Genomic DNA, 144,179 nt, shown 5'->3' with positions numbered 1-144,179 from the left:
ACGATGACGTTCACAGGAAGCTCCAGCTTCCCGTGACTCGTCAGGTTGAGGTCACTGGGTCAGGGCGGTCCTTCCTGTCCTGATGTGTCGCACACAAACATACAATAAATGGTGAATACAAATGGTATAGTATACAATACGATTGACATACAGGTACCCTCGCAGGACATGTCGGTTTTACACGTACACATATACATATTTCCATATGAAATATATAATGGAAATATATCTATCCACATGCCTAAATATGGCCTGAGAGGTCGGGGGTATCTACCCTGCACTTAATGCTCGTGCGTCTTCGAAACCGTAGTTTCGTGCAACTTTGGCCACCAAGGGCATAAGGGCAACTTTGGCCCACGCCTGGAAAAAGACTTTGTTTTGCTGTAGCTTTTAACTCTTACCCAGTACAAAAATGCTGTTGTTGTCGTTTGGTACGACTGTTCATCGGTTACCTTTGGGAGCAGCCCTGAATTGTTCCTAAGACCAAGTTGAAGGGCTATGGGGGTTTAAAACAGCCCATGAGAAATTAAGGGAAAATCAGGGTTGGCTAGGATCCAGTGAGGACGGTAAACGGATGCGCCAGTAGTGAACTTGTGATTTCCAACTTGTAGTGGTTAAGGTTAGCTCGGGCTACACAAAAATTCAGAATGGTAGCTCTTTTCTTTAAAATGAAAATATAGGTGGGCAATGTTGTCACACACTTTTAGATCAAAATCGGGCAACTTTGGCCCAGTTTGAAATCTGCCGCCCTCCCCCTAGGATTTTTGTTCACGATAGCTCTAAGCACGCCAGCGATATGGAGCTGAAGCTCGGCATAGCTGACCTTTGATCCAAGCCGTATATTGTGACACCAAACGCATTTTCAGGTCCGGTCAGGTCACTGACCTATGAGATAGATAGATAAACCTCTGCACGGTCCTCAGGTGTCACAACTTTGCAAGGCCCTCAGTGCCAGGTGAACTTTCACAGGGAGATGAAACTTACAGGATGTAGTATCCTCCTGAGGTCTCACAACTTGTATATCTCAGATTTTCCTTACAATTAACATTGTTCATAAACAGATAGCTGAATTATTGAGGCTTAACCAAATAAGTGGGCCAAAGTTGCACGAAACTACGGAATTGTTTACAACAATTAACATTGTTCATAAACAGATAGCTGAATTATTGAGGCTTAACCAAATAAGTGGGCCAAAGTTGCACGAAACTACCGGAACCGAAAGTGACGGTTCTGAGTGATCGTTTCGACTCCCACACCCCGGCGTAAAGCGACGGTAGCCGTTTTCACGACGGGCTATCCGGCGACTGCGCCTAATTTGACTAAATCAGCACCTAATCTCTTTTACAGCAAATATCTTCATTTTTTGAATGTATTTCAGTGTTTTAATCAATGATGCTCTCTGATAATATGACAAAGCAGGCATATAAGCAATTAGTGCAACCCTAGCTGATAGCTAATAAGAGAAACACTCACGGGTGTAGGAGCGCCAAAAATATTGGTGAAGGATGCCACCTGAACCTTATGAAAAGGGACAGGACCGTGCCAACCAACACGCACAGTGCAAGCGGGGGGGGGGGGGCGAATTTCGCCAACCCCTTGTTTTTCGTAGATATCTTACGCCCTTATCATCCCATTAACGTCAAATTTTCAATGCCTGCCTAAAATTGAATTGTGCATCTTGCCATGACGGCAAGATGTAAATCAGGGCCTCGGCTAAGGAATTTTGACTACTGGGGCAAATGGTCAAAGTGTGTTAACCCGCGCCCTGCTGGGAGGGGGGGGGGAGGTTTTTGAACACCCCCCCCCCCACCCCCCCATGCGTTTTTTCGCGGATATCTGAAAAAACGGCGGCACCTTATCATCTATCAATTTTATACATTTTGTGAAAATTTCAGACCAGGGTCCTTCAAGCCCAAGGTCAGGTCACCAGGTCGCTACAAGTGACCTCACCTCATAAACACATCATAAAATGTTTCAATGTATGCCATAGCTACACCAAGTGACGGATCGCTTTGAAGCTTTCAGCAATTGATAAGTGCAACAGTATGTACAAAATTCGGAATTTTCATATCGGTGACCTAAGGTCGGGTCAATTTTGCGACCTCTCTAGGTATTATAAGTCGATGGGAGAAAATTCAAAACCGTCTTTTTCGGACGAAAGTCATTCTAAACACTCTCAAACACTAAATTACAAGTAACTTTGACACACTGGACATGAAAACGGCACGTGACCCCTGTTTATGCCCCTAAGGTCATCTCAGGTCACGAATGGTATCTAACAGTTTTTTGCGACTAACTTTTGAAAGAGGCATGCTAGAGCGATGAAAACGCCTTATATATGTTCAGCTCGACGATACAGGGGCCGTATTCACGTCGACTTCGTAAGTCGATTTTCTTTCGTAAGTATAATTTGGTATTCACGTCGAGACTTCTTAAGTTTTTATCGACGGAGTTCACGTGAATAAAAAAAAAATACTTAAGAAGTAGGTCAAACGTAAGATAATTCTTACAAAAATGATCGACGTGAATACGGCCCCAGATCCACTAATATGCAACATGACAATGTCCGGTCAAATCATGACCTTGACCAGAGGTCAAATTTTTAAGTTGAACTTTCAATGTCAAATTATAGTTCATTCGATGCGTCTTGACAAGAGGAACACGATGTCGGTAAAAGAAAGCTCGTGCAAGGCTTGAGTCAAAAGTTATTGCGGAAAAACTGTTCCCGAAAAATCGTCTATTTTCGCAGTTTTTGCCCCCTGCAGGTTAGGTCAAATCTGAGAGAATTACTCAGAAAGGGCGTCAATAGGGCTATCGAATGCGCTTTTCCGTGGCGCTGTAGCTCTATTGGTTCCCGAGCTATGCGTTGGCTTCTTGGAAATTGTCGACATTCGACCTGGAATCGGCGAAATTTTGCCTTCAATGACCTCTGGTGACCTGACCTTTGACCTGACCAAAAAAGTGACCGAGGTGATTTCGTCATTATTTTTGGCGCTCTTTCGAACGCCGCCTTCCGCGTATCGCTACGTGGCCCAGGAGCCGAGTTAGAAGGGGGGAGTGTTCAAACACCCCTCCCCCAGCAGGGCGTGGAAATCCAGGACCCCCAGCCGGGCGCGGGTTAAAAAACAGACATTTGATCAACCGTCGAATCCAGTAGTTCTAAGCATAGGTAGGTGAAGACCCTCCCTTGCATTGCCCAAGATTGGTGAAGGATCCTTCACCAATCTGAAACTTTGGTGAAAGGTATCCTTCACTAAAGAGATACGTTGCTACACCTATTCAAACACTGAACCTAACTTGACCAAATCTGCACCTAATCTGCACCGGATGTGCACCAAATGTGTACCAGATGGCCGTCGTGAAAACGGCTAGTGTCTTGTGACTCGTGACTCGTGAGTAGTACGACGACTGACGCGGCCAAATGTATCGCAGCATTTTTGCAAATAATGGAGAATGGAAGTTATAGAATTCGGAACGATTTTTGTGTCGTTAGGCTTTGTGAGTTTTCATCGCACAAATAGATACCATGATTGCACAGTCGGTCGTCGGATCAAGGAAGGGGAGGGGCATTTGGGCAAATAGACGATTATTTAGGTTTTCTTTAGATAAAAAAAGAAAGCTAAGCAACTTTTGTAAGAACAAATTTGTTCTAAACTGCACAGCAGTGCGTAAGGAATCGGAATCGGAGAAGTTTTTTCTTTTATTTGGAGAAACCGTATTTTAGCTGACTGCTGAGCTTCTCTGCAGGCGCAGGACCGCATTCAATGTGCCTTTTTACATGTGCCTTTAGAAAAATATACCATCCTCATCCCTTATCAGATCAAAGTAAGCCTAGGGAGAATCGAGCCCCCGCAGCCCTCTCCAGTCTTCTCCGCTTCCCGCCTGCTGCGTCGTTCACCTGTCTTTCCGCACCCTCGTCATCTCGGACCGCCATGTTGTTTTTTCACCCGGGAGACGTGCCGCACTCTCTCCCCGGTGATTGGACCGCATATTTACCCATGGGAATCAATATTACCAGGAAGTGAGCACGCGCGCCTGGCGAGCGCCGTCCTCGCCTGTGATTGGCCGGTGGGCGGGGCCTAGCGCGCGTCGGGCGGCTGCGCGCGCGTTGACCGCGCAGCTGGCGCCCCCGGCCGGCGGGGCGCCGATGCGTCAGACGGGTGGACGCGCTAGCGACGGGGCGCGCCAGTGAGCGGTCAGCTGCCGTGGGTCCGGGCGGGTCTGCGACATCACGCACCGGCAGAGGTGAGTTCCGGGCCGCGGGCAGACGCGCCGCCGCCATATGGGTCTTCTGGTCTCCCCGAGCTGTGGTGACCGCCTTTTACGGTCATGGGCCGGCTGCCGGTCAAGTGGGGTGGCGCGGCGTCCAAGGAATGCAGACTAGTGGTGTCAATCGGAACTTGAATCTACGGAATTCCGATTTTGTCCAATGTCCAATTCGGAATTCGATTGGACAATGGCAGCAGGCTTTGGACAACTTTGGACAATCGCTTGCTACAACTCAACATTTTTAAAAAGTAATCGTGTTTAACCCTCGCCGGCACAGGGGGGGGGGGTTGATGCAACCCCCCCCTAAGGTTTTTCGCAAATAACTCGCGTAAAAAGCGGCCGATCGCGACGAAACTTTCAGTACCCTCGCATTGATCAATTTTACACCTACCCTGAAAATTTCATGACCCTGACCCCAATGACCTTTGACCTGTGACCTCTTTTCTGTGACCATGTTTGGCCGAAATCGCGGTTAGGCGCATGTCGGCTCGCATTAGCCGCGCGTTTGCAAGCTTTTCGTGGTTTCAAACGTTCAAACATGTGATTTGATGTTGCTCCCATGCATTAGGGTGGGTGTCAAGGTCACCTGAAGGTCAGGTCAGGTCATTGACCTTTGGTGACCTCGGGTGACCTCGGTTCACTTTTTCGAGTTTTACATGTTTCTAGGCTAGGTTTTGGAGCTGAATTCGAATTTAGCAACCATTTGAACATTTACGAAGTAGTTTTGGTGCCTTCGTAACATGTTACGAAGCTGTCCGAGGCGGTGGATACGTATTACGAATACCCGTCACAACCCCTACCGGTTGACCTGACCTGACCTGACCCGACCTGGTCTAAATGCTTAAAGACATCATCTCTGATCAAAACTAACACGATATTCGTGATCAGCACCCCAGAAAACTACATAGCAGCCACAATTTACGACTTTCTAACAAGTCCCGATTTTCCCGGTTTTCGGGTCATTGACCTGACCTGGAAGGTCACCCGATGACCTAGGACCTTAAAATTGGATATCATCGGCTTCCTCTCGTGACGGGCAACACGCTCGTTTTTTCCGCGAAGCTCTAGCTCGATCAGGGGCCAAACGCGAGGGGGGGGGGGTCGTACCAACCCCCCCCCCCCTTATGCCGTCGAAGGACTCAAAATGGCCTGTGCCGGCGAGGGTTAACATTTATTGGCTATTAGAAAGCTCTGCTTTCAATATGATTAACACTTTTGAGCTGGTAACGGTACATGAAAAGCAAATTAAATAACAGTGTTGAGCGTAAACTATTGCGTATGTGTCGGACATCTTTGGACAAATGGCTGGCTTGGACATTTTTGGACGGACAGTCGACGTAAGCTTTGGACATTGGACGGACTTTGGACATACGTTTTCTGAAATTGACACCACTAATGCAGACGGCACTGGCGGAGGGCTGGAGGGGGGGGGGGGGGAGGGAGGGGTCGCGTGCCACCCGGCCGCTGCGAGACGGCCATGGCGCACCGTCGGAGGAGCACCTACTGTGAATAATGAATTGAATGTGAACTGTGGAGCGGCCGTTTTGAGGCACCTGCAGCATATGAGTCATTACCTAATAATAGTATTTTTCATTAAATGAAATAAACTGGTTGCTGCATTCATTCATTAGGCCAGCTGACCAACGTCAGTGCACTAAAGGCACTGTCCGTTTTAGGTACCTATGTGTCTTGCATCTTTTTTATATACCTACCTATTGGTTTGATGCTTGTCAATTCACAATATTGCTAAGGGATTTTAATGTGGATAGAAATTGGTTTTATCTATAAATCAAATAGGGGAGAGTGGGGTGGGTTGTATCAGTTTTTACTCCGAGACCCATAACCTCGTAACTATCCGTGATAAACTCATTATTTCCATACTATCTCCTTCCTTGATTCTTCTGCTTTTTTGTGCAAGGTAACTTTTCCGTTACCTCTACTAGTTTTTCTTCTACGGTCTGCCGAAGAGAGCAATGTTTTTGATACAACTTGCCCCATGGCTTGGGTGAGTTGTATCACATGGTGGGGTAATTTGTATCACTATTTCACGTTTCAGGGAGTGTGTTTGCTACTGGTTTTGAACATAACAACAACATTAAATGGGGTTAATACAATGTATTTGCTCAAAGGCTTCACTTTTATTAGACCAAACTTGGTCAATCCGAACGAAACATCGAAACGAACGAAACATCAACAGACTAGACGCAAAAGTGACCCGTTAAGAGCAAAGCAGCCAACACATTGTGCCGAAAAGGAACGAGTATTGACTAGCTACCTACAAACGCGAGCCAGGGCTTAGCTTTCGCGATCAAAAGCAACATACCCATACATACATACATACATACATGTTACAACATACCCCACCCGGCTCTGATACAACATGTACCTCGCCGCCATCTTGGAAAAAACATCTTCGTGCTCAAAAACAGCGGACAGCTGGAGAAATCCATTTTCACTCACGCAGCCTTAGAACCTACCCTCACCACCGCTACGGAGATCTTTGAAATTCGTGCACATCTAAATGCCCAAAACACACATTTTCCTGCTACCTATTTTTTTTGAATGCCATTAAAAAAACATAAAATCGGCTCTCACCTCGAGACGCGTCCACCCAGCCACACGACAGAACAGGGAAAGATGGCACCCGGAAAACCTCGTCGACTGGTCGTGTCACGAGCGCTATCTATTGGATAAGTTTGGCACAATTCGCCCTGATACAACTTGGACATGATACAACTCACCCCGCTCTCCCCTAGGTATTTTGCAGCCTCGAACCCTTTGGTTCGGCTCGAACTATTCCTTCTGCTTCGAAGTGGGCATAAAATAAGGGGTGTAGGTGGATCCTAAATCTATTTTTACTCTATTAGCCATGAAATTTAAAATAGGTAGTCTTAAAGGCACTAACCCGATAAAAAGTATCCGAGTTTGTCCTCTTAAAATAAACGCTAACGGACGCTGGCGGACGCGTATGGATCAAAGTTATTTTTATCGTTTATCAATAATTGTTTGTTGGATAGAATCAACACATATGCACAATTGTACATACCTGTCGTCGTTTAAGAATTCATTATATTGAAGCACTGACGGGAACCTCAGCATTTGGCGATCGATTGCATGGCTGAAAGACAGCGCATGCTCTTTACCTTCAGCTCATGGTATAGGCACTTCATGGAAGCGATATTGCATCCTCACTTTATAATTGTGTCGTTTATGAAAAACCCGTGACCCCAAACGTGACGGCAATTACAAATTAGATCGCCAATGAAAATTATTTCAATTACACAGCCTTGACCCACTTGTCCATGAATAGCGGATTGATGTATCGATCGTTAAAGGGTTTATTCAGTTTATGTCGCGATGGTGAGCTCTCGCCTTGAGTTGAGGATCGTACAGCGATCCGGCCGCCGAACTTCACTCGGCCGTGTCTTAGCCGCCGGTAACTGCCAGGTGCATGCATGGTGCAGTCGATATTTGCCGAATAGAACTTGGTAAAATGGCGGCCGATTCGAACCAAACGGACCTAAACATGGTCCAGAAGGGCTACTTGGCCCAGCGGACCTAAACATGGTCCAAGAGACCAGAAAGGCTGCTTGGCTCAACTGACCTAAACACGATTCAGGGGTCTGCCGGCCCAACTGACCTAAACATTGTCCAGAAGGGCTGCTTGACTCAACTGTCCTAAAAATGGTCCAGTGGGCCGCCGGGCTCAACTGACGTTTAGCTGCCCATTGCCCGTCTGATTGAGCGTCACGTTGAGTTGCCCAGGCTCTCCAGCCGCCTATCTGCCCTAGCTGGCGTCGAAACATCGGACGACGGATATACTAATCCGCGCACCACACTCGCCTGTTTGAAATATTCCCGTCGATGCTGGAAGAAACGGGTCGACTAAAAACACGTTTGGCGCCAGGAGACGTTTGGTGTTTGTTTGGTCGGTGACAGACTAGCCACTCGACCAGCAATGTCCGACGCCTTTTGCTGTCGTCTGATGCAACATGCCACCAACGGTATGTTGCATCACAGTGCACACTGCACATACACAGTTTGATTTTGAGCAGCAGGACATACCGCACACTTATGGAAGAAATTTCTTTTATTTTACTTTACATCGCATCGTGCTTTTAGCAGCTTTATGGTTCCTTAGTTATTTCATATCAATATTGGTCACTGAAATCATTTTGAAAATGCCAAGAATGTTTGGCCAATTTATCAGGGTTCCAACCTGGCGGCTCGCTATGACTATTGGGCTATTAGCTCTATCATTCAGCCGGAGTTGCATGGGCCCCGCTGCAGGGGGCAGTGGCGCCCAGCTGCGGCCCTCAGTCACTGCTCGCCCGGTGGTGCGCTGCCCCCCCCCCCCGATGGCAGGCCCGCCGGAGGGGGGGGGGGGGGTGAGCGCCCGGTCAGCTGACCCCTTCCATCAGCTGCGCGCCGCTCCGACGCCCATCAGCTGACTCTGCCACTCGGCACCGACCGCGGCCCGGGCCTTGAGCCCCGCTAAATTCGCCGCCCGCACCGTCGAGTCGGCGCCCTCGCTGGAAATGAGCCACTAAAACAACACGTCCGGCTTAGGGCCGGTCGGCCGACCGCCGCTGTCACAGCCGCGGTCCGACTGCGGCCGCTGCAGTACCGCTGTACTGCACTGCTGCAGTGCTGCCGACCAGGCTCCGCGGCCACTGCTGCGCGCCCGGGCCGCCGCTGTCACCGTCCGGGGCCGCTGTCACCGGCGCGGCCGCGTGCCGGCGCCGCCGACCTTTTTAGGTGAGGCGGCGTGGCCGACCGGTCGGCGCCGACCGGTTGTGGCCGCTGAGCCGACCGCCGCGCCGCTCCGGTCGTGCCGCGCAGCTCGGGCCGGATCACCACATTCGGCCGCGGCCGTGGGCGGAAAGCACGGCGATGACGTCACGGAGGCGTGGCTGGTGCGCGGTGGGTGCCGCAGCGTCACCAACAGTGGCGGGGCGGGGACGTGCGTGGCCCGCACAGGATGTGGGCAAAGGCTGTCGGGTGTGATACTGTGATAGCCGGCGGTGTTTCGTCAGCAGCTGGCCAAATCACCAGGATAGTCGGGACGTCGGCGGCTGACTCATCGTCTGCGTCATGACGTGTCTCCAGACACTGTGTTGCAAATGGGACGCGCTCTATACGGCTGGCTTGCGTGCTCCTCCGAGGCGAGGCAGCCGGTACGTTGACTGGGTGGGAGGTGTGTGCACTGTGCATTGTGCAGTGTGCACAGGACGAACACACCATACGCTGAACTGAATGTGTGTGACCTTGCATTCACTGAGGAAGTACAGTCAGATACTTGGCTGGTTCGATTTAGTTCAGACGGGCCCAATATCCACTCTCTGGTCTGACGAGCCCGGTATCTAAGTCTGACGGGCCCAATATCTGCTCTCTGAGTTTAACGGGCCAGTGTTCGTTCCCTACCGTCCACTGAACATGCAGGTGCTTGTCGTCGTCGTGAGACAAGCTCAGACAGCCTGCCGTACCCCGGATCGTCCCGAGGCCAGCCTGCACCGGCAGTCGGCACACCGCCACCGCCTCATGTAAACTCGTCTGGCCGGCCGAGCGCCGGACGGCCGACACAGGCGCGCACAGGCCGGCCTCACTGACGGCTCCGAGCGCCGTCGCCCGTCTCACGCAGAGGCGCACCCAGGCAGTGACACAGCCGTCAGTAACTCACCGGCGCTCACACGAGAGCTCTCACTGAGAGATGGCTTGATGTTAGGGGCGCGTGTTTGAGACAGTCAGTAGCAGTGGCGTGTCCAGAGATGGCTCTGGGAGGGCGCAGGACGATTTCGGGCCTCGGCAGACCGTCATGGCACCACTGCGTCGACTGTCGCCAGGTGCTCTGATGAGATGATGCACAGACTTCTGATGCAATACGGTCAGAGACAGCCGACCGGTCGGCGTGAATCGCTGAGATTGACACTTCACGCTGGCAGCGCAGCGCGGGTGATGTGGAAAAGTCGAGCAGCGGCTGACGCCACACGCTGGACGGACGTCAGTTGTGACACACGGTGGAAACAGTTGATTGGCTGTGGACTAGCGGTGGAGTGTGGACCAGCAGCGGTGGAATAGTGGCGGAATAGTGGACCAACTGGTGACGGGGACGGTTCCATATCGAGCAATGGTAAACTTCCCTCATGGTAAGTACCGACTGCCGCACCGGCAATGGAAATCGGAGGGGCCGCGTTATGAAACTCTTGACGGAGCGTCATACGAACTTGCACTAGCCGTCGTAGGTAAAAGCTAATTTGCGAACAATAAGCACGGACCGACGTCTGACGTCCGAGGACGTCAATCAAAGGACGTCAAAGTCAGCGCGATCCACGTACCGGCGAGACGTTTTTCCCAAAAAGTTATCAATCGGTTCACTTTGAGCTCATGAGGCGAGCCGAATAACAAGACCATTGTTATGTTCTGACATCAACAACATTCAGAAAATGAGGCGTCGCCTTTTCGTTTATTGACTTCAGAATTGACATGCGCTACCAAAATGTGTTTCAACGTTTGGCTCTCTAAACTGACCCGTTGTCTGTTTGTCAAGCCCCATTCCAATATGCCGATTTTATCATAAGGAATGTGTCCGATAGTCTCGCCATTAAACTCTGACCAAGCTTTGTCACCTCTTGAAGGGGGCCGTGTGCCTCTGGGTTCGGTGGTGCTTCAATATCGCACCCATGCAGTGCTGCCGATGAAAGCGATCGATTATAATCGTTCTTTCTGTGCCTGTCCCGACTGATGTGATACTCGGAGCCCGCGGCAATGTTTGCTCAGATAAGGCTGGGTACTCATGACAAATGGTATGCAGCGACAGCCCTCCACGCCTATCAAAATATGATTAGGTAAGCTCCCGTGATCCGTATGAAGAACCTGACCGATATGACATAGTTTCTTTTACACACCCAACCTACCCACCAACATTACCTTTTACATGTCCTCGCCCCCTTCAACGTTTCCTTTGCTCCTCCCTCCCGTCACCGTTTCCCATCCGTGTCCCGTGCCCGGCGCGTCACGCCCTCCGTGCGCCGTCACGGCCGCGGTGGCGTCGCGTCACGTCAGCGCGTCACGAGCGGCGGCCGTCTGGTCTGGGGTGGAAGTTTCCGATCGGTTCGTGCCCGTGCCCCCGAACGGCCGCGGCCAGCGGCAGCGAACCTGAGCCGTTGGATCCGGTCGGAGCGATATCGGCGGACCCGGGAGCCAGGATCGGGGCACTCCGGTCCGGGAGAGAGGGTGCCGATCAGAGGCCGCGGTGGGACACCGGCGATTAGCTACACTGCCAATTAACCGCCCGCCTCATTGAATGCACATAAATAACTTAAAGGGACAGTATCATCGAAAAAAAATCAATGTATGGAGCTGATTTTTTTTTTTACTAGCATTTCTTATTTTTCTGAATCAGAAAAACATAGTTTGAGGACCGAACTCGGTGAAAAATATTGCAACCACATTTCATTTTCATGATTCTTTTTCATGAGCGAACCACCACTATACAAGCATGGCCGCCAGTTTGGAAGCATGCCAAATTACTACAGAACTGGCGCAGATAATACATTATTGACGCCACGCTTACGCGGTCGTTCTTCTGATTGAGTTGTCCTTAGGGAGAGGTAGCCTTAGGTATTGCCTATAAAAATATCACGTGACAATTGGAGGGAGTGACAATTGGACGTGACAATTGACAATGGGAGAAAATATCACGTGACAATCACGTGATAAACGTCATACATTGGAGGGAGATTGTGATTCAAGCTGGAGGAATTCCTTTGTTGAGCCGCTAGAATCCGAAGGAAACAGCGGAAATTGCCTACGACTATTTAATGAATTTAACTGTGATGAATAAGTGCGAAAAACGTTTTGGCTTTATAAAATTTGATGAAATGACCAGGGTAAAAGTTTTATTACTGGCGATCAATTCAAAACGGCGCAAACATTTGAACAGTGAAGATAGTGAAGCACGATTCAAAGTGTAGTACACCTTTCGTACTTTGAGCGGCGATAGCGGGATAACGGTGTGGAGCTTCGAGGATCGGTCTTCAGTTCCCGGACCAGAAAGGTGGGGCCTATGCAATGTCAAATTTCATCAAAATGGTGATACTGTCCCTTTAATTGATTAGTGCTGTTACTGTTTGTTAGATTGGAGTGAAACATTTATTATTTTAATGCTGCAATTAAATATTGTCACGAACCCTTTATTGTTCTTATCACGTTGATAATTAGCAGAAACGCGCCAAATTGGCCCCGTTGTTCCTTCCGACAAACATCCAATCCAATACACACATTACGTGGCCATTGCCGCTGAGGCGGACCTGCAGTCCATATGCCTTTGGTTCCGCCGGAGCTGCAGCCACGTGGCCACGCCTGGTTAACCCGGGACCGGGAACCCACGTGGCCACGGCCGGGTGACCCGACACATCTGGCTCCCTGGCCTCCCGTGTCCCCGTCTGTGCGCTCACCTGAGCCGGCCGCTGCTCCATTCGGCTCACGTGTGTCGGCCGTTTTTACCTGGCGACCTGGCCGCCGACGGCCACGACGCCGTGCATGTCTGACGGGCCGAGCCAGCCGACAAAAACCCGTCCGTCGAGCGGGCCCGCCACCGGCCGTCGGCAGGTCCAGCTCGCCGCGACGCCGGGTAGGAGGGAACGCTGGATGGACTGCTGGATGGGAGAGTGGTGAATGGGACGGACTACTGGATGGGAGACTTCTGAATGGGGCGAACGTCAGGGCGCCCAGAAGTTCGCTCTGAGTAGGACGGACTGCTGGGCAGGAAGGGATAAGAACTGCTGAGGGAAAAGAAGTAGGACTGCTCAGCTGGACGGGTTGTTGGACGGGAGGGACAGCCGGGGCAGATTTGTCAGCTGCTATCCCCACTCCTCGCTCCGTCCTTCTAATGTCAATGTCGCGACCTTTTACCGACCGACCTTTGACACTCGGCTGCGACCTGTGACAGGCCTCAGATGACCGTCAGACGCCAGGGTCGCTGCACTGTCACTGCTAGTGTTACAACTCGGTACTCACTGGTCAATGTCACCACCAGTCGCCAATGTGACTGTCCAGCACTGATCGCTAGCAGGTAGTCACTGGCGTCCATAGGCGTCCCTGCTGTCTGTTATGGTCCGAATCGCTGCCGGTCACCAGCGTCGCTGCCAGGGACGTCGCCCGGCCGACGGTGGTGGTCACTGAGGTCGGAGTCAAACCCACCATGACCAAGGGGACACAGCCCTTGACGTGAAATATGGGGGCCCTCCTCAGTGACACGCCTTCTTTCCACGTCACTCTCCAGCCGTTTGGACGATAAATGCGCATTGCTCACGCAGCGGTGAGCGGTGATTGGAAATATGCACACTTCTCAATGCCACTTCATCATGTATCCTTCAGCAATAAATGAGCGCCAGTCGTAATCGACCAGAGTTGTCGCTGTCTTCGACTGTTCAGTTAGCAGTTAGCCTGTTGCTCAGAACAGGCGTCACCGATTAACGCATCAACGCGCCGGAGTTGTCGACGATTAATTTGTCTCAGCCAGCTGCTAGCTCCAGATCCACGCGTGCAAACAGCCGGGTGGGACAGGGGTGAGCCGAAGGATGAGCGCTGCTGCGGGGTCGATGAATGGCAGTACACTGCTGGTGGGCTGATGAAGAAGTCAGGTATCGAGGACGGTATAGTGGCGGGGGAACACCTTCGCTTTAGGGGGGGGGGGGGCACTGCCGACTTTTGGTCCCATTCTTTCCATGCGACGCCCACAAGGGCTAATGTTAAAATGCCAAAATAAAAGGGGGCACGGTGCCCCGATGCCCCCCGTTCTGCCGCCTATTATGAAGGACGGAGTTGGTGGTGACGGAATTATTCCTTTTTAACCGTGACCATGTCGGTCTGTCCCGTTTATGAAATAGGACAGTTCAATCGTAAAATATTCATAATCGATACTTACACGGTGCCGGTACTTAATTCGAGACGGTCAATAAACAAAAGTTTTTTTTTCAAGCTGGGAGTTACATAAAATCAGTCGCACCAAACAACAGAAGGAGACTAGTGACTCGTCGCTCTCCGACGTGACTTTTGGCCCGGCCTGGGATCGCTTTTCGACAAAGAAAAACATTTGACCTGAAACAGCAGATCTTGAATCTGGGTGTGCCTTACACATGCCCTTATGTTCTCAAACTCTAGCCAAGCAACAAATGCCCTTTGCTGTCAGCCCATGACTTGTGGGGTTGTGTATATGTGCAATCACACTGGCCAAAGTTCAGGTATAATCGTTGGAGCACAAACGTCTGGTTGGTGAACCAGTTCTGTGAAGACGGTGGAGGTAGTTCAGCCAGGGGCGTCTGTCTGCTTGCGTCGGAACGTATGGTGTGTCATTCGCTGTGTCTGTATGTGTGTCTGCGTGCGTCAGTAGCTGCCTCTGTACCTAAATGTGTGTCAAGTGTCTGATAGGACGAGCTGTTCGAACTCGGGGACAGTCCCGTGCAGTCCCGTGGACGACCAATGACTCACCGGTCCCGGGCCTGATTCGGTGAGTAGTTCACCCACGCGGTGGCGGACGGGAAGTGACCGTGATCACCCCCCCCCCCCACCCCCTATACCCCTGCCCGGACCGGAATGGACCCGGTCAGTCTCCGGTTCACAGCCGCCCGGCTGAGTGGAGCTATAACCGTCCGCTCGGCACGGGCCATATACCACCAGTAGCAGCCCGGGTCCAGTAGCGGCCGGCCGGTGACTGGCCGTTTTACTGTGGCGCCGCTAATGAAGTCATTACATTGCTCTCGTCCAGTCGTGTGGCACACGTGCGATGGCCTCTTAGGCGGTGAGTGATAGCTCTAGTCACGCCATGCAGACAGCGTGTACTGCAAATAATGGACAGCTAACCGCCCGGTTAGTAGTTTGCTCTGAGTGGGAGATCAGTAACGCCTCGGCGCCAATGATCCATTTATCACCAGCCGAGTAACGAGTACTACTAATGTTTTTAGTCTCATAGCGGGGTGCGGGTTTAGTTGACAGTATTCTGTTGAGTCTATGTTTCTGGCGTTTGTCTCCGCTCTGGTCCGTCCCTTTTTTGTCTCTGTTCTTTCTCTATTCCCGTCTTTGTCTCTACTCTCGGCTCCCCTATTTCTTCTTAAACTCTCCGTCTTTTACGTCTCGGCTAGTCGCCGTCGGTCTTCATTCCCGTCCCCGATCCCGTCCCCGTCCCCGTCCTGCCACGGTCAGCATTTCCGCCCGGCCCGGTCCGACCAGACGACCCACTGGCCACTCCTGATCCTGACGCAATCCGTTCCCCGGAGTCGGTCCGCATGTCGTGTCCGTGTGGCCCGCGCCGTGACAGCGTGTCACTGACACGGCGAGACGGGCTAAAAATAACTCTGGCGTCAGCATGGCCGAATCGGGCCACTCCCACACAAAGCAGTGCCTTATGTGTATCACTGGACTGGTTAGTATCCCTTTTTACCCCTCGAAAGCGCAAACGGTACGATGTTTTGTGGTGGGTTACGCTTATGTGAACACTGAACATTAAACTTTAAACTAAGATGGACGTATATGAACGTGGCTAGCGATTCAGTTATATTTTTGAACCATTAGTGACGCTTAATTATTCTGTCGGGGCGGTTGAATGGCCAATGGCTGACTTTTGTTCTGGACGCCTGCCAAGAGGAGGCTGTTAATGTTGCACCAGCCTCACTGCAGCCGACTATTGGCCCACACATGGAAAGATCTTGGATCCGAAGCTCAGAGCGTTGCACTATTTTAATAGCGTTACGATCCATTTGGGTTTGACACGTTCTCATCCTTACCAGATGGCTTGCTATAAATTAGGATAACTTGTAACCTGTATGACATCCCGCTCTTGATAATTGATCTCCCTTCCCCCGACTCGTCAATCTGCAGGTCATTTCCTTCGTATGGCCCCATGGAGAACCAGATCTTCCTGAATTGCGCCCATCCGTCATACGTGAGGTCAATGACCGTCTCAGGAAAGGATTATGTAAACGTTTTTTAAGGAAAATGTGACAATGCTGGCCAACATATCAATTAATGCTAACGCCGACTCATTTTCCCGGTACTTTGGGACGGTGCGGTGCACTGCTGTTCCCCGTGCGCAGTACGCAGCAGGTGGCGGGCGGTCGGCTCTGGCAAACGTCTGGCCACTGCCGACGCGGCCCGTCGGCCGACGTTTCGTGAATACCTCGCTGGCTGACCAGTGGTCGCTGCCAGCTCCCCAGCCCCGTCCCCCCCCCCTCCCCGACACTGCCCTGGCGCCGCCGTGGGACGAGGCTGACGTCTGCTCTGGCCTTTTTCAGGAGTGTCAGCTCCGGCCACCGGCGCCGGGGCATCGGCACCGCCGCAGAGTCGCTCGCTGTTCGACACATCCATGCACGCTGAGGAGGTAAGCAGGCCCGCCGAACCCCGCCGCACTGAGACCGAACCAAAAACGCCTCTAAACGCCGTCTGCCAATGCAAATACGGCGGCTGGCGCCGGCGTCGGCCGCCGTTCGGCCACCGCCGGGCAGCGGCCGCGTAAACAGCACATTCCGAGCATAGTCCGATGTAGGCCCAGTTGAGCAGACATTGATTTGAGCCGTCGCGCAGTTTACCGTTCAGAGCGATGGGCTATGTCAAGCCGAGTAATGTTTGTTTTCGATTGCCGACATACCTCCTCGAGAGACTTTTATGCAAACCTCCGTGGAGCCATGTCGAACACCCATTTGAAATATGCTGTTTGAACGTGGACGATAGCAGACTCGTGCAGGTCTGTAGAGCTGCTTTCAACTTTGTGTACCGATTGCAGGTTTTTTAGCGTGAGTTGCCTATCAGCCACACAACTCAAGGAGCATTCCTACACCGTACCATTACAAAGGGTAGCGTATACTGGTTAAAATACTGGAAAATGGGACCGCACCAGCATACCGTGGCCCATTGTTCGCGATTGATCCCTGTTGCCTACTTGTGACATAAGCGATTGTCTTATACCAAGACAGTTCTGCTGATGGGCCTCTCTCACGCTATAGTGGCGTGTGACTGACACGAACTTTTCGTGTCAATCCTCCAATACTTGGCGACGCTTAAGGCCCGTTCACGCTGCTCTGTTACCTGTTGATGTTTCGCTGAGCTATGGCGGACAAGAGTAGTTCGCCGACCGGTAGAGCTGCTGTCAGCTGACAATCTGGAGTAGGCGCGAGGATGGTAAAGTTGGACCCACAGTCTCAGGTCGTTAAAAAAATGGACTAAACGTTATTCACTGCAACGCGCAAACATGACTTGATGCAGATACATTGCTCAGAGAAACACACAATGCCCGGCCGTCTGTCTGTGCCTGATCCTATGATCTAACCGCCTCTACCTGACCGCCTGTGACGTGTATAATGTGTATGTCTGACCGCTTGTGTGTCTTACCAGTGATCACCTGTGTGTCTGGTCGCCCGTGTGTCTGACCGTCTCCGCAGCTGGCCGTCTGTGAGTCTAACCGTCTCTGCCTGACCTTATGAGTACCTGACCGCCCCTGCCCGGCCGTCTGTGAGTCCCACCGCCTGTGTGTTTGACCGTCTGCGCGGCCGGGTGCGTCGCTGCCGGCCGACGGCGGGGCCGTTCGTCGCATTGTCTCAGCGCCGGCCATCCGTCAGCGGCCGAGATGATTGGTGATAAGCCGGCCGGCCGGCCGCTCCGGCGGACCGGTCGCGCCGCGCGTCGTCGAACCGGTCGCGCTCGCGGCGGCGGCGGCGGCGGCGCGGTGGTGGCGTGAGCGCCCCAGTCGCTGCCCGCTGCCGCTCGACGCTCGGTGCCCGCCGGCCGGCGCTCCTCTAGTCGTCACGGAATGTCGGTGAACGCGTGGTGTGTGACGCGGGACGGACGGAGTGGACGAGCCACGCGCGCCGCGCTGGACACTGCAACACTGCGCCACTGACCTGGAGCCGGAGAGCCGCAGAGGTAAGGAGGGAGCAACTGCACACTGCAGCGTGCGCAGTACACACTACACATTGCACATTGCACAGGGAGCAGCCCGCGGCCCGAACGTAGATGTCGGTAGGGGATAGCATGATTTGGAAGTGATTTTCTATTTTCGACCTTTATGGCCTATGACCTTAACCTTTATGACTGTGTGTTTTTCTAAGTGAACACACTTACGTCTTTTCTTCAGTACGATAGGGATCCCTTCTACGTGATAAACCCGTGCGGGGGGGGGGACTGGATTTTGAGCGGCTGAACGGCCTAACCTAGCGGGATGCCGTAGCTGCGGCGGCGCACCATGGTCGGAGTATCGCAAAAAGATTTTTCATATCCTCCCATTCCACGGCCTCGAGATGGTCGCGTGAAGAAACGAGCGCGTCAATAACCCATAAGTCCGAATTGTGGCCTAAATCAACAAATTAGCGCCATAGCAGGCGCATTGGCCAGGCCAGGGTAAGTTGTCGACGAGTGACGACTGTAGAAGGCAGACCCTGTAGGAAGTGGAACATTTGTCCACGCCATTCTGAAGCCCGGAATGGGTTTCTGTCCATCGCCCGTCACATAAGCTGCTGCCGACGGCGTCAGTGGCAGTGTGTGGGCGTTGACATAGCTATCTATGCATGATGAGTTGTCAAGTGGGTGCTTTACCTATGGCCTCACAACACTATCGAGCAAGTGCCATGGCGGTGAGGTCATGCTTTGCACACTGATACAGCTATCGAAAATTGACCTTTCATTGTTGGCTAATTTCGGGAGTGTCACCTCGAGTGTCTTATAAATCCTCGACCGCTCACAGTCGATCGCTCTTAGTCATCCTTGAGGCTCGTGACCGACAATAGGCCCCTGTCTGACCGACAACTTCCCACTGTGGGTCTGCTCAGTGCACCCTTTGGCCGGCTCAAAGTGCTGTACATAATATCAGATAATCGCTGCGCTTAGATCTTGTGGACCATCTTGTGAACCAAAGGTAGTTTCTCTGTTCAAACGCCGGAGACGGCCACTGTACCTACTTACATAGGAGTGACGTGCGACACATCCGTGACCCTTGACGGTTGAAGATTGTAGTGTCACGGCTCCGGGCCGGGGTGGTCGCTGTCTCCTGCCCACGGGTAGCGACTGTCATGATGGCTGGCTCACCTGCATTGGGTACACTCTAGAGATAGATATCATTCCTTCTCACGCGGCTATACTCGTATTATGAGCATTGGCCTACTCTGGCTCTTGTCTGTTTCCGCGATGGTTGGCGCAGAGGTCAGCAGTAGTCCCCTGCCGCCGTGCCTGTCCCCTCCCCATGCCGCCTGCGGCACCTCGAGTCAGAGGCTGCCTCCTTCCTCGTCCAGACGCTGCTCCCATGACCGTTCCCAGGCCTGGGCCGTCTCGCGCCTACCTACACTGTACACACTACTTCCTTGAATGTCTCCAGATCGGGGCTGGTGCCCATCCACACTATGCTCCCGTGACCGTTCGTAGGCCGATGAGGCCTGCGCCGGGGAGGCCGCGGCTTATGGAGATGGCTCTCGCGCGGCGTCGGCCATCGGGCCGCTCCGGGCAGCTATCGGAGCCACATCGCGCGTCCTCCGAGCGGCCGCTCTGCCGACGACAGGGACGCGCCGCTCAATATGCACCGAGCGGTGCGCCGATGAGGCTGAGGGGACGGCCAGCCGCCGTCCGAAGAGGCTGCAGGTCGTGTTCCACATGTGCATCATCGCTGCTTTGGGTGCTGGGCCCGCGGCCGGGCGCGTGCTCTCCAAGCCTACAGCCACAAATGGTAGCACCACAGCACACGGACGCCTGATCCGAGCAGTGGACGGGGCTCGGGGAGGGGTCAATATCAATGTAAGTCGCGTGAGAGATTGTTGACAGGTCGTTGGGGCCCCGCTGGGCAAGATGGCACAACGGTTTGTCAGCTTGACTGCTTACAGTGGCGTAGAGAATGTCAGATTTGGGGAATGTCAGTTTTGGCGCAGATTTCGGGAAACACAAGCCGCGCCGGTCCGGTCCACGAGCTCGAGTACACCATCATTTGCGTATCACGCTCACCTTTGGTGTTGCTCGTGTTTTGCCTGTCAGCTGCTGGCGGTGTTGCAGACGGCCATGTCTGCTGGACGGGCCGGACGGTGCCAAGGAGAGGTATTTTGGCGGCAGCCCAGAGCGGCGGTGGCGTGCGGTCGGAGGCGGATTCGGAGCAGCACGCCCTCAGTTCGGCGCTCTCTGAGCTCCATCGCGTGTCCTGTTCAAAGGAACAAACAACTGATGGGCGAGCCATCCCGCTAATTCCTCAGATATTGCATCACGATTGTGAGCGGGAGCGCTGGGTCTGTGGTTTATAACTCAGTCCATTGGACGTAGACCGAATGTATCACATGCGCTGGCCATTGCTCCTAATGCTGTGAGAGGTCCAGACGATTGACGGTCGGCTCCATGAAATCGCCAGTGAGAAATCGTCAGAGATTCAGTAGAGTTCCATTACTCTGGAATCGATGATCTATCTCACCGCCTTACATTCACACCTCTAACCAGTAGTGCATGCACTGTGCAGTGTGCATCCTGTGAATCGTTTTGTTTTATCCGTCCGTGACCCCGCCTCCCTCGCGACCGTCGCGTCGCCACCTGACACACACGTGTCGAATAAGACCCCTGCTTCACTGGGATGGGGAGGGAGGAGGGGTGACGTTCGCCCAGTCAGCCCTGTCAGGTCAGCTGTCACCTGTCACTAAGGGCCGCCCGTGGGGGAGAGGGGTAGAAGGGATGAGGTAGAGAACTGAGGCTGAGGGAGAGAGCGATGGAGGAAGGACAGAGAGCCGAGAGCACGGCGGCAGGAATGATACTGAGTAGGGGGAGATTAGAAAGGTAACGAAACTCTGATTCGCTCTCCTGGAAACAGAGCTCCTTTGTGATTGGTATCTCAAGCTAATTGGCCTACCTGGCCTGGAGCAATATAGCCGCGAGAGAACAACCGCTTCTGAATTAAGGACGCTTTGCTGATGAATCGATTCATCGGCTGATCAGACACCCGAGCCCTGCTCTTATGCTTACAGAGTTTCGACCAGGAGAAGGAAAACAATAAAGGAGAGGGCCGAGACTGAGTTTTGAACCGTGAACGTTTTGAACAGGTCGAACGTGACAAGTGACCGACCACCCTACTCGCTGCTGATGGAAGGCTGGGTGGCTGGATGGCCACGGGTTCGGCACATTTGGGCCGTCAGCTGCGCAGAGCTGATGATACTGAGTGGAGGAGTCAGATTCGTCTGCACGTCAGAAAGACGACAATGTACGATGGGAACTCGCCGGGTACCATACAACAAGGCGAGATACCTACAATTCAGCGGTGCTTATGTCTAATAAGATTCCTATTGATTCCTTAGGATTGGTGGATGGATGGATGCTCCCTTTGTGACTGCTATGACTTCCAGACAAATTTACTGTCTGCCGTGACAGTCTGCCGCAGCGGCATTCATTTGCCTTGTCGATTTATGTCACTCACCGTGGTCTCTTCACCATCCATTGTGACCCCCTGTTCTTCCCCCGGCTGCTACATATACACATCCGTCCGTTATAACATTGTCTACCAGGACCGTATGCGCCGTCCGCCATCGTCGTGGCGACGGGTCGCCTGTCACGACATCGCTACCTCATAAGTATTCGATGCCGCTGACAGGGCTGGTGACCCACCGAGACATGCTTGGCAACACCGTCGCCTAGCAACCTTGTTTGACAATGGCGAGGACGGTGCAAGTGCTTGTCTGAGGCCTGGGTCAACCAGCCTGCAAGCCAGCGACCAGCAAGCAGCAGTGGTCGTCTTTCGAAACACGCGTATCAACTCTCAATATTTCTGGCGTATTTCATACGATTCACTTTAAATGTACAGTCACTCTTGAAAGCACCGCGAATCGGTGCGGTGGATCCATCAGGCCCGACTGAGAAAGGGTTGCTAAATTTGAAAGACACCGAACCGATTGATATCCTCACCCATCCCCTAGGTCAATTGGCTCAGTGTATCTCAAATTTAGCAGCCATTCCTCGGTCGGGCTTGATGGATCCACCGCACCGATGCGCAGTACTTTTTTTCAAGCGAGACTGTACCAATCTGATCTTTCCGTGCACGATTGAACCTCGCTTCGCCAATGACGTTTTATCATTTATTTCATTAGAATGTCCTGTCTAATGTCTATGTCTGTGTCTTCACCACCCACTTTGGTGGCGTAACGTTCAGTCGCACCACGGAGGACGTACTCATACTATGACGTCATCGGCGCTTTGTTTCGGTCGATTGCCCAGTAACACGGACAGGCCGTTGCAATATTTAGCGCGCCGTCGAATGCCGCACGCGTTACGTGGCAGGTCAGTGCCAATGACCGACAGGGGTATGGGCTCAGTTCTTAGACAGTCTCCTGACGTGATCCTGAGGTAATGCGACAAGGAATGGGTAGGTAACTAACGTATGAATAAAATTAAAACACTTTCACTTATAGTTTTATTTTCTTATACAACGCTTACATGCATAATGAAAAACGGTTGCTTCTGCAGTCTAAATTATGCAGGTCATATCGGTGATTCTCTTTGGTGGCATTTGTATGCGACAGAAGAGGACGAAATTTACCCAAAACATTGGTGTATATGCAGGGCACGTCTCCCCTGCAAGGTCCTGGCATGACGGCTTCCCTGTCGCCGTCGATCCGCGTACAGAGCTAGCAAACCCTCGATCAACACTCGACCCGCTTATAACTAATGCTTCAGTGTTATAAGTTGGGCCTCTGACAGCAGCCCATTTATTTTCACTGCATTGTTCCGATTACTCCATCATTCCACGAGCCGTCGTGGCTGCTCTTCTTGATCAAACCAAAAGGAGTGAAACGCGAGTGCATGAACACTGAAGAAGTAGATCGCAATTTCCGATAAAACTATGAATATTTACCGGTCCGGCCGTCTTTGTGTCGTTTATGGTAAAAATGACCGTGAACTGAGCTGTTATGGTAATATGGTATTGCTGTGCTATTCAAGCGTCTTTTGGTATTGGGGCTAAATCACCCTTGTGTCATTCGGTACTATCCCTATTTTGACTCAGTTGACTTTTGTTAGAATGTCTTTGTTATAAACAAGTGTTGTCTAATGGCTTGGGATATCTAGACCTCCAGTATGTCTGTGAAAAAAAATCTCACAATCTCAAGGCAAACATTCTCAACTCTTGTGGTATAGAACTGCAGGAGCGGAGCTGCAGTGTTGAGTTCCGTCAGGGTTTCGCGATATCTGTGCTGTGCACACATGAAGCCGCTATCGGTGGAGTGTCTCGGCCTTGTTCTGCGTCGACCTCTGCTGGGATCAGCGGTGCCGTGATCACCGACCGGCCGTCTGACTTTCAAGGGCCTGCCCGTGTGACTGTCTGACAACATTGGATGACCAATGGCTGAACTGTTGAGGGGACAACCCACCGACCTCCCAGCTGTGAATGGGTAGGCGACCGACCACCGAATATCAGTCGCAAAGATATCAGACAATTTTTTTTTTTTCAACAGGGATCAGAAGATTACGTAGCCAAATCAGAGTATGCAAGGTGGTTTATGCTTTTATGGAGGACTCACTTTAAGCACACGGTTTTTCGGCAATACAGCGTCGGTTTTTGGTCAGCTCTTCAACTGGATGGCGGCAACTATTTACGTCTGCGGCGGCGTGGCGCCTGGCCGAGCGGTCCGGTCGTGCTCTGTATATGTCCGATCGGAGCAAAAACCGAGTCCGGCGCCAGTCGCCGACCTGTCAGCGTTTATCCGGCTATGGTGACGGGCTGGCCGAGAGATCGGCGCCGCTTCGCTCCCCGCACGTGACCGGTCCAGCCCCTACCGACCGCCGAACCCGCTCGTTAATCAGCGCAGGCCGCTCACATCCAGTGGCGGAGCGAAGATCCAGGGCGGGGTGTCGCTAAATAACACAAATAAACACGGCTCTATGGCTCGCGAGTGAGATTGTGATGTCTGAGGCACGCGCCCCGTCGGCCGGCGGGCTGGGGTCCTGAGAAGCGGGCGACCACCGGCGCCGGTGGTTATTGCATCGGTTTGGAATTTTCGCGCTAATCATCCGCCAATCTACAACTTTGCTACGTCTTTTCGTTGTGATTGTGTTTAATGGCTTCGTTGGTAAGGGCAAGGATGATAGCTATTGATTAGGTATGGTTGATTGCAACGAGCAGTGACATTTTTCAGTATAAAGGTAAAATAAGACCGTTGTCATTACGCCTTATCCGCGAATCTGCGAATAATACGCATGCAATGATCTTTCAGTGGACGTGCAGAGTGCGGACACAGTTGCCATGCCTTTCAAATGCATATTTGCTTCGATAACCATGCCGACCAGCATGTGTAAAAGAAACCAGTGTAAAAGGCTTTGACCTTACGCGACAAAGTAACGCGCGTTATGCCGCAGCTGGAGAAACCGATTGGTGTTCGGGCCAGCGGACACCCAAACAAAATGTTTTCCTTGATTCAGTCTGGCAAAAAGCGACGCTTCATAGATGTAGGCACGCGTCAGATGCTTCTTGGGTAGAAGAGCCAGTGTGCCAGCTCCAGGGATGACATGTTTCCACAGATATAACGATTCATACTTATTACCAGAATGATTTATTGGAGGGAACAACAAATACCGCCGATTGAGACTGCCAGTTCGTTTTGACTCGCAAGGCCATAATTCGCAAGCATGTGATTAGCTAAAAAAATGAAATAACAAAATAACGTCTTAAAACGGACGTAATTAATTGCCCCTCCGTCGGCGCTCCTGGTTTATAGATCTGCCCCATGTGTCCATGTCATTTCCATAGAATAGGTAGGTACCTCAGTGATCATGCTGATGTCGATAAGTCACAGATTGACATTAGCCGTTTTCACGACGGGCTATCTGGCGAATGCACGGGCATCTAATTTGACCAAATCTGCACTAAATCTCTTTAACAGTGAATGTCTTCATAATTCATATCATGAATTTATTTCATGTTTTTGATTGAAGATAACGTCAGATGTTTTGAAAAATGAGGTAGATAGGCACCTGTGCAGCCAAAACTGATAGCTTTTAAGGAACACACTGAACTTAATTTGACCAAACCTGCACCAAATATGCACCTAATCTGCACCAAATGTGTACCGGATGGTCGTCGTAAAAGGGCCTTGTTTTACCATTGCCACTGCCATTGCAATTATTTTGGATTTTGATATTAGGCACCTAATATTGGTGGATAAATATTGGAAGCGTTTTAAATGGCTTTACCTACCTTTTTTGTAACATTGGTCATGAACGTTATTTTTAGTGAAGGATGGCAATCAACGCTCCAGAAGGGTGTATCATCACGTACGGGACAGCAGCCATCTGCGATGCTCCACCGATAGAACACATCCACAGCAAGGGGTGCCGTGACCATCTCAAAATCTTGCTGAACTGTCATCGGGTTTTTGCAAGTGTCATTCGACATAAAACGCTGACCTATACTGGCCTCGGCACCAGTGGGAGCCTAGCAGTCGACTAGGGTGGAGTGGGGTGTTCGGTGCCTCCTGGATGGCGAGCGACGTGCTACCGTCACCGTCACTAACTAGCATTGGCATCGGCACCGTCATCGGCACCGTCATCGATACCGTCATCGTCGCCGTCATCCGTCTCTACGCTGCCGTCATCATCGTCACAGTCAACGTGTGACTCACCGAAAGGTATGTGCCGTAAAACTTCCCAGGGACGTCTCTCCGACATCACATTGCACCGCCATCCTCGTCCACCCAACATACAGCGAGGCCCGTCGGAGAGGAGGCGCTCTCCGCCGCGGGCCGCCTCTGTCGGAGCTACTGCCACCTAGTGGCGCTCGCTGGAACCTCCGGACCAGGTCGCCTGTCATCTTACCGGGCAGCATTAGAGTTTACTGTCGTCTAATACTGTCAGGTAACGATGTCAGGTTGACCCTCCGTCATCGCAGCCGTCAGCGCCAGACACCCAGGATGGACGACCGCCAGACATCGGGGGGGGGGGGGGGAGCACGTGCCAGTCCGCTAGCGCAAGGAATCGAGCCGCTTCGTCAGAATGCGTCCGATTTGCTGCTATTTGTATATTGAGATGTTATGTTATAAGTGGGCAGCTACAAGTGCTGTATTTTCCTAATGCGGTTCTTCAAGCTAGAGACACGCGGTTGCAGCGGTCTGATAAAAAAAGAAATCGGCACGGAGCTAGCAACGGTCTGCTTTATCAAAGTCGTGATATTTTCGAATAGCGGTGGGAACACATGAGAATCGGTTATCGGGCTCCTTTGTAAATACGATTTATTGAAAGTCCCGAGCTTCCAAGTGCCTCATATTCATGTCTTACGTCTAAACAAATGCCGCTTTTCGTCGATAAACCCATTTCAGATTTACTGATTTTGATAATGTCATGGGCAATGTTGGGCTCAGTGCACGATGAATATAAACGACTCCGGCTATATAATTTAACAAGCTAATGGAAATTGCGCATTTTGTCAATCGCCATGTGTGATACCAATGCAAGTAATTTATTCAAACTGAATATGCGTGGTATGCACGGTACCTACTTCTTTTGTGCGGTCTGAATGATCGGCCGTCTAATGCACATCAAGCAGGCTTTTATTTGACATGCCTAAAACTGCCAATTTATGATAAATTGTGGGTTTGTAAGCACTGCAGATTGTACCACTAAGAGTTCGGGAATGCATTATTTCAAGTTATTTGAGCGAGTTAACTATATGAAGACCAAAACAGTTCGGGAGTGCAAAGGCTTTTCTGAGATCTTGAATTGCTATCAGCTACATCCCAAATCCTGCTACTGCGAAATACAATCAAATAGGAAAAAGTCGCAGCTGCACGGGTTGAATGGGAACCTTACGGTACTCGAAACCACATTTTCTCTTCCCACGCGGCCAGATCACTTCCTGGTTCTCTATTTCCAGCATGGAATGACCTCATAGGCATTCATTAAAAATCCCGTTATGACCGTATTAAGAGGTCAGGAGCGGTTCAGGCTGCAGTCGAGTCAGACGGAGCTGGTTAGACCGGGGAACATTGACCAGCAGTTCTGTTTACATACGCATCCTTCTATGATAAGTGCAATATGTGCACTTATCGGTGCAACAAGAAGATATGATAACGATTGAGCATACTGTTGGGCACATGACTAACCAGACTCTGCAATCTGCATCCCTTACACACGGAATTAACGGAGTCAAATGCCAGTAAATGACGAGTAATGTATCCGTCTTCCGCTTCTCCAGTTCCTATTATGATCGGACAGGTGTCAAAAGCCATTCAAAATTATTCGATGTAACGCATATCCATTTCTCGAGAACCATTTTCTGGCACCTGGGTAAATTTCTGCAAGGAGTATGAATTGTGCCGCACCTATGTGTATTGTGACTATCATTGATTTATACCTGCCATTCTGAGCTGTGAAACGGAGCATGCTAACATTCAATCCCATGGGTGGAGAACCTGCCCCGGCCACCCCGGCCGTGGCCGGGGTAACTTTCAGCCTACCCCGGCGCGGCCGGGGTAACTTTTCTACTCTTGTAAATCCTAAAAGCTGTCTCCATACGAGAAAAGAAAACTCACGCTCTTCGAATGTTGACTTCCATGGGCGTAATATTGCAAATCAGGTAGGTATTTACCATTTACTTAACTTGCCATAATCTCCAACCCTAAGACCCGCGTGTGGTCGCCAATGCCAAGATTGCTCTCAAATCCTGTTCAGTTTCGAAATTTTGGCGCGCCTTCGGCGCACTTTTTCAAAACTACTGCTTGACCTCATTGCCTTCAACTGACCTGCCACCAACCGCAACCACACCCGTTTATGAGCGTACCCGTCAGGGTGCTCATAAACACCGAGCGGCCATCATGCTTCGAACTCGGACTGTTGTAACCGGGCCGCGTGCTCTCGCCACGCGGAATCCAACGCTCTAGCAACTGAGCTACGAGACCGGGACCGGTCGATATTCCTGGATCGACTCCCTGTTTGTATTATAAGAGCCGCCCAACATTGAAAAAGGCTACGCCCGTGGATGTCAGTGACCTATTTTAGTGCTTTGCTTGGTTCGATCTGTCAATTTCTCTGTAAAGCTTCTACTATGGTGAGTTGTCTTTTTGTAGCTATTTTGAGACACAATAAACAGCTGAAAACGCAACATTTAGGTACTCAAAATGGCATATGGTTTGGTTTGGGTTCGTTGTGAAATTGCAAGTTTAAGTAAAAAGAAATAATAATTTAAAAGGAAATTGCCTTCTCGATCATTCCAAAAATGTTATGAATAATACGGTGTCGGATACAACGCTCATCCTTGAGCAAACACAGCATCCTATTCCATGCGTCAGAATAGGGGTTTGATGATGACCGTTGAGAACAACGTGAGTATACTCGTATCGTCTTCCCGCGACTATCGGTCGCCGGCCGGGGTAACTTTTTCAAACATTCTCCACCCATGTCCCATTTTAAAAGGACCCTCCCACCTTCAGAAAAGTTAATGAATTGGCATAAAAGTGGCAAAGGGCGAAAACGAGTATCTACTAAATCTCACCGAAAAATATTCACCGGTTTTCAAGATATTACACTTTAAGTTTTGTTTTATTTTTGGGACCTCCGCTGGTTTCTGTGACGTCATTTGGAAGCAATAATTTGGCATCCTTTAAGTGCGGCAGATGTTTTGCGCAAAGCAGCATATTCCATCACGTTTTACCAAAGAGTTTAGTATACGATTTAAAAATCGTTAGATTTGCGCTGACGTCACAAATTTTAAGGGGGCATTAAAATGCATTGGCCCCTTAGAATCCGAAAACTGCAGACTTTAAAATTTAGTATCTGGGTATTCAAGCATTTCTCGATGTTTTGAGTGCCCAAACCGGTAATTGCAAGCCAGGGACCCCAATTGGCTATCTCAGCTAAAAACTAATGGTAGGTAAGTTGGGATGGTCACTTTAATGACTCTGGAGTACCGTATGAAGCAGTTTACGCTAGCCAATCACACGTTTTGTGCTACGTTTCATAAAATGACACGTCGATGAAATACTTCTACAGAGTTCTTTTGGGAGAAGCATTTTAAAACGGTTGGTAATATTCAGCGACTTTTCCTTTACAATTGGTGTCATTAGTTTACAGAAGTAGGGATAAATACTATGTCTGCTTGGTCAATTTTCTAACAGCTTATAGCAATATCACATGTGAAATTGACGTAAATATTGAGGCAATCACTGGCGGATCCAGGGGGAGGGGCATTTGGGGCAAATGCCCTTCCCTGCAGCGCCCGAAATCGACGAAAATGTGCGGTTTTTCGAAAATGAAATAAAACAAAAACTACGGAGTTTCTGTAAAAAGTTTAATTTAAATGCACAGCAGTGCGTAAGGAATCAAAATCTGACGAGTTTTAGGGATTCGGAGAAGCTTTTTTGGGAGTATGCCCTTTTCCTGCATCGTCCGAGACTGCCTTTCTGGTAGAGCACTTCATGGGCCGGATAAATCCGTTATCCACGGATAAATCCGCGGACCGGATAGGATTGGATTCTAAATTTGTTAAAAAAGAACGGATATGGGCGGGCCGGATTTGGGAATTGAAGGTTGAACCCGGATCAAAACGGATCAAAATTTTAACATTCAACATTGAAGTTAAAAATTAACCTAATGTGTTAAGCGGCAGCAGAGGTTTGATTAAAGTAATAGGCATCATTTTATGACACTCACTTGTCACAAGACTTGTCTTCAAGTATTACTATTGAAGGATGATGCCTAGTTTACCAATGTGGTGATTTTCATGTGGTTTTAGGTTTATAGGCATGGTTTTTGGAACCATGATGGTCTGTGAGATGTATGGCTGTCTGGTCCCTTAGATTGAATTTGTTAGTCCAGTTTTGGGTGAAACCAGTTATTGGTGAAACGGATTATTACGGATATTTTTTGGAAGTTTGGCTGCAATACGGGCCATGGGTAGGCCGGATTCTGATATTCAAAGAAAGGCGGATAATGGGCGGATCTGGATATGACTTGCCGGATATGGGCCGGGCCGGATCCTAAAAAGCCTATCCGTGAAGTGCTCTACTTTCTGGATCCTGCAGTGGACGTCATAGATTTTTTTTTTGCTTCTTGGTACCTCTTTGAAATCATTAGTTCATAGACGTTTTGGTATAAATGGGAAAAGCAATAGGAACGTGTTGTTCTTATATTAAAGTTGGTTACACGTGTGTTTCAGGAATTACCCTTGATCACACCATATAAAATAGCTATATCCAAATACAATCGAGGTCGAATACAATCGAGGACGAACGAGGTTCACTCGACCCCGTTCGACCTCAATTGTGTTTGGATCTAGCCATCTTTATATGGTGTGATCAAGGAACCATTCCCGGAGCACATGTGTAACCAATTCTAATATAAAAACAACACGTTCCTATTGCCTTTCCCATTTATACTTCTTTGATAATGAAGGAAAATATAAATACATCTGTGCTGGCTCATGGGAAGAGGTTTTCTAGGGAAGTTCGTGGGGCGAAAAATCGTCAAACCTACTATGGCCGATTGTTAAATTAAAAAAGATGCTACACTGAATCACTTATTTTCTTTACAGATATAATATTTTGCATTACCTACACAGACATTTCAAACCTGCCCATTGCGAAAAGATTTATTCCCAGAGCAACGAAGTCCTACAAATAAGCTAAAGTTGGGAGTGGGGGGGGGGGGGGGACAAAATGCCTATTAGTTGAACAAAATGGCAAGTTGGTGGGGCAGCTGCCCCACCAACTGTGTAGGAAACTCCGCCGCTGAGCTGACTTCAACCTGAACGCCATTTTTGTCCATCGGTGATCAGCATTTCATAGGCCCGGGCAGCGCTTGTCGAACAGCACTGCGGATCCGAAGGTTGGGACTTTAATTGTGAAAAACCGCCCGCCCGCCCGCCACCAAACGCAAACACCGCAAAACGCGCAAAACGCACGCCTAAAACGCCAACGCAAACTTCGCAAACAAACAATCGCCCGCCCGCCGAAAACCGCAGAAAAAAACGCACAAAATGCCGCAAAAAACGCGCGTCCGCCGCAAAACACAAACACCGCAAAAAAACGCAAACACCGCCGCCGCAAAAAAACGCCCGCATCGCCCGCCGCCAACCGCGAAACGCCGCAAAAAAAAACGGCCGCACGCCGCGAACCGCAAAACGCCGCAAAAACGGCCGCCCGCCGCAAACCGCTAAACGCCGCAAAAAAACGACCGCCCGCCGCTAACCGCAAATAACGGCCGGCCGCCGGCAACCGCAAAACGCCGTAAAAAACGGCCGCCCGCCGCAAACCACAAAACGCCGCAAAAAACGGTCGCCCGCCGCAAACCGGAAAACGCCGCAAAAAACGGCCGCCCGCCGCAAACCGCCGCTAAAACGGCCGCCCGCCGCCAAACGCAAACAGCAAAAACACCCGCATCGCCCGCCCGCCCGCCGCCAAACACAAAAACCGCACAAAACGCAAACACCGCCGCAAAAAAAAAACGCCCGCAACGCACGCACGCCCGCCGCCAACCGCAAAACGCCGCAAAAAAACAGCCGCCCGCCGCCAAACGCAAACACCGCCAAAAACGCAAAAACGGCCGCCCGCCGTCAAACGCAAACCCCGAAAAAAACGCAAACACCGCCGCAAAAAACGCCCGCCGTAAGAAAAACGCTAACACTGACGCATTAAGACAAATATGGCGCCCTGCGGCAAATGTGGTGCAATCATATCTGCCGTTTAAGCAGCCATCCCTTAATTACAGCGCATCCTAATCGTCCAATGCTCGACAAAGTTACGCACATTCTGAGCTTTGCGGCAAAAATGGCGCTTTGAGACAAACGTGGCGCACTGCAACAAACATGGCGCATTCGTTCATGTCGCTTAACAATTCATCCACCCACCAAATTTGAACCAAATCGGACCATATTTGAGAAAGTTATGGACGTTTGAATATTTCACGATAAAATATCTCCGCAAAGGAGGAGCCCAGCTGAACACGTGTGCCACGTGACCACTGGTGATGAAAGCAGGACCTGTCCCCTCACCGACTGACCCAATTTAGTGTTCTTGGCTGGTTCTGTTTCCACGCTATACGGCCACCAGTTGGACAAAACACCATTATGTTGGAGGTACTCGGCTCAAACACGTGGCCACGTGGCACGTGCCAGACCTTTGACAGCTTAACGGCTCACGCCACGTCATGACCAATATAAGTGGCCATCGGCATGTAAAAGATGACCCCGGCCGGTGTCACCGTCTCTGAACAGTGGACGGCTAAACTTGAAAAATGGGAAAATTTAGGGAAATTTTACCTTTCGAATATAAAATTTCCCCAGAATTTTTAATTTTTCATTTTGCAAAAAATCCGAGATAGCAGTTTTTTAGGCCTTTTCATTTTGTGTCTATACCCGTTTTCAGATCGACCCTATGATAAAAACTGACGGCCTGACGGCCATTTCCCCCATTCCTTGCATTTAACAACGTTGGTGTATTTAAGCACAAAAATTGACCTCGTGCCACGGCACGTGCAATAGCACGTGCGCCACGTGACCACTAGTGGGACAAGCTGGACTCATCTGCTCACCGGCTGCACTTATTTGGTGTCGCTAGGTGGAGTGGTTTCCACGCCATAGGACTCCCAGTTGGCCAATGTCGGATTTTCCCGGAGGTTACCCCATCAAACACGTTTGCACGTGGCACGTGCTTTTCAATCGCCCCATATCTGACCCATACCATGTGGTAGCCGACACCCGGGGGCACAACATATTGGGATATTTTCAAAATCTAACGTGGAAATTTTTTGCAAAATCGATTTGAAAATAATTTTTCGAATTCGCCATAGGCTCAACATGGGGTAACTGTCTGTGCCAATTACCCGAAAGTTCTCTAATTATATTTTAAGCGGTTACCACCGACGGGTGGGGTGCCAGCCCGAGAGCCGACCCTAAAAATGCGGACAAATATTACTGAACAGATTTTCCGTAAATCGCATTTTTAATTTTTCCCCATGTTAACCCTATGGGAAAATGCACGTGCCGCTTACCCCAAAACGTGTCAATTATATTTTTTGTAACTTTGCCAGCCGGTAGCTCCCCCACACGGGACCAAACGGTGAAAATGGCAAGAAAATCTAACTATCCGTTTTCGCGGGGATCAAAATGACCAAAATCGCGGCCGAAACGCTAAACACCCCCCTAGAGAGGTAGCTCAGGTTGGGATTTTCAATAGAAAATCACAATTCTAAAGAATAGTGATTGTTCTTAATTGAAAAGTCCCAACCTTCGGATACCCATTCCTTGCATTTAACAACGTTGGTGTATTTAAGCACAAAAATTGACCCCGTGCCACGGCACGTGCAATAGCACGTGCGTATCAAGATGACCAAAATCGCGGCAGAAACGCTAAACACCCCCCTAGAGAGGTAGCTCAGGTTGGGATTTTCAATAGAAAATCACAATTCTAAAGAATAGTGATTGTCTTAATTGAAAAGTCCCAACCTTCGGATAGGCCCGGGCAGCGCTTGTCGAACAGCACTGCGGATCCGAAGGTTGGGACTTTAATTGTGAAAAACCGCCCGCCCGCCGCAAAACGCGCAAAACCGCAAAACGCGCAAAACGGACGCCAAAACGCCAACGCAAATGCCGCAAAAAAAATCGCCCGCGAAAACCGCAAAAAACTCAAAAAAACGCAGCAAAAAATCAAAACCGCCCGCATCGCACGCACGCCAAACGCCAAAAAAACGCCCGTCCGCCGCAAAACGCGATCACCGCAAAAAACGCAAACCCCGCCGCCGCAAAAAAAAGCCCGCATCGCCCGCCGCCAACCGCGAAACGCCGCAAAAAACGACCGCCCGCCGCAAACCGCAACACCGCAAATAACGGCCGGCCGCCGGCGACCGCAAAACGCCGCAAAAAGCCGCCCGCCGCAAACCGCAAAAGGCCGCAAAAGAAACGGCCGCCCGCCACACACCGCCCCAAAAACGGCCGCCCGCCGCCAAACGCAAACACCGCAAAAACACCCGCATCGCCCGCCCGCCCGCCGCCAAACCCAAAAACCGCAAAAAACGCAAACACCGCCGCAAAAAACGCCCGCAACGCCCGCCCGCCCGTCGCCAACCGCAAAACGCCGCAAAAAAAACGGCCGCCCGCCGCCAAACACAAACACCGCAAAAAAAACGCAAAAACGGCCGCCCGCCGCCTAACGCAAACACCGGAAAAAACGCAAACACCGCCGCAAAAAACGCCCGCCGTCCGTTAAACGCAAACACTGACGCATTAAGACAAATATGGCGCTCTGCGGCAAATGTGGTGCATTCATATCTGCCGTTTAAGCAGCCATCCCTTAATTACAGCGCATCCTTATCGTCCAATGTTCGACAAAGATACGCACATTCTGCGATTTGCGGCAAAAATGGCGCTTTGAGACAAACGTGGCGCATTGAGTCAAACGTGGCGCATTTGTTTCTGTTGCTTAACAATTCATCCACCCACCAAATTCTAGCCGAATCGGACTTAAACTGACAATGTTATGCACATTTGAATATTTTACTATAAGATATCTCCGCAAAGGAGGTGCCCAAATTTGCACGTGTGCCACGTGACCGCCGGTGGTGTAAGCAGGACTTGTCTCCTCACTGATTGCACCATTTCAGTGTTCCTGGCTTGTGCTGTTTTCGTGCTATAAGGCCACAAATCGGCAAACACACGATAATCTGGGAGGTACGCGACTCAAACACGTGGCCACGTGGCACGTGCCGGACCTCTGATAGCTTCACCGCTCACGCCACGTGATGACCCATCGACGTGGCCATCAGCATGTAAAAGATGACCCCGGCCGGTGTCACCGTCTCTGAACAGTGGACGGCTAAACTCGAAAAACGGGAAAATTTAGGGAAATTTCACCTTTCGAATATATAATTTCCCCAGAATTTTAAATTTTTCATTTTACAAAAAATCCGAGATAACAGTTTTTTAGCCCCCTTCAATCTGTGCCTAAACCCGTTTTCAGATCGACCCTATCATAAAAACTGACGGCCTGACGGCTATTTCCCCCATTCCTTGCATTTCACAATGCTAGTATATTTAAGCACCAAAATTGACCCCGTGCCACGGCACATGCAATAGCACGTGCGACACGTGACCACTAGTGCGACAAGCTGGACTCATCTGCTCACCGGCTGCGTTGATTTGGTGTCGCTAGGTGGAGTGGTTTCCACGCCATAGGACCCCCAGTTGGCCAATGTCGGATTTTCCCGGAGGTTACCCCATCAAACACGTTTGCACGTGGCACGTGCTTTTCAATCGCCCCATATCTGACCCATACCACGTGGTAGCCGACACCCCGGTGCACAACATATTGGAACTTTTTCAAAATCTAACGTGGAAATTTTTGGCAAAATTGATTTGAAAATAATTTTTCGAAATCGCCATAGGCTCAGCATGGGGTAACTGTCCGTCAAGAATACCCGAAATTGTATCCTATGATTTTTAAATAATTAACACCAAAAGTTGAGGTGCCAGCCCTAGATCCGATCCTAAAAATATCAGCAAATATAATTGACGAAATTTTTCGCAAATCGAATTTTAAATTTTACCCCATGTTAACCCTATGGGAAAATGCACGTGCCGATTACCCCAAAACGTGTCAATTATATTTTTTGTAACTTTGCCACAAGGTAGCTCCCCCACACGGGACCAAACGCTGAAAATGGCAAGAAAATCTAACTAGCCGTTTTTGCCCCAATCAAAATGTCCAAAATCGCGGCAGAAACGCTAAACACCCCCCTAGAGAGGTAGCTCAGGTTGGGATTTTCAATAGAAAATCACAATTCTAAAGAATAGTGATTGTTCTTAATTGAAAAGTCCCAACCTTCGGATAGGCCCGGGCAGCGCTTGTCGAACAGCACTGCGGATCCGAAGGTTGGGACTTTAATTGTGAAAAACCGCCCGCCCGCCGCCAAACGTAAACACCGCAAAACGCGCAAAACGCACGCCTAAAACGCCAACGCAAACTTGGCAAAAAAAAAACAATCGCCCGCCCGCCGAAAACCGCAGAAAAAAAACGCACAAAATGCCGCAAAAAACGCGCGTCCGCAAAACGCAAACACCGCAAAAAACGCAAACACCGCTGCCGCAAAAAAACGCCCGCATCGCCCGCTGCCAACCGCGAAACGCCGCAAAAAACGGCCGCACGCTGCGAACCGCAAAACGCCGCAAAAACGGCCGCCCGCCGCAAACCGCTAAACGCCGCAAAAAGCGACCGCCCGCCGCCCGCCGCTAACCGCAAATAACGGCCGGCCGCCGGCAACCGCAAAACGCCGTAAAAAACGGCCGCCCGCCGCAAACCACAAAACGCGGCAAAAAACGGCCGCCCGCCGCAAACCGCAAAACGCCGCAAAAAACGGCCGCCCGCCGCAAACCGCCGCTAAAACGGCCGCCCGCCGCCAAACGCAAACAGCAAAAACACCCGCATCGCCCGCCCGCCCGCCGCCAAGCACAAAAAACGCAAAAACGCAAACATCGCCGCAAAAAAAACGCCCGCAACGCACGCACGCCCGCCGCCAACCGCAAAACGCCGCAAAAAACGGCCGCCCGCCGCCAAACGCAAACACCGCCAAAAACGCAAAAACGGCCCACGCCGTCAAACGCAAACACCGAAAAAAACGCAAACACCGCCGCAAAAAACGCCCGCCGTAGGCAAAACGCAAACGCTGACGCATTAAGACAAATATGGCGCCCTGCGGCAAATGTGTTGCATTCATATCTGCCGTTTAAGCAGCCATCCCTTAATTACAGCGCATCCTAATCGTCCAATGTTCGACAAAGTTACGCACATTCTGCGCTTTGCGGCAAAAATGGCGCTTTGAGACAAACGTGGCGCACTGCAACAAACATGGCGCATTCGTTCATGTCGCTTAACAATTCATCCACCCACCAAATTCTAGCCCAATCGGACTTAAACTGAAAAAGCTATGTACATTTGGATATTTCACTATAAAATATCTCCGCAACGGAGGTGCCCAAGTTTGTACGTGTGCCACGTGACCACCGGTGGTGCAAGCAGGACTTGTCCCCTCACTCATTGCACCATTTCAGTGTTCCTGGCTTGTGCTGTTTTCGTGCTATAAGGCCACAAATCGGCAAACACACGATAATCTGGGAGGTACGCGACTCAAACACGTGGCCACGTGGCACGTGCCGGACCTTTGATAGCTTCACCGTTCACGCCACGTGATGACCCATCGACGTGGCCATCAGCATGTAAAAGAGGACCCCGGCCGGTGTCACCGTCTCTGAACAGTGGACGGCTAAACTCGAAAAACGGGAAAATTTAGGGAAATTTCACCTTTCGAATATATAATTTCCCCAGAATTTTGAATTTTTTATTTTACAAAAAATCTGAGATAGCAGTTTTTTAGCCCCCTTCATTCTGTGCCTATACCCGTTTTCAGATCGACCCTATCATAAAAACTGACGGCCTGACGGCTATTTCCCCCATTCCTTGCATTTCACAATGCTAGTATATTTAAGCACCAAAATTGACCCCATGCCACGGCACGTGCAATAGCACGTGCGCCACGTGACCACTAGTGCGACAAGCTGGACTCATCTGCTCACCGGCTGCGTTGATTTGGTGTCGCTAGGTGGAGTGGTTTCCACGCCATAGGAACCCCAGTTGGCCAATGTCGGATTTTCCCGGAGGTTACCCCATCAAACACGTTTGCACGTGGCACGTGCTTTTCAATCGCCCCATATCTGACCCATACCATGTGGTAGCCGACACCCCGGGGCACATTATATTGGAACATTTTCAAAATCTAACGTGGAAATTTTTTGCAAAATCGATTTGAAAATAATTTTTCGAAATCGCCATAGGCTCAGCATGGGGTAACTGTCCGTCACGATTACCCGAAACTGTACCCTATGATTTTTAAATAATTACCCCCAGAAGGTGAGGTGCCAGCTGAAGAACTGACCCTAAAAAAGTGGGCAAATATTACTGAACAGATTTTGCGCAAATCGCATTTTTAATTTTTCCCCATGTTAACCCTATGGGAAAATGCACGTGCCGATTACCCCAAAACGTGTCAATTATATTTTTTGTAACTTTGCCAGCAGGTAGCTCCCCCACACGGGACCAAACGGTGAAAATGGCAAGAAAATCTAACTATCCGTTTTTGCGGGAGTCAAAATGACCCAAATCGCGGCCGAAACGCTAAACACCCCCCTAGAGAGGTAGCTCAGGTTGGGATTTTCAATAGAAAATCACAATTCTAAAGAATAGTGATTGTCTAATTGAAAAGTCCCAACCTTCGGATACCCGCCCGCCGAAAACCGCAAAAAAAACGCACAAAATGCCGCAAAAACCGCGCGTCCGCCGCAAAACACAAACACCGCAAAAAACGCAAACACCGCCGCCGCAAAAAAACGCCCGCATCGCCCGCCGCCAACCGCGAAACGCCGTAAAAAACGGCCGCACGCCGCGGACCGCAAAACGCCGCAAAAACGGCCGCCCGCCGCAAACCGCTAAACGCCGCAAAAAACGACCGCCCGCCGCTAACCGCAAATAACGGCCGGCCGCCGGCAACCGCAAAACGCCGTAAAAAACGGCCGCCCACCGCAAACCACAAAACGCCGCAAAAAAACGGCCTCCCGCCGTAAACCGCAAAACGCCGCAAAAAAAAACGGCCGCCCGCCGCAAACCGCCGCTAAAACGGCCACCCGCCGCCAAACGCAAACAGCAAAAATAACCGCATCGCCCGCCCGCCCGCCGCCAAACACAAAAACCGCAAAAAACGCAAACACCGCCGCAAAAACAACGCCCGCAACGCCCGCCGCCAACCGCAAAACGCCGCAAAAAAACAGCTGCCCGCCGCCAAACGCAAACACCGCCAAAAACGCAAAAACGGCCGCCCGCCGTCAAACGCAAACCCCGAAAAAAACGCAAACACTGCCGCAAAAAACGCCCGCCGTAAGTAAAACGCTAACACTGACGCATTAAGACAAATATGGCGCCCTGCGGCAAATGTGGTGCAATCATATCTGCCGTTTAAGCAGCCATCCCTTAATTACAGCGCATCCTAATCGTCCAATGTTCGACAAAGTTACGCACATTCTGCGCTTTGCGGCAAAAATGGCGCTTTGAGACAAACGTGGCGCACTGCAAAAAACATAGCGCATTCGTTCATGTCGCTTAACAATTCATCCACCCACCAAATTTGAACCCAATCGGACCATATTTGAGAAAGTTATGGACATTTGAATATTTCACGATAAAATATCTCCGCAAAGGAGGAGCCCAGCTGAACACGTGTGCCACGTGACCACCGGTGATGAAAGCAGGACCTGTCCCCTCACCGACTGACCCAATTTAGTGTTCTTGGCTGGTTCTGTTTCCACGCTATACGTCCACCAGTTGGCCAAAACACCATTATGTGGGAGGTACTCGGCTCAAACACGTGGCCACGTGGCACGTGCCGGACCTATGACAGCTTCACCGTTCACGCCACGTGATGACCCATCGACGTGGCCATCAGCATGTAAAAGATGACCCCGGCCGGGGTCACCGTCACTGAACAGTGGACGGCTAAACTCGAAAAACGGGAAAATTTAGGGAAATTTCACCTTCCGAATATATCATTTCCCCAGAATTTTAAATTTTTCATTTTACAAAAAATCCGAGATAGCAGTTTTTTAGCCCCCTTCATTCTGTGCCTATACCCGTTTTCAGATCGACTCTATCATAAAAACTGAAGGCCTGACGGCTATTTCCCCTATTCCTTGCATTTCACAATGCTAGTATATTTAAGCACCAAAATTGACCCCGTGCCACGGCACGTGCAATAGCACGTGCGCCATGTGACCACTAGTGCGACAAGCTGGACTCATCTGCTCACCGGCTGCACTGATTTGGTGTCGCTAGTTGAAGTCGTTTCCACGCAATAGGACCCCCAGTTGGCCAATGTCGGATTTTCCCGGAGGTTACCCCATCAAACACGTTTGCACGTGGCACGTGCTTTTCAATCGCCCCATATCTGACCCATACCACGTGGTAGCCGACACCCCGGGGCACAACATATTGGAACTTTTTCAAAATCTAACGTGGAAATTTTTTGCAAAATCGATTTGAAAATAATTTTTCGAAATTGCCATAGGCTTAACATGGGGTAACTGTCGGCGTCGATTACCCGAAATTTTGTCATTTATATTTTAAATAATTACCCCCAGAAGGTGAGGTGCCAGCCCAAGAACTGACCCTAAAAATGTGGACAAATATTACTGAACAGATTTTGCGCAAATCGCATTTTCAATTTTTCTCCATGTTAACCCTATGGGAAAATGCACGTGCCGATTACCCCAAAACGGGTTAATTATATTTCAAGCGACCGATGCCAGCCGGTAGCTCCCCGATACGGGACCAAACGCTGAAAATGGCAAGAAAATCTAACGAGCCGTTTTCGAGGGTATCAAGATGTCCTAAATCGCGGCAGAAACGCTAAACACCCCCCTAGAGAGGTAGCTCAGGTTGGGATTTTCAATAGAAAATCACAATTCTAAAGAATAGTGATTGTTCTTAATTGAAAAGTCCCAACCTTCGGATAGGCCCGGGCAGCGCTTGTCGAACAGCACTGCGGATCCGAAGGTTGGGACTTTAATTGTGAAAAACCGCCCGCCCGCCGCAAAACGCAAAACCGCAAAACGCGCAAAACGGACGCCAAAACGCCAACGCAAATGGCGCAAAAAAATCGCCCGCCCGCCGAAAACCGCAAAAAAACGCAGCAAAAAAATCAAAACCGCCCGCATCGCACGCACACCAAACGCCAAAAAAACGCCCGTTCGCCGCAAAACGCGAACACCGCAAAAGAACGCAAACCCCGCCGCCGCAAAAAAGCCCGCATCACCCGCCGCCAACCGCGAAAGGCCGCAAAAACGGCCGCCCGCCGCAAACCGCAAAACGCCGCAAAAAACGTCCGCCCGCCGCAAACCGCAAAACGCCGCAAAAAAGGCCGCCCGCCGCAAACCGCCGCTAAAACGGCCGCCCGCCGCCAAACGCAAACACTGCAAAACACCCGCATCGCCCGCCCGCCCGCCGCCAAGCACAAAAAAAACGCAAAAAACGCAAACACCGCCGCAAAAAAAACGCACGCAACGCACGCCCGCCCGCCGCCAACCGTAAAACGCCGCAAAAAACGGCCGCCCGCCGCCAAACGAAAACACCGCAAAAAACGCAAAAACGGCCGCCCGCCGCCAAACGCAAACAACGCCGCAAAAACGCCCGCCGTAGGCAAAACGCAAACACTGACGCATTAAGACAAATATGGCGACCTGCGGCAAATGTGGTGCATTCATATCTGCCGTTTAAGCAGCCATCCCTTAATTACAGCGCATCCTAATCGTCCAATGTTCGACAAAGTTACGCACATTCTGCACTTTGTGGCAAAAATGGCGCTTTGAGACAAACGTGGCGCACTGCAACAAATATGGCGCATTCGTTCATGTCGCTTAAGAATTCATCCACCCACCAAATTCTAGCCCAATCGGACTTAAACTTACAAAGTTATGTACATTTGAATATTTCACTATAAAATATCCTCGCAACGGAGGTGCCCAGATTTGCACGTGTGCCACGTGACCACCGGTGGTGCAAGCAGGACTTGTCCCCTCACTGATTGCACCATTTCAGTGTTCCTGGCTTGTGCTGTTTTGGTGCTATAAAGCCACAAATCGGCAAACACACGATAATCTGGGAGGTACGCGACTCAAACACGTGGCCACGTGACACGTGCCGGACCTTTGATAGCTTCACTATTCACGCCACGTGATGACCCATGGACGTGGCCATCAGCATATAAAAGATGACCCCGGCCGGTGTCACCGTCCCTGAACAGTGGACGGCTAAACTCGAAAAACGGGAAATTTAGGGAAATTTCACTTTTCGAATATATAATTTCCCCAGAATTTTGAATTTTTCATTTTACAAAAAATCCGAGATAGCAGTTTTTTAGCCCCCTTCATTCTGTGCCTACACCCGTTTTCAGATCGACCCTATCATAAAATCTGACGGCCTGACGGCTATTTCCCCCATTCCTTGCATTTCACAATGCTAGTATATTTAAGCACCAAAATTGACCCCGTGCCACGGCACGTGCAATAGCACGTGCGCCACGTGACCACTAGTGCGACAAGCTGGACTCATCTGCTCACCGGCTGCGTTGATTTGGTGTCGCTAGGTGGAGTGGTTTCCACGCCATAGGACCCCCAGTTGGCCAATGTCGGATTTTCCCGGAGGTTACCCCATCAAACACGTTTGCACGTGGCACGTGCTTTTCAATCGCCCCATATCTGACCCATACCACGTGGTAGCCGACACCCCGGTGCACAACATATTGGAACTTTTTCAAAATCTAACGTGGAAATTTTTGGCAAAATCGATTTGAAAATAATTTTTCGAAATCGCCATAGGCTCAACATGGGGTAACTGTCGGCGTCGATTACCCGAAATTTTGTCATTTATATTTTAAATAATTACCCCCAGAAGGTGAGGTGCCAGCCAAAGAACTGACCCTAAAAATGTGGACAAATATTACTGAACAGATTTTGCGCAAATCGCATTTTCAATTTTTCCCCATGTTAACCCTATGGGAAAATGCACGTGCCGATTACCCCAAAACGGGTTAATTATATTTCAAGCAACCGGTACCAGCCGGTAGCTCCCCCATAGGGGACCAAACGCTGAAAATGGCAAGAAAATCTAACGAGCCGTTTTCGAGGGTATCAAGATGTCCTAAATCGCGGCAGAAACGCTAAACACCCCCCTAGAGAGGTAGCTCAGGTTGGGATTTTCAATAGAAAATCACAATTCTAAAGAATAGTGATTGTCTAATTGAAAAGTCCCAACCTTCGGATAGGCCCGGGCAGCGCTTGTCGAACAGCACTGCGGATCCGAAGGTTGGGACTTTAATTGTGAAAAACCGCCCGCCCGCCCGCCGCCAAATGCAAACACCGTAAAACGCGCAAAACGCACGCCGAAAACGCCAACGCAAACTTCGCAAAAAAACAATCGCCCGCCCGCCGAAAACCGCAGAAAAAACGCACAAAATGCCGCAAAAAAAACGCGCGTCCGCCGCAAAACAAAAAAACATCGCAAAAAACGCAAACACCGCCACCGCAAAAAAACGCCCGCATCGCCCGCCGTCCCGCGAAACGCCGCAAAAAACGGCCGCCCGCCGCGAACCGCAAATCGCCGCAACAACGGCCGCCCGTCGCAAACCGCTAAACGCCGCAAAAAACGACCGCCCGCCGCCCGCCGCTAACCGCAAATAACGGCCGGCCGCCGGCAACCGCTAAACGCCGTAAAAACGGCCGCCCGCCGCAAACCACAAAACGCCGCAAAAAACGGCCGCCCGCCGCAAACCGCAAAACGCCGCAAAAAACGGCCGCCCGCCACAAACTGCCGCTAAAACGGCCGCCCGCCGCCAAACGCAAAGAGCAAAAACACCCGCATCGCCCGCCCGCCCGCCGCCAAACACATAAACCGCAAAAAACGCAAACACCGCCGCAAAAAAAAAACGCCCGCAACGCACGCACGCCCGCCGCCAACCGCAAAACGCCGCAAAAAAACGTCCGCCCGCCGCCAAACGCAAACACCACCAAAAACGCAAAAACGGCCGCAAAAAAACGCCCGTCGTAGGCAAAACGCTAACACTGACGCATTAAGACAAATATGGCGCCCTGCGGCATATGTGGTGCATTCATATCTGCCGTGTAAGCAGCCATCCCTTAATTACAGCGCATCCTAACCGTCCAATGTTCGACAAAGTTGCGCACATTTTGCGCTTTGCGGCAAAAATGGCGCTTTGAGACAAACGTGGCGCACTGCAACAAACGTGGCGCATTCGTTCATGTCGCTTAACAATTCATCCACCCACCAAATTCTAGTCCAATCGGACATAAACTGACAAAGTTATGTTCATTTGAATATTTCACTATAAAATATCTCCGCAACGGAGGTGCCCGGATTTGCACTGTGCCACGTGACCACCGGTGGTGTAAGCAGGACTTGTCCCCTCACTGATTGCACCATTTCAGGCTTCTTGACTGGTGCACTTTACGTGCTATAAGGCCACAAATCGGCAAACACACGATAATCTGGGAGGTACGCGACTCAAACACGTGGCCACGTGGCACGTGCCGGACCTCTGATAGCTTCACCGTTCACGCCACGTGATGACCCATCGACGTGGCCATTAGCATGTAAAAGATGACCCCGGCCGGTGTCACCGTCACTGAACAGTGGACGGCTTAACTTGAAAAACGGGAAAATTTAGGGAAATTTCACCTTTCGAATATATAATGTCCCCAGAATTTGAAAATTTTTCATTTTACCAAAAATCCGAGATAGCAGTTTTTTAGACCCCTTCATTCTGTGCCTATACCCGTTTTCAGATCGACCCTATCATAAAAACTGACGGCCTCACGGGTATTTCCCCCATTCCTTGCATTTCACAATGTTGGTGTATTTAAGAACAAAAATTGACCCCGTGCCACGGCACGTGCAATAGCACGTGCGCCACGTGACCGCTGGTGCGACAAGCTGGACTCATCTGCTCACCGGCTGCGTTGATTTGGTGTCGCTAGGTGGAGTGGTTTCCAAGCCATAGGACCCCCAGTTGGCCAATGTCGGATTTTCCCGGAGGTTACCCCATCAAACACGTTTGCACGTGGCACGTGCTTTTCAATCGCCCCATATCTGACCCATACCATGTGGTAGCCGACACCCCGGGGCACAACATATTGGAACATTTTCAAAATCTAACGTGGAAATTTTTGGCAAAATCGATTTGAAAATAATTTTTCGAAATTGCCATAGGCTCAACATGGGGTAACTGTCCGTCACGATTACCCGAAATTGTACCCTATGATTTTTAAATAATTACCCCCAGAAGGTGAGGTGTCAGCCCGAGAGCCGACCCTAAAAATGTGGGCAAATATTACTGAACAGATTTTCCGTAAATCGCATTTTTAATTTTTCCCCATGTCAACCCTATGGGAAAATGCACGTGCCGATTACCCCAAAACGTGTCAATTATATTTCTTGTAACTTGCCCAGCAGGTAGCTCCCCCACACGGGACCAAACGGTGAAAATGGCAAGAAAATCTAACGAGCCGTTTCGGCGGCGATCAAAATGACCAAAATCGCGGCCGAAACGCTAAACACCCCCCTAGAGAGGTAGCTCAGGTTGGGATTTTCAATAGAAAATCACAATTCTAAAGAATAGTGATTGTCTAATTGAAAAGTCCCAACCTTCGGATACTAATGTTCTAATAGAGCTCTATAACATATATTCCGCTTTTTTGGAAATTCTCAAAATTTTTGATTTCATTAGCTGTTTTCCAAAAAATAAAGTTTTTGGAATATTTAGGGGTGAAAAACGCATGTCATGGAAAATCCGAGATACCTATTTTAAAACTCGTTGAGCTGCGTCTATTCATGTCCCTAATTTACAATTTGATTAAAACCTTGATTTTTGGCTATTTTTAAACATTTACCACCTTTTGAGTGGAAACGCCATGTAGTTACATCCAAGGCCATCTATAGAGTTACATCGCTAAATTCGATATATCTAAAAAAGTTGTAGAAAAAAAATCTTAAAAATTACACAAGAGACGTCAAATTGATGGAGGAGAAGGTATGCCAAGTTTCAGGTTGATAGTGTAAGCGGTTCATGAGTTATTCAAGAAAAACGGAGGGGGGGGGGGGAGTTGAATCCGACCCCCCCCCCCCAGGCGGTCGCGGGTTAATAAGCGTGAATGCAAGGGACCCTCGGAAATCAGCCCGGGCATCGCCTGACTGCCGGCCGGCCGACCGATCCCGGCTGCTAGAAGCGGAGGCTAGTCACGGGTTTGCCCGGATGTGTATGAGCGGGGCAGCGCCCCATTTTCATGCCAATTCGCGTATTTATTTAGGCACATCGACATGAAAAGTCATTACAATGATACGTGGCGAGATCACAGACCAGAGACTGAAAGTTTTTTCTTCTCACTTGTATTCCACAAACTACAAAGACACAATTTTCAGGCGGCATGCTCACTTTCCTAGTAACAGTCGTAACAGATATTCAGGAAGACCGTACCAGGGCATACGGCGGCCCCGATCACCAACCTTTCGCTGTCCCGTCCCTGTCCCGCCGCTGTCACGGCGGCGAGCGAGGGACCCACGGCGACTGCGCACCTTACCGACAAAGCAGCACTGTCACAACGAAGAAGCCCTCAAAGGGCCCTAAGATCTGAGGGCCCTTTGAGGCCTTCTGAGAGCCATTTAATGCCAGGCGAGAGCCCTTTGAGGTCCTCTGAGGGCCATTTGACGTCAGCTGAGGGTGCTTTGGCCCTAGCTGATGGCCCTTTAAGCCTTCTGACCGCCATTTGACGCCAGCTGAGGGCCATTTGATGTCCGCTGAGGGTCCTCTGACACCTGCTGGGGGCCCTCTGACACCAACTAAGAGTCCTTTGAGGCCTTCGTAGGGCCGTTTGACGTCAGCTGAGGGTGCTTTGGCCCTAGCTGATGGCCCTTTAAAGGTAGTGTGCCAGCTTTCTTGGACCGTATGGAGTTAATGGCCCAGATAAGGAGAACCGGATTTTTAGAACTTATCCATACCTTCAAAACTCATGGAAACGTCTTAAATTCTTCAAATTTTGAGTACCCCAGTGCGAAATTCGCCCCGACGGGTTGTCGGTCGTACCCCAACCACATTTCACACCACTATGAACAATAAATGCACACACTGAAATCGCTATTACCGATATGCTCATCCAATCAAGTTTCGATAAACCCGTTCATCATCATCTCCTGCGGTTTCGAACAAGCCTGTTAGGTGGCTTCTGATGCTCGTCGAGGTCGGAATTTCCAAATACGCGTGGTGCGTCGGGCCGCGCGCTCTGACTTCGGCCAAGAAAAATGCGTCAGCTGATCATTGTCATTTCTGCCACTTGCGTGTGGTGAAATGGGGTCATAACTTATAAGACGGCTTTTTCATATCAATTATTTTACATAAAATCATATTTCAAACCATAAATAATGTTCGACAGCCAAATAAAAGAAACAATACCAATACGGGCTTACAGTTTAAGGCTCGACATTGTGTTGTCTACGATTAGACAGCTGATAACTCATTCCCGTACGTCGTATGGTCGTAACACTATAATGACCTTTGCTTATTGTCACAAGTGCGCCGCATTCGCGATTGTTGCCCGACGCCTGTTTGCAGGTGAGCCCACTACAGTTGTTATACATATCTAAAAACCGAAAAACTTTTAGGCGAAAAAGGCACTATTCCAGGCCCATTTTTGATTTTTTTACGATATTAGGTAAAAACAGAAGCTTCTTATCCTAGGAAAAATAAAATGGGAAATCTTTCAAAGGTGGCACACTACCTTTAAGGCCTTCTGACCGCCATTTGACGCCAGCTGAGGGCCATTTGATGTCAGCTGAGGGTCCTCTGACACCTGCTGGGGGCCCTCTGACACCAACTAAGAGTCCTTTGAGGCCTTCGTAGGGCCGTTTGACGTCAGTTGAGAGCCCTTTGCGGCCTGCTGAGGGCTCTTTGATACGACAATCACGCAGCATCACGCAGCATCATGCAAGCATCGATCGGCCCAGTAGTTCCTGAGTTATAGAATGGCTGCCATAGGCGACAACGGTCATGTGACCTCCCAAGGTCACCGAGGTCACCTGAGAGGCTGAGATCACCATTTTCGAAACGGCTGATGAAATCGCATACGCTGAGTCGACTGGTGGCGTTTTCGTCTCGATCGGCCCAGTAGTTCCTGAGTTATAGAATGGCTGCAATAGGCGCGTCAATAGCCGTTTTCACGACGGCCATCTGATACACATTTGGTGCAGATTAGGTGCAGATTTGGTCAAATTAGGTTCAGTGTATCTCTTAGTAGCTATCAGCTAGGGTTGCAATAATTACTTATACCTAGGCCTGCTTTGTCATATCAGAGAGTATCATCGATTAAAATTATAAATTCATAAAATGAAGATATTTGCTGCACCAGAGATTACGTGCAGATTTGGTCAAATAAGGTGCACTCGCCGGATAGCCCGTCGTGAAAACGGCTAATGCCAAGTTGACCTTTTGAGGTTACCCAGGTGCAGGTCACTTGAGGTCATCATCATCGAAACGGCTGACAAAATCGTATCCCCTAATTCGAATGGTGTTTCGTTCATCCCGATCGGTCCAGTGGTTCCTGAGTTATAGAATGCTGCAAGGGTGGCGGTCGAATAGTGTTGCCCCTATTTGGCAAAGTTGTGGACTGGTGCGTTTTGCGGCATAAATGGCGCACTGTTACAATTGTGGCGCATTGCGGCAAGGGCAGTCCTTTGTATGTGTTGTGCATCCGTCCCCAAAATTGAATCCAAATCGGATCATGTTTGACAAAGTTACAAACATTTTGCGATTTCGGGCGATTATGGCGCATAATGACAAATGTGGCGCGGTGCATCAAACGCGGCTCAGTTGTCATTGACGCTTAACAATGCAGCCACCCACCAAATTTGAACCCAATCGGACCATATTTGAGAAAGTTATGGACATTTGAATATTTCACGATAAAATATCTCCGCAAAGGAGGAGCCCAGCTGAACACGTGTGCCACGTGACCACCGGTGGTACAAGCAGGACTTGTCCCCTCACCGATTGTGCCCTTTCAGGCTTCCTGACTGGTGCTGTTTTCGTGCTATAAGGCCACAAGTCGGCAAACACACGATAATCTGGGAGGTACGTGACTCAAACACGTGGCCACGTGGCACGTGCCGGACCTCTGACAGCTTCACCGTTCACGCCACGTGATGACCCATCGACGTGGCCATTAGCATGTAAAAGATGACCCCGGCCGGTGTCATCGTCACTGAACAGTGGACGGCTAAACTTGAAAAACGGGAAAATTTAGGGAAATTTCACCTTTCTAATATATAATTTCCCTAGAATTTTAAATTTTTCGTTTTACAAAAAATCCGAGATAGCAGTTTTTTAGCGCCGTTCATTCTGTGTCTACACCCGTTTTCAGATCGACTCTATCATAAAAACTGACGGCCTGACGGCTATTTCCCCCATTCCTTGCATTTCACAATGTTGGTGTATTTAAGAACAAAAATTGACACCGTGCCACGGCACGTGCAATAGCACGTGCGCCACGTGACCACTGGTGCGACAAGCTGGACTCATCTGCTCACCGGCTGCATTGATTTGGTGTCGCTAGATGAAGTCGTTTCCGCGCCATAGGACCCCCAGTTGGACAATGTCGGATTTTCCCGGAGGTTACCCCATCAAACACGTTTGCACGTGGCACGTGCTTTTCAATCGCCCCATATCTGACCCATACCATGTGGTAGCCGACACCCCGGGGCACAACATATTGGAACTTTTTCAAAATCTAACGTGGAAATTTTTGGCAAAATCGATTTGAAAATAATTTTTCGAAATCGCCATAGGCTCAACATGGGGTAACTGTCCGTCACGATTACCCGAAACTGTACCCTATGATTTTTAAATAATTACCCCCAGAAGGTGAGGTGCCAGCCCAAGAACTGACCCTAAAAAAGTGGACAAATATTACTGAACAGATTTTGCGCAAATCGCATTTTTAATTTTTCCCCATGTTAACCCTATGGGAAAATGCACGTGCCGATTACCCCAAAACGGGTTAATTATATTTCAAGCGACCGGTACCAGCCGGTAGCTCCCCCACACGGGACCAAACGCTGAAAATGGCAAGAAAATCTACCGAGCCGTTTCGGCGGCGATCAAAATGACCCAAATCGCGGCAGAAACGCTAAACACCCCCCTAGAGAGGTAGCTCAGGTTGGGATTTTCAATAGAAAATCACAATTCTAAAGAATAGTGATTGTTCTTAATTGAAAAGTCCCAACCTTCGGATACCTTTGGACATTTCGCTGCCAGCAATAGGAATGCGAGAACGGCAGCCATTTTGCCATACACATTTGAAAAGATATTGTTTTCTTTCTGCATCTGAGTGGTGCCGCGATACCTTCACAGCCGACCAGTGGCGCTCGGCTGTGCCCGGCGGCAGTCAGCGCCTGGCGATCGTAGCCCCGGGCGTCGTGACCTCACAGGCGTGACCTGTCGGCAGGGGGGCGGGGCACAGTACGGGCCGGGCCGCGCGGTGGTAGAGCAGGGGCTCGGTCAAATGACAGGACCGAACGAGACACAGTCGCTTTTTCAGCTTTTTTCGTCACTAAGCGAAGTCAGTGCGGACTTCTTAGTTATCAGTCACATCCTGATAAAACGAAGAAACTGAGCTAGTAGATAAAACATCAAGACGGACACGGAAGACAGCTGGAATCTTGCATGGTACGTAGGTTATAATCGCCGTTCTACAGCCAGACGTTTCTGAGTTTCACTGAGAAATGGCAGAAATGGGAAGGGGAATATTTCCGATGAAACGGTGATACTACTTAGGTACCATATTAATTATCAGTGTTTTTTTTTTAGTTCTATTGAGCTTATCATAGTTACGATTTTTAACACTTAGCTAAGTTTTTGTTACCTTAGTTATACGTAGGTTTCATTCTATGTCGGAAGTTTTTCCCTTCTTATCCATTGCACCAACAACATTTGATCACACAAGACATCTCTCTGCAGGATGACCGCGACAACGCTAGTCTACCTGCATAGCGCAGCTTGCATAACGAGTATGAAATGTGACGAGCTTTATCATTATAATGAACTGCAGAGTACAGATTATGCTTGCTTTTGTGACTAAGCTTCGCATCAGGTTTTGTGCCGGCGCTAACCAGCCTGCGGCTTAGAAAGCAGAGCCGGCTGCAAAGAGTGTGTGTGATGTTGGCTTATACAAGCCATGTTCGCTTTTAGATAAGTAATACGACAGTGCGCGTCTCTACCGATAATTAACGTTTCGACTGATTGATAGTCACACAAAATCGAGAGGTTATGACACAGGAGGAGCAACGCGTATCGCGACCGTCTATAATTTTGACCAATGAAATTGGGCACTGCTTCTCCGGCCGTTTGCATTGTTTTCCGGCATGTTGACACTTTGACAACTTACGACTTTTCGACTTTTATTTACGGAGACACGATAGGGAAATTTTCCAGAAGCATAGTGATTCGTGTTTTAATCCTTTTTTTGTCTAGTTTTTACCGTTTTTACCATAGGCGCGGGAGCCGGGGGGGGGGGGGGCAGTGGGGGCAGCTTACCCCCCCCCAACTCTGGGGCCGTGGGGGCGGTGCCCCCACAGCTTTGAGACGGAATACCACACTTTTTTTTGCAAATGTTTTCTTTTTTTGTTGAAAAAGCCGAGGGGTGAAAAACAAGTGGCCTAAAACCGGTGAGAAAATAGAGGTGGCAAAATGTGGACCCGAGGACCCGGTCCAAAGAACCAGTCTGGACCCATATGGGTCCAGACCGGTTCCTGGAAATTTTCTGACGGGTCCAACCGGGTCCTACCATAAGCTATACATTTTGCACACTACACATTATTGCAAAATTTGAAGTGAATGAAGTGAATGTTTCTCTGCAAACAGTAGCTCATGAGTATTCCTAGTGGGAAATAAGCTGTTTTACATGATGCAACTAATGATACCTACAAGTAGTTTGTATTAATTGACTTTTGGGGAACGGGTCCAACTGGTTCCGATTCTTACTAAGACCGGGTCCGACTGGTTCCATAAATGTACAGCCGGGTCTGGTTCGAGTCTGGCTCCCCAAATTTTCATCTTTTGCCACCTCTATGAGAAAACTAGATTTGGGGGTACCCTAGGTTGATCTCTATTATGGTGTGCCCCCCCAGTCGGAAAGTAGTTCCCGCGCCCCTGGTTTTTACTGCTTTGGTATAAATAAGGGAGGCTGGTAGGGCATGTTCTCGTGCATCTCTCGACTATCTCGCAGTCGTGGCTGTCGTGCGGGTATGTGTTTATTTAGTGCTGGCATTCGTGCAACAGTTTCCTATAATATCCGTCACATGTGGTGGCGATCGGGCGTCATTTCCCGGCGCGTGGCACCTCGCCGGGGGCCAATTACGGCCCGTAATGAGGCAGAGTAATGAGGCGACGGGGCGGCGCCGTGACGGGCGCCGGCCCTCTCCCACCGGCGCCGGACCCCGTCGGCAGCTGTGTGTCGCGTGCCGAACCGTGCGCGGAGGAGTCGGAGAGAAGTATACCGACTAAATGAGTCGTCGTGACGGCTCGGTCTCATCAGGAGGGCCTCACGATAGGGAGGGATGGACACTGGACAGGCTACGGGAGATGCATGATGGATAAATGAGATCACGAGGCGAATGTCATCTGGATAACCGTTCGGCCTGCACGATAGATAGGTAATACTTTTACGGAATGTAACGGTTTTCGTCAGTAACGATCAAAACAGAAACGAGCCTGAAAAGAATACGTCATACTCACTAACGGAATTAATTCGTTTGAAGTTTCAAACCCATGTTTATTGGCAAATACAACAGGGCATATTTTAAGGCACTTACTGCGTTCCATTCTGGGACGCAGCCCCCTCGCCTTGGGACATAGCCCCTGCTGATTTGACCCACTGCGTCCCTGCCCTGTGCCCTGTCCGGTTCCCTGACCTGTGCCCTGCTGTGTGCCCTGACCTGTACCCTTCCCTCTAAAATGTCCTGTGCCATGCCCTGTAACCTGCCGTGCCCTACTTTCTGCCCTCCTCAGTGCCCTACTCTGTTCCTTGCCCTGTGCCCTTAGTGGTAGCACGTGCCCTCTGCTCAACTTTGGGACGCAGTAAAAATTTGTTAAAATATGCCCTGGTGTCTAACGCCTCAAAGATTGTTACTTTTCATTGTTGCTTTTCATTATCCTTCGTAAAAGCGGCGTGTTGCGTGAGAGGCTTCATCGGATCATCACTCATCAATGCACATCGCACAGCATTGCTCAACCCATGCTGCACTCTCAGTCTGGAGTCTGAACTCTGAGCCGGCCGGACGCACGGGCTGCAGCGCGAGCAGCGCCTCTTGACGCCCGGCCGCCGCCGCCGCACGAGAACGCCGAGACAGAAAAATGCCAAAACCGGTAAAACGGGTCGGTAAGCGGCTTATGAAGCCGGCCGTACACGAACAGGCCTCGCGAATCATCCGCACGCCAATCTGCCGACTGCAGTGGACTGCAGTCAGACTCTGCCGGCCGCTGTCCGAAATAACACTGCAGAAACATGCTCGGCAAAATAAACGTGCTGCAAAACAAGTGAGCCCTTTCCACTGTTGTAGCTAAGAAAAGGAAACGGAGATAATTATAACCAGTATAACGCCTTTTGGGGCGATTAACGGAGCGAGCGAGAGGGTGGGCCTTGCACGTGCGAAATTGCGAGGGGGTACCTTCAACTGACTTGTGCACGGCACCCTACTAACCGGTCTCTAGCGATGTGCCAAATTTGGGCACAATCGGCCCAGCCGTTCTCGAGATCTGGAAGCGGCACCCTGCACGTGCGCACGTGCAAAATGGGTCCCAACTGACTTGTGCACGGCAACCTACTAACTGGTCCCTAACTGTGTACCAAATTTGAGCGCAATCGGTCGAGCCATTCTCGAGATCTGGAAACGACCCCTGCACGTGCGCACGTGCAGCAGCACCCCAACTGTGGCACATGGATATGCAGTGCCTAGTGGGTGCCTACCTATGTACATGCCAACTTTCAGCGCAATCGGCGAAGTAGTTACCGAGATATTGCAACAATTACAAAACGGACACCTCTTCGTTTTGCACGTGGCACGTGCATAAGGGGTTACCCACATGCATCAGGAATAGTCCAATACTTGGTAGAAGGAATGAAGCTACCCTACAAAAATTACCGCATGTAAATCGGTCAAGTGGTTGCTGAGATATAAGCCTCGCAAAAGCGTGACCACGGCCGGCCGCTCATACTCAGAAATTTCCGTTAATCTAAGGAAAGACTACGCTCGCTTCGCTCGCTCCGTAATAACGCTTATTTCTCAGGTGTTCCGTGTTCGGCTCACAACATATTCGTTAGAAAACATGAAGAAAATGATAAAGTTTCTTTTCAAATGTGTGACGTGGCAATCGACGGTCCGTAAAAACGAGATGACTTGAGCGGGCAGGCGGAATACCTACCTATGGATGCTGACAATTGGCGCAGATCTCGATGAAAGGTAGACTTTCTCTCGCCGTGCTTGGACAAGGCTGAAGTCTACATAAATTCGCACTAGGTATGTTTATCACATGATATGCATAGTTATCATTTATTATGTTTGCGATTCATGCCTATAACATATTTTAGAGCATATTTATATTATTTCTGATAAAACGTGATAAAGTTACAACTTACAAGTGCTACATGTCATTGTTCTCCATCGTAACGTAACCCTTTCACATTTCAATGAGTATATCGCACTTCATAGCACGGCACATGGCTGGCTGAAGCTGGGTAAATCAAAGCGCGATTTTTATAAGTCAGTTTTCCTGCGAAAGATCAGGGGAACAGCTACACAGATATTGAATGGGTACCTACTCTATACCGTCACGTATGCCACAATTTCACTTGCCTTTGCCCGTTATAATGTGTTGTTTCTTTTCATTCCACAAGCTGTGGTAATCAGCTAACTACGTGCTTTTTCAAAGCATTGACAATTATCTGATTCCCACTAAACAGTGCTGTTACGGTCACGAGTAGCACGTTTACTGTCATAAAACCATCCTCATCAATGAGGAAAACACGGCAACTTCACCGGCATTATGGTATGTGACGGCTGCTGGCTGCTGCACCGTGACCGAACAGACTGCAACAACCAGGTCTCCTGCATCGGCCTGACGTTGAGACAGACGACCGGCGTCATCTCCACGATTTTAACTCGGCCTGGACTTTGATCATAGTGTCTCATACCTATGAAACTTGACGCACATGACCAACGTCTTCCGTATTAGTGAAATGCCGACTGCGTCAAGCGTTTTTCCCAAATTGACGTAACGATGTTCTAGCGTCTTTTGATGCAAAGACATGTGTACCGTCCGACCTCACCATTTGATAGCCTCATTCCTGGTCACTGCAGCATCGTCAGGGGAAACCTGAACCGCAACATTGTGCCATCGCAACCGGTAATGCTATTTTTCGCCTGTCTTCGCGTGGAGCTGTGCTGGAAGTGCCGGGGGAGCAGCATCGGCCAAAGACCCCTCAAGGACAGCGAGTCTGGCGGCGCCGCTGGTCCATCCTCGCGGCGCGGACTTCTTCAAAGCTGGAACACACGCGGGCTTATCGCATTCTGCGGCGGCTGAGGAGCGTGCAGCGCACCGCGAGTGGCGGACCTGCAGGTCGCTGAGTGCGCCGCGCAGCTAAGACTTCTGCACGGCGGACACGGAGAGCTGCCACTCATCGGCCATCGCGGCCAAACGCAGTCACGGACTCACGGTTTCGTGAAATTTTGAGTGCTTTAATATGTTCGCGTCCAGGTTTCGAAAAGTAACTACATTCTGTTCGGAGTCGGCAAAGTTCAACAAAGGTTAGATACTGCCGTTACTGAGTTTTTGCAGAAAGAGCTAATGGGTTGGAGGTACTGTCATGAAAATGCTGAGCATAGATACCTAACATGAATTCATGATTCATGTTTTCTATGCGCTGAGATAAAATTTATTGTGTAGGCTGTCATTCTTCTGGTTGAAGCCGGGCTGAGCCACCTGACACCTAGCAGGCTAACAAATTTGCGTAAGGCCCCTCATGCGACGTTCCCGTCTACTTCCCATAGAAATGAGAATGCACGCTTTCTTATCTAAAAAATGTGCGCTATTTTGAGCGAGTTTTGTCCGTTTCATCTCTCCCCATCCATATACGCAGCGCTCGGCCGGCGTGGGCGCCATCTGTGAGAGGCCGGAGCGGCCACCGCAGGTGGGCCGGCCCGTCGGTCGGCGAGGCCGGCGCGGACAGCCGGTTCCTGACGCCGTGCAACCGGTCGTCGGAGGGCGGGCGCTTTTTGTCTGCGGCGTGTATGAAAGATGGCGGCGATTGGCCGGCCGAGCGGCGGCCTTATCGGCGTGGCCAGCCTTGGTCCGCGGAGGGCCGGCGGCTTTTTGCTGTGGGCCGCCGCACAGCGTTACCTCCGCACCGTCACCTGTCAGCCGGGGATGCAGCCGAACCGAGAGAACGCCTCCGCCGGAAAACAGGAAACGAAGTCTGCGAACCACCAGCCAACGACCGGGGTTGTTGGGAATAGGTAGGTATGGTAAGATATATGGCATATATGTATATGGCAAGACGCACCTTCGACGCTGATGTTGTTGACGGATCGTTCCATTGCACTGTTTAGCGTCCCGAGCTGGAACTTTGGAATTGTAAGATCAGTAGGTAAGTAGGGGAAGGTGGGGTAAGACGGCCCAGCGGGGCAAGACGGACCACCAGCCCTCCCGGCTGAACCGCTGCTGGTATCTACTGCTTTATGCACTCACTTTGTTTGTTTTCCTTCGTAACAATGGCCACCTTGAGCTCATGCTGCTAGGATGCATAGCTTTTGAGTTATTGAGAAAAATATTGTTTTTCGTCAAACCGATCTAATATAAGAGGTCTACGGGTGATTCATTTACGGCACCTTTCTTGCATAATTAGTTTCTATTTTGCACTTAACTGTGAAGAACAAAGTTATAAACTTAGTTTTAGTCACACTTTAGGAAAGGCAAGGTTTTGCAATGTTGGCCTATTTGACATATACGTCATGATAATGACAGAATTTAGATTTGGGGCAAGACGGACCACTGTGGTCCATCTTACCCTGTGGTGGTCCATTGTACCCTGCATATGGAAAGTTCTTTTCCAAAACATTGACACAAGTTTAAGCAAGCTAATTTTTCAGGAAGGAGTCTTTGTTGCATGTGAGCCATGCATGCAAGTGCTCAGTTAGCATGCATTCATGCCAAACGACAATCAACACACATGTTCCCAGCTTTTAGCTGCACTTCCATCACACATGAGTAAAGAATAAAGGCTCATTTTGTTATTTTACCATTCTGGTTACTTTTTTTACAAGAGTACAGAGCAGAAGTGTAACGCACATGAACGGATAGCAGGCACTGCTGGGTGGTCCGTCTTACCCCACGTTTTTTCTTGTCTGAGTTTTTGACATGTCCCTCTTTAAGAGCAGCCACCACTGACCTAGATGTCTTTAATTTGAAATTTAGTCTTTACACATATCAACAGAGGAAGGATTGAGCATTCCGAAGACTATAAATAATATGAATTACGAGAGCAGTGTAGCAAGATATGCGGCCTCAAACCTTAGCTGGTCCGTCTTACCCCACCTTCCCCTACCTACCTACTTGGCGCCAGGAAACATTGTCATTTGGATCGGCTGGACGAAGATATTTGAGCAGATATCGGAAAAGGGAATCACGGTATACATATAGTGCGTTAGTATCGGCTGCAACTGTGAAATTAACCCTCGCCGGACCTATTGGTTTTCTACATACGCGCCGGCCGAGGGGGGGGGGCGGGTACGACCCCCCCCCCCCTCGCCGTTTCGCCCCTGGTGGAGCTAGCGCGTCGCGGAAAAAACGAGCGTGTGCGCCGTTACGAGACGCAGAGATTGGTACCCGATTTTAAGGTCCTAGTTCAACCGGTGACCTCTGAGGTCAGGTCAAGTGCCCCAAGGTACGGTTCAGTTTTTGGTGAATAACTTCGCAAAAAACGGCCGCAGAGCGCCGATTTTGGCAGCATCGTGTTCGTCTCGCTCAGGCGCGTCGAATGATATACTTTTTGTCCGGGTCAGGTCAACTTGGGGTGTTGACCTCAGGTCAAGGTCAGGTCAGCACCCCCAGGTCACGAAGTTGGTCGAAAGAGGTCATGTCGCATATCATTCGATTCGGCAGGTCTTCCTGAGTCCATTGGTGGCTTTCCCGACTCGCTAGCTCAATTTGATCAAGAGTTATTGACGAAAAACTAATATGACCTTGATGACGTCATAAATGACGTCACGCAAGGTCAACATTGCAAAAGTGACGCATCTAACCTTGCAAGGAGTGCATAAAATCACGATTCTGTGTGCTTGAGATAGTTGGAGATCGTTCCCGGCGCCAGAATAGCAGTTTGAATTTTTCCCCATTGACTTATAATGGTGAGGTCACGAAAATGACCTGACCTCATATGACCTTTAGGAAAAATCCGAGATATACAAGTTGTGGGACTCATAATGGATACTAGATCCTGCAAGTTTCATTTCCCTGTGACATCTCCTCTGGCAGTGAGGGCGTTGCGAAGTTGCGACATCTGAAGACCGTGCAGAGGTTCACTTATGACGTCATAGGTCAGTGACCTGACCTGACCCAAAATTGCGGTTGGTGTCAAAAGATGCGGCTTGGATCAAAGGTCAGGTATGCCAAGTTTCAGCTCTCTATCGCCAGCGTGTTCGGAGCTATCGCGAAAAAACCCTATGGGGGGGGGGGGGGCGGCACCCGCCCCCCCCCCTCGGCCGGCGAGGGTTAATCAACAAAAAACGCTTGATTCACCAATCGTCTTTCTAAACCCTCGCCGGACCTATTGGTTTTCTACATAGCTACCCGCCGGCCGGGGGGGGACGGGTACGACCCCCCTCGCCATTTCACCCTGGTGGAGCTAGCGCGTCGCGGAAAAACGAGCGTATGCGCCGTTACGAGACGCAGAGATCGATACCCGATTTGAAGGTCCTAGGTCACCGGTAGCCTCTGAGGTCAAGGTCGCCAAGGTCCCAAGGTATGGTTCCGTTTTTGGCGAATAACTTCGCAAAATACCGCTGCAGAGCCGCGATGTTGGCAGCATCGTGTTTGCCTCGCTCAGGCGTGTCGAATGATATACTTTTTGTTTGGGTGAGGTCAATTTAGGGTGTTGTTGACCTCAGGTCACGGTCGGGTCAGCGCTCCCAGGTCACGGAATATGTCGAAGGAGGTAAGGTCGTATAACATTCGATACGGCAAGTCTTCCTGAGTCCGTTGGTGGCCTTCCCGACTCGCTAGCTCAATTTGATCGGGAGTTATTAACGAAAAACCAATATGACCCTAATGACGTCATATATGACGTCACGCAAGGTCAACATTGCAAAAGTGACGCATCGAACCTTGGGGAGTGCATGAAATCACGATTCTGTGTGCTTGAGATAGTTGGAGATTGTTGCCGGCGCCAAAATAGCAGTTTTCATTTTTTCCCATCCGACGTTGGCATGTTTACTGGGTTAGCAGGCTTCTAACTGCCATATTTATTGTTGGATTTACTAGAAAATTCATCATACATTCTCACAAATGTATGTTCTTTCGTATAGTGAAAAAAGAAAGAAAATCGGCCGGTAACTTTTTGAGTTATCGGCGTGTAAACGCAAAAAAGTCGCTCATATTTGACCACATTTGACCTCATTTTGCCTTGAAGATATTGACCTAGGGTCATGAAATTCGCATACAACAGAGTTCCCTAGGGCCCCCACCTACCATCCAAATTTCGTCTTTCTAGCTCCAGTGGGAGCTGAGATCTTAGGGGGCGACTCCCCGCCCCCCCCCCTCCACTGGGCGTAGGTAGTGCTTGCAACCCAGTTCCACTGCGCGTGTTAACCCGCGCTGGGCCGGGGGGGGGGGGGGTGTTTGAACACCTCTCTGCGGTTTTCCGCAGATATCTCAAAAGGTCATGACCTGAGGTCAACTCTGAGGACAGGGACGTCGACACCGGTCCGACTTTTCCGACTAGTCGGACCACTTTTTCGACTAGGCGGTGCCCTGCTGTGGCTCGCGGGGGCCCTGCTGTGGCCGCGGGGGCCCCTGTTGGGGCTCTCGGGGGCCCAGCTGCGGCCACGGGGGCCCCTGCCTAACCTAACCTAACCTAACACCTGGGGGCCCCCACCGGTGGGGGCCCCCCGAGAAAAAGTCGGACCAGTTTTCCTTACGCGTCGACGCCCCTGTCTGAGGATATGTTGGCGAAAGAGCGTTTAAAGAGCTATATCCAATGCGCTTTTTCGCGGCGCTGTAGCTCTATCGGTTCCCGCTCCGAGTTAGACGTTGGCAGTTTCCAAAATGTTGAAATAAGCAACATTTTTCTTTTGGTGACCTCTGGTGACCTGACCTTTGACCTGACCAAAAAAAAAATGAAAAGGTCCTTGAGTTGTGAAGGTGCGCACTGCGCATGTTTCGGACTTGGTACCTCACCTCGGGACTTGACCTTTTGGGCTAGGGGGTCAAAAGTCGCACACAAGACGTGCTATTTAATTGTGCGCATGCATGCCAGGTTCGCCATGGGATGCATGCCGCCGTTTTCAAGATATTCGCGGAAGTCAAGTAGGTGGGGAGGCAGATTCCGCCGCCCCTCCGGTGTTGCTCCGGTGCGCCTTATCACCATTGTAACCGTCATGCTGAAAAAAACGAGCCTGATGTCATATGAGAAAAGCATGATTTCGTTTAAGAAAAGTGTTAAATGTACCATGAACACGATATTTTCCGCTTAAATCGCATTTAGAAAAGTGCCACCCAGCATCGCCGACTGTGGCGGTCGGGAACTTCTGACCACTTCCAGGTGGCGCTAGTGAGCCTCCATGCGGGAACGACTCGGCGCTGGTGGCGCCGCGCGAGTGGGCCGTCTAGGTACTAATAGAGGTCAATGGCAGCAATATTTTGACAAATCTAGCGCAACAGTTATGTTCATTTTATGCTGTTGGCTGCTTATGTATGGTTTCATTAAAATTTTTGCGAAATTTCATTCATGAAATAGAGCGAACGATTTTACTGACGTGAGTCTCTGAACATTATATTTTTCTTGGGAATCCATTCTGCTGAATGCCGCGTCGCCCGCAGCACATGGCCACGTTATATAGAGAACTAGGTAAAACCGGTTCGAAATTACAACACTAAGGTATTTTGACCACTATTTTCAGCTGACCCCTTAAGTCTAAAAAAGAGAACTAAGCAACAAATTCCAATGAGTTTTATTATTTGTATATATATTTTTGATTTATGATCAGAGAGCACGCCATGTATGAATCTGCGAAGCATTAACGAAAATAAATTGTTGGCTATCTCCGCCATTTCAAAAATTATATATCTAAAGTTGCAAGGATTGTTCATAGACAAAATTGATTTTTCACAATCAAAATTTAAAATTAAAGGACAAAAAATAATATCAAAGGCCAACTAACTTTTGTTGAATTTCGAAATTACCATGGTTCTGAGCTGTTCAGCCTACCCGACCTGCCAATGCTCTACCATGAATTGTCGAGTAATTTCAGTGAGTTGGGGCTTAAAGGGACCCTCCCACCTTCAAAAAAGTTAATGAATTGGCATAAAAGTGATGTAGCGTGAATCACAAAGAGCGGAAATGAACATCTACCAAATTTTACCGGAAAATATTCACCCGTTTTCGAGATATAAGACTTTTATTTTTGTTTACTTTTTGGGAACTCCGCTGCTTCTATGACGTCACATAAAGGTTTTCTTTACGTCGGCATTTGGAAGCAATAGTTTGGTATCAAAGTGCGACAAATATTGCGCGAATGATACGTTTATCTTATCAAGGTCAATATATGATAGCCAATAAAGAATTCCAGGATAATTCTTCTTATGGCATTTCTGCATATTTACGTCTGGACAACGAGTTGCGTTGGAGAGGCCGGAAATAGTGGCGATTTCTGGACCGCAAGAATGGACCGTCATTGGAATGATTCTTTTTCAAACCGTGCACTGTTTTTAGCCGGAATTTAATAGTTACTACAAAATATTTTTGTCATTACATTTGGCTAAGAATGAATGCCATCAGGGAAGGTTTTACTGCCGCTGCATTTTGTCCAGAAACATATAGTGCTGTTATATTGCAGTTTTTGCGCTTTTGTTACAAAATATGAAGCGAACATGCATCAGGCTCTCGTCCATCCACTAAGAAGTTATTAAATATTTTGTTTTGTGTATTCCAAGAGGAGAGGAAACTATTTTATTTGTGCCTTCATTGAGAATTGAAGATCGATCATTAAATTTTCAAGGCAGTTAATCAATCAAACCAAGCATTTAGTCATTCTCGTATAGCAGTGGCTATAAGAAGAAAAGGTTGATAAATACTGAAGTTCAGTCATCTTACTTCAACTTGGCAGCAAGATCCCAGAGGATAAAGGATATAAAAAGTATACCTATCCTGTAAATCAAAGCATTTTGGTGCCTGCAAAGGCTTGCGTTATTTGTGGTGTGCTCGCGGAGTGAGGCTTTGGGCGTTTTTGTTGTGTTTATGTGGAGATTGAATATAACTGTGACCCTGTGTTTGTTTGTGTATTTACTACAGTCAAACATCACATTCACATAAAATACTCACCTAGCTCATAGGTGTACCCTGCAGAATTTGTACTTGTTGATGTCTGGAGCATGAACAAAGCACTAAAGTATCTCAATTATCATTTCCCACATTTTCTGAGCATCTAACATGGCAATACAGCAGTGCAGAGCAGCTTCAGAGAAGAAACACTTTCAATGCACAGACTGACACCAGCCACCCAATGAGCCAGTTCCTCATTTGGCTGTTTCCATGGATGCGGCTTGGCAAAGGTGAGCTAACTTGGCAACGGCTTGACGCGAGCTGTTTTTAAGTTGTTAGCAGGTAAGATTGAGTCATGGTGAGTATCTATCATATAACTGGGTGCTTCTGCTATGAGTAGATTGCAAATATGTGTGATGATTGAGGTTAGGTTAGGTTAGTCAGGGCCCTGTTTCACCAGTGATAGCAGCACGCTGCTTATACACGTGTCAAATTGGGTTTCCATGGAAACATCAACAGGCCCATTGCTCCAACACTACCACAAGTGTGACGTCAGTTCGTGCAATTGGATAGCAGCGTGGTAGCAGCATCCCGTGAAACACCGCCCTGGTCACATTTTTTATGGACACCTGGCAAATTAACTAAAAACTAGCATAACCTAATCTAACCTGACCAAACTAAACCTACACAACTACTAACTATAGGCACTAAGCACCTAAGTTCTTGTGCCTACATCTCATACCAACTCAAAATAAAGTTCCTTGCTGGAAGATAACCCTCCAGTACATTTTATAACATCCCTGTGAAGAAGACTAATACTTCTAAATCCTGAGTCACACTTCTGGCCATCCACAGAAAGAAGCGCTGAGAGCTTTGCTATTGTATATTGGACCAAAGATCATTGTCACGAATGACTATTAACACGTATTATATGATCATATCGTTGCATGGCTTGTCACATTCACAATTTTACTGAAATCCTTTTTCAAGAAATGCAAAGTTTCATTTGCCAGACACTTGAGTAATGCACATTACCATCTGCATAGCAAAGTAAAGCTGCCTGAGTTCGCTCATTCTAGATTTTTTCACTTCATAGTCAGCGCTTCATAGTTATAATCTTGCTGTTATAAGTTATAATTAATTATTCATCCCAATACATCAATAGACAATATGCAATCATCATCAGCAAACATTTTCTGGCTTGATACTGCTCGGCGTACTCTTCAGTATTGATCTCCTGCAATAATATGGCTTGTTTTTAGCCAATAAGCTCTTTTAATTTTACTTTTATTGCTGATAAGTGAGCCAGATCAACCTGCGTTTATCAACCAACATTTCATAACTTCAACTTGATCTTGCTCAGGACGATCAGGACCTCTCTTAGCCTCCTCCTGGATACTTGGGATTGTTTTCAGTCAACATGCTTCTTTAATATGCTATAAGTCAATCACAAGAGATTTAAGACATCCAACAAAACGTACACGAGTACACGAGTACGAAAACCTCCAGATGAACTCGAAAAAGGCCTTGGAACAGAGCCAAGTGGAGAGCCCAAGTGGTGCTCCGTTTGTTTGTTTACAATAATAGTAGTACTGATGTATTGTTTTAGGACTCTAACGTTCGGCTTATAAAAATTGAAACATTTTTACAAAATCTGTAAGGCAAGTAATATTTCTCTGAAAGAACTAAAATATTCAAAAGCCAAACACTATGAAATACAGGAATCGGAGCGAAAAAGTAACCCAAAAAACCAGCCTAATCACCGACTCCTAAAACTGCGACAAAATCAGCACTTTTCCCCGCAACTCGTTGTCCAGACGTAAATATGCGGCATTTCTTCGTATCGCAATTCTTCGTCTGCAAATCTTCGTCAGGGCATTTATTCGTATCGCATTACTCTGTCTCGCATCAGGGTATATGAAAATCGGCTCGCATTTCTTCTTCAACGCAAATATATGCAAGAGTAAGAGGGACAAATAAATGCACCGACGAAGATTTGTAGACGAAGAAATGCGGACGAAAAATTGTGCTACGAAGAAATGTCATGCGAGGATTCGTTCGGGTACCATGACATTTATGTGATTTCAAAGTCAATGTTCACAGCTGATCTGCTAAATCAAGCCAAGAATCCAAACTATCAAAAAACTATAAATATTTGTTATTCACAGAGGTCTCAAGCAATATAAGGTTGACATTGTTGAATCAAAGATCTGCTGCCACAACTCACATCTCCTGCCTTAGTTTATCATTGTTGTTTTAACTTGCTTTCAAGAGAAACAGAAGCCAGTATCTGATATCACTTCAGATGATTGTTTCAAGATCTGAGTTCAAATGGAAATAAAAGCAAGATCAAGATGAAACAAGGATTATTGCTGTTAAAGTAGTTTGGCCATGATACAACAAGCACGTAAATCATTAGCCAAATCAAATACTGGTTGGTTTGTCAAGATGTTTGTTGTCTGTCGTCTGTCGAGCTGCTATGAACACTGAACGCTCTCACTCTTACTTTAAAGAGAGTAGTTTAAGTTGAATGGTAGTGAGCTGTAATTAGACGAAGCAGCTATTCAGTGCTCACATCAAGCCAGGCTAGGAAATGGCATCAACTGTGGTGGGAGGAAGCAGGTTCGGCAGCCCTATGTTGTAAACTTCTGTTGTGTCTTGTGTTGGATCAACTGATGTTTTCTGCTCTGTTTTGTGCAGTGATAGTAGCAGGTAACTGCATGTCACTTGTCAAATTATGTGAATAAACGAATTCATAGCATTGCATTTTTCTCTCCATGCAAGGAACAAGTAAGATGTTGTAGAAAATGTAATAGAGGGCTGCATTGCTGATTTTGCACTTTATCAGAGCTTTATTTAGAATTGCTTTCCTGAAAGCTACACACAGGCCACAACACTGAAATTCACAATGTCATAGCTTTTGGCAGAAAAAAAGAAAAGACTTACCTAGGTAAAATTGGCTGAAAGTATGACAGAGCAGGTCTTGATGCGTATGCCCATCCGTGTGCTTGCTGAAGCCGAACTGACTCTGCAACACATTAACTCTGACCCACCATGGTGGCTGGCATATCCTGAACTTTCACCACTCTAAACAAGACAACTTTCAGCCCTCAGCATTGTATTAAAACACTGTACATGACACTCAAAATTTGTTTCAGTGCCATCCACAGACAACATCAGTCGCCATTCACCAGGCCAGTAAAAACAGAATAGGTAATAGCTTCAAACCCATGTAGTCAGAGTTACTAGGTCTGCACCTCAAAACAAAATCCAGGTGACATTCACCACGCCAGTAAAAAACAGGTACTTAGGTAACTAACGGCTTCAAATCTGGTAACATGTTGGTCGGACTTTACACTACCATATTTACATGGAATAATATGATACCAAACAATAGTGCAACCATTCTGGACAACAAAAGCGTATGATAAAATTAATTTAGAATACTTTGGCAGCATGATTTACGAGCACGGGCAGGTGTTACCTACCAGCCTTCTCAATGCTCATAAAACCAACATTGTAGTTTTGATTTTACCTTACATGATAACACACTTGGCTGCAATGGCACATTTAATTTAATACTGTGAAAAGACCAGTTATAACCACTTCACAAGCACAATTGCACCTCATGCCGACATTCTTTTCCAAAGAGTCAGACAGCAGCGTCTTTCGTCAAAACCAGAAGATCAATCCCCTTTCAACTGTTAACATCAAAAATATTTCTTCATGGTGTGATCTCCATATGGAAACCTTGCAGGAAAAGAATTAATGTCAATTGTCAGCTCTTCAAATTTCTTTGGACTTTAACTTGCACTACCATATCCAGTTTGCTTTGATATTTTGTTTTTTATTCCATGTTGAAGTTGAACACCAAGCTCCAGATATAGCAGGCAGCTTGATCATCTTCGGCCTTGGTATAATATCAGTCCAAGTTCCAGTGGTGGGTATCTTCTAATATTCAAATTAAAATGAAAATCAATAGGCTTTCTCAGCGCCGACGACGGACACGTTGATAAAAAAGGGAGCTCAAGGTCAGTAAAATTCGGGTTCAAGGAATGGCGGGCGTTGAAATGACTGCTGACGTCATCAAAGAAACCGCTAATGGTTAAGAGATAGGGACTAAGCTGGTCCCACCCTGCAAGTAAAGGGAAGAAATTTCTTGAACACCATAAAGCTGCGGGGGTTGCGACCAGGATAAATGGTGATTTCTGAGCCTGGCCGCAAACTTGGCTATCTCAACTCAAAACTAATGTTAAGGTGGGATGGTCCCTTTAAATTATGGTCAATAAATATCAAAATTAAATTATCTTTCAGATTTTGGGTGTCTCGTTGCCTTTTTAATGTTGCAAACTGCATTTAGTTGACGTTGATTACATAGCCACCATTGTTGTCCATGGTCACAATGCTCCACTAAATATAATATTTCTAAAAAACGAAGTCGAGTTGGGGTCTAAAAAAATCACCAACATATACAAAATTTCATACACTATAACATATCAAAATACTGAAACGAAACAAACGTTGGAACTTTAACCAATCTGCTTCCGAATCTAAAGCTTAGAATTTATGGTACTGAACAGTTCTGAACAAAAACATTGATATTTGGTAAATATGTCAAGAGTGGGCTTGCAAAATGACTTCAACAAAATGAAAATTTCGTTTTCTTTCCTAATATGCATGTTTTATTGCAGTTGTGGTGTTTTATTGTATATTTTTTTTGTCTAGAATGTACTAGGTTTCTTGCTGCTAAAGGTCACACTGTGACACTTAATGGCAAAATACTCAGAAACGAGACTGAGTTGGGGTCTATTTTGAATAGTATACTAAATGAGATTAAATTTTCTATCTATTGGTATCAGTTGTGAAACAAAATAAACGTTGCAACTTTACGAAATTTGGTATTGAAAACTGCCGATCATGATTACACACCCGCAGTTGCGCGCAGTAAATGCTGCTAACGAGATATTTGTCGCTAGCAGACGCAAGCGTTGGCAATGGATTGGTCGAACGGCGTTTTATTTGCTAACAGAGAACACTGCATACACGGCAAATAATGCCGTGTATGCTGTTGTGTATTTTGCACGTATGGTCAAGATTTTTTTATTTTAGATTTCATTTTGACAAAAATGCTGTAGATCAGGGCTGTCTCATCCCTATCTCCGTAACGTGTCGTGTGCGACCAATGACGTCACGGCATTGCGGCGTTCTGATTGGGCGGCAGCTCTGAATCGCCCGACTGGTGGTCCCCGCTCGACAAGCGCACGTGCGCCGACTAGACATTTGTAGTGGCATTGACGGCAGAAAAAGTGAGGTAATGCAGAACTCTGAATATACTTGAATAGAGTCTAAGCCGTTAGTAAAACGTAAAAACGTCAGATAGGTTTCTTGTTCGTCTTGATTTGAGCTTTTATGTGATATAACTTTTACCTTAGTGTCGAGGTTGGCAGCTATGTGGGAGAGCCCTAAAGTTGGGTCATTTTCCATAGGATTGCATTACAGCCGTCCGACCCTTCGTACCAGTGACGTCACGGAAATCGCTGCTTCGGCCTAATGAGCATACCTTCTATATAGGGCCTTGGCTGTAGATAGGTTGACGGGACTGATAATGGAAGGTAGGTAGTAGCAGGGGGGGTCCGTCCCTTTACCGTGCCATAGGAGGAAAATTGCTACCAAATGCTGCCAATGTGACGTCACTGGGATGGTCGAAAGCTGATTGGTCGCTGAGATTCAGGCGATGCTGTCAATTCTGGCGCACCGGCGCAGTGTTTTCCAGCCGTTGCGTGTATTGTTACACGGAGTTTGAATATTGTTTATTTGATAATAATATCACTTTTTATGTGTTTGAAGATCGGAAAAGCATATACATAAGTGGCATTCACACACTTGTCGTCTCAGAGATCATGAAGAATGACCAGCTTCAGCAGTTTAGCTCAGGTATTCAATTAATTCAACTGTATAAGCATGAGTATCATAGGCAGATCAGCCACGTTTCAGTTCAACCCGGTTTAACCTTTTTTTTGTCATTTTTGGCTTTCAAAGGGAGCATGATAATCTCATATTAAGTTGTAAAATACCTTAGCATTGTTTAAAACATAATGAGAAGGAGATTGGAGATGGAATAGTTGTAAATTGTTTCGGATCGGAAGTGGTTAGCTTCTATAAATCTTAATGCTTTGTGAAAATAACAACTTATTTGTCAAATTAAATAGTATCAAATAACAAATCAATCTATGCTTACCTCCCAGACTGGAAAAAAAATTCACTCACTGTCAGATGCGTCAGGGCCCAGGGGCTTTCGGGTCTCAAAATTCAGCGCAAGTCAGTAGGCGGAACTATGGTCAAGCGTACCCATTTTCGGGAACGCATTTTCGTTCCCATGTTTGGGAACGATAAACCCAAATATGGGAACGCCATGTAGGAATTATTTAAAACAAGAAAAAGAACCGTTAAATGACGTCCAAAAAATATAAAACGATCGTGAACCGCCTGATATTTGTCTCAATATTGTTGGGAAAGAGTTTGATATTGTAAGGCCCATCGTAGTTTCAAATCGTTCCCCTATTTCTAAAGCAGTCCATCATCCGGGCCGCGAACCCAAATTTGGGAACGCTCTCGTACACTGGCGCTGCAAGCGTTCCTTATTATGGGAACGGCGTACCCAAAATTGGGAACGATTTCACCGACGCCTTTCAGGGGCTCTTTTCATTAACAAGCATCATGTCCAACGCCGCAAATTATTGTTAAGCAACAATCATCAGATGACGTTTCCGGCAAGACCGTCGCATGTTTCGCCCGGTCTTCTGCGCTTTTATTCCCGTCGATCTCGCAGCGGGCACGCCCCCCTCTGCAGGATTACGTAATTCACAACGCTCAGCGATGTTCAACAAGGTCTTCCATACCTATATCCACCGTCCGCGCCGAGGGTGGAGACATGTCAAGCACCTGTCTGTTTATCACCGATAGTTGACGAGCACAAGGAAGTATCCAAAAATGGGAACGCTGAATATGTTACACCCTCAAAACACCTAGTCCCATGGAAAATCTAGTTTTTTCCTTTCTTAATGAGTGTAATTGGCAAAAGGCCTGGTAGGATGGGCACGAGGAATGATCGAAATCAGCATAAAAATTATAAATAAGCCACACAGAGCGACCTATATAAGAGAAATTTCCCCAAAACGATCATGCTTAGAAACACGGAAGACAAAAACCACGCTCATGACGCTCCTTATAAAACAATGCTAAACAGCTAGCATCCAAATAAAATATGTCTTTCCGGGTTGATAAAATACAGCTGAATAATTTTAAACCACTGAAACTGAGTTTACAACAGTAGTTCGGTAAAATCACTGACGTTCCACGCGGTCGTGCGCCCCGAGACCAAAAGTCAACAATATTACCTCGGGACTGTCCGCGTGTTCGCTTGCATATGTCAGCATCTGGTGTCGCTAGTATGAAACTTCATAACCAGGCGAAAATTATTATACTTGACCTCAAAATGTAAAAAACGCTTCATTTTCCTTTAAATTGCATGTTAAATGTAGTATAACCCATGTTTTCACCATTCCGTCATTTCAAAAAAATCATTAAAAATATCATTCGACGGTCAATTTCCTTGTTCAACGGTCAGATTAAAGATAATTTTATAGAGACTCAGTAGATACTTAAATTAGCGTGCACTTTTTTGAGACGTGATGCACTAATGAGTTTTAGTGGGCGAACGGCCGAAAAATTACCTTCCGTTCCCGTAAATGGGAACGCCCGTTCCCATATTTGGGAACTCCGTTCCCAAAAATGGGAACGTTCCTATATTTGGGTACTCATGACCATAGTTCCACCTACTGAAGTGATTTCTCACCAAAATTTTGGCACATCGTTTGTGCAAAGTTGAAGCTCATTGTTACTTCTTTTCAATATTAGTTGTTGCCAGATTTTATAATCTGTATCTAAACTTTCAAAATTGAATTTAAAAGGATTTCTGACATGCTTATTACCTACTGAAAATCCCATTCTTGTTTATGTAAATGTTATGTCATTGACATTTGCTAACTAAACAAGCTCATCCTTGTCTAATGTCTATATATTGGTTTCTATTTAGTATTTATACCACCTGTGCTACTACTAATTTCTATTTGTTGAGACTATTTACCTAATGCATTTGCTTCATATGATTTTATACGCAGACGCACCTGTGCATGGAACAGTAATGCCAGACCCAAATTCAAAATAATAATGAAAAATTGTGTTATTTGCTTGTTTCAACTGAATTCTGAGTCAGGCCTGCAATCAATACATAATATAAAATGGTACATGTTTTGAGGCTTCATATCAGCACATAGAAAAGGCAATCGAAGAAAAGGCACCTTTGGGCATTGATTATTTTTGCTTGCCATCGCTTAGTGAATTTTTTCATGTTGCATTGTGTTAATAAACTTGGTAATGTGTTTTGCAGGTCCGGGGCTGGTCCTCTGGCGTGCAGGACGGCGAGGAGTGGCTACCTGCACATAACAACACAATGACTGGCACCGAGCTGAGGGCATAAAATCACATCATATCGACTTCAGCATCTGTCTCCCAGCTTTGGAGACGTCGCCCGACTCCCTGAGTGGCGAGCGCCAGTTTCCGAAAGGAAGTTGAGGAAGGCGACCCGAAAGCACCCGCTGGGCTGCCGACACTCCTGCGCTGCCAGCAGGGCGTGCTGCGCAGTAAAGCCTCGCTGCGTGGTCTGTACGACATCCGACACCGGCACCCAGACGTGCAGTTTCTGATGACATCCCACCTCAGCCAGGGCTGCCCCGAGAATCTGCTAGTGCTGACTGCCTGCTGCTGAGGCCGACCTGCCGACGACCTGCCGGACCTGTCGCCGCCCTGGTGAGCCTGAGCCGCCCTGGGACTTGCCGCCGTGTCTACGCTGCCGCCCTGGTGAAACTGCCGTCGCCCTGCCGAACCTGTCGCCGCCCTGGTGAGCCTGCGGCCGCCCTGGACCTGCTGCCACCCCGGCGGACCTGCCGCCGCGTCTACGCTTCCGCCCTGGTGAAACTGCCGTCGCCCTGCCGGATCTGTCGCCGCCCTGGTAAACCTGCTGCCGACCTGTCGCACCTGCCACCGCCCTGGTGAATCTGCTGCCGACCTGCCTGACCTGTCGCTGCCGTGGTGAACCTGTTACCGACTTGCCGGACCTTTCTCGCCGCCTTGACGAGCTTGGGGAGCCTGTGCTGAGGTGCCACCGCTCTGTTTCACGTGTTATGTTGCCCGGTTCCTGGCTGTCGCGGAGTCAATCGGCACATTGTGTTTGGAGAGGCGACATCTTGTACAACTTTCCGACAGTTCGGAGCATTTTATTGTACCTACTCAAGTCGCAAGAGATTAGGCTTGTGCCTTATTTGTCCTCTACCAATCTGTCCAAGATGGTTTTTTAACTACGATTTATGGTATGACATAAACCGGTATATTGTGTACGCATTTGGTTCGTTCCAGTCAGAAGTTTGGAATGTGTACATATACTTGTGTTACGGTACAATTTCGGTTTGTGCAGTTCACACCTCTCTTAATTATGGGGCGAAATAGACGCAAAACCAGGGCTGCGGAGTCGGAGTCAGGGTCGACAGTTCTGACCGGACTCGGAGTCGATTTTGGAAACCGAGTCGGAGTCGGGGTCACCGAAAATCCATCGGCTCCGCCAGGGCTGCGGAGTCGATGGATTTTCGGCGACTCCGACTCCGACTCCGACTCCGGCTTTAAAATACCAGCTCCGGCTCCGACTCCGGGCAGAATTGTCGACTCCGACCGACTCCAACTCCCGACTCCGACTCCGCAGACCTAGCAGGGCTGCGGAGTCGACATATTTTCGGTGACTCCGACTCCGACTCCGGCTCGGGTTTCTAAAGTCGACTCCGACTCCGACTCCGGTCACAACTGTCGACTCCGACCGACTCCGACTCCGACTCCGCAGCCCTGGCCGCTCCGCAGATCTGGCAGGGCTGCGGAGTCGGAGTTAGAGTCGGTCGGAGTTGATTACCCAGCCCGGAGTCGGAGTCGGAGTTGGTTTTTGGAAGTCGCGGTTGGAGTCAGAGTCACCAGAAATCCATTGACTCCGAAGCCTGGCGCAAAACTAAGGCGATTTTCATCTACGAGAGAGCCGCCGATGTGCTGGCCGGATCACCGGCGGGGCGCACGTTGGCTCGGTCCGATCCCAATAATGTCGCCAAATCTTTGGTTCGAGTAACAGCTGGTCCTGATTTGCTTCACTGAGGAAACATCACACCGTTCTGCCTTGCATCGGACATCAAAACTGCACTAAAATCCGCTGAAAACGTATTTAAACGTCCGTCCTCCATAATGGCTACGGACGGCGGCCGGCGAGTTACCATCCCAGTGACGTCATTCGGGCCCGGTAGGGGGACGGTAAAAAAAAGCCTGATGACCATACCTGGTTATATGGCCTTGGGTAGTAGGTACCTACTTTTAAAACCTATATTTTATCTTGAGAGGTTATCACTTATCAGTGCTAGGCTGGCTGATTTTGTATTTTATCTTCTTTTCCTTATTCTTCCTCTTCTTCCTTGAAGGGTTTGGGGTTTAATTGAGATTCAAAAAACGGGGCAAAGGTATGTAGTTGATGTTGTTATGATTTGTTTGTCAATTGTCTTGTAACAATTAGACTTCAACGTATGTAGGTATTCTACCCCAAAGCTGTAGGTACCTATAAATCCCTTGGCCCCTGCCCAGAGCCTAGTCATTTTGTGACGCTCCTCCCCCCTGTTCCGTCAATTTCATCCTCGGGCTAGTCAAATCCTTTTCCATGCCACAACATCTTGTTCTGGGCTGGACTAAAACAATTTTATCTCATGTGGTTAGCTCCCGTATAGGACTAGAGCGCTCCCGTAGCCGGTTGCAGTGAGTGTCAGGGGGATGAGTGGCCTGTCCACTGGATGGGTCCAGCTTTAACAACCCACCAGGGCGCCAGCCCAGGCCATTGTCATATTAGTAAGGCAGATGTCGCATGAGTGGGCATATGCACGTATTTTGTTTTTGCAACAAAGAATAGGCGCTACCCGCAGGCGCCCGCAGAAACTGCAATGTTGGTTGTGGGTTGGGTAAACTTGCTTTCAAGCTGTTGTGTTGTAGACAGCATGTTTTAACTTAGGTGACAGTTTCTAAATCCATTAGTGATAAGTTTTATTCATTTTGTATGATTATTTTCCTTAGTAGAAAAAAGTGGCAGGGTCACCATCATCTCAGTTGGGCAAACTAGGCGGCGGGAATCAAAATATGGAGGCATCAAAATATTGATTCTGGTGGGCGGAGCTTTGACCATATATGGGCATAGAATCAATATTTTGATTCAATTTGGGACACTCCCACCTTCAGACGACCCGTTACGGCGGAAATAACCCCCATGACGGCGAGATTTTTTGACAAGTCAATACAAAAAACTTCCCCGCTTCAATTTTTCGCTGCATGGCTATCAGCCGTTTGTCGCGCGTACCTTTACGAATGGCATAAAGATTCCGCCGCCATAATTCAACAAAAACGTGCTGTTAAAATTTGCTCTGTTTATCATTAACGACGAGCCTTTGTAATTTTTTCATAATTTTGTCTAAAAGAAAATAAAAAATGCGTTATTTAGTGGTATAATTCATTTATAAGAAATATTCTTTTTCTTTGCATCTAGCCACGATTTCCGGTTCCCGCCATTTCGCGCCGGCGTCGTGGGTGTCCGGATGCAACGTAGTGCTCCCGGTTTTATTTTGTTTAAGCGACCTTTTCTGAAGTGTAAGTAACAATGGATCATATTTTAAGACACTTTGAAGTGTGTTTTTCAATTTCAGGCATGTGATCTTAACGTTTCTTACCGAAAACTCATTTTAAGAGATGGTTTTAGGAACATGGCGCGGCACTATGGTTGGAAACGGCCTCACGGATGGCCGTGGGCAATTTCGGAATATATGTATATTTGGGGTGTCATTCTGTTGGAAATTGATGAAATGTTTTGAATTGGGCAGAAAAAATTATTTAGTTGCGCATTTAGTCTCCATTATTGTACATGGAATCGGGAGTTTCTGATAGTGACTTTTTTGGTGCGCCGTCAAAGGTTTAAACAACCGCGCTGGTGATAGCATGGGGAGTACCTCCATGACGTTGTAAAACTGGATTATTATATATCAAAATAATCCTTGTTATGTTGGCTATCGAGTGGAGTGACTCTTTTTCCCATGCGTGTTCAAAATCAGGAACGGCAGTCGGCATTGCATTCTGTTTGCAGTGTCACCACAGCAATATTTGCAAAATTACGTTTATGTTTCATTGGACATACAAAAAGTTCTCCATCGACCTCCATTGAGCTTTTTGGTAGAATAAATCTCTGTTCAATTCTGCGTAAGGGGAACGTAAAAGCAGACTGCGCACTTGTGCGCAAAATCGTCCGTGAAGCTTCATCTCCCGAGGCGTACCTACCCGTCGCTTCGTTAGCACCAGGTCGGCTCGTCAGTCTTGCAATCGCTTATCCAAGGCCATCTATAGAAGGTACAGTCACTCCCCCGCCGACCAATCAGAGACAGATCCTGAGTGACGTCACCCCTGATGCTCGAAAGGGGTACTCCATTCCTTTACAACGTAAAAATGACTAACTTCATTTGACGATTGTTGGTGACACTTTACACATATCGCTCAACCATTGATGTCACTGGAAAGTACAACTTATTTTCTAGCGATAAAAAAGAGCAGCAATATGCTAAGAAATGGCCAGTTTTGAAGATATAGACGATTTAAAAACCCTCTGCAGTTGCAGGAAAGCAGCGTAGAAACGCATCGAGCTTATATTTTTACTATGAATAAATCATTTTTCAGTAAGTTTTTAGATATGGTATCGATTTATTTAACAACTTTATTACAATATTTTTATTACTTGGAACTTTATTTCAAAATAATATTTTCAAAAATGGCAACTGTTGGCAAGTAGCTTTGAAGCGATTGTGGCGCGCCGCGCCATTATTGTCCTGAGGCCCCCATATGATGTCATCAAAAGTGGAGTGACATGGGCCTGCGCTTATCCTTATAAATGATGGTAAGAAGCAGGGCTGCGGAGTCGTGGTGGCGCCAAATCCGACTCCGACTACGACTCCGACTCCTGACTCGTTGCCATGACTCCGGCCGACTCTGTCTCCGACTCCGGACCCCTGCCAGTGTTTCGGAGTCGTGATGGAGCTGTTCCGATTCGGACCGACTCCGACTTCCACTGCGGGCTCCTGACCGACCCCGACTCCGACTCCGACTCCTGGCTCGTTGCCACGACTCTGGACGACTCTGACTCCGACTCCGACTCTGACTCCGACTCTGACTTCGACTCCGCACCCCTCGTAAGAAGTAACTGCTCGCCCCTGCACTTGGAGTATGGATATCGTGCAAACGTGTATGGATATCCTGGAGTATGGATATGGATATCCACCGACAGAGCAGACATACAGACATGCTGTAAACGCCATTACACTGCCAATACCATGGCAAATCAAATGGCTATCTATGGTTTTTGATCATCGTTCTACATTTTCCAAAATCTTGAACTGAATGTTGGCAATTTCTCGTGACTACTTCACGACCATGACGCATGCATTTCTGAAATTGATCTTTTTTCAACCAGCCACGTACTCGTAAGTCGTATGATAAAATGAATGTCACCATCGTGTTCTACGCCCAAAAGTACCCGTAAAACATGTGTCATGCATGGGCTGTGAATAGGTACCAGTTTTAATTTTCGGAGTTATGTGCTTACCTGATTGACCTGACTTTGACCCTGGCCAGTGGCCTATGTTTGACTGACCCCTACATTGATCTGACACTTTTTTAGCACTTATATGAAGGGTTGTGACAGTTGTGACAGTTGTGACAGATTGTTTAGGACCAACTGATGACTGAATTTATTTAGGACCAACTGATGACGATATAATCGAAACGCGAAACGCGAGGCACCGATTGCGAGGTTCTAAAGTCCATGCTACTGAAAGCCCGATTTCAAATGTTTGACCTGACCTTGACCCGACCTGTGACCTCGAAATTCAGCTTTAAAGTATTCATGTGAATCGTCTCGTCCCGTTCTTCTTTCTTTTGCCGCGCCTCGTGCGTTTCGCTGCGCCTATTTGTTCGCGAGTTATCGGCTGGGGGCGTTGAACGCCCCCCCCCCCCCGGCAAACGGCGGATGGGGAATTACCCTAGCAACTGCCGGGTTAATCTGACGCATGTTTTGTCATTTGATCGTCATTTTATTTCTTACTTTTTTGCCCAATCTAAAAAAAAATCATAAATACTCTTTCTCCAAATTTTTGACCCTTTATGACCGATAGTAAGACACTGTGCGTCACTACGTTGATATTTCTCGCCCTAAAGCATAACAACAATATCCATTCAGTAATAGCAGTATTCAAAACATGTTCAAAATGCCTCGCGATATCGATAACATAACGAAAGACATAGGCGACTTATAACATACTTGCAATGATGACGTCACACACGCGTGACGTGACGTGACCTCGTCATTTCTGAGTTACTGTATGATGCACGAAAGACACTGGTATACCTATGCAAAGTTTCATCGCAGTCGGTCTACGCATTAACAAGTTATGGGCAAAACATTTTTTCGCGTTGACCCCCGGCCATCCGTGAGGCCGTTTCCAACCATAGTGCGCGGTAGCGACGTCAGCGGCGCGGGACGCCTTCTCACTCTTCTATTGTTTTTTTAAGCTATATATTTTTTGAAAATGATGTCTTAGGTGTAGTATTTCAGTGAAATATGATGTCCTCTAAAATTTACGGTATAAATTAGTTACAAGAAGCCTAATGTTTTGTCTCACATTATAGAATTGTTGGGTGGACTCATGAAATTGGGGCAGTGCATGTCCTGTATTTTACATTATTTGGATGTTTTAGCCTCTGCTTGTGTCTCACTCACCCAATTGTTGCTACAACTTTTATTTGTAGCATTTAAATTTTTAAGGGCAACTAGGCTATTGACTTGTTCCAAGTTAAGATTGAAAAGTCGCAGTGCATGTTCGTGTTTGCCTTATCTAAATAGTAGGTATGTAAGCTTGGCTTGTAATTGCTTCGCCCATTTTTGCTACATATTTAATGATGCTTATTTTAAGTGTAACAAAAGCAAGTTGCTGAATGGTGTAAGCCATATTTACATTATGCGTGATCTTCCAGAAAATTATGTGTCTAATGTACGTCAGTCCAGGGAATGCTGGATAGTTAATGTTCAGGATTGTCCATGCCAATGTTAATTTTAGAGGCCAGTTTTATCAACACAAATAGCTGCCTGCTGGATTTTTTTGCCTAAAGACTGCTTCACATATGGAGCGTTAACATGATGGGCACGTAAACGGATAGGGCTGTACCGTTCATGCTCTGTATGTGAAGTAACTTTTAGTCAAAAAAAAGTCCAGCTGCCACCTATTTTTCTGTTGGTACAACTGGCCTCAAATCTACTTTTTTGGCAGAATTTATATAACTGCATGAGATGACAGTTGTTGGTGCACCTGGTGGCATTCAGTGGAAATTTAAGTGACATTAAGTATTTAATTTTTTATTGAATATATTCTAAAATTAATAGTTGCTGAACAAGTAGAATAATAACACATATAGTTTCCTAATTTATTGTTCACAAATGTCCTAATTATTGTGTTCTGTTGTTTGCTGCAGGTCAACCAAGGTTCAAACACTGGTCGTTGCGGGGATCGGCTTCAGAGGGTCAAGGGTGGCGTCTTGAATCGCTGTTCAGTCGACAGGCAGCTGTACGACAACGCCATCCCTGTCAACCAGAGCGTCGACCGAAGTAGGGCGGCGTTGCGCGGACCTGGCCGCACCCGACCAACCGGTGGAGTACCTGACGGGCTGGGCGGAGACTACCTACATCACGACCTTTTGAACTTTGATCTCGTGGCGAGAAACAATATGACGTAAGGAAGTGTGTATGTGGCTGGCGGGGCCGAGGGTGAAATGCGCCACGTGTTTATCCTGCCGGATGACGACAGCGTCACCAACCTGTCAAAGAACGAGCTGGTGCAGCGCGTGATGACTGCCATCTCGTCCCTAGAACCGGAGTAGAAAAACGTGCGCATAGCCCAAATGAAGCGAACCAAAACACAGACAGGACTGATAGCTTTTCGGTCGAGAATGTTCTGAAGATGCTCATCAGTAGACCAATTGGTGACCGCTTTCGGTGGTAATATGGGATCTTGTGGTGTTCCAAAGCGACCTGCTCTGGGTGTGGACATAAGTGGCTCAACCTGACAGGATTGATGTTTTAGGTAGCCGTGCTAATCATAAACCCCATATTGAGTGTATATGTACAAATTTTGTTTATATTTATTTCATGTATTTGATTCGAAACTGAAAATTGCTCTTTGTAATTAGGCAACATCGAGACGTTGAGGTCATTCTCCAGACGTTTATTTGTTTTTTCTTACCTGTCCACGGTATGTCTTATTGGTTAGGTCTCAGTTTCAAATATTATTAACTGCATGTTTTGCAAATACGTAGCCATATTGAATAAGAGACGTCCTAAAAGTGAGTATTGCTTTGCATGGGATGTGAGCATCAACGACAGGGCTTTGTGATGGCAAATGTGTGGCAATTGCAGGGATCGTAGTGAAATGTGTTATGAATATCATCGTATTATTTGCGACTGCAAATACATCCGTGTATATTTTCATTCAAAGTGTGCAATTTGTGCAACGGGCTTGAGTATATTGTTCGGCGAAATATCTCTTACTGTACTCCACAGAAATGGGACGGGATACAGATGCGTAGAAACACATTCATGAACACGTGAAAGACGATAAGTAAACTTTTTTTTTACTCAAAATCAATGCTACAAAGCAGGGATGTGGAGCCGTGAAAATGGCAGACGGCTTCGGCTCCGGAGGGGAAAATCGGCTCCGGCTCCGAGTAAAATGGTCGGGCTTCGGTTCCGGCTCCGACTCAGTACAACCCCTATACAAAGGTCAGCACGGCTCCCTTCACGCATTCCCTCGAAGGCTTGCGGCTTTGAGCAGGGAGCCAGGGTGAGTGCTGAAAATCCCTGGTCTACCGTGGGAATAAGGTCTAGAAAAAAATTACACGATCCTGTGCTGATAATATCTTCATGAATTTATTGAATTTGCATTATTTGCACACAAGAAACATTCCATAAATCGATTTGAAGAGTGAAGTACGTCTGCAGAAAGTCAGTTCGCAGAATCAATATATTGATAAACCAGCTGATTTCAGAATCAAAATAATGATTAGCCAGCTGTTTGCGGAATCAAAACATTGATTCTCGCCGGGATTAGCCGCCGTGATGAATCAATTTCTTGATTATTTTCAAGACGCTTTCCTAAACTAACCAAAGAGGTTAGGGCTATTGTTTCGTGCCTGGCGGGTAGCTTCAACGTTGTTCTTCATTTTGTGAAGAAACTATCTTGAAATTATAGCCGGTTGCTGAAGAATTGACGTTTCTGTGATGAGCGCTGTTCGGCAGCCGGCTATTTTGTGTGCAGGGTATGACGTATTTCACGAGCCGACGTCACAGGCGGTGACGTCGGCTCGCGCGCGAGCCGAGCGCCAACGACAAACTAACGGGAACCCTCGGACACCCTCGGGGCATAAACCGCGGAGTAGCATATTGAGCGAGTCTTATACGGAAAATTCATATATTTTCGTTTCTCAAATGATAATCAGGGTGTCTCTTACCTTTTTACATATCATTTAGGCTTACCTAACACTACAGTTGCCAAATATCTGCAATTTATTCAAGCGAAGGTATTTTCAGTAATTATCAATGGTATAGACCGAAATCTTTTGAATAAAAACTCCAACCAACAGAAATAAAAATAACTTAATTTATTCCAACCATTTCCTCCAAATAAACAACATAAAAACTCACTTTTACCCACATCATTCATAATAAAGCTTACTAACACGCCGCTTTCGACAATTGCGGCGTCGAGTGGCGCGCTGCTAGCGCTCTTTTTCGATCGCAGAGACCCTGCACGCGCGCGAGCACACTACGTCACGTCCGGGGGGCACAGGTACATGAAAAATCGCAGTGACGTAACACTTTTCTCGCTTCTCATTGGTCAATAGCCCGTTGCCGGGGTAACGTGCACGTATGTGAGCGCGGGCAAGAGTACTAGCCGGCCGCCGATCAGGGCTATGGTCTGCACGTATGCCCATATATGGTCAAAGCTCCGCCCACTAGAATCAATATTTTGATGCCTCCATATTTTGATTCCCGCCGCCTAGTTTGCCCAACTGATCTTCCTTCCAATGAGGAGGGAAAGGGAGCCATTTATCACAATTTCTTCAATATGGATCCTCATAAATGTGACTTATACCAGTACCTCCTCAGGCTATTGTTCCATCCATTTGTGCTGCAGATGGCTTTCATATGGTCTTAGTCTGACAAAGCTAGGTGCTAAGAAAGAACAGCTTTGAAGTGCAATAGTTATTGATGCACATGTCTCTGAAGATAACTTCCAACAAGGCCCTAAATACACTTCCAATACGCCTGAGATGATTTCAGTCAAATTTAAGCGCAGGTAGGCTATCCAATGTTCAATGCATGTGTTAAGTGCTTTGAGGCACCTTAGGCTTAGCTTCGTTCTTTCTTAGAGTTGTCGAACTATAGTCTCCAGTGCTCCCCTCGCCTATATCAGTTGTCTACCCCTGTACTCTTGACTCCCTCTGTCTTTCATTCATCCAGGTTACGCCAATGTTCTGCGCATACAGTTGCTGCTTTTTGGTGCGCACACACCCCAGGCACTCCACCTCGTCAACGCCTGAGAAGTTGGTGAAAGTGCCTCCTGCCAGACTTGCTGGATGGCTACTACCTGCACTTGCTAGCTGAACGGAAGCTCTTCCAACTAGCTGGCATGGCTATCGGCGGCTTACGCGTGGGACGCTGCAGACGCAATCATCGCCAGCCTCACACATGTCGAAAATCAGGCAGACTACATCAGCTGCTCACTGATATGGGCCAAAGAAGGTATGGCGTGGCAGAGGCTTGTCTGCTCACCGCGTGTGCAATACAGAGATATAAGCTCCTAGATAATTAAACAAGTTCTGTGCACTGCTTTCTCAGGTATTTATTTGCTTGCTAGATATGTGATTTGAGTTTCATCATGGACGTTTGCAATCTTGTGTACCGATGAAACCAAGTCTTAGCATAAAAGTTCGCCATTGTGTGCCTTTGTCGTTTGTATTGCAGGTAACTATGCTTTGTGGTTTCTGAGTTCTGAACACATTATCCTCCACCAGGCTCGTTGCTGGCGGTGGTTCTGGAGACAACGGTTCGATCCATCTGTAGGACGTCACTCGGCAAGAAGTTGTGGAGTGTGATGGTCATCCACGCGGCGCGCGTATCCAGTCACGTTGTCCAGAAACGATCACATTATCTCCAGGTCAGTAACTGTGTGAAGCAACGTTTCCACTGCTCAGTCAGCTGTGTCCCGCCACGTCACCAGGTCAGTGACGTGCTTACAATTTTGTGACACGTCGCCGCGTCCCTAGGTGAGCGGCTTGACGGCTGTGCGACAGGAAACGTTATGGGCCATGAGTCGTGGTCGCCGTGGCTAGTATTTTACGACCGTGGTGAACAATGTGACGGTCGCCGTGACTGGTTTTGTGACGGCTGCCGTGACTGTTACATAACGGCCGTCGGGGCTGAAACGTGACGGTCGTCGTGAGACGTGACGTGCTGCGACTCGCTGTGTTACAGGTCACTCCGTGACTTGCCGGCGCTCGAGCTGACGGTGTCGCCCGAACGAAGGTTTCACGGCGACAAGTGCTGCCACCGCCTGAGACCATCCGACTCCGAAATGCTGATTGCCGGGCACGAACAAGAGGCTACAGGCATTTGGGTGCAACACCTGCTCCGAGTGCCCTGTTCTGAGGCGTCATCCGAAGAAGGCCGCATAGTGCACTTAAGGCTGTGTTCGGGTGTAGTGCACTGCACTGTCGGATAGGATTAAATGGCAGGCCCGTCATAAGATCTCAGTACGAAATTAAGATAGTCAGAGCCGACGTGATCGGTGGATGGTGTGCCAGGGTTGATTGAGCGTCCATGAGCGTGAGACACCTGGATCTGTGAAGGATACGCCGATACGTGTCCCGGATTCGACCCCCCTCTCCCTCCGTCTCAACGGTGTTGGCTGAGATTGGGGTATTTTTACGGACTCGCCAATGTCCTGCAATTTCTGTTATGTAATTTGACGATCATGCCGTGGTCTCATTCTGTCTCGATATGCTAATAAATGATAAATGTAACAGAGGTTGGAAGTAAGGTGTGAGTGGCTGTAACCGGCAGGTTTTGGCGAGCGTGATATTTGTATCGTGAGGGCGCTAGCAGCTGCAATCAATCGCGCGTTTTTGCTGAGCATCCGTGAGCGAGAAAATGCCTTTTCTGGAACCTAGCAGTTCAGCGTGAAATCTGTGTATCTTTGGATTATGTTATCATAACGTAATGTATTTTTGGTGTCCACTGCAGCTTCGGAACATAAATATGGAGATTGGCTGTTTGCTGAAGCAAGGGTAAGCAATCCGTGCCAAGAATAATGTGAATTTAAGTGTGTATTTCGCTGTGTTTTCCAATTGTGTTACACAAAACACAGAAATGCGTCAACTACTGATAACACCCGGCTACAAATACTAAAATGCTTGCAATGCTATACAAGAATAGATATTGTATATATCCTGGCGGCCGACTGACGCGAAATGGCTACGATCGACTGCACGGACGTTGCTGGTGACTGGCGGACCAGTGAAAACAGGAAAGAAGATGAATAGCTCTAGCTCTCGTCTGCGCGCGGAAGGGCGCTGATTGGCGTGGCTCACAGACTCCATTGGCTCATCAGACTGTTATTGGTTGTCTCCCTCCCCTCCCACAGGCGTAGCCAGGTAGCTTAGTTGTGCGCGGAAGCGAGCGGCCAGAGCGGCGCTAGGTGTCGCCCTCCCAGCGACCGGGCAGTGCAGCTGGACGTGCCGCGGATGGTCCGCCTCTGATCTCGGCACACTCGGCAGAGTGCAGCCGGACACTCCATAGAGTTGCATAGCGTCGATAGGCCGTATGGTTTCGCTATCGTAATTATAAAAGGGTAAGTAGAAGGTTGAAGCAGGATAGATTTCTATCTTCTTCGAGCTTTGTTACACATAATAAGCATTGGCCGTTTCTTTACATATAATATCGCAAAGCACAGCTTTATGCGCTGGCTACGCTGGCTACGATATGTGCGCGTCGGTTGCGGCAGTAATCATCGAAGAAATATATGATTTATGAACGTTTCTTGATCATAGAATGATAAAACATTGCAATGTTTGCCTGTTGTGAAGAAAACTCCTATACTGCCGCTCTATCGTCCGGAATTATTCGTGTTCGATTACGGCGATTCCGCCGCTCTATCAGCTGATTTTTGTTTCCGAGTCACGTGACCAACCGGTGTCTCCCTGCACATGGCCTTGCGCAGCACGGCGCGGTGTCGCGGTTTTCCGTTTTTTTAAAAATCGATTTTGGAAATCTCATTACAATTAGTGAATAAGTAAGTTTTACATCATTTGTTAGTAGCTTTGCATTTACTTTGAACAAAAGCCTGCGGTCATGCTAGGCTAGCCGCCTCGGTAGGGCCCATGCAATCAAGATTACTTTTCTACTCCATAACAGCCAATAACAGCCAACATTTTTGGGATTTTAACAAAAGCCTTATGATGCTGCATGATAAGAATGTTTTTTGTATCCTCTAATTTGACATAAGAGTCCTTCTAATTAATTTCGCAAAGTGACGCTCATGCACCGTCATGGAAATGGAATGTGAATGGGTAGTAGTAAGGGTAAAGAGATACCATACTCGTATTAAAGGGACCCTCCCACCTTAACATTAGTTTTGAGTTGAGATAGCCAAGTTTGCGGCCAGGCTCAGAAACCACCATTTATCCTGGTCGCAACCCCCGCAGCTTTATGGTGTTCCAGAAATTTCTTCCCTTTACTTGCAGGGTGGGACCAGCGTGGTCCCTATCTCTTAACCATTACGGGAATCTGATGACGTCATCAGGCTTTCGAACGTCCGTTAAATGTTTGACTAAAACGTTTTGTAGCACGCGGTGGTATATGCTGCTTTGCGCGCAACAATTGCCGCACTTTCAAATAAAGTCGCTAGGAACAGCGGAGATCCCAAAAAGTAAACAAAAGTAAAAGTCTAATATCTTGAAAACCGGTGAATATTTTTCGATGAAATTTGGTAGATATTCGTTTTTGCTCTTTCTGAACCGAGCGACATCACTTTCATGCCAATTCATTAACTTTTTTGAAGGTGGGAGGGTCCCTTTAAGGTAGGCGTCACACTTGTTTTTTCAACCAAGGACACCACACCAAGGGGTCCTTGGTGTGAAGTTTTCAGGGTGGCTGGTAATACATCCCTCAAGATATTATCAGCTTTGTTGAAAAAATAATGGCTACCTACTACACAGTGCAATGAGCCCTGACTTCTCAAAGCAATTCCACTACAAGACTCAATTCAAGTTGGGCAAAGTAGACCTTTGGAATCAAAATATGGAGGCATCAAAAGATTGATTCCTTATGACCATATTTGGGCATAAATGCAGACCATTTCTAATCATATATGATCTTGTTGATTTTTATATGATCTTGAACAGAAATGCTGGAACTATCTACTAAGCAAAATAATATTGCTCCTATCATAACAGTTTGAATTATATAGGTAGCAAAAGGCAATCAACGAATTGATTCACTGTGAACAGATAATCATAATATTGATTCCCCATTCAGCTGGCTAATCAATTTTTTGAGTCACATGTAATGTAAACAGATATGCAGCAATGGTTTCCAAGAAAACAGCATTTATTTTGCTATCATTTGCATTTAGTAGCATTCTCATCACCACAACATATGCTATAGCCTTGTTGCTCTTTACCTTCACTACATTTGGTAACAATTAACAATTTTTTAAATGTCAAGAATACAAAAACAGAAGTAACAGGTGAAACCCTTACAATAAACATAATTGCATAATAACAACAAAAGGTAAGGGCTTAAAAACTTAAATTTATTATTTTAAACAAATACCTATTGATGTGTATGAGATTCATGATACAAAAACAGCATACACTGTGATATTCTCAAAACAGCTTTGACGTGATGGAGAGTGGCTGTCTTTTTACCATTTACAAGGCCAAAGTGAAAATTTCTTGGTTTGGATTGGAGGTGACACTTTTTACATGCCTTCTACATTTTTCTACCTATTTGGTAGAAATACTTGTTCAATACTTGTTAAGCACCCCGTACCAACTCATAGCGCGATAGTTTAAGTTAAAGTTTAAAAAGAAAAGGAGGAGCCGTTGCAAAGGCAATTCCTCAAAACCGTCAAGTTCAAGTTCATTTAAACACAAATCTCACCATCATGGGCCCTTTTTCAACCGTAATGATACATTTGAAGTTAAAAGTGTGTCAAAATGAATCATAAGATTGATTCCATGCCCATTGCCCATATATAGTCATGGCTTCTCTTACCAGAATCAAATTATTGATGCCTCCATACCTATTTTGATTCAAAAATCTAGTTTGCCCAACTGGACTGGCAATTCCTTATTAACATACATTAGATATGTATCTTAGATCCTGTATTGACAGTGGCACTTTCTGTTGCCACCTATAGAGTTTATCAGAGTGTAATGCACATTTCCAATAAACAGTGACAGTGACTGAATTTTGTTACAGGTGAGAATATCATACAGTACAAGATTAGGTATACCAGTATAACGCCTTTTGGGGCGACTAACGGAGCGAGCGAGAGGGTGGGTCTTGCACGTGCGAAATTGCGAGGGGGTACCTCCAACTGACTTGTGCATGGCACCCTACTAACCGGTCTCTAGCGATGTGCCAAATTTGGGCACAATCGGCCCAGCCGTTCTCGAGATCTGGAAGCGGCACCCTGCACGTGCGCACGTGCAAAATGGGTCCCAACTGACTTGTGCACGGCACCCTACTAACCGGTCCCTAACTGTGTACCAAATTTGAGCGCAATCGGTCGAGCCGTTCTCGAGATCTGGAAACGACCCCTGCACGTGCGCACGTGCAGCAGCGCCCCAACTCTGGCACATGGATATGCAGTGCCTAGTGGGTGCCTACCAATATGCCAACTTTCAGCGCAATCGGCCAAGTAGTTACCGATATATTGCAACAATTACAAAACTGACACCTCTTCGTTTTGCACGTGGCACGTGCATAAGGGGTCACCCACATGCATCGGGAATAGTCCAATACTTGGTAGAAGGAATGAAGCTACCCTACAAAATTTACCGCATGTAAATCGGTCAAGTGGTTGCTGAGATATAAGCCTCGCAAAAGCGTCCGCACGGCCGGCCGGCCGGCCGGCCGGCCGCTCATACTCAGAAATTTCCGTTAATCTAAGGAAAGACTACGCTCGCTTCGCTCGCTCCGTAATCATACAGATTGAAGAGTTGCCAGTCACTACCTACCACGCCACTCTGAGTGACTGCCGACCCAGCTTGGCAGCAGACAGAGACACAGGCGGTCTCCACGGCTGGTATCGGTTGCAGGATGGCCAGCGGCGGTGAGGGTTCGGCCAGCGGCGCGGCCGGCTCGGCAGGCCAGCGGCTGACCCTGGCCCAGCGGGTCGAGGTCATCCAGCAGCGCAAACGGCAGGCGGCCGCCCTGCCGCGCGCCAGGAAACTGGAGAAACTCGCCATCTACTCGGGGTGTAAGGTGAGCCACCCCCCCCTCTACTGAGCTTCACATCGAGCCGTCCTCAGTCGCTGTCCACTCTTGGCTGCTTGGTAACCCTGTAAGAGTTTAGGCCTGACGTTTGTGCCATCCCTCTCCCACTGGGCTATAGGTTGAGCCTCCTGTCGCCTATGGCCGGCCACTCTGAGCTGTGTTTAGGCTGGAGAGCCTCTACTTGAGCTGTGCGACTATTTTTAGATGTGTCAGTGCCCGGTGGACGTGGTATGATCGATCGTCGTTGCTGACTGTGCGTTGTCGAACACAGTCGACGAGCTGTCCAGCAACTCTGCTTTACAAATGCACTCGCAAGTAGAAAAAGCATTGGACTCGAGCTTGTAAAAAGCAGAACGATAACCTTAAAAGGAATGTTGGAACTGAGAAGTGCACTTACTACTATTACTATTATATACTACTTACTACTACTACAGGTCTCATTTTATTCGTCTTTTCGCCCCCATTGTTCAGCGTCACGCCCCTGTCCGAACTGTGAAACTGCGCAACCCCTCCGCCAGGGTTGGCAGGGGGTGGCAAAAACTGGTTTTTGCCAGTGGTTGTAACCGGTTTAAACCGGCTGGCAGAAACCCTGGTGGCAAGAACTGGCAAAAACTGGCTAAAACTCAGATGGCCAAACCTACAGCTTTTCTAGTTAGGAATGGATTTGAAATGTACAAATGCATTTCTGGTAGTTATATAGATGCACTAAACATTCTGAAGTTGCCTCATTACTTATCCCTGCTTAAAATGTCTATGCATGTCGGTAGACATCCACAACGGAATGTATTTCCATGTAAGGGGAGAGTGGGACAAGGCGGCCACGGTAAGTAGGGTGTCATGCGGTGCCGTGCGCATATCAATGGCAGATACCTCTTCGCACTTCTGATTGTGCAGGACTCACCCAGTCACCCTTGTGCACTGGCTCATTTGTCATCCCCAAAAGGCATCTTACTAGCTCCTTATGGATAGCCCATGAAAATGTTTCTGAGTTAGGTATGAAACGTTTCAATGGTCAATGTCACTTCTGTTTGAAAGCATAAAGCTTTCACCGAATTCTCCTTAAAATGTTTCCTTTTCAAAATCATGTCTAGGCATAGCATTGTGATATTTCTGAGTTTTTGCCAGTTTTTGCCACTTTTTGTCGGTTAAAACCGGTTTAAACCGGCAAATGGCATAAACTAGTTTTTGCCGGCAAAAATGCCAACCCTGCCCTCCGCTCCCCCCATCTCGGACGACACGCGTCAGCTTCTGGCTGACCGCGCCCGAGCGCTGCGCCTGTGGGGTCGCGGGTCTGATGGGTACCGGGAGGCGAACCGTTTGGCCCGCGCTGCCTTCAGAGCGGACAAGCGGCGCCATATCGGACACCGCGTGTCTCAGCAGGGACGTGGGACTGTCTGGCGCTGCGCGGCTGACATCTTGGGCAGTAAAAAGACAGCGTGCACGATACCACCTACCATCTCCGCCGAACAGATGAACGAATTTTTTGTCCATGTCGGCCCACGCGTTGCCGCCGAGCTCGCCGCGCAGGGTCCGCCCCCCTCACTTCCCCCGCGACTGCCCAGGGTGGGAGCCTGCGCCTTCCGGCTACATCCAATCACGCTCAGCACCCTGCATGCCATCATCAGCTCCATGAGCAACTCCCCGTCCCGCGGATCTGACGGACTTTGCATTCGGACCATCAAGCTATCCTTCAACGCCATCAGTCACGTCCTCCTCCATATCGTCAACCTCTCCCTCATCTCCAATATCTTCCCGGAATCCTGGAAGCATTCCCTCGTCCATCCCATCCACAAGTCCGGTGATCCTGCCGATCCTTCCAACTACCGCCCTATTTCTATCATCCCAGTCCTTGCCAAAATAGTGGAGCGGGCAGTTCAGCGCCAACTCTACTATTACCTTTCCTCCAACCATCTCCTCTCCCCAACCCAACATGGCTTCCGTCCGCAGCACTCTACCGAGACCGCCCTCACGTGCGTCACCGACAGCATCCTTGATGCTACAGATTCTGGCCTTCTCTCCATTCTTTGTCTCATTGACCTTAGCAAGTGTTTCGATGTTATCAGTCATGCTAAATTGCTCGAAAAACTCCAGCTGCTGGGCGTCGACACATCCTGGTTTCAAAATTATCTCTCCGGTCATTCGCAGAGTGTAAGCCTCACTTCCTCTGATGGCCGCGTCAAAATCTCACCTCCTCTACCCATCAACCAGGGCGTTTTTCAAGGTTCTAGCCTCGGCCCTGTCCTCTTCTGCGCGTTTGCCAACGACCTGAGCTTGTACGTCTCCGATGGACTAGTTATCCAGTACGCCGACGACACCCAGGTCTTGGTTTCCGGCCCTAAATCTGCTCTTCCAGCGCTTGCATCGCGCATGGAAAGCACCCTTTCCTCTCTTGGCAACTACTTCCTTGCGAACGGCTTAAAGGTTAACGTAAACAAATTCGAGCTCATCACTTTTGGTTCTAGACAAAATTTGCGCAACCTCCCGACGATCAAAATCAGATACCAGGACACGTGCCTGACGCCCAGCACTGAGGTCAAAAATCTTGGTGTGGTCTTCGACCAGCACCTGTCATGGGACGCGCACGTGAGGGCTGTCTCGCGTGGATGCTGCGGTATCCTCGCAACACTATCCCACATCCGCCACTTCCTTCCTCCTGACACCCTTCCCGAGATAGTCACCGCCCTGGCCGTCTCGCACATCCGCTATTGCCCTTCTGTTTACGGCAGCGGCAGCGCTGGCAACCTCGCAACCATCCAGAAGCTGCTCAACTTTGCGGCTCGCGTGATCGCGGGAAAACGAAAGTTTGACCGCGTGTCAGCTGTGCGAGACAGGCTGGGGTGGCTCGACTCGTCTCAACTCTTCCAATACCAATCCCTCTGCCTCCTTGACAAAGTCCTCTCCTCTAGCCAGCCCGAATGCATCGCCCGTCAGGTCTGCCTCAACCGGGACCATCATGGCCATGTCCGGCACACCAGACAGGACGATCTCCTGCACGTGCCACCCATCCGTTCGGAGGCGGGCCGGCGACGCTTTATATACCGCTCGCCCCACCTCATGAACGATCTGCCCATTTCGGTGCGGAACCAGCGAGGTCCGCGGTTCAGGCGAGCCCTGAAGGCACACCTACTCTCGAGACGAGACACGTGTTGAATGCGTTTTTGATCATGATGCCGTGCAGGTGGTGTTTTTTATCCTGAGCTATATGTATATTTTAGGTTGTGTAACATCGTGAGTGTGTATTTTACCCTGCATGTTATGATCCGATTTTATTGACGTGAAGGCCATAATAGCCACTTGTTTTGTGGATGGCTCTTTAATAAACTACTACTACTACTACTACTACTACTAGTCAGTTACTCTGTTGCTGGTCTAGCAGGCACCGCTAATGGGTTTTGCGTTTTCCGTTGTTAATTTTGCTCTCGCTTGCCCCTTCCAGCCGACAGATGGCTCTGAGTGCAGCTGTAACGGCTTCAAGAGCGCGTCCGGCCAGGCGCCGGCCAAGGATGGCGTGGAGCCGACGCTGCAGCCGTCGGCCGCCTGCCGCTCGTGCTCCCATACGCTGGGTGAGTGTCCCCCGCAGCTCCCGTTTCCTGACATTCTCGGTCCCGCTCTCCTGCACTCATGCCTTCGGCGGGTGTCACGCCGCCCATTTCCTCTCCCCTCTATTCTGTCCTTGATGGGGTGCCGCGCCTCCTGCTGCTCGTGCTTACACACCCAGGGTAGGTGTCGCTTCGCTCGTTTCCGTACACACTCCTCTCAACCTGCACTAGATGCGTGTCGCACCGCCCATTCCCCTCCCTCTCAACAGCTGTCCTGGGTGGGTAGCACGCTGTCCATTTTTCCTCGCCTCTCTACCCTTGGTGAGTGACACGTTAGATGATGCAGCTCTACTGTGCATAAGCAACACTGGACTTTGTCCCTGGCATTCGCTAAATTTGCTTCAGGCACTGCATTGAGACGAAACACAACTGTCTTGTGTGTCTGAGGTGTAACGCCACGCTGCTGCCTCTCAGGACGTATGATTCAGACGCTGTTCCCTGCCGCAGGCACGCACATGTCGGAGCTGGAGAAGAAGGGGGATGAGCAGCTGAACCACCTGCTCAGCATGTCCCTGGACGTCGAGAGCCTCTTCTTCCTGGTCCAGAAGGAGGAAGACACGGACACCAAACAAGTGCACTTCTATCTGTTCAAGGTAAGTTATACGAGCGGCGGATGACGACCACTCAACGTGATGTTTGATACCATAGCAACATGTGAAACGTGGACACATCTACGCCTCATGGACGCTGGGTAACCTTCGTGTTACCTGCATATTTAGGCCATACGACCATTCTTACGATTGCCCCGAACCAAGCCGTACCGCCGTCCTGCAACTGACCGCATTGCTGTTGTCTGACCCCTCTCACATACTCTTCTGGCAGCTCTTCCCACATCTGCCTACCTGTCTGCAATGGCTATGGTGTTGTCTCTTAGCGCTCTTTGACAGCCCAGTACCCGCTTTTTGACTTAACTGTCGTATGACCCCGCCTTACGCCTCCCGGAGTCCGGATTGAACGCTGTAACTTGTCTTACTATCTCGAACCAACGTTTGTGTCGGACCATCCCCCCTACTGAACGTTTGTTTGACCGCTCTCTAACCATCTCTCCCGTGCTCATGCTCAGCTGCTGCGCAAGAGTATCCTGCAGATGACTGAGCCGGTCATCGAGGGCCCGCTCGGACGACCGCCCTTCGAGACGCCCACCATCGCCAAGGCCGTCTCCAACTTCGTGCTCGCCAAGTTCAGCTCCAACCCAAAGGTGCGTGCGAGATGCAAGGCGCACCAAACGTCGTCGGGCAGTTCAGTGCCGGCGACCGTCCACATTGGCCTCACCGTATGGACATTGAGCGATGATTGTTTTGAGTTTCGTAAGTTCTCAGCACGGTGATCCGTTTTGTGTTTTGCTTGCTTGCTGGTGAGGTCGCTGCCAACTGGTGCATATATGCACAATCAGCTAACCCTGGCCCGAGTCTGATTGCTCCCTTTCTGTTACACAGGAGCAGCAGCTGAACTTCGACCTGGCCAAGGCGTTTCTGCACTACCTGAACCACTGGCGATGGGAGACGCCCAGCGTGCATGTGGGCGCCCAGCTCAAGGAGAGCACCCTGTATAAGGTGCACTTCACCAGGTCAGTCCAACCGGTTCCACCGACCGGCCCTACGGTCACACGAAGACGGGAATGAAGCCGGTACGTTTACCCTGTGGTAAAAAAGCCGCTCATTTGTACGAGGGGATTGCACTATGAATCACTTCATCCTTGTATGTGTGGTCTAGGTTTCCAAGGATTAATGTCTGGCTACATTCAGACATGAGCTTGACGCTATCCATATGCGCTATCTGTTCGTGGCACGTGCTGATTGTGACCGGCATTGTGACCCATTCCCACATGTGGATGAGCCTCTGCCACGTACACATGTCAACGTGTGGGATGTTTATGTGTGCAGATTCATGTGACCGGTGTTGTGACCCATCCGCAGGTGGATGTGCTACTGCCACGTGCCCACCATCTGCACGTCGATGGTGCACTGGGACCCGGCGGCAGTGTTCGGCCGCTCTGTGCTCCGTCTGCTACTGCGAACCGTCAGCGCCCGGCTACTGCAGAAGATCGACCTCGACAGGGAGAAAATGGCCAAGGACAAACGGCTGCTCATACTGGCACACATGCCCAGGTCGGTGGCGGGGATGGATGGAGGGGAGCCTGCTTCGTTGACGAAGCGCCATGAGTTTCTTAGGCGTATATCGGACATATTTTGCTGTCAGCTCGGCTCGACATGTTTTACGGCTGATCTTGCAGTAGTTTTTACCAGGTTTACTTCTTGATGCTCACGATGTTCTTGTGATTCACGTGTTTGCTATTTTCATCAGATTCCTGTCTTTACTGGAAGAGGAGGTGTACGGCAACTCGACGACCATTTTCGACGTCGACTTCAAGCCACCGACTCAGCCGCAGAAACCCTTAGGTAACACATTTGAAATCAATGCCGTGGTTCTTCATGGCTTTATATTTGCACACCTTTTTAGTGTGCATATTGTATTGACTTTGTTAATGTTGAAAGTATATTCTAGTAAGACTTTGTATATGCATATAATATCTGAAGGAGCATGAACATGCGATTCTCTGTAGATGCTATTTGACTTGCACTGCAGCCAACTGGTTCAGTCTCCGTCTGCCTCCCCCTGACGCCGACTCCCTGTTCCCGTGCTCCCAGAGGTGAAGTCAGAGCCGTCCCCGGGCCCGACGGCGGCGGAGGACACGGCCGGCCGCCGGCGGCCCGAGAAGCGCGCCGCCGCCGACGAGCCTGACCGAGCCGCCAAACGACCCCGGCCCGAGGATGATGTGTCCGAGGAGCAGGTCCAGCAGATCCTGGAGGCCATCGAGGACCCCAGCCGGCGCTCCGTCGGACAGGAGGTGGGTCCGGTGCCAGGGCGCTCAGCTCCCGGGGACAAGGGATGAAAGAGAGGCCCGCCCACTAACTAGCAAGCACTCCAGTATGTGATCAAACCGGTACCAGCCACTGCGGGATATCAGTAACTTGTTCGCTTTTCGGTGACCTGTTCCAGAAATGTCACAGCCCACAACACTCACATCAGCCTTTTCCGTGAGCTTGCATTGACCACCACCTGAGTCCCACTTGAGCCTCTATCACGAGCCCAGGATTTGCCCCTTGTTCCCCATTACTCAAATAACCCCCCCCCCCGGCCCCCTCATCTCTCAGTGAACGACCTATGTTCCCTGACATCGGGAGAAGTCGTCTCCAACCGTATCTGAGAGTACCCTCACCTCCTCTTGCAGTCTCTGTTCTTGGAGAACGCTGCCCGCGACGAGGCGGCCAAGGCGGAGGAGCGGGCGGGCCACATCAGCTTCCACGTGGTGGGCAACTCGCTCAGTCAGAAGGTCAGCAAGACGACCATGCTGTGGCTGGTGGGCCTGCAGAACGTGTTTTCCCACCAGCTGCCCCGGATGCCCAAGGAGTACATCACCCGACTCGTGTTCGACCCGTGAGTACTGAGTGGTGCTTCTGAGTTGACAAACGGCGTAAACTGCTCGGTTCTGGACAATGTCACTGTTCTGAACATTGGCACGGATCTAGGGGAGGGGAGAGTATTTGGAGTAAATGACTCCAAATCCAACCATATGTCGGATGCTTATCACTTCAGCCATAAAAGCACGGAATGAATCATTGAATATGAGCTGTGGAAACCTAACCGACTCGGCTTGTGCCGGTGGCTCCCTCAAATGTCTCTTTCTACATACTAGATACAGATGTGTGTTATACGTCAGACGTGTGTCTGCGTCTGTGAGTATGTGTCTCCCCTCGTTTGTCAGTGTCGGAATATCTGTATCGTCGCCGGCCTTCTAACAGTGTCTCCATTTGTCGGTGTCGGCAGTAAGCACCGCACCCTGGCGCTGGTGAAGAACAACCGTCCGATTGGCGGCATCTGCTTCCGGCTGTTCCCCAGCCAGGGCTTCACAGAGATCGTCTTCTGTGCCGTCACCAGCAACGAACAGGTGCGCAAGAGTGGCCTGCGGCCGGGGCGGGGTCAGGGGCACGCTCGGTACTGACAGACGCGCCTGGAGAGGTGAATTTTGCGGGTATTGGGCACTGATAAATGCGTCACGGCACCTAAACAGTTCAGTGCGTGCTTAGTGCAGCGCCCGTCATCCACGCACTAATACATGCTGGTTGCAAGCTGAGAGTTTTCATAACATTGTTAACCCGCGCCCTGCTGGGGGGGTGTTTGAACACCCCCCCCTTGTGGTTTTTCGCAAATATCTCGCGCCGCCGTTTTTGGTACACCTTATCATACATCAATTCTACACATGTTGTGAAAATTTCAGACCAAGGTCATTCAAGGTCAGGTCACCAGGTCACTTGAAGTGACCTCACCTCATAAAAAGTTTCAATGTCTGTCATAGCTACACCGAGTGACCGATCGCTTTGAAACTTTCAGCGATTGCTAAGAGCAATAGCATGTACAAAATGTATATCTCAGAATTTTGATATCGATGACCTAAGGTCAGGTCAATTTTGCGACCTCCCCATTTATCCCCATTTTTCCTCCGTCAATGGGAGAAAATTGAAATGCGCCTCTTTTGGATGAAAGACATTATAAACACTCCCAAACACCGAATTAGAAGTGGTTAAGACACACTGAACATGAAAATGGTGTCCGTGACCCTTTTTATGCCCTGAGGTCATCTTAGGTCACGAATGGTATCTAACAGTTTTTCGCAAATAACTTTTGATAGAGGCATGCTAGAGCGATGAAAACGCCTTAGATGTGTTCAGCTCGACGATACGGATCGACTGATATGCAACATGACCCTTTCCGGTCAGGTCATGACCTTGACCTGAGGTCAAATTTTCAAGTTGACCTTTCAAGGTCAAGTTATAGTTCATTCGATGCGTCTTGACTAGAGGAACACGATGCCGGTGAAAGTAAGCTCGTAGAAGGCTTGGGTCAAAAGTTATTGCAAAAAAACTGTTTCCGGTTATTTTTGCAGTTTTTGCCCCCTGCAGGCAAAACCGTTGACGTTAGGTCAAATCTGAGAGAATTACTCAGAAAGGGCGTTAATAGGGCTATCGAATGCGCTTTTCCGCGGCGCTGTAGCTCTATTGGTTCCCGAGTTATGCGTTGGCTTCTTGGAAATTTTCGACATTCGACCTGGAAATTGGCGAAATTTTGCCTTCAATGACCTCTGGTGACCTGACCTTTGACCTGACCAAAAAATTGACCAAAGTGATTTCGTCATTATTTTTTTACGCTCTTTCGAACGCCGCCTTCCGCTTATCGCTACGTGGCCCAGGAGCCGAGTTACAAGGGGGGGGGGTGTTCAAACACCCCCCCCCCCAGCAGGGCGTGGAAATCCAGGACCCCCAGCCGGGCGCGGGTTAATGAACTCTCCGATATCATGCATATTCGAGCGAAGTATTTGATAGGCTTTTTTTTTACACGCTGCTACGAAACACCCTGTACTCTCCAATCGCTGTCCCACTGACCGTCCCCGCTGACCAGCCCTCTGACCGCCCCGTGCCGCCCCGTCCCGTCCACAGGTGAAGGGGTACGGCACGCACCTGATGAACCACCTCAAGGACTACCACATCCGGCACGGCGTCCACCACTTCCTCACGTTCGCTGACGAGTTCGCCGTCGGTGAGTCTGCGGGCGGGGGACGGTGGAGACAGAAACAGGGCTGAGCCGAGGTCCAGCCCGACACGGGACGGCCGTAGCTGTCATTAAACGAACGATTGTAGTGGGTTCATACTCTGGTCATATGCTGATGCCAGACAAGCACGCTCCATGACAGTGTAATTTTGCAAACATTCGTACGTTCTCAACCAGATGCAATGGTGAATTGTAGGAGAGCAATAGATGTCGCCACCGCTATGCGGAGTCTGTCGGTGATGTGGCGTTGTCAGGGCGATTCAGCTGAAGCATATTGTAGCGGCATCTTCACTGACAGTCCATCTCAATCCCGCAGGCTACTTCAAGAAGCAGGGCTTCAGCAAGGAGATCAAGCTGAGCCGCAAGAAGTACCTGGGCTACATCAAGGACTACGAGGGCGCCACGCTGATGGGCTGCGAGCTCTCCCCCAGGATCATCTACAGGGAGTTCAGCTCGGTCATCAGAAAACAAAAGGAGGTTTGTACGCGGACTGGCAGACAAGCACCTTAGGAGGTGCCTGTCGTGTGGTTTGTGAATGGTGCAACTGATTTGGCGACTAATCTAAATGGGTTTTAACAGCGGGTGGTACGATTCGCCTCTTATCTTTGTTTACTGAAGCTTGTGTGGTTAGTCTGAACTACTGTGATGCTTTATTTGTTATCAGTGATGACTGTGACTCATGATGACTAGAGGTTGTTAGTCATGCCTACAAGCCTCTGACATTTTCTCGACTCATCAAAGGTGTAAACGTACAACTCATCATAGGGCGACTAGACGTTGTCAGTCATGCCTACAAGCTTCTGGCATTTTCTCGAATCATTGAACATGTGAACGTACAATTCATCATAACGTCGTCATCTGTTTGCCAAGACGCTGCCATACGCACATGCGCAGTGAATGTTACTCAATGTAAGGTATGCTGCGCTATAATGTTAAAAATACCTTAACTCTGGCGAATGAGTCGCTGCATCTAAGCGCAACGTGCTTCAAAAATCGTGTCAATACTTATGAATATCCGCTCGGAATTTTGTCGTTTTTTTTAGCGTGATTGATGGGAGGTAACATTCTGCTTCATATAATATTTGACATGACAGACACCTCGGGAACACGTCTTGGGATCTGCCAGCTACTAGTTATTTCACTGTCTGTTCTTCGCTCACTTATGGTGTTTAGTTGACATTGTACCAAATCATTCGTTAACGTTTTTTTTTTTCAGATCATCAAGCGTCTGATCGAGGCTCGCCAGGCGTCCATCCGGAAGGTCCACCCGGGCCTGACCTGCTTCAAAGAGGGCGTGCAGGGCATCCCGATCGACTGCATCCCAGGTGCGTTCTACGCCACTCGTCCGGCGTCCGCCCGGCCGTCCGCAGAAGTGGTTGAGAGGTTGCGCATACGATTGAACGCTTAGACGGCAAACGTTTTGTTTTAGCCTTCAGCGTCACTCCAACCGTCGCTAGCCCTCCGCTGCTGCCGTATACGAATCAATCCGTTTTTGTGACTAGGTCATATTCTTCCCTCGGCCAGTCCGGCCAACGTATCCCTCTGATATTAATTTACAATCCTATGTGAACCAACTCATCGTAACCAGTCGGACTGGTTTGCTGCCTTTCGACAGAAGTATCGCTCGCCAAACAACCCTCCCCCTGGTGCGTTCACCCCCCCCCCCCCACGCTCCCGCCGGATCTGCCGCACACATAGTCGGGAACAGTCGGGAGATTACACAATCGCTCTTACTCCTACTATGCAGTATGCAGGCTGCAAACATACGGTTTTAGTTTCAGTCGTTAATAATTCTGTGTCGCCTCGACCGCTACCATTTCGACACCAGGGCTGCCGGCCGGACCATGATACCGCCTCGACCATTATCATTCACCACCCTTCATCCATGATATTGGAGCGACTCTGCTTCCGGCTGCGACCGGACCGGCGACCCCGACTAACGCCCCCCCCCCCCCCCATCGCCAGGTATCCGCGAGGCCGGCTGGAAGTCTCCGGACAAGTCTTCCCGCGTGACGCGCCACTCGGACGAGCTGGGTAACGCCGAGCTGCTGCAGGGCACCCTGCGCACCCTGCTGCAGAACATGCGCCAGCACAGCGCCGCCTGGCCCTTCCTCAGCCCGGTGGACCCCAACGACGTGCCCGACTACTACGAGTTCATCAAGTACCCCATGGGTAGGTGGGCGGCCCCAGCCGTGGTGATGGGGTGGACGCACGCCGGGGCTCAGGGAGAGTGGTTTACGTGAGGTGGAGTCTGGCTCTGCAGAACGATGCAAGATTGATCAAATTGTACTTTTTCTGACGACCATAATTGTGTGGTCTATGAACACATTCGTTGAGTCTGAGTCCAATGCTTATCTTATCTACCTTACGTTAACATTTGCATGGCAATATGAATCTGTACTTGCGATTCGAATTCCTTACGGCGCTGCTTTAGGGATCAATGGGTGACACTTGCCCGTTTTTTCCGCAGACCTGGAGACGATGTCGAAGCGTCTGAAGAACAAGTACTACTGCCACAAACGGCTGTTTATCGCCGACGCGACGCGCATCTTCACAAACTGCCGCATGTACAACGATCCCGACACGGAATACTACCGGTGCAGCACCGTGCTCGAAAAGTACTTCCAGAGCCGCCTCAAAGACGCGGGACTGCTCGACAAGTGAGCCGCACAAGTGAGACCCGCCTGACCGAGCGGACGAGGACGTACAGGGGGTCGGGGAGGACCGTCATAGACAGCCGGGCAGTATGACGTGTGCTGGGATACCCAGCTGTGCTTTCAGCTGGCTTTCGAATGTGTGTACGTGGGGGGGGGAGGGAGGAAGGGGGTTCACGGATGACGCGACAGAGAAGCCGAACAAGTGTTGTCATACGCGACTGCGCTTTGGATGGCAGGCCTCGTCGCAGACTGAGCAGACGGCTGTGGAAACGTCCACAGGCCGCTGTGAGCTCTGACGGCTTGATGGGGCGACATCATGGCAGGACGTCCTGTCTGTGACGTCATAGCGTGGGTGGTTCTGAGGGGTCAGGCCAACAGAGTGCTCAGACGCAGACCGTATGCCTTTATCTTCTGCAGGCGGCCGACCACACTAACGCGACAGAACGTTGTGTAATGCTTAGCTAGCGTACACAAATGAGTCACTGCGGTAAGTTTTCTGCAGCTAGGTTACACTTGTTGGATAGGACCGGACGGCAGCGTTTGAGCGTGCCGTCTCTTTTTGTCTATATAACCCAGGTCGTGGGTTTGCGTTCTTAGAGCGAGAGGCCGATGTAAGCTGAGCTGGCCCGGCATCTCATTACTGCCAACAGGCGCCATCTTTAGCCGAGACGGTTGTGTTTATTTTGCCGAGAAAACGGCAGTATCACCCGGTGCGTCCTGCTCATCATGCTACCATTGTGGTTTACTCACTTCTATTGTTAGCATCTAACAAGTTACATCCTCAATTCATCGAAACTTTCCCACTTTATCACCAATGTCATCAATGTATATGTTACAGGCAAAGTGAAAACTCGGGCATTTTGCAAAATGCCTAGGCAATTTGCAAAATGCCTGACCCGCCAGGCATTTTGCAAAATGCCCAGGCAGTTTGCAAACTGCCTGACCCACCAGGCATTTTGCAAACTGCCTAGGCATTTTACAAAATGCCTGACCCGCCAGGCATTTTGTAAAATGCCTGGGTTTCCATATATTCCACCGTTTTTGTTGACTACAGCCGTTGATCATAAACGTTCCACTGTGACTGACCCCACAAGTTACACATTTCACATGTGTTGTGTTCACATTGACACATTCCACGGTCACGAATACGGGTGTCACGAAATTGTTGCGGGATGTTGTACTGGTGTCCCGAAATGTATTGCATCGTATAGTTGCGTCAGTGTTCTCCAGTACCTCGCTGACAAGTTATCAGCGGCCACATGGTCTGTCCCCGCGGCACCTGGTGAAGCTCAAATAGGCCTCTGTAGCCCATCATGCCCCAAACGAGAATCCCCAGTGCCCAGTGGGTGCTTCACCGTCTCCACGGCGCAGCGCCTCTGAGCTGCTGTTGGCCCAGAACTGCTTGTCGGGACGGTTAGTGACTAAGAAGAGCTCTAATAGCCGTTTTCACGACGGGCTGTCCGGTGAGTGCACCTAATTTGACCAAATATGCACCTAATCTCTCTTAATACAGCAAATATCTTTATTTTATGAATTTATTTCAGTGTTTTAACCGATGATGCTCTCTGATAATATGACAAAGGAGGTATATAAGCAATTAGTACAACCCTAGCTGATAGCTACTAAGAGACACACTGAACCTAATTTGACCAAATATGCACCTAATCTACACCAGATGTGAACCAAATGTGTACCAGATGGCCGTCGTGAAAACGGCTAATATCACCTCACGGCCTCATCATTGAAAAGTCTGAATATCTAGTCCTGAATGGTCCAGATTTGGTGGGTTTTGTCGAAATCCAGCTGCATCACTTATGGATGACGGTAAGTCAGGGTTGCAGCCTGAGGTTGAGCGGCTTCAGCTTCAGGGTAAAATCTTCAGATACCGGGGGATGGCCGATTTAGATGCCGAGTGCCCTGGACCAGATGCCCTGGTGCCGGACCCGTTAAAATTACATCCATTCAGCACTCAGGAGGGACATGTAGGGACAAGACCGCGCCAACCGCGTATCAAGTTCGTGACACTCTGTATACCTATACGTTTTGCGTCAATTCTGTCGAGATGGAGCCAACGCTGAATGGACTTGAACGACCTTCTCCGTACCTTTCGTATATGCGGAGTTGTAGCCGTGTGTATAAAAGCTGCGATGTCCAGCATTCTGCCCTGGTGGGCAGCTGTTCCGGCAGAGACGATTGATAATGTACCTAAACGTGTCACAATCAAATTTTCGTAAATTGGAAGAGTATTCTTTTCTGATCAATATCCACCCATAGTATTTCCAAAAAGCCACCAAGAGCTCTTAGAAACAGTACAATCATTGTACCGAGCGCATGTTTACCCACGAAACCACGCCCGGTGCTCGGCACCCGACGGCCGCTGGGGCTCAGTGACCTGAACTCGGCGGCGCTACCCGGAGAACGCAGTGTCCCCTCACTTGGTGCGCATTGACAGCGATTAACTTTTGTAAGCGGCAGTTACAAATGATGCATACCTATACATCGTCGCTAGTGCGAGTTTGATGTCAGGCATTTTGCAAAATGCCTGGGAAAATATTTCAGGCAGTTTGCAAAATGCCTGGTGGGTCAGGCAGTTTGCAAACTGCCTGGCCGGTCAGGCATTTTGCAAATTGCCTAGGCATTTTGCAAAATGCCCGAGTTTTCACTTTGCCTGTAACATATATAACTATGTAATTAGTGTTGTAATGTAGTACGCGGCTGTCTGTGTAGTGTGTGACCGATCTCGTTTGTAAGATATGCGTCTTATTAATTTGCTTAGTACGTAATATATTGTGGCATTTGTGTGCCTAACGACAGGAAATACGTTTTTGTGCCGAGTGCTTGTGTTGCTTTTGAGGCATTTCAGTGCAAAGTCCCGTAGTCTGGTGCGGAGCGTATGTACGCTATTGAGAGCTAGCCGTCGGACTTATCCGTTCACAAACATGCGTCTTGTCTCTACTGCGTATACATTTCTGTTTAAATTGCTGACTTTATTTAAGCAATTCAGTATAGTTTCACATCGCACGAAGACGTCTTGACACTCGAGTCACTGGCCCTAATCAGCAGAGAAGTAACGACGATACACAGCGGAGTATTACGACAAAACATCCACATAGAGATCACACATAGAACAACTGGATAGTATAAATGGAATCGAGTTACAGTTCGTTTGGTTCACACTAAGAGTGTATGGCCGTGTGGTCGCTACTCGCACAATTCACAGGGGTATGGACTGTGCGCCACATAAAAATTCAAAACCACCCACTCCAGCCCCGAAAGCCCGCTTCACATAACCCTGGGCGGCGACGATTACACGGACGAGATTTCCATATCGTAGTCCGGGTTGCCGGCGATGAAGCTCTTGATGAACTTCATGTGGTCCTCGGTGGTGACGCTGCAGCTCTTCACCTCCGGGTGCTGGGTCATCCTCATCACCCATTCGTGCTGTGAGAGGAGAGGGGAGAGCGTGAGTGGGCGGGACACAAACTTACCCCTCAGGGACACACTGGTTTAGAGTTTCATTCACGTAGTTGGCAGTGCAAATAGTTCCGCGTGCCGTCAAAGGCGGTCTCATTACTGTAATGACTGGAGTCATCTGGATAGGGACGGTAAACAGATAGGCACTAACTTGGAACAAAGCCCAATCCAACACGCTAGAGCACTCATCACAGTGACAAAGAGCAAGCCACAATGCGAGTCGTCAGTAGGTAAGTACAGCCGGTACAGGCCGTCGAAAATAGCGTTTTCTGACAGCTTTGTGTTGGAGACTCACGAAGTGTTTGATCTCGGGGGGCGGCGGCGGCATCTCTCCCGTGGGCAGGGAGGTGACGCCCAGTTTGCGGGCCGCCGGGAAACGCTCCACCCACGGCCAGATCATGAGGTCCAGCATGCCCGGACGGTCGCCGAAGAAGAACGGCGTGCCGCGCTCCACCAGCTCCTTCTCAAAGATCTGTCGGCGGACACAGGGGAAAATGTCAGTGTCGGATACGGCTGCGGTTCCAGCGGACAGGACGGTCAGCGATAGCCTGTCAGGACACGGGAAACGGAACGCATGTTGGTGGCGGACATGCGTGTCGGCAAGCGTCGGACTATTGGACACGAGGACACAGTGGGGGACAAGGGCTGCAAATCTTTTCAGTTTTCTTTTCACAAGGATGATAAGCGGACAAGGCCGGGACAGCGGCCTCCTGTAACTCTGATATGCACAATGCGTGGTGTTGAGCGTTCACGCGTTCATCGATCCCCCAGTTAGCCACTCCCTCCTACCCCGCCCCTCCCCTGCGGGAGAGGACTTATCGGCGATGACTGGGACGAGATAGTGGGAACTAATGTTTGTCTACGGTGGGCTGTGGACGGCAGACTGCGGGACGATAACCAGCACTGCGCACATAGTACCTCACTGTGGACGAGCACTGGCCATGTGCCGCTGGACTCTGGAGATAATTGGGCACACGACAAATAAGACCCTGTGACCATCGAACTAAACTTTCATGCTGGTCTCACCATGTGAGCTATGGCATTTTCCGCGTGGATGATGGATTCAGTCGTGTCGCCTAACTTCTTTGACACACAACCTGGGAGTTCGTTGTTCGCCCAGTATGCTATTTGTTATCCTTCTGTCCAGTATTCAGTAACGATAAAGATATACTGCCGGGCGATCAGTCTTACCTGGAGTTTTGTGTTGAAGTCTTCGCTGATTTGTTTGATCTTCTGGGCGTCTCCCATGGCGCGGTACATCTGGTACGTGAGGCTGCTGACCTGCCAACAGAGGGTGCTCCGTGAGACCTCTGCGTACGGCACCCTCCCTCACCGGGGCCAGGGGTATCGGCCGAGTCAGTGTCGCGGGCGCGACAGCCGGTGGGGAAACACGCGGTGACAACATATCCTGTGTAAGCGACAGGGGAAACACCGCAGTTCCGGGCTCTTAGCTGATGCAGGCCAACACACATTTGTTGGATGAGCTCAGTAAGGATTCCCGTACTATGTGCATAGAAGCCGGACGCGAGTCTTGAGAAAATGCCTAAACGGAATTATTCATATAAATCACTCACCTTTTTATCGTCCCTGTGGTCACTGTTCATGCACACACCTTTCAAACTCTTATTATACCCCCCCCCCCCCCCCCCAGGTCCCCTCCGACCGCCCATCGTCTGCCTGCCACCACTCACCGAGCCAAAGACCTCGACCATGAGGCGGTCGCGGGCCTTGAGCCACGGGTCGGTCGGGTAGAGGGCCGGCTGAGGGTACAGCTCCTCCAGCAGGTCGCACGTGATTAGACTCTCCGTCGTGAAGCGGTCGTCCAGCTCCAGAGCGGGCACCTTGCCTCCGGTGGCGCTCTTGGCGAGATACCACTCGGGCTTGGCCTTCAGGTTGATGTTGACGATCTCATGGCTGAAGCGGGAGGAGAAAAGGTCACAGCTAGACTGTGTCGGCGACAGCGATGTACGATGTAAACATCAGTTGACACTTGACTGCATTAACTCGATTTAGGGCGTGCTACATCTTTAGCAGCAGTATCCTTAACCCCCGCCCGCACATGGGGGGGGGGGGGGGGGGTGGTTGCCACCCCCCCCCCCCCCCAGGTAGTCTTTCTGCTCTGCACTCAACATTTTTAGAGCTAGAAGGCTGATTTTTCGTATAGCTGCTCCTCTATCCTTTCTTGATGTCCACCGAAAATTTCAAGTTTCTGTGGTTTTTGGTTTCGGAGATATGACCTTGTTTTTCAGGTCATGTCATGACCCAAATGGCCAATTTTCAACATCTTGCGTTGGCTATGGGCCTTGTGAGCTTCTGACACCTTGATTTCGGCCTTTTTTGCCAGTCTTACCTCCCACCTATCATGGAACATGTTGTTCGACGATGTACAGATGTCAAGGTCAAGGTCAAGGTCAACCTAGGTCATCTAAGATAATTGCGTTTTAGGCAAGCGGAATTTACTTTTTGTGAATTTTTTTGACTGCATTTTTGGTAAAAGCTTCTCAGATCATGATTTCATGTAATATGGACACATAAACAATCGGTGCACACATCAGTATACACACACACACACACACACACACACACACACACACACACAGACATACAAACACATATAATTGACCTTGACCTAACTTGACCTGAAATGACCTCAGCAGCAAAAACCTGGTCGGGTAGTGTGACAAAGAAGAGGTTCTAGCTGGCTTGGCACCAGAAAACGGCATCGTCATCGGTATATGATAAGCAGCGCACTTGATATCCAGCGGTGACCCAAAACAGCAACATTTTTTAGTTTGACCTGACCTGGAAGGTCAATGACTGACCTGAGAAGGTAAAACTGGGTATCATTGGATTCGTCTCTTCCCAAAGAATCTTTTTGGTCTTTACCGCTAAGCTCTATCTCCAACAGGAACGAAATGGCGCGGGGGGTGGCAACCACCCCCCCCCCCCCATGTGCGTTCTAGGATGGGAAAATGGCATGTGCGGGCGAGGGTTAATAGCCCAAAGTCGCGTACTGTCATTGTACTATTAAACGGGTGCTCGTAACTCACTACCAGTCGCTAATTGTCGTAATGGTTTATACCGATTTAGTTCACGACCATGAATGTGTATGCGCTCAAACCGTATACTTACGGGACGCCCTTTGCGGCGAGCACCAGCCTCGTACGCTGGGCGTACGGGCAAAACTTCATGGAGTAGCATCTCAGCGTGCCCGGCTTCAGCGGAGGGCACTCCGAGCCTGAAACACAGAGACGGACCGCGGGTCAGCATAACTGCGAAACCGGGTGTTATTCTGTGGAGTGAGTATGCCGAATGATCAGACGGAACTTCACTGACTACCGGGCACATTTTTGTAGACAGTAAGAGCTCAGAAGTCTCCCGGCCGCCGACTGTGTTTAGATTCGTCAGATCCAGTCCAGAGATGTCTGCTGCTCAGCCTGCAAACCCAGTTGAATTGCAAGATACATCTGACGGCTGAGCATCCACAGGTCGCCTGCGGGAAGGACGTGTTCTGTGTCTGGTCCATAAAAGGCTGGCGAACCCCTCTGGTCTATGGACCATCGGAAACTACAGGATCGTGGCTCTGTATCGGATGGCACTGGACCGGAGCCATATTACCGGCTGGTCTGGGACGGCCGCCGACGCCGACAGAACACACAGGCACGGCGGTACAGACGGCCGACTGGCCGAACAGACACACGACGGATGCATCGGACAAACAGCCTGATGTTGCTGATGGTTGCTACGGGGAACGGTAAACAGTAAAGACAGCCTTGGGAGGCTTACGTCTGTTTTATGTTTTCATATTCGGGCTCGATAGGACGTCTAAGGCCTTTACATTGCACCGCACTAACAACTATTTCCCACCTGCCCTCACTAGACCGACCGCAGTTCGGTTTGCACCAGCCCACCACCAGCACCAGCCCAGTACCGCCTCCCGCACGCCGAGGCCGACAGTAAATAACGCTCGTGACGCTGACTGCTGGGTTTCAAACAACTTGGTCGACAGCGGGGCGGCTCGTGAGGGCCGGGGTTCCAGCCAGTCACCATGACCATCACGTTCTGCCAACTCATGGTGACTCCTGAGTCCTGAGTCCTGACTCACAGAGAAAGGTAAGTCTAAGGAGAATTTCTCCTTTCTGTATATTTCAATCCCTGATGACGAAGACGAGAGGTCTTTGAAACCGGTTGGATTTATTAAAATATGCTGCTCTGTGCCTCAATATACGTCTTTTTGTTAAGCACGGTTTATTTCCGAAATGGTGGACGAAAGGTTACTGAATGACTAAGCTCACGTAACATAGGTACATTCGGTATGGCTTTTGTTCGGCCATTATAATTGATCTGGAAGTCTGACAGTGGAGGAACCACATCTACAACCATGTCCACGTTCCATACTAATCAGTCATTACATAAGCCCTCTGAGAACGAACTGTTTCGCAAAACTGCCGGGACCGAACAGGGTCTGTAGAAGACCCGTCTCGCACCAGCCGCACCTACCTGTAGTCAGGTGTTTGGTCTCGCTGATGACTCCCATGCTGCCGCTCACGTGTCCCGCTCCTCTCAGTTCAGCTCTGGTGCAGCTCAGACGGGCGACTGGCGCGCGCTGCCGGCTGCCGGCTCACGTATAGCCGGCGTGCAGCCGCCGGCGGCGGCCGAGCCAAGGCCACGCCGAGCCGGGGCCGCCTCCGGATCGATAGAGTGGACTGCATCGGCACCGTGACTCAGCGGACCGGTAGGAGTCCGGAGCAGAGGTGCGCAGTCATGGCGGTGAGAATGGAAATGTCTCGACAGCCGATGAGATGCCACGGTGGTCAGAGGACCCCGAGGAACGGTGCAGTGAGATGTCCCGGAGTGGCCCTGATTGTGGGAGTCGTTCCAGGGCTGTGACTGTGGGAGACATTTCGTGGTCACGGTGGTAAGGTTGAATATGATCAAGGAATGACATTTCGATTTTTTTTAAAATCAAAATGGATTTTTCCAACCACAAATTTAGTTAGACTGATGACCACTGGTTATCCATCATTGACCAGGAGGTTGCAGTGTACAATACTGAACTGTCCGAATAAATACGCTCTTGTACGCTTTCAACGCATAGGCGGCGGAACGGGGAGGGTACCGGGGCACCGTGCCCCCTTTGATTTTAGCATTTTAACATTATTGCCTTTAACATTATAGGGCGTTGCATGGAAAGAATGGGACCAAAAGTCGGCAGTGCCCCCCCCCCCTAATTGAAGGTGTTCCGCCGCTACTGTTTCAACGTGCAATACAGTAAAAGGCATGCCAGACCCGCCGAACAATCTATCACCGCATAACAATAATCCACAAGCGCTGCAGGCTGCTGCGCTGGCACACGGATTGGCACAACTTGAGCAGCAGTCTTCCGCGACATCTAGGACCAGGTGTGGGTGAACCTATGCTACTTAAAATTGATACTAGATGTCAGGACCAGCCAGAGCCACCTCACTATACACCTCACACTGAAATGCTTCTCAGTTCTAGTCTATATGACGTCATAATTTATTTTTTTCCTTTAAATGTCAAATTTTTGCTTAAATATTGCTAGGTTACTAAAGGATGTAAAATATTTTACTCATACTTTATGATTTAAAGGAGATTTTACTTCGTTGGAGAGAACAGGAATTCATAATATTATTATAACGTCATAAACACAACTACTGGGAGGCAGCACGAGAAGTCTGGAGCAGCGGTGAGCATTCTAGAACTCGAGGTCATGTTTATATACGCTCTTGGCAAATCCGACGCGATCAAGACGCGATTCATTTGACATACGGCGAGGGAGAGACTGTGTGGTGTATGCTGTGAAAGACTTTGATTTCCTGAGTTTTTCGATACAAGGTGAGCAAAATCAGTTGGTGGCAGTTGGTGGGGTGTATTTTGGTTATTGATTTAACGAGCGATGGTGACAGGGGAACTCTGAAGGGCACTGACCTGCCTTTGTTGGAGGCGTTAAAAGTCGAAAGTGTTTGGAAACTGTATTAAATAGATTCTAATCATCTCAAATTTTTCAACTACCTACTTTTCTCGCTATTTGTATGTTCAGACTTCAGTTGTATATGCCGTATTAGCTGCAAAGCTCTTCAATATGTAGATCATGCTGCTTATAGTTAATTCATAAGTTGTGATGTGCATATTCCTGCTTGGGTTGGGGCTTATGCCTACTTTTTTTTGCTACAGGAGTAGACTTGTTCTTTATGCTGCCCATTTTCCATTGGTGCTCATTTGCATAAGCCTCACAACAGTTTTCTCGTTCCTTTCAGACTTGTTCGTGAGCTTGAGCTATACAGACGAGCAGAATGGGCAAGGATTTCTACAAGGTATTGGGCATTGGCCGCAATGCCTCTGAGGATGAAATCAAGAAGGCGTATCGTAAGATGGCGCTCAAATATCACCCAGACAAGAACAAATCACCTGGAGCTGAAGAAAAGTTCAAGGACATTGCAGAAGCATATGAAGTTCTAAGTGATAAGAAGAAAAAGGAGATATTTGATCAGTATGGAGAGGAGGGCCTGAAGGGGAATATTGGCGGCGGTGGTGGCGGCGGAGGCGGAATGGGCCAGCCAGGCGGCATGGGCGGTATGGGAGGCATGCCGGGCGGAGGCCAGAGTTTCAGCTACACGTACCACGGCGACCCTCGCGCCACCTTCGCCCAGTTCTTCGGCACCAACAACCCGTTTGAGACCATCTTCTCGGGTATGGGCGGCCAGGGCGGCGGCGTCATCTTCGACGAGGAGATGGACGATTCGCCCCACGGCGGGATGTTCGGCGGCCCCAGGTCTGGCACGTTCCGGTCGCAGTCGTTCGGCTCCAATCCGAACCCTCCGAAACACCGCCACGGCAAGCAGGATCCTCCGGTCGAGCACGACCTCAACGTGGCGCTGGAGGACATCGCCAAGGGCTGCCGCAAGAAGATGAAGATCTCGCGGAAGGTGCTCAGCCCCGACGGCCAGTCGCTGCAGCGGGAGGATAAGGTGCTGGCCATCGACGTCAAGCCCGGCTGGAAGGCCGGCACCAAGGTGACGTTCCAGCGCGAGGGAGACCAGGGCCCCGGCAAGATCCCGGCCAACATCGTGTTCATCATCCGCGATAAGCCGCACGCGACCTTCAAGCGGGACGAGTCCGACATCCGTTACGTGTGTCCGGTGACGCTGAAGGACGCGCTCTGCGGCACCACCGTGATGATCCCCACTCTGACCGGAGAGAGGGTGCCTCTCGACCTCACCCGGGAGGTCATTAAACCGACCACCACGCGCCGCATCCAGGGCCGCGGCCTACCCTACCCCAAAGAGCCCAACCGCCGCGGCGATCTGATCGTCAGTTTTGACATCAAGTTCCCCGACAGGTTGTCCTCGAGCGCCAAGGAGATTATCTCGAGCGTATTGTGATTTGTTTTCGGGCCAGTGCGCAAGTGTATAGGATCGTCTCGCCGGGCTTTGTGTGCGTTCTAGTGCATAGGAGTGATGGTATGCTTTCGATTCTGCTTGTTATATGCTTATCTCATGTCATTGTATACTACTCATTTCCATTCGTGCGCCGTGTGACTTGTGAGTGCAGTCGGGGCTCCAGTCAGGGCACAAGGCCAAGTCTTGGCCTGAAGCCACCGTAATACGATATTTGTACGCTTTGAGAGTGTCGTCGGCGTGCCTCTGAGCTGGTCGTCCGTGATTCTATTATCCTGTGCGCAGTGTGGTCTAGATATGTGCGTTATGGGGCTTGGATAATGTGTGTTATGGAATGTGATTGCCATTGGTGTGTTGTGCTGTAAATATATGTCACGTTATTATACTGGTCCTTTTTTAGGCCGACGGCGTGCCGATTCAGGTCAAGGTGGGGCGAGGGGACGGTCGGAGGGCTTATGGCGTTCTACGCCGGGGTAGAGTTCATTGGGTACGGTCAGCGGGTACAGGCCGCCAAGTTGGCACCCTACACATCAGGAAGTGAACGCGCGATATTTGGGATGGTTGCCTACGTCGAAAAGGAATTGATTAACGTTCTCGGTGCTGCTAGTAGTTGTATAATGCCGTCTATTTTTAACTCTGAGCTTTTATGAGATAATTTATATTCAAGGAAAGGACGAACTGATACGGATTTAGCCCGAAGCACCTACTTAAAATCAAAAGCCGAATCACGATGCTCAAGTGAACAATGTGAGTCCAGATATTATGCTTAGCCTATTAGACATGTTTATATAAGCACTGCGTCGCACTCCGGTCCGTCACCGAGCTGTGGGCGATACGGGCACGGCATCGAAGGTTCTCGAAAGGTGGGTCAAGCGCGGTCGCACACGTTGCGTAAGAGTTGGGAGGCAGAAGACCTACCCAGCCTCGAATATACCATAAGCAATTAACTTTTTTTAACACTACTGATAAACATTTAAAACATTTTGGGTACTTGATTTCAGTCATTGGCCATGGCAAAATCTGGAGGGAAGGGGAGGGGGGATAAATGCTCGCTGCCACGGCCAAGGATTACGTGACAAAAGATCGTAAGACAAAAGATCGTATGGAAAAAGATCGTACGAAAATGATCGCAAGATAAAGATCGTATGCTGTAAAAGATCGTACGGTAAAAAGATCGTAAGGAAAAGATCGTAAAGCAATTGATCGTATGCAAAAGATCGTACGAAAATGATCGTAAGATAAAGATCGTATGTTGTAAAAGATCGTACGACAAAAAGATCGTAAGCAAAAGATCGTAAAGCAATTGATCGTATGAAAAAGATCGTAGGAAAATGATCGTAAGATAAATATCGTATGTCGCAAAAGATCGTCCGACCAAGGATCGTAAGCAAAAGATCGTAAAGCAATGAATCGTACAAAAAAGATCGTAGGAAAATGATCGTAAGATAAAGATCGTATGTTGTAAAAGATCGTTCGACAAAAGATCGTAACGTTACGTTCGTAAAGTAAATAATCGTATAGAATAGTGTTGTTACGAGCGAGCGAGCGCAGCGAGCGAAGCGAAGTCTTTTGAATATAACGGGAAAATCTCAGTATGAGCGGCCCGGCCCGGCCCGGCCCGGCCTGTAACGCTTTTGAGAGGCTTATATCTCAGCAACCGCTGAACCGATTGGCCTGCGGTCTTTTTTGCTGGGTAGCCCCATCCCTTCTTCCCCGTAATTGACTACTTTTGATACATCTCAGTGGCCGTCGTGGCACGTGCCACTCACTGCCACGTGAGAAGTCAAGGGTGTTCAAGCAGTTTTGCAAAAGTAATGATTTTGAGAGGCCCATATCTCAGCAGCGGCTTGAGCGATTGTCTTGCGGTAATTTTTATAGGGTAGCTGCATCCCTTCTACCAAAGGTCGGATACCCTTGATCTATGTGAGTGACCCCCAATGCACGTGCAAAATACAAAAAGAAGAGGTGCCAAATTTGTTCCCATTTCAGTAACTCGGTAATTACTGGGGCGATTTCGAACCACTGATCGACAATTGACATCTTTAACCGGCCTTCGATAACAATGACTCCTATAACTAGGATTGGATTGAAACTAGGATCCTATAACTAGGAGAATTGCGATTTCGATAGTGATAACGCGATAAACATCTGTTGATGACTCGTAAAGCGATGACGATTCAATATGAAAATGTAACAGTGCGAAGGAAAAAGTATTTTTGACGCCGTTTACTTCAGCAACATTTTAACCTTCCAGGCGGGGGGGGTGGGGGGGGAACATGGGTTTAGTTGTATTCACTTCAAATAGGTAGGTACATGAAAACGGCAGCACATACATTCATTTATTCGGCACATATACAACGCGTTGCTTTTAGGTGTCATTGAGCCACCTAAGCTCTGAAATACATAGACCCGGGAACAGGGGGCAGCGGGGGCGCTTGCCCCCCCCCCAACTTGGGAGCCGAGGGGGCGGCGCCCCCTCAACATTGAGGCAGCGAGAAATGATCTTTCCTCCCTTTTCCGGACTTCTTTCCTTCTTGTACATCTAAACATCAACACACGGCATTTCCCTTGCCATCTGAATGGTTTCTGCTGATACAGTATCGATTTGCCAACATCTGCTATTGTCATCCCGCTTTGATTTGGGCCTGACCTTGGCCATAAGTTTGGCAGGCAAGATTGTATACTGGACCATTTCGAGTCAACTTTGATAAATTTATATAACGTACAACAAAGTAAAATCGTTGCTATAGGTATAACACAGTTTACCCGCTCCGGGTGTGAGGGAGGGGTGTGGGGCAATGAATGCACTGACGTGGCGCCCTCGGAGGGCCGGTATGGGTTAAAGGGACCCTCCCACCTTCAAAAAAGTTAATGAATTGGCATGAAAGTGATGTCGCTCGGTTCAGAAAGAGCAAAAACGAATATCTACCAAATTTCATCGAAAAATATTCACCGGTTTTCAAGATATTAGACTTTTACTTTTGTTTACTTTTTGGGATCTGCGCTGTTCCTAGCGACTTTATTTGAAAGTGCGGCATTTGTTGCGCGCAAAGCAGCATATACCACCGCGTGCTACCAAACGTTTTAGTAAAAGATTTAAAATCGTTAGATCTCCGCTGACGTCACAAATTCTAAGGGGGCATACCAATGCATTAGCCCCTTAGAATCCGAAAACTGCAAGTTTGAAATTCGATATCTCCGAATTAAAGCATTTTTCGATGTTGTAAGTGCCCAAACCGGTATTTTCAGGCCATGGCCACCAATTTGGCTATCTCAACTCAAATCTAATGTTAAGGTGGGAGGGTCCCTTTAAAGCTCAGCGACACCAAGGGCTTGTTTGGTGCCTTCTGTTATCGGTAGCACCCTCAGAATCACCGGCATAGGGCCCTCAGAGCCGCCGGTAAGGGGTCTTTAGAGGCACCGGTGTGGGGCCGCCATGCAGGTGCCGGTGTCGGCGCTCAGAGGTGCTAGTGTGATTCTCTCAGAGGCGCCGATGAGGGTCCTTGCAGGTGTTGCTGTGGGCCCTCATAGACGCTGGCGTGGAGCCGTTACAGACGGGTGTGGGGCCTTAAGAGCTGCTGACGCGAACTCTCTACAAGCCGGCAGGGGGTCTCAGTGACCGGCAAGGGGTCCTTAGGCCAGCAGAAGAAGTCCTGTGGGGTCCTTAAAAACCGGCATGGTACTGTCAGACACCGGTGGGGCCCTCAGAGTCACCGGTGTGGGGCCCTCAAAAGTCACCAGTGGGTGGCCTTTAGATGCGCAGGTGTTGGTTGGGTCCTCAGAGCCGCCGATATAGGGCTTTAATAGGCACTCAGGGTTGGGGGTGTGGAAACCTCAGAGACACCGGTGTGGGCCCTCATAGGCGCCGATGAGGGCCCCACAGTTGCCGTTATGGGACCCTCAGAAAAATAAGTGTGGGACCATCACAGGCGGGAAATGCCCCTAGAACTGGCCCCTCAGGTCTGTAAGAACTCTCAGAGGCCAGTAACGGGCCTTTGGAGACCACCGAGGTGCCCTTAAAAGCCGCAAGAGGCCCTCAGAAGCCGGCGTGGGGCCCTTATGGAGATCTTAGTGTGGCTATTCAGGGCCCATGAGGTGCTCTAACGAGCCCCATGGGGCCCTTCTGAGTAGAAATATGGCCATCGTTAACCCTCAGCGGTCAAATGGCGCCGCAGGGTTCCTCGGCCCGAGGGTCCCTTAGAACCCGATGGGAAGCGGGGGGGGGGGTACACGCCACTGTTTCATATGCATCATGTCATGTATTTTAGGCTCGCCCCCCCCCAACTTGAAAATCGTTCCCGGGCCCCTGCTGAAATAACATCAATGTATGGTCGAGCTTACGACGGCCACTTACTACGCGAACACAGAAATTGATAAGCTTTGTATGCGCTGGAGTTGGGCTGCACCATGTGAATACCATATTTTGACTGTACGATCTTTATCTCATACGATCATTTGGCGTACGATCATTTTCCTTGACGATCTTTAGCGAATACGATCTTTTGTCCATACGAGCATTATGTCGTACGATCTTTATCCATTACGACTTTTTGGCATACGATCATTTTCCTTGACGATCTTTAGCGAATACGATCTTTTGTCCATACGATCATTATGTCGTACGATCTTTATCCATTACGACTTTTTGGCATACGATCATTTTCTTTGACGATCTTTAGCGAATACGATCTTTTGTCCATACGAGCATTATGTCGTACGATCTTTATCCATTACGATATTTTGCATACGATCAACTGCCTACGATCTTCTGCCATACGATCTTCTGCTTTACGATCTTTTGTCCGGTTACCCCGGCCAAGCCTCTCAGAACAGAACTCTCACCGACACGAGCGTCACCTAGGTAAATGGCGGAACAGCCGACAGCGTCATCTGCACGGGCTGCGGTGTCCCTGTGCCCTCTCCACTCGATCTCCCTTAGCCTCCTCTCTTCTACACATAGCACATCTTTGTTTCCCTCCTCTAATCAGTAATCAGCATCCTGATGTTTTATATCCTCTGCTCTCCTCTACCTCTGGCCTCTGCAGCTACGCAGGGCCCCTGGGTGCTGCACATCATAAGAAAAGTATGTTTGTTTGTTTGTTTGTTTTGTTGGGTTAGGCCCTTTCGGTCGACAAGACCATTGCAGAGCCGGAAGGATGATAGGAATTAGGGGGAGACATTGGTCTGGGCAGGCACCCTAGTGAGTCGCCGGGGCTGAGCCCGTCCAGAGGACAGGCCACCCAGCCCCAAGGCACTCACTGCACCCGGCTACGGGGTGCGCTCCCTCAGGAGCAGCGGTGCCGCTCCAAGGGAGCAGCCCGCACGAGATAAAGTTGCCTGCCCAGCCCGGAAGGGGGTTGTGGCGTGGAGGAGAAGGATTTCAGTATCCTGAGGATAGAAGCACGGACAGGTGAGAAAAGTATGAGAGTTACCAGTAGGTATATGACGGCTGGTTGCAGTGCTGGGAGAAAACGACCATCTCCTTCTGCGCTGGTCACATTAGACCAATTTTTACGGGCAAGTTAATACCGGCCAACACCGGATCGCGATGCCGGTTCGGTCAGTGACGGTCGGAGGCATGGGAGTGACAGCGTGACAGGTCTTTGGTGACTGCTCGCTGCTGCAAATGTTATCGCTTTGCACCCCGGCACGTGACGTGGGGCGCCGACACTCGCGACTCGTGACATTCACACACGCTGTCGTTTACAATGCCAATAGCCAAGGCTTATGGTCGGCCAATCCCAATATTTGTGTTGAGTTGGTGAAACGATACAAAAATCTATGGCCGTTGAGTTTGTATGTACTAACTATACATAAGAATCAACCAATATGTAACATAACCTATTTGCTGAATAATTACAGGTGAAACTATGGCTATCAACGAACCCGTCCGTTTTCTTCATGTAGGTACCCCAGTGCATGCAGCCGAGTAGCACGGTGGATACGACTCTTTACCTACCGTTTCGCCTCATAACTGAGCAATGAGCATGAAGTTCACAAAAATGAAAAAACTAATGCGTTGGCCATCACGAAATTCTGCTCCACCTACGACCTTGTCTGTTCCTAATCTGCACCAAATGTGTACCAGTCACCCGTCATGGCCGTCGTGAAAACGGCTATCTTAACCGGGCCTTGCTGAGGCTTCTGAATTTCCGTGCTCGTTGCTGAGCGATATCTGAACACCCTCCCCCGTTGTCTACGTGATGAATGCTGATGACCGTCCGTCCATGACCTAACATGACCTCAGGGGTAGGTGTAAGGTGCGAGCACAGGTGCAATCTGCCCTTTCAGCATTCGATACTTATGTACGGCCCTCCAGTATGAGAGTGGTTGGTTGGCCTATGTGCTATTGGTGTAATAACTTTAACCTTGCAGGCGGTGGGGGAGGGCATTTTTTTGCCCCCCCCCTTTAGTTTTTTTCTCGATATATCTCGAGAATCGCTGCCCCGATCGTCACCAAACTTTCAGTCCCCCCATGAATAGCTATTGCACATTGTGACCAAATAATTTTCCAAAGGCTATGATAGAATGGACGCTAATGACGTCAGAGTGACGTCATTTCTGCCATTTTCGACCCAAAAAAGGTTTTGCGAGAGGAGCTGTAAGGCATACAGCTTTAGAGATACAGAAAAATCTTCCGACATGAAAGGTGTAGAATTGACAGGGCTACAAAAGTGCTATCTCGGATTTTTAAAGTTTTTGGATTTTGACCCCCCAAAATAAAAAAATATATTTTTTGAATATAATAGTCGAAAAATCCAAAAAGTTTTTTGAATTTCGAAAAACTGGAAGAAATATGATAGTCCCTAACGCTTTCTATCTACATACCAAATTTGAGATCGATACCTCTTTTTTTTGGCTAAGTTATAGCGAAAAAACTGTTCAAAATTGATGACGTCAAATTTTCAAACTCAATTTTTAGCAATTCTAGACCTCCTAGCGCAAAACAAAGACCACCATTAGACTCCCCGTGACGAGCTGCATCGAATCAATACCCATTTTATGCAGAAATATCAACTTTGAAATTTGACCTTTTTTGACCTGACCTTGACCTGACCTCCACCAGAAGGTAACCTAAACCGTACCTGATGGTCTTATAACCAACACCATTGAGTTAGAAATGAAAAACTGGCCATAAAACATGCATCGCACAGCCTTAGTAAAGCTGGGTTCATGTGGTGACCCTTGGTGACCTTTGGTGACCTGACCTGTGACCTGACCTGGTATGACCAGTGACCTCTAATAGCAACATAATAGACAACTGACGCCCTATCGCTGATTTTCGACAAAATGCGTTTTACTCGGTGTTATAGCGCTTTCCCTAGAAGCCCCGTGAACGGTGAAACATGTTATCATTGACCTGACCTGTGACGTCATCGGTGACACCGAGGTCAATGAAATTTGGTTTCCTTCGACAAATTTGACAGGGCTATCGAACGCCGTTTGAATTTTCCGAATTCGTCCAGTAGTTTCGGAGATATGGGGGGGGGGGCAAAAAAATGCCCCCCCCCCCCCCCACCGCGCGGAAGGTGGCCGGGAGGCCCACCGCCTGCCGGGTTAAATGACAGAGACACTCCTGTAAAATGACTCAATAAAAATGAGAAGAGGGTTCGTGCACACATTTCGGCAGTGGTTTTCAACAGCCATTAGACGTATTCATCAATACAGATCGATTATTGTGATGCTGGCAACCAACCACTTAATACCTTGAGGGCCGTGCCTGTATAAATAATGTTTGACATAATTCAGCATGACTCGGGTCCCTTTTATTCTATTCACTTTAAATGGGCAGGTCATAAAATTGACCTGTCCTTAGGTCACAGATGTAATAAACTATAGGTAGGTATGTACCTATAGGTATGTGTTTTCCCTTCAAGACAGGATTAAAACAATACAAAAAATCAACTTCTTTTACTACAGCTTTGCTTTCAAACATGGACTATTGACAAAGAGTTGCCGTAATGGGGACATGAACGATTTAGTAGAGCTTAAGTTTCCTGACATCCATTTTTTGCAATCTTTCTAAATGCCAAAGTCTTTGTCAAAGTGTCAACCACCGTGACTAGTTAGTCGAAATAAGGCACGATGAAAATGTCAAAAGGCCCGATGCCCGAGCTGACAGCCGAGTATAAGAGTGACGAGAACTGTCATAACCGGCCTAGTTCAGTGCCACTTCGATATCTATATGGGCCAGTTCGTTCTAGTGCTCATTTCTCTCTTGTGATCGGCCAGAAGTCAGAACTCCTGGGTGCCATGCTGTCCAGAATCAGTATCATTCTTCTCATCCTTGTGTTGGCGTCAGTTGCGCAAGCATTTATAGGTGAGACGAAGCGTAACAGAAGGACGTCTTTTGGTTGGGCTTAGAATTGAACCGAATGCGTATGTGCATCGTAGGCAAGCATCGTAGGAACGAAGTCAGTTAATTTGTACCACATTTATGTTTAACATATTTTGTCCTGGTATAACTAATTTATCGAACTTCAGAGGCTAACGTGTTTATTAAGTATCATTGAATTTTTAGCTGCAATGCTTAATAAATGCCATCTCAGTGGAGCTATTTATAAAATGTATATGAACTGGTATAAACGGGTTGCTACAGGCCAGATTAGTTCACACGTCTGCATATTTATGTATGTGTTATTGTTATTGTTTGTTTATAATGGTGTTATGGCGTATCATAGGCTTATGTCGATGGACTGTCCCGTTCGTATTATTTTCTTCTATCAGCCGCTCGGTGCAGGGTTAGTATACGTTCTGCACATTTTTTTTTTTGCCGCAGGATGCAGCTCCCACTGCAGTAGTGACGTCGATTGCCCCAGAAAGGGCTGGTTCTCCCATAAGTGCAATCGCTTCTGCTGCTCCGATTCAAGCAGTTGTCACAGTCATCACTATAAGAAATGCATCAGTAAGTGCTAAATGCTAATCTTGTGATACGTGTAGTGCTGATTGTCGCTATCTCTGATTCGAATGCCTGATACGTAGTTGACTTACTTATTATTTGGGTCGGTTTTATTCATATTTCATATTTCTTTGGTGGGCCGTCGTCGACGGATTGAATTTATTGCCACTTTAAACCTCTATTATCAACATATGACACTATTATCTTTGTTCTATTGGCTCTTTTCAAACAACTTAAGAAAGGCGATTTATTAATTTAGTTATTAAAACATCATTAAATGAACCTTTTGTTAAAGGTGTCTAATTATAATTTAATAACGACTTGACGACTAGCAATTAACGATTAACGATTTAATGACGCATCTAGGGTAACGATTTACGAAAGGTGTTTGCTGCATTTATTTTATAATATTTGAGCGTCTATGTAGTGTCTGTTCGTGCAAGGATTGCTCAAAATTTGTGTTAACACTACTTGTGAGATTTGATTTATTATCAGACGTGTCTCGTTATGTTTTCAGCCGTGAGGTACCTTGAGTGCAAGAGTGATAAGGACTGTCCAGGCTATCAGCCCTACTGTGGGAAGAACAAGTGCCGCCGTAAGTGAGCAACCCATTCAGACTTAGCCATGTCTCCAAGGGGTGAGATTATTTGCCGCCAGCGTACACAAATTGAACGCGTCATTTTCCACAGCACCAACATTGCACTTTGCTTTAGCAGAACGTAATGGTATCCGTTTGATGAGCCGTTGTCGACTGCTAATTCGAGTATGCAGGTATACCTACCTATTTGGCCATAAAAAGAGTATTAACGATACGTTTGAAGTTCGAACGTTTCATTTACGACAGAAGCTCGAAACCCTCGGGATACTATTGGGACTGTCTTGAATGCCTTCCAAGGTAGTTAATCTAGTTGTAGTTAGCCTATTATTTGTTGCCTGAGTCAGTTGTATACAACTACAACTAATAGCATTTATAGATGACCCAATATGTGTCCAAGTCAGTACCTTAACCAGTATCCACACATAACTGAATGCGAAGCCAGCGAACCTTCTCACTGATTGACGCTCGTACCGCCCGGTCTTTCAGCGGTGACGGAGACCTGTCTCCAGGGTGAAAACGGCATCGCCGCCTGCAACCGCTGCTTCTGTGTCGGCAACGCCACCAACAGTGGCTGGGGCTGCACCAAAATCGGCTGCCCAAAACCCTGTGAGTGCCTTTCATGTATTCTACCAAGGGGGAAGGTTCTGCAATAAGTAGACTGAGTCAGGCTACAAAGTCGGAAAACAAAACTTTCAATAAAGATATCAAAGGCTACACATCAAATGTTTAGCTTTTTAACTGTTTTCATATTAACCAAGTACTTGGTGATTATTTATGTATCAGTGTATTCGAGTGATGAAATGAGTGCCCTGACAAACTCCCTTCCAAATCACAGTGCTCCATCAACGGCACTGTATGCTGCCAGCCGTTTAAGATGCGGACGCTATCTCCAGCGCTGATGGTATCACGAGTGTTGTGTGATTTACAGTCAGTTTTCGCGGCGCGGTGCCCTGTCGGCTGGCACCGGACCTCTGCTGATATACCTGCAGCCACGAGAGGACTGCTGGATGAAGGACGCACCGACACCGGCCTGAGGAGCGAGTCAGCCGAACGGAGGCGTTCCGTCTCAACTGAATACCGGGAATGCCAGCGCTGTATCTGTACTGAGCTCCGAGAAATGTATATCAGGGAGTGGTGCGTGGATGTGAACTATCAAATCAGCGGTGTTTTGAACGCAATACACCTTCTAAGCACAGCTATCTTAGCTTTGAGTAGACAGACTGAGCCCAAACCTGAAACTGTTTGGATTCCAAGTGTGGGGCGTTCGATATCCTACGGCGACACACGCACATGACATGGCATCGGAGATGGGGAAATCCATAGTCTGGGATATCTGGCTGCTGGCATATGCTGAATCCCCTTTATATACTTGCGTGTTTCCTGCAGCTATTGATAGCTTTATACACACACAAAAAAATACCATAAAGATAGTAAATATCTGTATATGCAGAATGCAGATGCACTTCAGACATAAGATAAGCGCTGAAGGTGCGTACTCGAAATCCCATCCATTTGATCTAAATCGGGCTTGGATCGATATTTGCACGTTCGGTGTTGCTCGAAGGTGCAGTTATGTATCTCGCGACTCAAAGCAACTAGTGAAGCCGGAATGTCCGTAACAATAGTGGCTCGGCACGGTTTATCGGAATCCGGCTTTTAACGAGCACGCGCCGCGTGAAAAGGCAAACAAGCTATAGTGCGGAGAGAAGATCATCTGCAAAGCTGGCGTAAGGAAATCCCGTCTTGTCGAAAGGCAGGGTAGCGTGGATGCAATAATCAATATTTGCAAACAACATATGTCTATTAAACTCGCACCTATCTAGCAAATGCTTTGCATGCAACTATGATGCAACGTATAACTACAGATAAAAAACGCTAAACTATAATAATTATAAAGTTATGTAGTTACAGACGCCGAAATTTTGCACCTTGCGCTATTGAATTGGCCTGCCTATGCTAGTTTTGTCCTTATCGCTAAATCTCCTATCCATGCATTATCAAGATAATTAGATGAAATAATTAGGTAAACTAGCGTCTAGCGACAAATACGCTCAAAGCAAACGTGTATGAGAGTGAAAGTTACCATGACATAAGCCGAAATATTTCAAGTAACCAACTTTTCACCTGAAGATAATAGAATGTTCCATTGTACCGACAACTATAAGGCCACCGTTCACTGTGATTACGCCCGCGTTTGCTAATTTTATGCGCTTGCTATGAGTACTTTACCTCTACATGAGAAATCATTTCTTCTTCATGTTTATACCTAAGCATTTATGTCGCATCCACCAAGCTGTGTCAACATGTTTCAATATCAGTGAAGAGCTGAACAAAATAGACCATAAAATCCAGTTTTGAGAAGTTGGTTTCTAAAATTGAATCAGGCTTTGTTCCGCAGTAGTCCAGTCGCCCCTTTGTCTTCCTCTCTCGGTGCGGCGATGAAGTCGGCGGCGGTGGCGACCACTGGTTCGGGCGAACCTCCCCTGGGAGTCCAGCGGACGGTGCAGCTCGGAAAACGAATAAAGAGCTCCACAATTTGGCTCGGTGGAACGCGGGACCCGGCTCCGCGTATATTTATGCAGTGGTAATGGTATCAAACGCACCGGTATGTCGTTTCAAAAAGGAATTTTCGCGAATGATTTGACTTCAGGTAACATTTGACCGGTCGTGGCGGCCTCGAAGCACGAGGCGATGCCATGATGGTACCGCTGGGCCCAGCGCATGACACCAGACGATCCCGGCAGTGCATGCGGGCCCACCACTGAACACGAGACGGGACACAGGACGGTCCTGGCAGTGCATGCGGGCCCACCACTGAACACGAGACGGGACACAGGACGATCCCGGCAGTGCCTGCGGTCCCACCACTGAACACGAGACGCGGGACCCAGGACGGTCCTGGCAGTGTCGCGGGGCCGGTTCAGGACACGTGGTGCCACCAGGCCGGGCACCGAGGACGTGATGCGGACAGCCCCGGCACGGAACACTAGACGGCTCTCTCAGTGCCTCATGCCCAATACTGGATACGAGGTGCCGTCGGCTCCGGTACTGGATGGGAGACGGTTTTCCCAGTGCCGCCGGGCCCGTTAAACGACACGAGACGTGCTCAGTGCTGCCTCAAATCCAGCGCAGGACACCAGACGATTCCGACAGTGTCTCGGGCCCGACATAGGACATCGGACGATACCGGCGGTGTCTCGGTCCCGCTCCTGGACACGAGGTGCGCGGCCGTGTGCGCCATCGACCGAGCGCGAGCGGCCGACTTACCTGGCGGCCGGCGCTGGCAGTCGAGCAACAGGTGCCGCCGGCGACGGCAGCCAGCCACAGGTAGCGTCGGAGACGGCAGAAAGCTACAGGTAGCGTCGGTGACGACAGCCAGCCACAGGTGAGTGCCACGGCAGCTGACTCAGGGCACTGGGGAGTGCTGATAGGAGAGTGTCCATATAAGGGGAAGCGCCCCTTACAGGAGTGCCGAGGAGTGCCGGCACGACAGGGGTGGATAACCAGTCCCCGTGAAAAGGCAGGCGGTGTGCATAAGTGACAGGACCGCTGATGTGACGTTTTAGTATTCCTCTGATGGAGTTCGGACGTTTATAGTATTGACTTTTAAATCGACCTATGAATACTTTGCACGATGAAGGCCAGCTTTGAGCTCCGTAAATACCTTAAACGTGAAAAAATAACATTAGAATCATTAAATACAATAAAAAAGGCAGGTCTTACCTTTTAGTTAGAAACCAACAAATCTCGATTTCACTAAGTTGGCAGATTTAGCCAGCTGAGACTTCTGTGCAAATTACTATTGTAAGTTATGTAAAAATGTATGTTCATGTATGATAATGCAATGCATGTTAACAATGTACGTTCATGTATGTTAATGCAATGCATGTTAAAATTTGTTTTTGTTAATGACTAATGTATTAAACTGATAGTTAATTGTCACTTAGATATCATAAAATGAGTTATATATAGGTAATACCAGTATAGCGCCTTTTGGGGCGACTAACGGAGCGAGCGAGGGGTGAGTCTTGCACGTGCAAAATTTCGAGGGGGTACCTCCAACTGACTTGTGCACGGCACCCTACTGACCGGTCTCTAGCGATGTGCCAAATTTGAGCACAATCGGTCCAGCCGTTCTCGAGATCTGGAAGCGGCACCCTGCACGTGCGCACGTGCAAAATGGGTCCCAACTGACTTTTGCACGGCACCCTACTAACCGGTCCCTCTCCCTAGCCATGTACCAAATTTGAGCGCCATCGGTCCAGCCGTTCTCGAGATCTGGAATCGACCCCTGCACGTGCGCACGTGCAGCAGCACCCCAACCCCGGCACATGGATATGCATTGCCTAGTGGGTGCCTACCTGCATGCCAACTTTCAGCGCAATCGGCCAAGTAGTTACCGAGATATTGCAACAATTACAAAAGTGACACCTCTTCGTTTTGCACGTGGCTGGCACGTGCATAAGGGGTCACCCACATGCATCGGGAATAGTCCAATACTTGGTAGAAGGAATGAAGCTACCCTACAAAAATTACCGCATGTAAATCGGTCAAGTGGTTGCTGAGATATAAGCGTCGCAGAATCGTGACCACGGCCGGCCGGCCGGCCGCTCATACTCAGAAATTTCCGTTATTCTACGTAAGACTCCGCTCGCTTCGCTCGCTCCGTAATCAATGATCCGCATGGTAATCTCATTGGTAAGCTCGGTGCCTGCGTTTTGCTTACCCATTGGAGCTTTGTATTTCGACAGGCATCCAAAGTTACACCCGTCGAGAACTGTTTAACGCCCCTCAAACTTCAAGTACATCGTTTATGTAAAATAGCCAGTTTATGTCCTGTTTCCTCTTACGAAAACATTTCGGTGGGGTATGAAGCTTAAATCGAATTGCAAACATTGAACATGTAAAATAGCGACTTCACACGTGCGGATAAAACACCCTTCATTTCAAGCACAAAATAAACAAGAGTTTAACTGATGAGCTAAGCTAACTTGTCTCCCCATTCACCAATCTCGCGACTCGCTTGAAATTTCATTACGAGTATATGTAGTCAGTAGTGTCTGTGTCTTTCAATAACTTTCGGCAATGGATGCACCAAGCACCAATTTGGCTGACAAACAGCCGTCAATTGTCAAAACCTGCAATAATTCAACCTGGAAGATCACTTGCCAATGCCAGCACCTCATACTCTATGACCTTAACATTTCCTTCTAGCATGTAATTGGGGAAAATTATGTTATACGATCATATATCTGGCGATGGCTTACCGTTTTAAATACCCACACTCTGAGTACTCGAAGGGCCATTCAGTGCAGTTCGGGCTTTAAATGACAGTGGGGGCATTCCACGATAGATCGTACCAGGCCCGTCACCCTCATCTCTCGGATTTTAATGAAAATCGGTCCTAGGGGTAATCATAGGCCCCAAAGACGCCTGGCAAAATATCAGACTTCTCAGATCAAAACTTTTTGAGTTATATTGCATTACATTTTTTAACTTCGGTTTGTAACGGTGAGTTTGATGGCCTATAACTCAAGAACGGGTTAAGCAACCAACAAAAAGTAAACAACACTAAGCTTGCAATGAATCAAAAATTAATATTACTATTCAAAAATTCCAAAGAAAAAATTTCATTGTTGAGCAAAAACCTTAATCTTTTTTCATTTGCCTCTAATGACTTTTGGGACCAAAATTTTTCACATTTTTATTTTTCAAAATAAACTTCATGTCATTGCAAATCGACATGCAAAAAATTAGAAAGGTGTTCTTTCTATAAGTTCCTCATTTTCCCGCAAACAAAAAGGGTTTTGGAGGGGTTGATACGACCCTAGCACGCCGTTTCGCTTCTAATAGAGCTAGAGCCTCGCGGAAAAAACGAGCGTGTGTGCCGTTACAAGTCGCAGCCATTGGTACCCGATTTTAAGGTCTCAGGTCAACCGGTAGCGTCTGAGGTCAGGTCAAGTGACTGAAGTTACGGGTTCGGTTTTTAGTAAATAACTTCGCAAAAAAGGGCCGCAGAGCCGCGATTTTGGCATCATTGTGTTCGCCTAGCTCAGGTGCATCGAATGGTATACTTTTTGTTAGGGTGATGTCAACTTAAGTAATTGACCTCGGGTCAAGGTCAGGTCAGAGCCCTTCAGGTCACGAAGCTCGGCAAAGGGTATCATATGGCATATCATTCGATTCGGAAGGTCTTCCCGAGTCCATTGGTGGCTTTCCCGACTCTCTAGCTCCATTTGATCGGGAGTTATTGACGAAAAACTCGTACGACCCTAATGACGCCATAAATGACGTCACTCAAGGTTAACAATGCAAAAGTGAAGCATTGGACTTTGCAGGGAGTGCATGAAATTATGATACCATGTACGTGAGATAGTTTTAGATCATTCTCGGCGCCAAAATAACAGTTTTTATATTTCCCCATTGATTTATAACAGTGATGTCACGTGACCGACCTGACCTCATGTAACCTTAAAAAATTCCTAGATATACAAGTTGTGAGACCTCTGGAGGACACCATGTATGCGTCCTGTAACTTTTATCTCGGACAGCTATGGTCATTGGCGTCCAAAACAATGTCAGAACCAAACAGCCTTTTTCACCCTCGCGCTTATAGGAAAGAGGGTTGGATGAACCCTCTTTTCATTTTTTCAGATGACTCAGACTTCAATTGAAATTTCAGTAACCCGTGATGTCACTAGGCAGCTTTACCACGCCATTTGTAAGCTCCCCTCCCGAAATCACTATTCGAAACCGTTATCGTGACGTAAAATAAATACATTTATAGAAAGAACACCTTCCTAATTTTTTGCATACTTCTTAACAATAAGCCAAATATTTTTTTAAAGAAATAAAAATTCAAAAAAATTTGGTCCCAAAGTCCAAAAAATACAAATGAAAGAAAACTCGATATGCCATATATAAAAATAGCGTATTTTTCGAAATTTCAAAAATACATATTAATCTCTGTTTCATTGCAAGTTCAATGTTATATAACATTTGGCATTTGAATAATCCGTCTTAGAGTTACAGCCCGCCAAACTTAGCGCTGCAAAGCAAGATCCAAAAAATGTTGTACACCATAACTCAAAAAATACTTATCTGATAAGCCTGAAATTGTTACAGGTGGATTCAGAGCCCCTGATTACCCCTGAGACCAATTCTCGTCAAATTCCGAGAGATGAGGGTGTCAAATTGGAAAAAAGTGGTACGATCTATCGTGGAATGCCCCAGTGATTACGTCGGTCTACTGTAGGTGGTTCGATGTGGGCTAGCGGAAAGCCAACTTTCTGATGGACTCGACCTTTCAGAGAACATCCAAGTTCCAACCAGCAGAACGGACTTGGTTAGGCGCCTGTTTGTCCGCCCGTCTGTTTGTCTGTCTGTCTGTCTGTCTGTCTGTCTGTCTGTCTGTCTGTCTGTCTGTCTGTCTGTCTGTCTGTCTGTCTGTCTGTCTGTCTGTCTGTCTGTCTGTCTGTCTGTCTGTGTGCATTTCTGCCCGCGTGACATTATGTTTTTGCCTCCTGTCTAATCTATAATATTTCACTTTTCTTATTTTTGCGGGCCACAGGACCGCACCAGTGACAACCACAGACCACTAATGGCGTCCTGGTGACACCCCTGTTCACTGGAGGTGCCCTGGTCACTCCCCTGCCCACCTGGTGCTTCACAAGCCGAGTTGCAGGGACCATGTACAGAATGTCTCCCATTCAGCCCTGGCTGGAGGCGCTAGATAAAAGGTGAGACCATTTACCGAATCAATGGGTAAATAAATAATGGTAATATAAAACGACGCAGAACTACCCCGTAAATAGTATCTGGGTACCTTCGTGGTAAGAATTTGAAGGGAATAAGTCTCGAGACACAGGCCATTTAAAATTGAATTATGGCCTTTTAGTTTTCAAAATAGAAGGTAATTATTTGAGATTCTGGTATGCCAGTAAGAGACTTTATTAAAGATCAATAAAAGCTTTCAAAGGTGACTTGCCTATTTCATCAATGCCATAATCATTAGGCATACCAATCGCGTGATACACCCTTTCGGTGTCACTATTAAGCAAGGACCATAACATCGTGCAATTAATTTTCATTTTAAGAACGAAACAAACGCTGGCCATCTCATGTTTCCAAAACAGTCATTACACCGTGTTTAAAAGTATTCGACATTAAGATGCCAATTAAAATTGTGGGTATCTTACTGCCAATAATCGATGAAATTGTGATTTCGTGTGCCTGCCGCCAGGCCGGGCGAACGGACGATGACGGACGTGCAGTACGTGGCCGAACTACTGAGAAGTATCGCCACGCTCCGAGACCTTCCTCACGAGCTGATCCTCGACCTGGCCAGCTGCGCCTACCTGGAGGACCTCGAGGAGGGGGTCACACGTGAGTGGGGACCTCGACGAGGGGTCACACTAGCTGTGCTAGCTTTCTTGTTATACGGGTTATGCGTTTTTGAAAAACGCCGAAGAAGTCTTTTATAGACGAAACCAGTCCGCTTGATTATATGAAATTGCCTCTTTGATATATTCGTGAATACTTGCTCTTTACTACAAGAACCGTTCGATAGTCGGCTTTCTATGTTTCAGAATATGACCTCTCTAGGAGCATGACCTTTTGAGAAGCGCACCTTAGCTGTGTAACGTGTAGGCAGTCGGAGCGGTGGAATATGTTTTAGCTTATTCTCCTGCTCAAGATCAATCGTCTACCACATATAGACCAGAGATATTCTATTTGCGGCCGTGAGTGGGGTTAATACCGTGAGATCTTCACCTAATCCATGGGAACAAGGATTAGGTAGCTTACATAAGACAGAAGTCCAGTTCAGAACGCAGCCAAATTGGAGCGCTTACTTCCAATAGCAGAGCGAACTTGTTGCGGCGCAATCGACAATTTCGAAGTTGTCAAACGTCTCAAGTCAGTTAAAACCGTTTAACCCTCGCCCGCACATGCCATTTTCCCATCCTAGAACGCACATGGGGGGGGGGTGGTTGCCACCCCCCCCCCCCGCGCCATTTCGTTCCTGTTGGAGATAGAGCTTAGCTGTAAAGACCAAAAAGATTCTTTGGGAAGAGACGAATCCAATGATACCCAGTTTTACCTCCTCAGGTCAGTCATTGACCTTCCAGGTCAGGTCAAACTAAAAAATGTTGCTGTTTTGGGTCACCGTTGGATATCAAGTGCGCTGCTTATCAAATACCGATGACGGTGCTGTTTTCTGGTGCCAAGCCAGCTAGAACCTCTTTGCCACACTACCCGACCAGAATTTTGCTGCTGAGGTCATTTCAGGTCAAGTTAGGTCAAGGTCAACTATATGTGTTTGTATGTCTGTGTGTGTCTGTGTGTATACTGATGTGTGCACCGATTGTTTTTGGGTCCATATTACATGAAATCATGATCTGAGAAGCTTTTACCAAAAATGCAGTCAAAAAACTTCACAAAAAGTAAATTTAGCTTGACTAAAATGCAATTATCTTATATGACCTAGGTTGACCTTGACCCTGACCTTGACCCCTGTACATCGTCAAACAACATGTTCCATGATAGGTGGGAGGTAAGACTGGCAAACAAGGCCGAAATCAGGGTGTCAAAAGCCCACAAGGCCCATGGCAAACGCAAGATGTTGAGAATTGGCCATTTGGGTCATGACATGACCTGAAAAACAAGGTCATATCTCCGAAACCAAAAGTCACAGAAACTTGAAATTTTCAGTGGACATCAAGAAAGAATAGAGGAGCAGCTATACGAAAAATCAGCCTTCTAGCTCTAAAAATGTCGAGTGCAGAGCAGAAAGACTACCTGGGGGGGTGGCAACCACCCCCCCCCCCATGTGCGGGCGAGGGTTAAGTGAACTGAGTTTTCTGTTCCATCTTTCCGTATCATGCTGGAAGTAAATGTCGCGAAGTCATCGTTTTAAATAAGCCACTGCCACGCATCCAACTAAAATCCAATCTCAGTCGCTCACCTCCCAGATCACAGCTCAGAGTGCGGCACCGGCAGCAGTAAACTTTGCGTGGACTTTATCAGAGGAGCCGAATGGTTTCGGCTGTAGATATATTGAGCTCCGACCGCCGTCGAAATTAGTTGACCCGGCAACCCCACACAAGTTGCGCACCGACCAACAGAACTAATGCATACATTCAAACCCATGCCATTGCTGCTGGCTTCTTGATACTTTATAACTTTCTGAATGTAATGCGTCTACACAAAGGAGCTTGGCCTACTGCAACGCATTGTGTTTTTTTCCTGAATGTTATGAGGCTCTTTCATTATTAATGTATATGATAAATGTTAATTTATTGTATCGAAATATTCTGGGCAATGTCTGGTTGGTTGTACTTCTACATTTTAGCCCTGAATAGGGAAAAAAATTAATTTTTCAATATGCTTAAAAATTATGCGATGCAATTTCAATTAAGAAAATGGGCTTCTGCGTTACAGGGGTTAGTGTCTAGGGTCGGCTCTGGGATCACTTTGCAATGACGTCCAATTACAAATTTGTACTTACGATGGACGGACACCATGGCGCAAAAAAAAGAACGAAAATGATTTGAACGGTGTGATACATTTTATGCTCCGATGACCATTACCGATCGATAAAGTAGGTATGAAAATTTAAATGTCAGTGACATGCAAAGCTATTCATTTATCGCCAACTGATATTAAAATGCTCTTGGACTGCCATGGACATACCGTAAGCCTACGATATCCAGGGTATAATAGTCATCACGGTATGTGTCAGCATCATATCACCATCATAATGGGCGAGCACCTAATCATCGAACCTCTGCACTATCAGTGGGCGATATGCGGGACTTCGCAGTCTCATTTCTACGCCTTCCATTCGGCTTCAACCATGCTCTGGAGAAATTTCTGGGAGCGTTCTGTGCTGTCTGGAGATCAGGCTGGTTTAGACAAATGGCCGGGAGAGAGCAAGGTTACCGTCAGACCAACATCTCTGGGGTGCGTGACGATAACTCAGTGCGGAGACAGTCCACGGAAACGTCTTTCTGCGGAACGCTCAGAGCTTTTGGGCTAAGGTCACGGCATTTTGCACTGCATTATGGTGAGCACGCAAAACTGACTGTTCATCATATCCCTATTGGTGACTGCTAGTTTGACTTGCCCGCTGAAACAAATTGAGTAGGAAACACCTTTTTAACTCTGCTAAGGCTTCGTAACTAGAGGCGGCAGGTGACGCTCGAAAGTTGTCAACAAACCATAGAAATAATATTTTGCTTTACGACACAGAAATTGCAGAAGAAATTTGATTAAGCCCTTGTCGTAATCACTGGCAAGGTAAAACTGACCTAATTTAAATATTTCATTAACATCAAGAAGACCCGAGAAGTTGTGCTGCAATATCCTCTCTGACAGAAAAAATATTTGTGAATCAAAGGCCGAATTCCTTTCAATCTAGACAATTCCGGAGGATCACATTTAGGCAAACTCCAACGCGTACTCGTACAGATATGTCATTTCATCATTGCCATTCGTTTCGGAAATTGGTCGCCCTGATCAAACACTTTCCGGTAATGATATGATTGGCAATCTGTGTAGCTAAGTGCGTCTGGGTTCAACAACAACATTGCCTCTCATTTAACGCTACAGGTGATACCGGATGCTCTTCAGTTCAATGTGTTAGAGATGCAGGCTCGATGTTGACTGCAACGTTCTATATGTATCTGCCCTATATGCTGCCCTCTCAATTTAGTAGGCAGGACATTGCAGTCTCCGTGTCGGGAGCTCGATTTCAAGTCTCTTCGCCTTGATATTTATTATTCAAGACTTCAATGTGGTAGATGAGATGGCCATTCCAGCTGCTTAGACATTCCAGTGTTTCGTTAAAATCGAAGGAAATTGATATTCAGAGCTAACTGTTGAAGCTTTCGGTAACTGACGGTCGCTGTGTGGCCGTCCGTTTCAGTGTTTCGTCAGGGTGACCGCGGCACCAACTGGTACGCCGTACTGTCCGGCTCCGTCTCTGCCTTCCCGTCCCGCGACGCCACCGACAAACTGAGACAGGTTAGTGACAAGACGAAAGCTACCGATGTGCTGCGATAAATTAGTGAGGAGACGAAAACTGCCGGTAAGCTGCCAGTGCCAGGCTTGAGGCTAACGGAACGGCATGACTATCTAGAAGTCCACCGATAAACTGAGTCTTGTAGGTGATGGCACGGACTATACGAGTATATTCACCATATTTGTATGCATATATATTATATATGAACCATGACAACCTGGTCCCGACCTCCACCACCCGCACCACTATGTACTAGTGAGACCCGAGGCGCAACGGTGGCGCCCTCGTCGCACAACCCTCACCGCCGCTACGGGTGCCTTGGCGCGACCATCGGCCCATCCGCCACCGCCGCTCGCGGGCCTTGCGGCTATAGCGCTGAATAATGGCTCCCATAGCCTAACAAGCAACGAGTAACGACTGACCCTAAGGCTCAAGGAATAGATGACTTATGTTTAAATTCCGAGCTTAATTGTAACGCATACGGAAACGCGTGCTATATACATAATCTATAGCGAAATATTGCACTAAATGCCAAATATTACGTATATTTTCATTTTAGGTATTTAGGTCAGCACATCTCTAATGTAGACACATGTGCCTATGGTGGTGACGTAGTGACACGTAGGTACACAGTGTAATTGCTTCCGAGGCGACGAACAGTTGTCGATACGACAGGGCATTGCCCTGACTGCAGGAAGTTGTTGCACGATGCCACCTTGACAACTAATTACAACATAGTTTCCACAGCTGGCCAGACACCCCAGCTGGCGTCCTACCTTCCCAAAAATCCCTCCCCCATTCGTCTCGTCATCAGCAGTCCGGGGAAGCGCGGGGTTTCCTCCGCTCTCCTCCCTCCTCACAGCCCGCCGGGGGCCGTGAGCATTGATTTCCGATTCGCCGGATGGGTGTTGTGTGTCCGTGGCGTGTCGGGCGCAGTGCTCACCTCACTACCAGCCTATGGAGCCACGGCGGTGAGAAGCACGACCCAATTAACACCCTGCTGCATTCACTAACGCGCCCGTGTGCTGCCCGCATGCGGGACTCGAGCCGGTCAACTGTGGCGAACTGTGACGGGAGTCAGGACTGTGACTGGGCTGACTGTGGCGGGTCTGACTGGGACGGGACTGACTGCGGAGCCGGGCTATGGTGTTCTGTAACGTGCCCGGCTGTGGCAGGTCCTACTGTGACGGATCGGGCTATGACGGGTCTCACTGTGACGTTCCCGACTGTGGAGATTGTGATGGGCCGGCTATGGCGGTTGTGATAGACCGACTGTCGCATACACAGTGGCGACTCTGGCCGACTGTGACAGGCTGTGACCACAAAGGCAGCTGCTGCTCATATTTCGCCTGCTTACAAAGTTACCAGCATCTTTCCATGGATACTAGTTACATATGTAGCAACAATCTCAGCTAGCCCCACAGCATCTTCACACCTCACTCCAGTCATCCACAGCATCCTCAAGTCATTCAGCACTCATTTCAGCCCCACGGCAGTCCCTGACCCCATTCATCACTGACCACATCCGCAGATCCAATTCCACGGCTGGGTCTCTCAGCGACGTTGTCGCCGAGGTCAGTTCATACGTCCTGGTGGCGTATATACTGGCAGGTCTATACGTTATTGGCTTATATATCTTGGGACTGGCAATGGAACTCGCCATCTGTTCAATACCTTCAGTGCGGGAGCATCCGATGTGATCCCGCCTAAGCCAGCCTGTCCCGAATTTCGGCAAGGCATCAGTCTCTCTTGAGTCTCAAGTTGAGCCTGCAGCATCAGGCTTCAGACGAGAAAATTGAGCTACCGTAAGTTGGGGCTATTTGAGACAGTGGGGCTATTTGAGACAGTATTTAAAATTGCTATAAAATAAAAACCACTTAAAATTTATGCTTGATTTTTTGCTCAGGCGATTTACTACTCGATTCCACACCTCCCTGAGCAAAAATATCACACAAAAATCAAACGATCTTCATTTTTTAGCGATTTTAAATACTGTCTCAAATAGCCCCACTGTCTCAAATAGCCCCACTTTACGGTACTTTTAGTTTCGATTATTACATTTTGTGGGGAAACATCTTATCATAACTTTATGTGAGAAAGATAACACCAGCTACGTTTGCAGCCAATCGTGAGCATATAATACATTTTCATCTACATATAATACATAATTTCGCTCTCTTCGCAAATCAGCGAGGCATCTTAGATGATAAGTGTGAACCACCAAACAATCGGTGCAGCCCGACCAGACAATCGGTGTAGCTGACCAGACAATCGGTGCAGCTGACCAGAAATCGGTGCGGTCCGACCGAGCATAAAGGGTAGTCCGACCAGACAATCGGACAATCGGTTCATTTCAACCAGAGAATCGGACAAGCGACGCAGTCTGTCTGGACAATCGGCAAATACTGAACGTGGCTCAGCACAGGCCGCAGCCTCAACCAGCAGCACCATTCGCAGCCTATTGCTAATGCAGACGACTATTGCCCTGCTGTGGAAACAGTAGTGTCGTGCCACTCCGTCCTTACGGCCCGACTAAGGGAGACCGCCCATTACTAATGCACGCCAATGACCCGCAGAACCCGCTTCTGGAGCATGGCCAGTGAGGTAGGCTACGACCCGCGGCCAGCCGCACTCCGTAACTCAATAATTGGCCGTGCTATGGGACGCCACTTGAGCGTAACTCGATAAATTACTCCGATACGGAAGCGGCTGGTCTCCTAAGTGCACGCACACACCGGTAAATTAAAGTAGCATAATCTATGCATAGCGACCAGGTGCCTGACCAAGCCTCCTTCAACTATAATACGTGAGCTGCAGGATGCCGAAGAATGTAAAATTGTACATAGGTTTATTGCAATATATTGCGGTGCGTCCATTTCCTGATAAGATATTCTTTTGTTGGAGGTTTCCGATGCTGCACCAATTTCCCTCCCGATCCGCTTGCAGGTCACTAGGTCAGCGTGACAGAGGGCGGACAGGCACGGAGGAGTGGCGGAGAGCAGCGCGTGGCAGAGGGGAGGGGCACGCAGCTCGGTCAGGGGAGGGAGAGGGGAGCACAGCTGGGACACGTCAGTCGCCGCCGGTAGAGCAGCCGGAGCGGCGGCGGATTCTATTACCGGTAATCGCGGTCGGCCGATAGCGGAGGCGGAGTGCCATAGGCAGTTGGAGCGGGGCGGCAGAGTGGCAGACTGTGACCGCTGGGTTACCTTATAGTGCCATCACTGGAGCGAAGAGATCCACAGGTGGTCCGGCATCTGAGCGTGTGTGAATTTAGAGCGACTTGGAGCATCCGAATCCGTGGAATATCCGTTAGTGTTGTTGTCGAGTATGTACCGCTGACTGGCGTGGTGCCGGGCGGTGGGCCGTGTAGTGTGTGGGGAGGCTGCGGCAGCTCACCAATCCCCGGTCGATGGAAGCCGGTGACCTGTGACACTGGTTCCACGAGGAGTGGCACCGCATGAAGCTGGACAGTTGGACACTGTGGGCGGCAACCTGCAATCAGGTCTATTGTGGAGCGCGATGAATGAAGTTCGCCTACTCAGAGCAGATGAGTGAAGCCCACTCAATTGTTCCATTGGCCTCAGCGCTGGCTGCGACCAGACAAGACATGATTATTCCGATATTTATTTGTGCAAAATCTGATGCGACATCAAGTTACCAATCAGCTCAGCATTGTGCCTCAAAAGGTTGATTTCTACCAGTTGCCGCTATGGTTTGACTGACCTCTGCTGGGAGTCGCCTCACTCCGGTTGACCTTCACAATGTCACTGCTCTGGTTCGGCTGACCTCCACTAGATGTCACTGCTGCCATCCTGCTGTGGCAGCTGCCGCGGAGGCGAAGGACACACCAGCTGGCGACATTTGATGGCCAGGTCCCGGAGAAGGGGATGCTACTGCGTTCAAGCTGCTTCCGAGGTACGAGGTCAAGGTCAAAGGCATTTGCCAATTACTATAGCTCAAACGATCAATTTTGTTTTGCTTATATGCTTGCGTATAAGCCTACTGGGTACCTACTGGGTACTAAAGGCTTTGGGAAAACAAATATCATTAAAAGTAATGCCAGCCTTTTGTAAGAAGAAAGGAGTAACAATCGGGCTGCGCTTTACCATTTACTATTTAGCTTATATATGGCTGGCTTGTGCTTACAAAAGCAAGCAATTTTCCTGCGCTAGGCTCCATGTCTATCTTTAAAGGCTCGCAGATTTAACAGCTAAGTTACTTCGCCTGCAGACAATGCTGTTGCACAATACTACTCAAACTTCACGCAAGAATTGTTCTGGACTTAGCAAAGTTTCACAACATTCACCGTGTGCATCGGTTGTCAACTTGTCACATTATGTTCATGAAACTTTCTAGTGAAGGTTATGCCGGTCCGGACATTTGCTAGGCCAGTTACATTATGTCTAATAATGGTGAACACATGTCGCTAGCAAAAATCGAACATTTCACGTCATGGCTTGAATTCTGGTCCCATTAAATCAGTCTGAAGTTTATCGAACACGTGGCTCGTTTTGCCACCGGAACAAGTTAAATCCAGAACAAAGCCGGCACACCGGCCCGGGGCTCTCAATACTGCGCTCTGATAGGTCGGACAGGGTGACGGGGCATCGGGTTACATTGGTATGCAATGACTGCCGGCCTGTGATGCTGGCTGTATCTGGCTCCAGGCGGGCGAGGGAACTGCTCCGCCTGTCATCGGATCGCTCCGAACAATCCGCTGTTACTTTTACGCCCAGTTATATTTCCAACAATCCACCTCCGCATCCAGTAGAAACAAAACGGAATGAAAAAGCGGCCACCGCGCCGTTGTGCTATACGGGTAGCCTACCTCTCAGGCGCGCGGTGTGCTTTGCGGGTAGCCTACCCGCCAGGCGCTCAGTGTGCTGTGCGGGCTGCCTACCTGTCAGGCGCCCAGCGTGCTGTGCGGGTAGCCTACCCATCAGGCGCATGGCTGGCAATGACTTTTGCCTTACTGATTGTTGGTAGGCACTCTGGTAGAAGCAGCACGTGTCCGGGGCAGTCCGGCCAGGGTTTGTGGTGTGTAGAGCAGCTCAAGCTGGGACGCGATTGGAAAAAGCTGAAAACAATGAATTAACTGCAGCGACACTGGATGAGTCGGTGTTCAGCGACAGTAACAGGCAACAGCATAGCTATATTTGGAGCTATATAGGTAGTGATTCACTTGCGTTGGTTACTTTGAGTCTGCTGTTGGTTGGCCTAACTTGTTACACTTTCTAAAAGAATATCAAAACTCGAAATAAGTCAGTCAGAAATAAACTGCTGCCTGAAGCGCCATACGGTTTACGACGCGTAGAGCTATTTTCTTGAGTTCGATGAGACCTTTGACCTGAACTGTAACCCGACACGATGACGTGGGGCCGTTCTGCTTGTGGTCGCGGGGACCGAAGCCATCGAACCTAGCCTGTGACCTGTCACTTGGGTGTCTATCCTCCCCTTCTGGTCCTTTGACCTTTGACCCGTGACCAGTCGTCAGGGTGTGGAGTATGGAGCCATCCTGCCTCTGGCCAGACTGTGACCTTTAAACTGTGACCCCTTGTCAGGGCGTGAAGCCGCCCTATGCCTCTTATCGTTAGCTGTGAGATGACCTTTGACCTGTGACCTGTCGCCAGGGTGTGAAGCCGTTCTGCCTCTGACCGAGGACTGTGAGTTGAACTCAGACCTGTGACCTGTTGCCAGGGTGTGGAGCCGTTCTGCCTCTGACCGAGGACTGTGAGTTGACCTCTGACCTGTGACCTGTCGCCAGGGTGTGGAACCGTCCTGTCTCTGGTCGGGCGCCACATTCGGGGAGTCGGTACTGACCGATTCTCCGCGCCATTTGACCATGGTCACCCGAGAGCCCTGCCAGCTGGTGCGCATCGAGCAGCGGGACTTCCGCAAACTCTGGCACGTGAGTAACGAGCGCACCGTCCGCCGACCGAACGGTCGAGGCACGACCCCGCATGTTTCGGGTGAATGGGCTTCGATGCATGACCGCTCGGTACTAGCAATGCTGTCACATTTTTGTTGCTATTTCCGTGACCAGAAACATCAACCAATCGAATGCTGTAGGAAGAGAGAGAGAGAGAGAGAGAGAGAGAGAGAGAGGGGAGAGAGAGAGAGAGAGAAAGAGAAGAGAGATAAAGTGAGAATGAGAGGGAGCAAAGTGAATCCATTGTTCTATCATAGTGGCTTATTTTGGAAAATATTTTAAGGACTCGTCCTAAAGTGGTTCAGCAATTCTAATTAATAATTAAGCTAGTATACAACTGCAGAGTTCAAATTCTGGGGCATACGATTACGCTGCTGAGTATCTATTTTCGACAAAGGCAGTCATCCTCTCGCCGATAGCGAAACCCGCGCCTCTTGCACCACGACCGGCTGATCAGAGAGCAGCCACGCATTGTCAGGCGATTTTAACGAGACCATTCAGCTCGGAAGTAGCTTTCACTGGTTCAATGCGTGGGTCTCGCGCGATTGCTGTGGCCGCTCAGGCATAGAATCAGACGAACTCTCCCCAGTCACACTTGAGCTCTGCAAAAGTCAAGGGAGTATGCTTTGTATGCAGTAATGCGCTTCTCTAGAAACAGGAAGGATGATGGAGGCACCTTCTGTGAACACATTGGCTACCCTTTGAAGTTGTACTTATAACTTTGATTCCTGTTCTGCAATATAGGTACGAGGAATAAGTACTTACATACACGCCCCTTTTGTTATTTTTCGTGACATACATGTGCGCATAATTAATAATCGCATTACCTAACAGTGAATCGTATAGATATTTTTTCTAGATAACCTATGGTTTTTTATTGAGTTGTATGCATATCAAGTACCAGCGTCCAGCGTTTAGCAACGCCCATTAAATTGATTAAAACTGTCAAGTGATAGGCCATGTCTAAGTCCTGATTGATGCAGCCTCTGCTGGCTGGTGGCCCATGTCCGGTGTGAAGGTCCCGTTCACCAGGCGGCGATTTAGTGCGGGCCGCAGCCCGTGTCATTGGATTCTCTGAGACACCAGCGCATCCTGTCGTCCGGGTTACATGGTGAGCCGGCCATCTATTCCGGGTGACGGGCGGCGCGGTGGTGTCCCCCTGAAGTGCGCCGACCGACTGAATTTATCCGCAGACACCGCACACAGGCTCCAGGCACTTATTACGGCCCGCCGGGGCTTGTGGGCCGCGGGCGTGCGGCTCGCCGCGGCGCCCCCCAGGTGCGGGTCGGTCGCTAATTATCTGCGTTCGGTCAGGTGTGAGACTGCCGCGCGCCGCCGCCGGTGGTCCCGGAGCCGAGCGGAGGCGTGAACGCCCTAATGAATCGCCGCTCGTCCCGGAGTCGGCAGCGCGAATGATCCGCCCGACCGAGATGAGGATTCGCCGCCCCGCCCCTCCCCATCCTCCCTGCTAGGATGGCAGCCAGGTGCTTCCCACGGCGCTGGCTCATCTTACTAATTGAAGGCAAATGAGAATATACTGGGCTTTACCGAGCACGCAGTAAGTTTATTTTTATCGTCATCTTGTTTTAGCACTTGATATTGCATACCTACGACTGTTGATTATAGTGATAGTCCATAGCTAGAAGGGTTCAGAATTAGGTTCAGAGGTCCATCCTGCTCCATACAAAACTAAGTCTTGGATGTGCCAAAGCTTTTTGAAGGTAGCTAAACCCTTTCCGAGCAGGCCATCCATAGGTCAACTGCTTACGACATGAGGTATACAGAGGTCTATGGATAGTCATTTTTGCATCTCATTTTTACCGCGATTAGTTATTTGGTAGATTCTCCTGATGAATTAGGGTGCAGGGACATTTTGACTTTAAAGTGGGGATGTAAATGTGTCAAACAGCAGAACAATTATTGTCCCCAGTCATCTGTCAAATTTAAATGTTTACATAAACTTGCAGAGGGAAAGTTCCTGCTTCTGTCCACGCTTAATCCTGGATGAGGCCACCTGGTTAGGTGAACGAAGACCACGACGTTAGGGCCCTCTGGCGCTCCATAGCGACCCAGTTCATACGTTATGCCCGGAATAAGAGAGACTGAAAATGGGACTGAAATGGAACGCGATTCAGGTGGGATGGAATATGATTGAATGAGACCTGATGAGTTGGAATGAGCTAAAAAGGCGGAAATGGGACAGATGCAGAAGGAATGGGAACGGACAGGCAGATGCAGTGAAGAAAACGGAAGGTAAACTTCGGGTGGAGCGTGCTATATCGCTATCTTCATGACAAGTTCGCACCAGCTGCAAATCCTATGACAAAATGAGCCAGAAATAAGTCGATTGAGAAGGGACGACTCCTTCCATCACAGATTTACAGGAATCCATACCGTTATCCAGCCATGGCGAGCCATTTCCTTGGGCAGTTACCGGAGACGATTGCCGGCCTGATACGGCTTCTGCGTGACATTTGGACGGCGGCCGGCCGACTGCCGAGCAGACAGACCGCTCAGTCGGGTCGGCCGGCGACTTTATCGTCTGGGCAGGCCATCGCGGTGATTGCGGCATTAACCTTGTCAGTGGCGGCCAGGTGTCGTAGAACGGCCATCGGCCGCGCTAGTTCGCCGCTTGTAGCCCCACAGGTGTATGAAAGGCGATATCGCCGCGGAACACACGGCAGTTTCTTCAGGAACATTCTGCAATATCTTAGATAGACCGTGTCGCAATTGCAGCGACCCAGACTTTTGCTGTACCCTTGTTATGAAAGAATCTTGGTTCACTGAAATGTCACCCAGGGCTGTTTATTAAACGTAGCACGAAATACAGTGGCGTTATTACTCATATGCTAAGAAACATGAATCTACAGTGTCTGCTGCCACCCGAGAGACAGAGAGAGCGGGGATGGGGAGGGGACTCTGACGTTACCGCGGCGAGATACGGATATGGCGTCACATTATATGACTCCCTGAGAGATTTGATACTACCGTACAAAGCATATTTCTACCGACAGATAAATCGTCCTGCTGAACTACATAGGAAGCCCGAAGTTCGCAAGGGCTGTATGATTACCTGTTCAATATATAAGATATATTCCATAACGTGAGCGACTGGGGGGGGGGGGGGCTACAGAGCCTGTCTCTGAATCCACATCTATCTCCGGAACTTCTCGTCCGATTTTAGACATGTGGGACTGAAACTAATTACTCGCAATTTAGGAACATCATATAAGAACAGCAGATGTGCCTAGACCAGTGGTCGGCAGGTCCTCCGGGGTCGTGCCCCCTTTTTTGGCGCCAGGCAGGGCCATTACCCCCACCTACCAGACCCCATTGCTGATACGATACAACCACGGTTACTGAAATTCCATACTTTTCCGTGACTCTTTGGGTACCATATCTGCGAGAAACCGCAGGCCCCCTCCCCTGCGGTCTCTCGCAAATATCTCAAAAACGTTGGCACGGAGCGCCACCATTTTGGAACAATTGATCATACATCGTTTCTGCAGATGTTGTGAATATTTCAGACCAGAGTCACTCAAGGTCAGGTCACCAGATCACGTCAAGTGACCTCACCTCAGTAAAGACTGTAACGCCTGCTTTAGCTGCATTGAGTGACAGGTCTCTTTCAAACTTTCAGGAATTGATAAAGGCGACAGCATGTACAAAATTTGTATCTCGGAGATTTGATGTCGGTGACCAAAGTTAAGGTCAATTTCACGCCCTCTCCCATTATCAATGGGAGAGGGCGCAAAGTAAATGGTAGAAAATTGAAAGGCGCCTCTTTTGGACCATGAGTGTCATTCCTAACACTGTGACACTCTTATTTACAAGTAAACATGACCGCTGAACCGGAAAATTGCACCCGTAACCCCACTGTATGTGCCTGAGGTCATTTCAGGTCATGAATGGTATCTAACAGCTTTTCGCTAATAACTTTTGATAAAGGCATGCCAGAGCGATGAAAATGCCTTAGATGTGTTCAGCTCGACGATACGGATCGACTGATGTGCAACAAAACAAAACCTTCGATGTTTCTCGACGGGAGGATCACGATGCTGATAAAAGTGAGCTCTTGCAAGTTTTAAGTGACAAGTTATTTAAGAAAAACTATCATCAAGCAACGTACATTTTGGCAGTTTTTGTCTCCTGCAGGCTAAACCGTTAATCGTCGGTTGAATCTGAGGGCAGGCATCAGAAAAAACGCTAAAGAGAGCTATCGAATGCGTTTTTCCGCAGCGCTGTAGCTCTATCCTTTCCTGAGCTATAGGCCAGTTTGTCGAAAACTGTCATAGGTTGACCTGGAAATTGGCGAAATTTTACGTTCGATGACCTCTGGTGACCTGACATTTGATTTGACCTAAAAAGTGACCATATTTTTTTCTTCATCATTTCTTACGCTCTTTCGATCGCCGACTACGGCGTTTCGATAGTGACCCAGGAGCCAAGTTAGTAGGGGGTGTTCAACCTCCACCTCCAGCAGGGCGTGGAAATCCAGGAGCCCCAGCGGGGCGCGGGTTAACCCCCATACGTATAGGGGTAGCGGGTATTTTTCGGGAATAGATCACGTTAAAAGGGTCGGATTACGAAAAAACTGTACCATCGAGCCGATCATTTTTATCTGTCCTGAAAATGGCATGACCTTAACCCGAATAACCATTGATTTGTGGAATTTTTCTTGACATCATGGCAGGCCACAAAATCTCACTTCAAAAAGTTACAGCAGGACCCGATTTACTCGGCAGTTGTCATTGACCATTGGAAGGTCACCCAATGACCAACGACCTTTAAATTGGGTAGCAGCGGCTGCACTTATCTTCACGGGCAACACGCTCAATTTTTCTGCAAAGCTCCAGCTCAGAGACCGAGGTGCCCAGGTCAGGGTGCCATGGACGACTCCTCTCCCTTGCGTTAGTGACTGTGAAAACGCCAATAGACGAGCGCCGGTTGGTACATGACAGTTACTTTCAACGACTGTACGGAATGGTGAGCAGCTACATGAAAATTGACATGCGCCAGCTCATCAGTTCATGCTTTGTGCGTTTGACCTCGACTAATCTTTGAATCCTGGGGCACAACAGTTGCGATGTTTGTCCCATCAAGGGAGCCATTAAATCTAAAAAAGATGAGGCTTTCTCAGAGGCCCTCATTACCCCCCGCCGAAGGGCGCCATTACCCCCAAAGGGGGCATGCCCCACCATTTGCCGACCCCTGGCCTAGACTCTTGAGACAGTCGGGGAGTACAGACTACAGTGTACAGACTACAGTGGATAGCCAGTCGCTTTCCGTCCCGCCGCGACGCCTTAAAGCGGCGCTAGTCAGCCCGGTCAGAGTAATATAAGCCCAGTACTTTTGCTTTCTTGCTGCCCAACTGGCTCCCGCCAGTCAGGTCACCTCATCCATGTGCCAGCCGCCAGGTCGGTGGAGCTATGACCGACCAGTGCAATCATCGCCACTGAATGCTGCCAATATGGACATGGACTTTTGGTCTGACGAAATGACCTGCCGCAGCACCGCACGTAGCCGCAGGCGGTCGGTTACCGGCTGCCATACTGCTTCTGGCCGACATGACCAATCCCATCAGTTGCACACAGTTCCGCTACAAGTTCGGGGGACATAGTTAGTTCCCGTATAACTTGATCAGATCAGTGGTGAAAAAATGACGTGTCGTTTTTGATGGGTGGATGCTGAAGGCCATTCTCTACAGAGGCGCTGGTTGAGTTAATGCACTGCAGTCTGCCCCTTGCTCTGTCACTATGTAGAGTTTTGAGAACATGACGGCGAATAGCACTCGTTAGACACTTAAAGAGACCCTCCCACCTTCAAAAAAGTTTATGAATTGGCATGAAAGTGATGTCGCTCGGTTCAGAAAGAGCGAAAACGAATATCTACCAAATTTCACCGAAAAATATTCACCGGTTTTCAAGATATTAGACTTTTACTTTTGTTTACTTTTTTGGGATCTCCGCTGTTTCTAGCGACTTTATTTTAGAAGTGCGGCGTTTGCGGCAGATGTTGCGCGCAAATAGCATATACCACCGCGTGCTACAAAACGTTTTAGTCAAACATTTAAAAATCGTTAGATATTTGCGCTGACGTCACACATTCAGAGGGGTATTCCTAAGCATTAGCCCCTCTGAATCAAAATGCTGCAATTTTGAAATTCAATATTTCCGATTTAAGGCATTTCTCGATGTTGTGAGTGCCGAAACCGGTAATTGTGAGCCAGGGACCCCATTTTGGCTATCTCAACTCAAATCTAATGTTAAGGTGGGGGTCCCTTTAACGACATATTGAGCGATGAAATCGGAGTTTTGCAGTGGGGTTGCACTATTGTATTAACCCGCACCGACGGGGTCTGCGCCAACTTAGTACCGACGGGGGGGGGGGGGCGGATGACCGCCCCCCCCCCTGAGATCTCGAGAACGAAGCAAGATAGCGACAAGCGGTAAACGGCATCGGATACGCACGGTCAAGATCTACAATTTTTACTCAGGTCATTTTCAGGTCAGGTCAAAGATGACGTCACAGGGGTCGAAAAAGTCAAAATGGCGGCGCTGGATATGGAGAGAGTTTTTCTCGAATAACTTTCGAATTAGTCAAGATAGGAACAAACTAAGGGCAGCATCGTGATCCTCTCGTCAATCCGCATCGAATGATATATATGACCTCGAAAGGTCAAGGTCAAAGGTTGACCTCAGGTCACGTGACCTCGAGGTCATCATATATATCATTCGATGCGTCTTGACGAGCTGACACAATGAGACCAT

The 144,179-nt window shown here is 48.7% G+C and overlaps 5 protein-coding genes and 3 long non-coding RNA genes across 8 annotated transcripts; 6 read left to right on the top strand and 2 right to left on the bottom strand.

Moving 5' to 3' along the window:
• Window positions 1-63,296: 63,296 nt before the first annotated feature.
• On the bottom strand, window positions 63,297-64,209 carry LOC122389074. Its single transcript, XR_006257906.1, has 2 exons — window positions 63,910-64,209; window positions 63,297-63,665 (listed from the first exon to the last, which is right to left on the bottom strand). It is a non-coding gene; the product is annotated as an uncharacterized LOC122389074 (long non-coding RNA).
• Window positions 64,210-73,669: 9,460 nt separating this feature from the next.
• On the top strand, window positions 73,670-79,130 carry LOC122389099. The gene is made up of 2 exons (XR_006257910.1): window positions 73,670-74,200; window positions 78,119-79,130. It is a non-coding gene; the product is annotated as an uncharacterized LOC122389099 (long non-coding RNA).
• Window positions 79,131-80,713: 1,583 nt separating this feature from the next.
• Window positions 80,714-83,136, top strand: LOC122389098. The gene is made up of 3 exons (XR_006257909.1): window positions 80,714-81,443; window positions 81,716-81,858; window positions 82,176-83,136. It is a non-coding gene; the product is annotated as an uncharacterized LOC122389098 (long non-coding RNA).
• A 775-nt stretch (window positions 83,137-83,911) lies between these two features.
• Window positions 83,912-99,897, top strand: LOC122389067 (histone acetyltransferase KAT2A-like). The gene is made up of 17 exons (XM_043380739.1): window positions 83,912-83,991; window positions 86,184-86,215; window positions 86,909-87,191; window positions 90,640-90,766; window positions 91,250-91,395; window positions 91,866-92,000; window positions 92,239-92,369; window positions 92,719-92,910; window positions 93,107-93,201; window positions 93,451-93,650; window positions 94,035-94,240; window positions 94,631-94,751; window positions 96,298-96,397; window positions 96,726-96,886; window positions 97,626-97,734; window positions 98,375-98,581; window positions 98,880-99,897. Exons 3-17 carry the CDS (start codon window positions 87,027-87,029, stop codon window positions 99,071-99,073), a joined length of 2,289 nt encoding a protein of 762 aa, XP_043236674.1. The 5' UTR covers window positions 83,912-83,991; window positions 86,184-86,215; window positions 86,909-87,026; the 3' UTR covers window positions 99,074-99,897.
• Window positions 99,898-102,032: 2,135 nt separating this feature from the next.
• Window positions 102,033-107,934, bottom strand: LOC122389068 (pyrimidodiazepine synthase-like). Its single transcript, XM_043380741.1, has 7 exons — window positions 107,909-107,934; window positions 107,041-107,430; window positions 105,673-105,778; window positions 104,232-104,454; window positions 103,732-103,821; window positions 102,836-103,012; window positions 102,033-102,507 (listed from the first exon to the last, which is right to left on the bottom strand). The coding sequence occupies exons 2-7, from the start codon at window positions 107,075-107,077 to the stop codon at window positions 102,373-102,375; spliced, it is 768 nt and encodes a 255-aa protein (XP_043236676.1). The 5' UTR covers window positions 107,078-107,430; window positions 107,909-107,934; the 3' UTR covers window positions 102,033-102,372.
• A 197-nt stretch (window positions 107,935-108,131) lies between these two features.
• LOC122389066 (dnaJ protein homolog 1-like) lies at window positions 108,132-110,346 on the top strand. Its single transcript, XM_043380738.1, has 2 exons — window positions 108,132-108,399; window positions 108,822-110,346. The coding sequence occupies exon 2, from the start codon at window positions 108,858-108,860 to the stop codon at window positions 109,944-109,946; it is 1,089 nt and encodes a 362-aa protein (XP_043236673.1). The 5' UTR covers window positions 108,132-108,399; window positions 108,822-108,857; the 3' UTR covers window positions 109,947-110,346.
• A 7,747-nt stretch (window positions 110,347-118,093) lies between these two features.
• LOC122389065 lies at window positions 118,094-120,653 on the top strand. Its single transcript, XM_043380737.1, has 5 exons — window positions 118,094-118,281; window positions 118,741-118,866; window positions 119,378-119,455; window positions 119,945-120,064; window positions 120,387-120,653. The coding sequence occupies exons 1-5, from the start codon at window positions 118,215-118,217 to the stop codon at window positions 120,434-120,436; spliced, it is 441 nt and encodes a 146-aa protein (XP_043236672.1). The 5' UTR covers window positions 118,094-118,214; the 3' UTR covers window positions 120,437-120,653.
• Window positions 120,654-127,072: 6,419 nt separating this feature from the next.
• LOC122389100 (rap guanine nucleotide exchange factor 4-like) lies at window positions 127,073-137,388 on the top strand (the record flags this gene model as incomplete). Its single annotated transcript, XM_043380791.1, has 4 exons — window positions 127,073-127,197; window positions 127,701-127,843; window positions 131,385-131,482; window positions 137,245-137,388. Coding segments are annotated over exons 1-4 (435 nt in total), but the record flags the coding sequence as incomplete, so codon positions are not given.
• Window positions 137,389-144,179: the final 6,791 nt, after the last annotated feature.

Source organism: Amphibalanus amphitrite, unplaced genomic scaffold, assembly GCF_019059575.1.
Source record: "Amphibalanus amphitrite isolate SeventyFive unplaced genomic scaffold, NRLGWU_Aamphi_draft 000343F_arrow, whole genome shotgun sequence".
Taxonomy (NCBI): domain Eukaryota; kingdom Metazoa; phylum Arthropoda; class Thecostraca; order Balanomorpha; family Balanidae; genus Amphibalanus; species Amphibalanus amphitrite.
This window is presented reverse-complemented; position numbering and strand designations above follow the sequence as displayed.

What these genes read in the sequence shown, in the direction of transcription:
- LOC122389066 (XM_043380738.1), top strand. Translation starts at nt 108,858, where the DNA reads ATGGGCAAGGATTTCTACAAGGTATTGGGCATTGGCCGCAATGCCTCT.
- LOC122389067 (XM_043380739.1), top strand. Translation starts at nt 87,027, where the DNA reads ATGGCCAGCGGCGGTGAGGGTTCGGCCAGCGGCGCGGCCGGCTCGGCA. An exon ending in TCAGCCGCAGAAACCCTTAG is followed by an intron (nt 93,202 to 93,450) that starts GTAACACATTTG and finishes CCGTGCTCCCAG; the next exon opens with AGGTGAAGTCAGAGCCGTCC. An exon ending in GTTCATCAAGTACCCCATGG is followed by an intron (nt 98,582 to 98,879) that starts GTAGGTGGGCGG and finishes TTTTTTCCGCAG; the next exon opens with ACCTGGAGACGATGTCGAAG.
- LOC122389065 (XM_043380737.1), top strand. Translation starts at nt 118,215, where the DNA reads ATGCTGTCCAGAATCAGTATCATTCTTCTCATCCTTGTGTTGGCGTCA. An exon ending in TCACTATAAGAAATGCATCA is followed by an intron (nt 118,867 to 119,377) that starts GTAAGTGCTAAA and finishes TTATGTTTTCAG; the next exon opens with CCGTGAGGTACCTTGAGTGC. An exon ending in TGGGAAGAACAAGTGCCGCC is followed by an intron (nt 119,456 to 119,944) that starts GTAAGTGAGCAA and finishes CCGGTCTTTCAG; the next exon opens with CGGTGACGGAGACCTGTCTC.
- LOC122389068 (XM_043380741.1), bottom strand. Translation starts at nt 107,077, where the DNA reads ATGGGAGTCATCAGCGAGACCAAACACCTGACTACAG. An exon ending in ACTTCAACACAAAACTCCAG is followed by an intron (nt 103,013 to 103,731) that starts GTAAGACTGATC and finishes GTCCGCCGACAG; the next exon opens with ATCTTTGAGAAGGAGCTGGT. An exon ending in CCCCCGAGATCAAACACTTC is followed by an intron (nt 102,508 to 102,835) that starts GTGAGTCTCCAA and finishes CTCCTCTCACAG; the next exon opens with CACGAATGGGTGATGAGGAT.